This window comes from Hyla sarda, chromosome 4 (assembly GCF_029499605.1).
Source record: "Hyla sarda isolate aHylSar1 chromosome 4, aHylSar1.hap1, whole genome shotgun sequence".
NCBI lineage: Eukaryota > Metazoa > Chordata > Amphibia > Anura > Hylidae > Hyla > Hyla sarda.
The window spans coordinates 167,517,125-167,639,020 of NC_079192.1; the positions used below are offsets into that span (position 1 = coordinate 167,517,125).

At 43.5% G+C, this 121,896-nt stretch overlaps 1 protein-coding gene across 3 annotated transcripts; it reads left to right on the top strand.

Annotated features, from left to right (window-relative positions):
- The first annotated feature begins 20,244 nt into the window (after positions 1–20,244).
- Positions 20,245–119,837, top strand: LOC130368664 (synaptotagmin-4-like). 3 transcript variants are annotated; one of them, XM_056572663.1, is made up of 5 exons: positions 20,245–20,372; positions 94,410–95,275; positions 98,675–98,837; positions 108,139–108,305; positions 114,767–119,837. In XM_056572663.1, the coding sequence occupies exons 1-5, from the start codon at positions 20,318–20,320 to the stop codon at positions 114,914–114,916; spliced, it is 1,401 nt and encodes a 466-aa protein (XP_056428638.1). In that variant the 5' UTR covers positions 20,245–20,317; the 3' UTR covers positions 114,917–119,837. The 3 variants fall into 3 exon arrangements, with proteins under 3 accessions (XP_056428638.1, XP_056428637.1, XP_056428636.1); XM_056572662.1 differs by lacking the exon at positions 20,245–20,372 and adding an exon at positions 32,360–32,485; XM_056572661.1 differs by lacking the exon at positions 20,245–20,372 and adding an exon at positions 82,748–83,239.
- The last annotated feature ends 2,059 nt before the right edge of the window (positions 119,838–121,896 follow it).

The following is a 121,896-nucleotide window of genomic DNA, read 5'->3' on the forward strand; positions in this document are numbered from 1 at the left end:
CCATCCCGTATGCAGAAAAATAGTTATAGGGGTCAGAAGATGACCATTTTAAACGTATACATTTTCCTGCATGTAGTTATGATTTTTTTTCAGAAGTACGACAAAATCAAACCGATATAAGTAGGGTATCATTTTAATCGTATGGACCTACAGAATAAAGAGGTGTAATTTTTACCGAAAAATTTACTGCATAGAAACGGAAGCCCCCAAAAGTTACAAAATGGCGTTTTTTCTTAAATTTTGTCGCACAATGTTTTTTTTTTTTCCGTTTTGCCATAGATTTTGGGGTAAAATGACTGTCATTACAAAGTAGAATTGCTAAAAACGTGTATAGGTAGCTGCAACCCGACAATAGTATTACTGCCAGATGAGTACTAATGGGAAAAGGGTTGTGTATCCCATACAATCTGTGAACAATGTATGAAGTGGGGGTACACTTTCCTCAAGTCTGGGCTTGTCACCAATAAATGGGTGTATATAAAATATATGTGAAAAAAATGATGTAGATCCAGTGAATTTAAAACAATTTATTATTACAATGAAAGTGCTTGTGGTGTCCTTTGTAGGGCCCTTACATCAGACTCGCCACAATAAGCAAGGTAGTGAACGTATAAAATATTCATACAATGAAATAAAAGAAAATTAAAATAGACATATACCGTATTTATCGGCGTATAACACGCACTTTTTAGGCTAAAATTTTTAGCCTAAAGTCTGTGTGTGTGTTATACGCCGATACCCCCCCCCCCCCCCCCAGGAAAGGCAGGGGGAGAGAGGCCGTCGCTGCCCGCTTCTCTCCCCCTGCCTTTCCTGGGGTCTAGAGCGCTGCTGTCGGCCCTTCTCTCCCCCTGGTTATTGGCGCCGCTGCCCGTTCTGTCCCCCTGACTATCGGTGCCGATAGCCAGGGGGAGAGAAGCGGCGCCGACAGCCAGGGGGAGAGAAGGGGCAGCGGCACCCATTGCCGGCGCCGCTGCCCCGTTGCCTCCCCCCATCCCCGGTGGCATAATTACCTGAGTCGGGTCCGCGCTGCTGCAGGCCTCCGGCGTGCGTCCCAGGCGTCGTTGCTGTGCGCTGAACGGCGCATGACGTCAGTGCGCCGCGCTGTGCATAGCAACGACGCTGGGGACGCACGACGGAGGCCTGCAGCAGCGCGGACCCGACTCAGGTAATTATGCCACCGGGGATGGGGGGGGGGCAGCGGCGCCGGCAATCGGTGCCGCTGCCCCTTCTCTCCCCCTGGCTATCGGCGCCGGCACCGATAGTCAGGGGGACAGAACGGGCAGCGGCGCCGATAACCAGGGGGTGAGAAGGGCCGACAGCAGGGCTCTAGACCCCAGGAAAGGCAGGGGGAGAGAAGCGGGCAGCGACGGCCTCTCTCCCCCTGCCTTTCCTGGGGGTATACACGTGGACACACGCACCCTCATTTTACCATGGATATTTGGGTAAAAAACTTTTTTTAACCCAAATATCCTTGGTAAAATGAGGGTGCGTGTTATAGGCCGGTGCGTGGTATACCCCGATAAATACGGTAATATACATGGTGAAAACTTTGGCCCCTAACCTGTTAAGGACCAAGGGTGTGTACCGGTACGTCCTGAGTCTTTTCCCTTTCTATAACGCGGGGCCACACCTTCATAGCGGGTCCGGCCTGGCCTGTAACAACGGACGGGACCCGCGGCTAATAGCGTGCGGCAATGATCGCGGTGATCCAGGCATGAGCAGTCAAGCGGCAGAAACATTTCTCACTGGTTTCCTATGAGAAACCAGTGATCAATGTAGAAGATCAGTGTGTGCAGTGTTATAGTCTCCTATGGGAGCTATAACATTGCAAAAAAAAAAGTGGAATAAAAAAGTGAATAAAGATCATTTAACACCTCCCCTAATAAAAGTTTTAATCACCCCCCCCCCCCCCTTTCCCATAAAAAAAAAAAAAAAAACTGTATAAAAAGAAACCTGTGGTATCACCGCATGCGGAAATGTCCAAATTATAAAAATATATAGTTAATTAAACCGCACGGTCAATGGCGTACGCGCTAAAAAAATGGCAAAGTCCAAAATAGTGTATTTTTGGTCACTTTTTATATCATGAAAAAATGAAAAAAAAGTGATCAACAAGTCCGATCAATACAAAAAGGGTACCGCTAAAAACTTCAGATCACGGTGCAAAAAATGAGCTCTCATACCGCCCCATATGCGGTAACATAAAAAAGTTAAAGGGATCAGAATATGACAATTTAAACGTATAAATTTTCCTGCATGTAGTTATGATTTTTTTCAGAAGTACGACAAAATCAAACCTATATAAGTAGGGTATCATTTTAACTCCTTAAGGACACATGACGTACCGGTACGTCATATGTCCGCTCCCGATCTATAACGCGGGGCCACGGAACCCGTGGCTAATAGTGCACGGCATTGATCGCGGTGCCGCGCGCTATTAACCCTTTAGACGTGGCGTTCAAAGTTGAAAGCCGCGTCTAAAGTGAAAGCATGCCGGTTAGCTCAGGGAGCTGTTCGGGATCGCCGCGGCGAAATCGCGGCATCCCGAACAGCTTACAGGACAGCTGGAGGATCGCCGAATGACTGCTCAGTGCCTGAGATCCAGGCATGAGCAGTCAAGCGGCAGAATCATTGATCACTGGTTTCCTATGAGAAACCAGTGATCAATGTAATAGATCAGTGTGTGCAGTGTTATAGGTCTCTATGGGAGCTATAACACTGCAAAAAAAAGTGAATAAAGATCATTTAACCCCTTCCCTATTAAGTTTGAATCGCCCCCCTTTTCCCATAAAAAAAACCCACTGTAAATAAAAATATGGTATCGCCGCGTGCGGAAATGTCCGAATTATAAAAATAGTTAATTAAACCGCACGGTCAATGGCGTATGCGCCAAAAAAATCCAAAATAGTGCATTTTTGGTCACTTTTTATATCATGAAAAATGAATAAAAAAGTCCCATCAATGCACATATTAATTTTCATGCATATAGTTATGATTTTTTCCAGAAGTACGACAAAATCAACCCTATATAAGTAGGATATCATTTTAATCGTATGGACCTACAGAATAAAGATAAGGTGTCATTTTTACTGAAACATTTACTATGTAGAAACAGAAGCTCCCAAAAGTTACAATACAGGGTTTTTTTTTTTTTATTTTGTCTCACAAAGATTTTTTTTTTCCGTTTTGCCGTAGATTTTTGGGCAAAATGACTGACGTCATTACAAAGTAGAATTGGTGGCGCAAAAAATAAGCCATCATGGATTTTTAGGTGCAAAATTCAAAGGGTTATGATTTTTAAAGGTAAGGAGGAAAAAATGAGTGCAAAAATGGAAAAACCCCTGGTCCATAGGGGTTAAAGGCTTAAAGGGGTACTCCGGTGAAAAACTTTTTTTATTTTTTTAAATCAACTGGTGCCAGAAAGTTAAACAGATTTGTAAATTACCTCTATTAAAAATCTTATTCCTTCCTGTACTTATTAGCTGCTGAATACTACAGCGGAAATTCTTTTCTTTTTGAAACACAGAGCTATCAGCTGACATCTTGAGCACAGTGCTCTTTGCTGACATCTCTGTCCATTTTAGGAACTGTCCAGAGCAGCATATGTTTGCTATGGGGATTTTCTCCTACTCTGGACAGTTCCTAAAATGGACAGAGATGTCAGCAGAGAGCACTGTGCTCATGATGTCAGCAGATAGCTCTGTGTTTCAAAAAGAAAAGAATTTCCGCTGTAGTATTCAGCAGCTAATAAGTACAGGAAGGATTAAGATTTTTTAATAGAAGTAATTTACAAATCTGTTTAACTTTCTGGCACCAGTTGATTTAAAAAAAAAAAAAAAATTTCACCGGAGTGCCCCTTTAACCCCTTAAGGACCGAGCCCTTTTTCACCTTAAGGACTGGAGCGTTTTTTGCAATTCTGACCACTGTCAATTTAAACATTAATAACTCTGGAATGCTTTTAGTTATCATTCTGATTCCGAGAGAGTTTTTTCGTGACAATTTTTCACAATTTTCAAACTCACTATTTTTCAGGGACCAGTTCAGGTTTGAAGTGGATTTGAAGGGTCTTTATATTAGAAATACCCCATAAAAGACCCCATTATAAAAACTACACCCCCCAAAGTATTCAAAATGACATTCAGTAAGTGTATTAACCCTTTAGGTGTTTCACAGGAATAGCAGCAAAGTGAAGGAGAAAATTCAAAATCTTCATTTTTTACACTCTCATGTTCTTGTAGACCCAATTTTTGAATTTTTGCAAGGGGTAAAAAGGAGAACATTTTTACTTGTATTTGAAACCCAATTTCTCTCGAGTAAGCACATACCTCATATGTCTATGTTAATTGTTCGGCGGGCGCAGTAGAGGGCTCAGAAGGGAAGGAGCGACAAATGGTTTTTGGGGGGCATGTCACCTTTAGGAAGCCCCTATGGTGCCAGGACAGCAAAAAAACACACATGGCATACCATTTTGGAAACTAGACCCCTCAGGGAACGTAACAAGTGGTAAAGTGAACGTTAATACCCCACAGGTGTTTCACGACTTTTGCATATGTAAAAAAAAATATATTTTTTTTACTTAAAATGCTTGGTTTCCCAAAAATTTTACATTTTTAAAAAGGGTAATAGCAGAAAATACCCCCCAAAATTTGAAGCACAATTTCTCCCGATTTAGAAAACACCCCATATTGGGGTGAAAAGTGCTCTGCTGGCGCACTACAGGTCTCAGAAGAGGAGTCACATTTGGCTTTTTGAAAGCAAATTTTGCTATGGGGGCATGCCACATTTAGGAAGCCCCTATGGTGCCAGGACAGCAAAAAAAAAAAACACATAGCATTCCATTTTGGAAACTAGACCCCTCGGGGAACGTAACAAGGGGTTAAGTGAACCTTTATACCTCACAGGTGTTTCATGACTTTTGTATATGTAAAAAAAGAAATTTTTTTTTTACCTAAAATGCTTGTTTTCCCAAAAATTTTACATTTTTACAAGGGTAATAGCAGAAAATATCCCCCAAAATTTGAAGCCCAATTTCTCCCGAGTACGGCGATACCCCATATGTGTCCCTAAACTGTTGCCTTGAAATACGACAGGGCTCCAAAGTGAGAGCGCCATGCGCATTTGAGGCCTAAATTAGGGATTGCATAGGGGTGGACATAGGGGAATTCTACGCCAGTGATTCCCAAACAGGGTGCCTCCAGCTGTTGTAAAACTCCCAGCATGCCTGGACAGTCAGTGGCTATCTGGCAATACTGGGAGTAGTTGTTTTGCAACAGCTGGAGGGTCCGTTCTGGAAACAGTGGCGTACCAGACGTTTTTCATTTTTATTGGGGAGGGGGGCTGTGTAGGGGTATGTGTATATGTAGTGTTTTTTACTTTTTATTTTATTTTGTGGTAGTGTAGTGTTTTTAGGGTACAGTCGCACGGGCGGGGGTTCACAGTAGTTTCTCGCTGGCAGTTTGAGCAGCGGCAGAAAATTAGCTGCAGCTCAAACTTGCAGCCGGATACTTACTGTAATCCTCCGCCCATGTGAGTGTACCCTGTACGTTCACATTGGGGGGGGGAAACATCCAGCTGTTGCAAAACTACAACTCCCAGCATGGACGGTCTATCAGTGCATCCTGGGAGTTGTAGTTTTGCAACCGCTGGAGGCTCCGTTTTGGAAACAGTGACCTACCAGACTTCTTCATTTTTATTGGGGAGGGGAGGGGGGCTGTGTAGGGGTATGTGTATATGTAGTGTTTTTTACTTTTTATTTTATTTTGTGGTAGTGTAGTGTAGTGTTTAGGGTACAGTCGCACGGGCGGGGGGGGTTCACAGTAGTTTCTCTCTGGCAGTTTGAGCAGCGGCAGAAAATTTGCTGCAGCTCAAACTTGCAGCCGGATACTTACTGTAATCCTCCGCCCATGTGAGTGTACCCTGTACGTTCACATTGGGGGGGGGGGGGGAGGGGGAAATATCCAGCTGTTGCAAAACTACAACTCCCAGCATGTACGGTCTATCAGTGCATGCTGGGAGTTGTTGTTTTGCAACAGCTGGAGACACACAGGTTGTGAAACACCGAGTTTGGTAACAAACTCAGTGTTTTGCAACCAGTGTGCCTCCAGCTGTTGCAAAAGCTACAACCCCCAGCATGTACGGACAGCGGAAGGGCATGCTGGGTCTTGTAGTTATGCAACAGCCGGAGGCATACTACATTGGCTGGGGATGCTGGGGATTGTAGTTATGCAACAGCTGGAGACACACTGGTTTACTACTTAACTCAGTGTGCCTTCAGCTGTTGCAAAACTACAACTCTCAGCAGTCACCGACAGCCAACGGGCATGCTGGGAGTTGTAGTTATGCAACCACCAGATGCACCACTACAACTCCCAGCATGCACTTTAGCTGATTGTGCAAGCTGGGAGTTGTAGTTACACAACAGCTGAAGGTACTTTTCCATAGAAAGAATGTGCCTCCAGCTGTTGCAAAACTACAAGTCCCAGCATGCCCATAAGGGCATGCTGGGAGTTGTGGTGGTCTGCCTCCTGCTGTTGCATAATTACAGCTCCGAGCATGCCCTTGTTGCATGCTGGGAGCTGTTGCTAAGCAACAGCAGGAGGCCGTCACTCACCTCCAACGATCCACACTGCAGGACTGTCCCTCGCCGTCACTCCTGGGGCCCCGATCCCAACAGGGACGCCAGGGATCGGGGTCCCCAGCACCCGCTCACGTCCTCCGGAAGAGGGGCGGAGCGGGTTGCGGGAGTGACACCCGCAGCAGGCGCCCTGATTGGTCGGCCGGTAATCCGGCCGACGAATCAGGGCGATCGTGAGGTGGCACCAGTGCCACCTCACTCCTGCAGGCTCTGGCTGTTCGGGGCCATCTCTGACTGCCCCGATCAGCCAGTAATTCCGGGTCATCGGGTCACTGGAGACCCAATTGACCCGGAATCGGCCGCAGATCGCTGGACTGAATTGTCCAGCGATCTGCGGCAATCGCCGACATGGGGGGACATAATGACCCCCCTGAGCGATATGCCGGGATGCCTGCTGAACGATTTCAGCAGGCATCCGGCCCCGGCTCCCCTCCGGCTAGCGGTGGGGGCCGTAAATGCTCAGGGCGTATCCATACGCCCTCGGTCCTTAAGGACTTGGAAACGGGGGCGTATGGATACGCCCTATGTCCTTAAGGGGTTAACCCCTTAAGGACTCAGACCATTTTGGCCTTAAGGACTCAGACAATTTAATTTTTACGTTTTCGTTTTTTCCTCCTCGCCTTCTAAAAATCATAACTCTTATATTTTTATCGCCAGACTAGTATGAGGGCTTTTTTTTTTTTGCATGATCAGTCGTCCTTTGTAATGACATCACTCATTATATCGTAAAATGTATGGCGCAACCAAAAAACACTATTTTTGTGGGGAAATGAAAAGGAAAAACGCAATTTTGCTAATTTTGGAAGGTTTCGTTTTCACGCCGTACAATTTATGGTAAAAATGACGTGTTCTTTATTCTGAGGGTCAATGCGATTAAAATGATACCCATTATTACATACTTTACGCTTTTTGGGGGTAAAATAGGAAAAAAACGGACGTTTTACTTTATTGGGGGAGGGGATTTTTCACTTATTTTTTTACTTTTATTTTTACATTTTTTTACATTTTTTTACATTTTTTTTTTACACTTGAATAGTCCCCATAGGGGACTATTCATAGCAATACCATGATTGCTAATACTGATCTGTTCTATGTATAGGACATAGAACAGATTAGTGTTATCGGTTATCTTCTGCTCTGGTCTGCTCGATCTCAGACCAGAGCAGAAGATGCCGGACAGAGGCAGGTGAGGGGAACTCCGTGCGGCGTTCTGAATGATCGGATCCCCGCTGCGGGCGATCAGATCATTCATTGAAATGGCGTAGTGCCGCAGATGCTGTGATCTGTATTGATCCCGGCATCTGAGGGGTTAATGGCGGACGCCCGCGAGATTGCGGGTGTCGGCCATTGCCGGTGGGTCCCTGGTTGCGATTAGCAGCCGGGATCAGCCGTGCATGACCCGGGCATCGCTCCGATGCCCAGGACGTAAATATACGTCCTGGTGCGTTAAGTACCACCGCACCAGGACATACATTTACGTCCTGCGTCCTTAAGGGGTTAAATGCCGAACTGGAAATTTTTCAGATTCATCTAGATAGAGACCATACTAGGATGACAGGAGGAATCTAGTTTCCTGACTTCTCCGATTCTACAACCCATCATCCTTTCACTTCTTTCTACGTCATTACTTTATATCGTCATCTTTCCACCGTACAGCTATAGTATCCCAATTTAGATCCATAAATTTTCTTTCTGAACTGTATATTTTTATCTGTCTATTTATGTATACAATTTTTTACCCAAAAATATTTTCTATAATTCCTTCTATAATTTAAAAAGTTTTTTGTACAAAAAGATATATATCCTTTATATTTTTATACATATTCTTCTATATAGATTTTTCTACTCATAAATGCTTTGTGATATCTGAATTAGGCTGGGTTCCCATTACGTTTCCCCCATACGGGAGCGCATACGGCAGGGGAGAGCTAAAAACTTGTTCTCCCGTATGCCTTTCTATGCGCTCCCGTATGTAATTCATTTCAATGAGCCGACTGCAGTGAAATGTTCGGGCCGGTCGTCTCATTTTTGCCCCGTACGAGGCAAATTCACCGCTGCGGTCCCGAACAGCCCAACTTTCGCTTCAGACGCGGCGGTCAGCTTTGATCGCCGCGTTTGAAGGGTTAATACAGGGCATCACTGCGATCGGTGATATCCTGTATTGGCCGCGGGTCTCGGCCGTTGATGGCCGCAGGGACCGACCAGATAGGTGTGTATTCGCTTTATAAGACTCACCAAATTTTCCCCCCCAGTTTTGAGGAAGAAAAAGTGCGTCTTATACGGCGAAAAATACGGTATGATATTAACTTATTATCAAAATTTCTACATCCGCATGATTATAATATATTTTTTCTTACATTATTTATTACTATCTTGATCATGTGTGTATATGTATATATATATATATATATATATATATATATATATATATACACACACACACACAAATAATGTTTCAACATATTTCCAAATAATAAACAATTATGAACATATCCATGTACTGGAAAGATTAAGATTTTTTAATAGAAGTAATTTACAAATCTGTTTAACTTTCTGGCACCAGTTGATTTAAAAAAAAAAAAAAAAAGTTTTCCACGGGAGTACCCCTTTAACCCCTTGGGGACGGAGCCCATTATGACCCTAAGGCCGGGAGCATTTTTTGCAAATCTGACCACTGTCACTTTAAGCATTAATAACTCTGGAATGCTTTTACTTATAAATTTGATTCCGAGATTGTTTTTTTTGTGACATATTCTACTTTATGTTAGTGGTAAATTTTCGGCGATACTTGCATCCTTTCTTGGTGAAAAATTTGAAAATTTCATGAAAAATTTGAAAATTTTGCATTTTTCTAACTTTGAAGCTCTCTGCTTATAAGGAATATGGATATTCCCAAAAAAATTATATATTGATTCACATATACAATATGTCTACTTTATGTTTGCATCATAAAATTGATGAGTTTTTACTTTTGGAAGACACCAGAGGGCTTCAAAGTTCAGCAACAATTTTCCAATTTTTCTCAAGATTTTCAAAATCGGAATTTTTCAGGGACCAGTTCAGGTTTGAAGTGGATTTGAAGGGTCTTCTGGTTAGAAATACCCGATAAATGACCCCATTATAAAAACTTCACCCCTCAAAGTATTCAAAATGACATTCAGTAAGTGTGTTAACCCTTTAGGTGTTTCACAGGAATAGCAGCAAAATGAAGGAGAAAATTCAAAATCTTCATTTTTTTACACTGGCATGTTCTTGTAGACCCAGTTTTTGAATTTTTACAAGGGGTAAAAGGAAAAAAAATCCTCTTAAAATGTGTAACCCAATTTCTCTTGAGTAAGAAAATACCTCATATGTGTATGTCAAGTGTTCGACGGGTGCACTAGAGGGCGCAGAAGCGAAGGAGCAACAATGGGATTTAGGAGAGTGAGGTTTTCTGAAATGGTTTTTGGGGGGCATGTCCCATTTAGGAAGCCCCTATGGTGCCAGGACAGCAAAAAAAAACACATCGCACACTATTATGGAAACGACACCCCTCAAGGAACGTAACAAGGGGTACGGTGAGCCTTAACACCCCACAGGTGTTTGACAACTTTTTGTTAAAGTCGGATGTGTAAATGAAAAAAATATATTTTTCAACTAAAATGCTGGTTTGTCCCCAAATTTTACTTTTTTACAAAGGGTAATAGGAGAAAATGCCCCCCAAAATTTGTAACCCCATTTCTTCTGAGTATGGAAATACCCCATGTTTGGACGTCAAGTGCACTGCGAGCGAACTACAACGCTCAGATGAGAAGGAGCGCCATTGAGCTTTTAGAGAGATAATTTGTTTGGAATGGAAGTCGGGGGCCATGTGCATTTACAAAGCCCCCCGTGGTGCCAGAACAGTGGACCCCCCCCCCCACATGTGACCCCATTTTGGAAACTACACCCCTCACGGAATGTAATAAGGGGTACAGTGAGCATTTACACCCCACTGGCATTTGACAGATCTTTGGAACAGTGGGCTGTGCAAACAAAAAAATAAAATTTTTCATTTTCACGTACCACTGTTCCAAAAATCTGTCAGACACCTGTGGGGCGTAAATGCTCACTGTACCCCTTATTACATTCTGTGAGGGGTGTAGTTTCCAAAATGGGGTCACATGTGGGTATTTATTTTTTTGCATTTATGTCAGAACCGCTGTAAAATCAGCCACCCCTGTGCAAATCACCATTTTACGCCCACATATGGGGTATTTCCGTACTCAGGAGAAATTGCGTTGCAAATTTTGGGGGTCTTTTTTTCCTTTTACCTCTTGTGAAAATAAAAAGTAAAGGGCAACACCAGGATGTTAGTGTAAAAAAATTTTTTTTTTTACACTAACAGGCTGGTGTAGACCCCAACTTTTCCTTTTCATAAGGGGTAAAAGGAGAAAAAGCCCCCCAAAATTTGTAGTGCAATTTCTCCCGAGTACGGAGATACCCCATATGTGGCACTAAACTGTTTCCTTGAAATACGACAGGGCTCCAAAGTGATAGAGCACCATGCGCATTTGAGGACTAAATTAGGGATTGCATAGGGGTGGACATAGGGGTATTCTACGCCAGTGATTCCCAAACAGGGTGCCTCCAGCTGTTGCTAAACTCCCAGCATGCCTGGACAGTCAGTGGCTGTCCGGAAATGCTGGGAGTTGTTGTTTTGCAACAGCTGGAGGCTCCGTTTTGGAAACACTGCTGTACAATACGTTTTTCATTTTTATTGGGGGGGGGGGGGGGGGGACAGTGTAAGGGGTGTATATGTAGTGTTTTACTCTTTATTAGGTGTTAGTATAGTGTAGTGTTTTTAGGGTACTTTCACACTGGCGGGTTACGGTGAGTTTCCCCCTAGGAATTTGCGCTGCGGCGAAAAATTTGCCGCAGCTCATACTTGAAGCAGGAAACTTGCTGTAAACCCGCCCGTGTATATGTACCCTGTACGTTCACATGGGGGGGGGGGCAAACCTCCAGCTGTTTCAAAACTACAACTCCCAGCATGCACGGTCTGTCAGTACATGCTGGGAGTTGTAGTTTTGCAACAGCTGGAGGCACACTGGTTGGAAAACCTTCAGTTAGGTTCTGTTACCTAACTCAGTATTTTCCAACCAGTGAGCCTCCAGCTGTTTCAAAACTACAACTCCCAGCATGCACCGTCTGTCAGTACATGCTGGGAGTTGTAGTTTTGAAACAGCTGGAGGCACACTGGTTGGAAAATACTGAGTTGGGTTCTGTTACCTAACTCAGTATTTTCCAACCAGTGTGCCTCCAGCTGTTGCAAAACTACAATTCCCAGCATGTCTGATCACAGAAGGGCATGCTGGGAGATGTAGTTATGCAACAGCTGGAGGTACGCAACTACAACTCCCAGCATGCCGAGACAGCTGTTTTCTGTGTGGGCATGCTGGAATTTGTAGTTTTGCAACATCTGGAGAGCTACAATTTAGAGACCACTGAACAGTGATCTCCAAACTGTGGACCTCCAGATGTTGCAATACTACAACTCCCAGCATGCCCAGACAGCAAACAGCTGTGTGGGCATGCTAGGGGTTGTAGTTTTGCAAGATCTAGAGGGCAGTATAGAGATCACTGTGCAGTGGTCTCTAAACTGCAGACCTCCAGCTGTTGCAAAACTACAAATTCCAGCATGCCCACACAGCAAACAGCTGTCTGGGCATGCTGGGAGTTGTAGTAGTTTTGCAACATCTGGATCGCTACAGTCTAGAGACCACTATAGTGGTCTCAGACTGTAGCCCTCTAGATGTTGCTAGGCAACTACTCACCGGCTTCCGTCGCATCCGGGAGCCGTCCTCTTCTGCCGCACGCCGCCGCAGATCTCCGTCGCCGCCCGCCGATCCCCGCCGCTCCGCTGCCTCCGGAGGGGTAAGTGGACGTCGGCGCCGCTCCTCTTCGTTTTCCCGTCCTGTCCCGCCTATTGTGGGAGGGCAGGACGGGGAAAACGAAAGTAAACCTAACCCCCCCCCCCTGCCCCAGATCTGCTATTGGTGGTCGCGTCTAGACCACAAATAGCAGAGATAGGAGGGGTGGCAACTCTGCCACCTCACTCCTATCGCTTTATTCCGGGTCACCGGGTCACCATAGACCCGTAATGACCCGGAATCGGCGCAAATCGCCGACATGGGGGGGGGTCTAGACCCCCCCTGGGCATTTGCACGGGATGCCTGCTGATCGATATCAGCAGTCACCCCGGCCCGCGGCGGGGGCCGAAATTCCCACGGGCGTATGGATACGCCCTTCGTCCTTAAGTACCAGGACGCAAGGGCGTATGCATACGCCCTTCGTCCCCAACAGGTTAAGAGCATTGGGACTGCAGTGACCAAAAAGAATCAAAAGGCTAGGCTCAGCATTGCTGAGGAGCATGTTGTGTGGACAGAGGAGAAGTGGTCCAGAGTTCATTTTAGTGATGAAAGCAAGTTTAATGTATTTGGGTCTGATGGGAAACATTATGTTTGTTGACAAACTGGAGAAATACTGAATCCAAAGTGTGTAAAGAAGTCAGTGAAAGGTGGAGGAGGAAGTGTCATGGTTTGGGGAATGTTTTCTGTAGCAGGAGTTGGACCTCTCGTACAGCTACACGGGCGAGTGAATGCAAGTGTGTATTAGAACCTTCTTTACCAACACATGGTCCTTCTTTGTATTCATCACTCAATCAGCAGCTATTTTCATGCAGGACAATGCCCCCTGTCACACAAGAAAACTGGTAAAGCAATTCCTTGAAACATTGAACATTGAAACAATGAAATGGCCGCTGATCTAAACCCAATAGATTACCTCTGAAAAATCCTTGGTGACAAAGTTATTAGGGATCGACCGATTATCGGTTTGGCCGATATTCATGATTTTGGACGTTATCGGCAATTACCTTGCCGATAATGCCCCGCCCCCGTGCCCTGCACCTCCCCCCCCCCCCCCCACCGCACCGCCCCGCCCCGGCCAGAGACCTCCGCTGCCCCATTGCCCCCCCATCCTCGGTTTTATAATTACCTGTCCCGGGGTGTTACGCTGTGCAATGACGAGTGACGTCCTCAATGCGACGTCACCGTCAATGCGCACAGTGACAGCTCAGGACGCTGCTGGAGCCAGAAGTAGCGCGGACCCTGAGCCCCGGAGACAGGTAATTATAAAACCGGGGATAGGGGAGCAATAGGGCAGCGGCGGTGGTTGGACTAAGGATAGGCAGGGGGAGAGAAGCGGGCGGTGGCGGTCTCTGGCCCCGCAAAAGCCGCTGTAGTTAATTGTTTTAAAGCGCCGGAATATCAGTATTGGCCCTAAAAAATCGATATTGGTCGATCCCTAAAAGTTATGGCCAAGAAACTCACAGAACTGTGGAAGAAGAGTGGACCAAAATCACACCAGAGCAGACTAGGGATGTCCTGTCAGATGTGCTAAAGTCATTCAAAGCAAAGGCCTGTTCTTTTCTTTTTGAATTTATTTTCTGTCTGACCACAGTGCGCTCTGCTGACACCTCTGTCCATGTAAGGAACTGTCCAAAGCATGAGCAAACCCCATAGCAAACCTATCCTGCTCTGGACAGTTCCTGACATGACCAGAGGTGTCAGCAGAGAGCACTGTGGTCAGACAGAAAAAAAAAAAAAGAGCTTCCTTTGTAGCATACAGCAGCTAAGTAATGGAAGGTGTGACGGATCCTAGAGTCACACTACCTACTTGAATGGACTTTAGGACATCACTATTTGTACCCCTTAGTTGATGTTGTCCAGTGACATAAAGCTCAGAGTTAAAATATTTTTATTTACTGTTTTCATACACTTTCTGCACACGGTCCACTTTCGGTGCACAATACACCCTTTTGCACATGGTCTGCCTTTTGCACACTGTCCACCTTCTTTACACAATACACCTTTTGCACATGGTTCACATTTTGCACACGGTCCACCTTTTTTTTTTTTTTTTACAATACACTAATTCTACACATGCTTCTCTTTTTTTTGCACACAGTTCAACTTCTGCACACCTCCACCTTTTGCACTCAAGGCACTGTATAGGGAAAGCTAATCACCTTTATTGGATTATCTCCCAGACTCACTGTCACCTGTATTGTCTTTACTGACCCTTCCCCCTGTAATGTCCTTCCTATAAAAGAAGACACTTGTTCCACAATAAAGAGTTCTGATTTTATACCTGAAGACTGGTGTTGCCTGGTTCTTTTGGTACAAGGATGTAATAATCTCTAGTTCTGCCTGGGGATATTGCCTGGGATATGCTGGGGCTTGTCATCCGGAAGGAGAAGTCACTTTTGGCGGAGTCAGTCCGTCACAATTGGTGGCAACGGTGGGATCTGACTTCTCCAGGATCGACACTGAGACCAGCCCAGTTGGGGGAGATACAGCCGCTGGCTTGACCCCAGTCTCAGCAACTTACCCTGGCGAGGAAGAGCCTGTAAGGATGGAGGATTTCCGAAGAGAGGTGCAATGGTTCCTGGGTCTCTTCAAAGATCCTCCATGAGAGAGTGTGAACAGGGTCCTTACACAGCTGACACAACTCCGTATAGCGAAGCTGCAGTATGCCATGGAAGACATGTCCATGCAAGAGAGAGCCTTAATTTGCTTGCAGATTTGGGAAGTTGTTCTTGAGGAGTCGGTAAGAAGCCGAGCACAAGTCCTGCCCACCCCAGAACAGCGCTTCAGGGAACAGGTCCACTTGCGGCTTCACTACCTCAGAGAGCAACCCATGGGCAGCGAAATGGTTGAGTTGCACAGATTGGTTCAGAAAGAAATGGAGCTCGAGGCTCATTACCGTGCCCTGTACTGGTGGGCAAGCTGCAGGCAGTCGGAGCCAAACACAGCCTGTTCTCCGGAAGGGACAGACTTCGGCTGGCCTGGTCTATTGTGGGATGCATTCGAGGAGCTGTACGACTTCGACCGTACCGAGGCATACAGACTCTGGGACATCCAGGACAAGCGGAGAGAGATGCTGCCGCAGTCGGAGGTGCCAGACCTGGAACCGGATCTATCTTGGCTGACGTATCAGGAATGGTACCTCAAGGAAGACTACCTGTCCTTGTTTGAGGTGGATTTCTACGGTCATGAGCCATGTACAGTAGAGGAAACCAGCACAGATGAGATGGCTGGTCTCTGTCTCCCCTTTCCTCTGGATTGCACACCGGACCGCGACGCTCTAGCAGTATCCGGTCAGGACACCAGGGTGGAAGCGCCGGCATTAGGGCTGAGTTCTGCTACACTCTGTCCAGCATCAGACACCAGTGCCAGCTCTACAGCTACAGAGGGGTCAGTGATCCCTGTACCAATCCACACTGGATCGCAGGCAGTTGGCCTGGATCCACAGAGACTGTTAAACAGCACAGGAGCAAGCACAGACAGTGCGGCTCCCCAGATGGAGAATTTTATGCCGGGAGATGGAGCGGTTGGCTCATCTCCCCAGCGCAAGAGGTTGCAACCGGATGAGGAGGCAGTTGACCTCCCTCTCCACCTACTGAGCACAGCCCCGGCTGAAGCGCCGGCTTCAGGGCAGAGTCCTACTATACTCTGCTCAACAACGAATACTGCAGCTCCAGAGGGAACCGTGATCCCTACACTGGTACAGCCGGGATCGCAGGCAGTCGGCCTGGATCCCCAGCGGCTGTTTAACGGTACTGGTGAAAGCACAGTTGGTGCAGCTTCCCCGCTGCAGAATTCCATATTGGAAGTTGGAGTGGTCAGTTTACCAGCGCCAGACATTGCAAACAGGTGAGAAGGTAGTCGACCTTCCTCTCCACCTAGTGATCACTTCTCCGGATGAAGTGCCGGCATCAGGGCAGAGTTTTGCTACAATCTGCCTAGCACTGAAGACTGCCGGCAGGTCTACAGTTACAGATGGGACTGTGGTCCCTGCATCGGTCCAGTCAGGATCCCAGAAGGTTGACCCGGATCCCCAGCGTCTGTGGAACAGTACAGGGGCTGGCACAGTCGGTGCGGCTCCTCAGTGGCAGATATTGCAACCGAGTGAGGAAGCAGTCGGCCCCCTGCCCCTTCAAGTGGTGACAGATGGAGTTTTCCTTTGGAAAATGTTGCTTGGGAGGGGCTCGGAAGCTAGCCTCCTTCCCACAGACTACGGGCCAGGCCTTCCCCCTCTCCTGGCCGGGGAGGGGAGGAAAAGCAGAATAATTTTTTTGAGGGGAGCCCCAGTAAGCTTCATACAGGGTTTGCTGGTATTGGATTACATTGTTGCCACACACCCCAACCAAGAGGAGGACCAGGACAACTGCGTCTGGTGGTTGAAGCCCGGACAGCCCCAAGTGGATCCGTTGGGATCGCACCGGGTCTGCCGTTTTATTAGGGGGGAGCACTGTGACGGATCCTAGAGTCACCCTACCTACTTGAATGCACTTTAGGACATCACTATTTGTAACCCTCAGTTGATGTTGTTCAGTGACATAAAGCTCAGAGTTAAAATACTTTTATTTACTGTTTTCATACACTTTCTGCACACAATCCACTTTCGGTGCACAATTCACCCTTTTGCACATGGTCTGCCTTTTGCACACTGTCGACCTTTTGTACACTGTCCACCTCCTTTACACAATACACCTTTTGCACATGGTTCACATTTTGCACACGGTCCACTTTTGTACACGGTTCACCTTTTGTACAATACACTAATTCTACACATGCTTCTCCTTTTTGCACACAGTCCAACTTCTGCACACCTCCACCTTTTGCACTCAAGGCACTGTATAGGGAGAGCTAATCACCTTTATTGGATTATCTCCCAGACTCACTGTATTGTCACCTGTATTGTCTTTACTGACCCTTCCCCCTGTAATGTCCTTCCTATAAAAGAAGACACTTGTTCCACAATGTTGTACAATTTCGAGGCAGAATTGCAGGCAGAAATTCCGTAGTGTGAACCTAGCCTAAGAGTTTTACATTTTTACAATATAATGGACTTTGATTGTGGAATCTGAAGTCTTAATGTAGGATATTGCATATCATACTGATGCCCAGTATTAGCGGTGAGTCCTGACCGCTGACAGCAGCTGAAAGTCGCGGGTATGTAGCACACTTAGCTTGTGAACACACTTCATACTCCTTGCAACCAGGGTGTACATATGTGTCGTTTTTAGGTTAAACTGGAAGAGCCTATTATGGAGCATGAATTTACATTTAACACACAAAAATGTAATCTTTTTTATTTATTTAATAAATTACTGTAAAAAAAAATAATTTGCAAGCTTTTTTTGATTAAAAAAGAAAACAAAAATCACATAAAAAGGCACTGTTGCAGGATGGCACAGTTAACACCAGTAAAACTCTGGTATTAACTTAGATTCTTTTGTGCACCAGAAAGTGGAGATAAACTGATGAATATTTAAAAAGATTTGAAGCAAAAATCGTGTAAAATATCTGTCTGTGGCTCTAATAATGTATGCCATATTTTGCCCAAATGTGGCGCAGCTAATGTGAAAAAGTGGCTGAAGCTAGCACTAGTGCCCCCCTTTCTGTGAGACCCAGAACTATCATTATTTCATACTCCGATTCACTTGTGCACTTTTCCTTGGACATAGGAATGAAAACCCCAATAGAAAGTTTTATTTTGACTTGGATTAAATGCATTGCTTCTTAAAAGCCATCCATGCTACCATAATTATTGAGGAGGTAAAACAAACAATGTCTCTGCAAGACAAAATGTTTGGTGGGTTGAGACCTAGGAAACAGTATTTCCTACTAACATAAACCTTAAAGGGGTACTCCGCTGGAAAATATATTTTTTCACATATATTTTTTCACATATATTTTTGGTCACACATAGCGCTGCACAAATGCGCTATATGTGATATCTGTCAGCAGCGCATCCAGCAGCCTCCCGGCCGATGATGCTGACAGATATACTATTCATTCATAGTGCCGGCGGCTGCATATGTATATAGATGTGCTGGGGGGGCAGACCTATAGCGTTATCTGTCCCCACAGCACTTCTATATACATATGCAGCCGCCGCGCTATGAATGAATAGTATATCTGTCAGCATCATCGGCTGGGCGGCTGCTGGATGCGCTGCAGACAGATATCACATATAGCGCATTTGTGCAGCGCTATATGTGACAAGTATATCTGTCAGCAGTGCATCCAGCAGCCGCCTGGCCGATGTTGCTGACAGATATACATTCATAGTGTGGCGGCTGCATATGTATATAGAAGCGCTGTGGGGGGCAGATAATGCTATATGTCTGCCCCCCCAGCACATCTATATACATATGCAGCCGCCGGCACTATGAATGAATAATATATCTATCAGGATCATCTGGCCGGCGGCTGCTGGATGCCTTCTGATAAACCATTCACAAAAGAGACAAATGAGCCGGCGGGGTCACATTATGCGCTGGCGGGGGGTATAGATATATACATATAAATGCGCTGGCGGGGGTCATGTTTTTATTAATGCGCTGGCGGGGTTCATATTTTTATTAATGCGCTGGGAGGCTAGATATATAGCGCTCTATGCCCCCCCAACAACAATAACAACAACACTTTTAATATACATATGTCCCCTCACATTGTCCATTTTAAAAACCCGGCTGGGATCCCTGATTGGCTCCTCAGTACCTGCCATTCAGGGCTCCCAGTGGGGAATTTAAAAATGAAAGTAAAAAATACATCTTCGGGTTGCGAACCATGCCGCCCGCTCCCCTGCTTAATAACTTCTGATCGCATCGGGTGTCAGAAGTGAGACCTGATGCAATCAATCCCTCAGCCCCTGTACTAAAACCCCCATCATGGAACAGAGTCTGTTCCATGATGGGGGTAGTAGTACAATCACTAATGTAACCTCCCCAGCCACCGGCAGACTCCTGCAGTGGGGAATTACTACTCCCATCAAGGAAACAAGTCTGTTCCATGATGGGAGTAGTAGTAGTCCCTAGGCACTGCAGGAGTCTGCTTATGTCACCTCTTCTGAGCTTGCTAAGTAAAAATAACGGGCATTAACGGGTGTATTTACTAACATCCCTCGGCCATAGATTTCAATGTTAAAAATAACGTCCGTTAATTTACCCGTTTATTGTGACGGGCGAAAAATTAGTGCATGTCCCGTTATTTTTCCCGTCACAACTAACATCCGTTAGTCATGACTGGCTATAATGGGTGATAGGGGGTAAGCGAAAAAACCCTTTGACTTGAATGGGGTTGTTTAACGGGCGTTAATAATTATTCTTCAAACCTACGTTTAATAACGGGTGAACTTCATAGTGTGAAAGCACCCTAAAAGATAACCGCATATTGTAACATGTGTTAAGCCAATCAGGCTGTATTTGTGCAAGGGGGTACATTTCTAGGCGGTGCACTAGGAATTGTGCATAGGAGGCGGGGGTAAATAACGCCCCTACACCTACTGGCGGGGCGTTCTGGATGTTTGTGGGCAGGGAAATGTCGGCATTGAATTTCCCGCCATTTTTGGAGCTCAGGTGGTTGCTCAAGCTACTGCAGGATCGCGGTTTGTGAGTCCAGATTGGTCGGCGCAATCTCTGCATCCCTTGTAGTCTACAGGCTACCTCAAGGGGGGGGAGGCGTGACTGCCCACTACTAGTGTGGTAAGGTGTTGGATTAGGCACTGCTGCAGGATGGCTCTGCCCGTGACGCTAGCGGGTTCGGAGCCGGAAGGCGGTTAGCATGGGACATTATGCAGCATCTTGAGGAATGGCACAGCATACAGCGGTGGAATCGGGTCCGCTGGGACTGGAGGAGCATTGGGGTATGTGAGGCCCTTTCTTGCTGTCTGTCTGCTATAACTGCAGCGCTGAGTGATACAGGAGCCGGGCGGAGGTGCGGGCAGGAACAAGGATTAGGTGGCCTCAGCACTACCTGGAATAGGTTTCATAATCGGGAGGTGTGTACCGACATGGACACGAGTCCTGATTCATAAATTGAATCAGTGTCAGTACCTGCGCTATCAGGCTCAGCTGGGCTGCTCAGTGCCGAGGCATCGGCAGTCATTAGCAGGCTGCGTTTCGTCAAGTGCTGACAAACATGTCGGCACCGTGCTGATCCTGCTAAGCTGCCGTTTCTAATCTTCCTATGGGTATTTATTCACTGTCTCTACCTCTAGTGACAAAGGCTTTCATAGCATTGTTTCTGTGTGCATGTTTCATACCATTATATTGTGCATTCATAGTATTTATACTGTACGTTATGAATTGCATTTATACAGTTTAAATTTACACAGTTAATTTGCTCATAATATTTATTGTTTGTACGGTCATGGCATCCGTACTATACATTCGCTTTTTGCTTTTATTCTGGTCATACACGCATAACTTTTACACAGGTAGGGCATCTTCACTGTTTGTACCTTCATGACTTGCTTATTGTCCGTATGCTCATGGCTTTGTTTTTCATACGCTCATGGCACACTGCCCGTATGCTCATAGTATTTATACGCGTATAGCATTCATATGGTACATACGCACACAGTATTTATCTGGCCATACGCTCATAGCATTCATACGTTGCAAACTCATTTATTCTGTTCACCTCATGGTATTTATACTCCCATACGCTCCTAGGGGGATATTTATCAAAGGATTTAGACTGTTTTTTTGTGTCTAAATTTGTCACATGGAAAGTCGCAGTCTAAATATGTGCGACTTTTGCTCTAGAGGATTTTTAGAACATGATGCATGCTAGTCTATTTTAGACGGGAATGCATTGGAAAATGCATTGGTGCTGAATTTATCAAAAGTGACTTTTCAGCGACAAGTCACATCGGCTGAAAGTACGCCGAAATGTCAGACCATGTTGGAGCAGGTTTAAATACAGTCTGAAGCATAGATCTCGAAGTCTGTGCACAGAATTTATCAAGAGCTGTGCGCCTTTTGATAAATTAGGCGCACAATAGTCCAGCCAAACACTCTGTTTGGTCTATATTGATGCGGGACATAGACAGCTTTGATAAATATCCCCCATAGTGTTTTTTATACTGTCCACAAACTCATGTCATTCATGCTGTTTATATGTTCGTGGCATTTACGTTTTCTTATGTTCATGCTTTACGGGTTTCGTTCATGGCAGCCACACGCTTCATACGTTTCTTGGTATTCATGCTGGTTCATACGCTTAAGGCTTGTATACTGTTCATACGCTCATGGCATTTCATATTGTTCACGGCATGTATACGGCTCATGGCATTTGTATGGTTCATATGCCCTTGGTTTTTATTTTGGTCACACACTCATGGCTTTTAATTGTTCTCACGATCATGGCATTTTTACTGCTCATACGCCCAGGGTTTTTATACAGTTCACACGCATAGTATCATACTGTCTCATACGTTTGGGGCTTTACGGTCCTTACGCTCATTGCATTTTTACTGAAAATAAAAATAAAAATGTTTCCATACGGTATAACACATTTATGTTTCCATACGGTATAACACGATTATATTTCTATACTGTATAACATGTTTATGTTTCTGTACGGTATAACACGCATATGTTTACATATGGTATAACATGTTTGTTTCTATATGGTATAACAATCATATGTTTTCATATGGTATTACATGCTTATGTTTCCATACGATGAATACGCTTTGTTCCATACTATTTAACACACTTATGTTTTCCATACATATAACACGTTTGGTTCCTATACGGTATAACACGCTTGTGTTTCCATACAGTATGATACGCTTGTTGATCTATAGTCTAACATGCCTATGTTTTCATATAGTGCTGTGCATATGTTCCTATGGTTATTGTTGTTACGCATGTGTTACTAAGCATTACCATAGCTTTGTTACTAACTAAATGTGGTATTGTTACTACGGTTGTTACGATAGCATATTACGGCACGTTTGCTCCCATGGCAGTGCCACTGAACGTGTTCCTATAGCATTGGTACTTCGCATACATTGCCATTAGCATTGTTTCCTCGCAAAGGTTACTATAGCATGGTTATTGCGCATTAGTTGCTAGTTTGATACTAAGCATGTTACTATAGCATTGTTGCTATAGACTTTGTTACTACGCATATTACCTTGGTTTACTACGCTCAGGTTCCATAGCATTAGCCATATTACATGGCATGGTCACCATGCGTATGTTGTCATAGCTTTGTTACTTGAATATACGTTGTTGAACATGGTCGTTTGTTCACGTCACGATAGGGTTGTTATGTTAGCTTTGTCATGACTATCTGGCGAGCTATACATTAGTTTAGCGGGTTGCCATGCATATCTTGCAACAGCACTGTTATTACGCATAGCTTATTTTAGTGTTTGTCTCGGCTCTGGTTTTTTCAACTTGAGCATGAGTTTCGAGTGGGTTAATTTACCAATGCACTTGTTTCTGTAGCATTGTTGCTTGGCGTGTTAGTTCAAGTTTGGTTACTACACTTATGTTATTCGCTTGTGTTATAGCATTGACCACTGCACCCATGTGTATTTTAGCGTTGGTTACTACATATATTGGATTGTTAGTAGCATCAATTCACAGCCATCAATATAGATTTGTTGATACGCATACCTTAGGTTAGCATTTTTCCAGTATAGGTCGTTAAAGCTTTCATGTTCGTATACGTTACTACAGTTGATTTATACATACGATGCTGTAGTGTTGGTGCTACACTTATATTAGGTACATTTAAGTCTACAGAGTACTTTCATGCATAGCTGTGCATTTGTTGTTATTCATCTAGGAGCATGTTTCAAGTTCTTAGCGTTATATTGGGAAAAAAAAAAGAAAGAAGGCGCTTGCATACCCATTATGCCGGCCCCATCTGCGGGGGGATGCACTGCGTACTTATTGTTGCTGTCACGTCTTCAGAGCATTAACATCACGACACATAAGCAGTGGTATATCCGTCACACTTGCCACGTCTGCAGGGGATGCTTGGCGTTATTGTTGCTACAGACACTTCTTCAAGAAGTTTGCAACCCATGGCACTGTAGCTAATCTCCCTGGGGGTGGACGGAAGAGAAAAATTGTTGGAAGGTGTCAACGCAGGATAGTCCGGATGGCGGATAAGCAGCCCCAAACAAGTTCCAAAGATAGTTCACGCTGACACTGATGCTCCCTGAGCCTGCAGGACAGCTTGAATATCAGTCGACATTTAAATGAAATGAAATTACCTGCCTCCTACGTGTCCGATCGGCAAATGACTGCTCCATGCCTGAGATCCAGGCAGGAGCAGTCAAGCACCGATAACACTGATCACAGGCGTGTTAATACACGCCAGTGATCTGTGTAAAAGATCAGTGTATGTAATGTTATAGGCCCCTAAAGATCATTTAACCCCATCCCTAATAAAAGTTTGAATCACCCCCCTTTTCCCATAAAAAAATAAAACAGTGTCAATAAAAATAAACATATCTGGTATCGTCGCATGTGTAAATGTCTGAACTATAAAAATATATCATTAATCAAACCGCACGGTCAATGGCGTACACGTAAAAAAATTCCAAAAAAGCTTATTTTTGGTCACTTTTTATACCATTAAAAAATTAATAAAAAGTGATCAAAAAGTCAGATCAAAACAAAAATGGTACAGATAAAAACTTCAGATCACGGGGCAAAAAATGAGCCCTCATACCGCCCTGTAAGTGGAAAAATAAAAAAGTTATAGGGGTCAGAAGAGGACATTTTTAATAGTATAAATTTTCCTGCATGTAGTTATGATTTTTTCTAGAAGTACGACAAAATTAAACCTGTATAAGTAGGATACCATTTTAACCATATGGACCTACAGAATAATGATAAGGTGTCATTGTTACCGAAATATGCACTGCGTAGAAATGGAAGCCCTCCAAAAGTAAAAAAATTGTGTTTTTTGTTCTATTTTGTTGCACAATGATTTTTTTTATGTTTCGCCGTGAATTTTTGGGTAAAATGACTAAAGTCACAGCAAAGTAGAATTGGTGACGCAGAAAATAAGCCATAATATGGATTTTTAGGTGGAAAATTTAAAGGGTTATGATTTTTAAAAGGTAAGGAGGAAAAAATGAAAATGCAAAAACTGAAAAACCCTGCATCCTTAAAGGGGTTCTCCGGTGCTTACACATCGTGATAGCTATTACGCCCCCTCCCGTAGGCTTGCATTGAGGGGCGGAGCGTGAGGTCACACGGGGGTGGAGGCGTGACGTCACACGCCGCCGGCCCTGTAGTCGCCCGTAATCAGACCCGGAGCGAACCGCTCCGGGACTGATTACAAACGGGGGTCCGCATGCATGATCACAGGCGTCCCCAGCTGCGAGACTCCCGCGATCAGGCATCTTTTCCCCTATCCTTTGGATAGGATATAAGATATGTAAGCACCGGAGAACCCCTTTAAGGGGTTAAAGGGAAGGCCTAGCAAATTCTTTAAGAAGAGCACTTTAGCTAAAGCTGTGGTTGGGGAATACCATTTATTAAAAGAAAAAAATTTCTTTGCCATGTTCTAACCCCTATTTTTTTTTTATTTTTCCATCTACGGAGCTGTGTTGGTTTTTTTTTTTGTGCTATGATCTGTAGTTTTTACTGTATCACTTTTGTGTAAAAAAAAAAAAAAAAAAGGCAATATCACTACTGTATAGTGGTAAGTTCTCCTGAGCACTGTGCGCTCCCTGAAAACAAGAAGGCAATATCACTCCTGTGTAGAGGTAAGTTCTCCTGAGCACTGTGCACTCCCTGTAAAAGAAACTGCACTTTTTCTTCTATTTTTGATTCCATTTAACTGGTACTTAGGGTATAAGTGCCCGGCAGTTAACCTCGGTCCGCTTCACCCCAAAGAGTTAGTCGTTGAGTGGCACCCTCTTGTCTTTGGCATTTTTTTTAACACTTATTACATTTTTTCTGGGATGTGATGTAAATAAAAATCTTAATTTTGGCGGTTGGAATTTTTGCACAATTATGCATGCAACAATACCAAATATGTTTTGAGGGTTTTTTTTGTTAGTGTTTTATTTGAAAGATGGGAAAAGGGGTGGGGAGTTAATATATATAAAAAATTGTGTTTAAAAATAAATAAATAAATAACATTTTGGCCAGGGGCCTATAATAAGCCATTCGCGTATGACTTACATAGATCATTGTTATGCTATTGCATTACATTGATCTATTTAATAGACACTCGAGGGCTGGCTTAGGCAGCCTTCAACAATCGCCAGTTCATGGAAGACAGAGGAGCACCATTAAGGCCATGGGCTTCTACAGCAGCACATCGCCACTCCCTATTACATTGCTGGGATGCCAATGGGTCCCCTAGACCACACCATATTCCCTTCCCTTGAGCCATGGCCTATCGGTACATCATAGGTAAGTAAGGGGTTATATAGGCACTGTAATTTGCACAAATTTTGCATAGAGCAATAGTACAAGCGAATATAAGGAACTTTGTAATATCTTATAAAGGTGGGACCTGACGTGGCGCAAAGATGCTATACAGTCCGTCGTCCGCTTTTATGTGAAATCCCTCCACACTTATTCCATCTGTAATGCCTCCCCAGGTGTCTGTCTGTTTGTATGTAATAAAGAAGCTGTTTTGTATTGCATCAGATGAGGTGAGTGCTCCGTTCTTTAAATTCTTATTGAGATGATTGGATTAAATGGACCTGTATTACTGTGTTGCACCATCAGCAAGACTTGAATGACTGACCTCATATGTCTGATGTTTGTGTTCATAAATACAGACTGCTGCAATTAAGGGACTGTCCGATACGGTAGTGTGCCGGATGTGCTTTTTTTCTTTTCTAAATGAATGGTATCTTATAATGTGTTTTATTTTCTCCTGTTATTAAAAGGTTTTCCCTCTGCTGCCAAGCTCTTTCACTCTGAAAACCAGCTCCGCTTTCTCCTGTGTCTGCAAGACAAGCATTACAAGTCTAAGGATGAGGGGAGGGAGATGGAAGGTTAAAGGGGTACTCCGGTGAAAAACTTTTTATTTTTAAATCAACTGGTGTCAGAAAGTTAAACAGATTTGTAAATTACTTCTATTAAAAAATCTTAATCCTTCCAGTACTTATTAGCTGCTGAATACTACAGAGGACATTTTTTTCTTTTTGGAACACAGAGCTCTCTGCTGACATCATGAGTACAGTGCTTTCTGCTGAAATCTCTGTCCATTTTAAGAACTATCCAGAGTATGAGATAATCCCCACAGCAAACATATGCTGCTCTGGACAGTTCCTAAAATTGACAGAGATGTCAGCAGAGAGCACTATGCTCCTGATTCAGCACAGAGCACGGTGTTCCAAAAAGAAAATAATTTCCTCTGTAGTATTCAGCAGCTAATAAGTACTGGAAGGATTACGATTTTTTAATAGAAGTAATTTACAAATCTGTTTAACTTTCTGGCACCAGTTGATTTAAAAAAATATAAAATAATTCTAGCGGAATACCCATTTAAGTGCCAGTGAACATACACAGGCTGCAGCCAGACATCAGACATCTTTGTAAGCAAGAGAACTCAACCTAGTAAGCAAGAGAACTCAACTCAGCTTGTACAGAAGGAAATGAAGGAAAAGGACTTCAGTTAGAGAGGAAGACTAATCATTTAATACATGTGTCTTTACAGAAGAAGAGGTTCTACGTCAGCTGTAGAATGTAAAGACAAGTAAGTCACAGGGGCTTGATAGCATACACCCTAGGATTTTAAAAGAGCTTAGCGGTGTATTAACAAAACTGTTTAACAGATTTATTTTACCAATCACTGCTAACCGGAGTTGTCCTAGAAGATTGGAAAATTAGCAAATATTGTGCCCATTCACAAAAAAGGTTGTAGGGAGGAATCAGGCAACTATAGGCCATTAAGCCTGACATCAATAGTAGGGAAATTAATTGAAACAATACTAAAGGATAGGATTGTGGAACATCTAAAATCCCATAGATTGCAAGATGAGACACAGCATGGGTTTACTTCTGGGAGATCATGTCAACCTGATATTTTTGATTGAGTTACTGAAATAACAGATCAAGGAGGGGTAGTAAGCTTATCTAGATTTTGTTAGAGCTTTTTACACTGTACCACATAGAAGACTTATCAATTAAGACTCCCATATTGTTGAATGGATTAGGCAGGGACTGAGTTACAGAAAACAGAGGGTTGTAGTCAATTGAGTAAATTCAGAACAGGGTCTCGTTAATAATTGGGACCTCTGGGATGTGTACTGGGACCCATTTTGTTAACTATTTTTATTAGTGATATTGCAGAAGGTCATTATTTTAGAAGACTTAAAGGGGTACTCCACTGCCCTAGCGTTCGTAACATTTTGTTCCAAACGCTGGGTGCGGGCTGGGCTGGTCGTGACATCATGGCCACGCCCCTTGATGTGTCACACCATGCCCCCTCAATGCAAGTCTATGGGAGGGAGCGTTCAGTCAAAATAGTTTATTTTACTAGGACCAAAACAGTTTTTTTTTTACACTAAGGGCCTTAACATGTATAGCTTGGATGAAAAAAGGGAAACAAAGGGGATATGATAGAAACAATTAAATACATAAAGGGAATCAACAGGGTAAAGGATGAGAGGATATGTGCTTAGTTTGCACAACACAATCTGGTAGGCGGACATCTACATGTAGGGTTTAACCACACTTGAGATATCTGCACTATGGAGCACTTTCATTTTTCTTAAAATGGTAAAATTGAAGGTTCTCTAATGTTAATTCCTGTGTCTTGCTTTTGGAATATTTTTGCTCCCGAGGGTTTTCTCAAAGGTTCTTATAGAGAATTAGGGCATAATAGTCTTTCCCTGTCTAGACACTTTTTTTGCTGGTGGTAAATTCAGCAGAGGTCCTCCACCACCATCCACAGTTGGTGCTAGAAGTATTCCAATCTTTAAATGGGTTATCCAGGAAAAGAAAAACAGAGCTAATTTCTTCCAAAAACAGCACCACAACTGTCCTCAGGTTGTGTGTAGTATTACAACTTGGCTCCATTCACTTCAGCTAAATGACTGAACACAGCATCAAAACTGCAGAATTAAATATGCACAGGGTTCTATACGTGTGAATACACACTGAAGGTGTTATCCAGGATTAGGATTAATAGGGTCTCCCATGAAAATCCTAGGCTTTATGACAACCTGTATCCAGACAGTTGCTTTGTCAGGAACACTCAGTGTCTCCAGGAGATGATTCTCTCCCACAGAGCTTAGGTTTCACTAGACAGAGTAAGGCCCCTTTCACACTATAAAATTCATCCGCTAAAAGATCCATTATAAACGTCCATTAGAAAAACTTTAAAAACGGATGTTAAACGTCCGTTGCAAAATCCCACTCAAGTCTATGGGATTTTTTGCATTATCTGTTATGACCCGTTATAGCCTGTCATGAAAAACAGGCGTTATTTGTGACAGAAGAAAAAACGGCACATGCACTAATTTTTATTGCGTCACAAGAAACGGGTAAATTAACGGCCGTTATTTTTAACATTGAAGTCTATGGCAAACGGATGAGCCTTTATGTCCTCCATTTGCACCTGGTTTATAATATCTGTTATTACTTCTAAGTATGCTTAGAAGAGGTGACATCAGCAGATTCCTGCAGTGCTGAGGGACTACTACTACTACTACCATCATGGAACAGACTTGTTTCCATGATGGGAGTAGTAATTCCCCAGCTGTGGGAGTCTGCCGGTGGCTGGTGAGGCTACATTAGTGTTTGTACTACAACCCCCCTCATGAAACAGACTCTGTTCCATGAAAGGGGGTTGTAGTACAGGGGCGGAGGGATTGATCGCATCGGGTCTCACTTCTGAGTCCCGATGCGATTAGAAGTTATTAAACAGGGGAGCGGGCGGCATGCTCCACTCCCCTGTGATGTACGATGTATTTACTTTCATTTTTAAATTCCCCGCTGGGAGCCCTGAATGGCCGATACTGAGGAGCCATCCAGGGTTCCTGGTGGGGTTTTTTAAATTGAATCGCTGTGGTGGGGAAAGATATATAGAATCGCTGGGGGGGGTCTATGTCTGGCCCCCACAGCGCTTCTATATATCTTGCCCCCCGCAGCGCATTTATATATTTTCCCTCGCAGCGCTATCATAAGCCCCCGAAAGCGCTATGAATGAAAAGTATTCTACAGCAGCGCATCTGGCCGGCTTGATGTGCTGCTGAAAGAATACTTGTCATTCATAGTGCTGCAGCAGCATCTGTATATAGATGCACTGCAGGGGTCAGACATATATCCATATGTCTGGCTCCCACAGCGCTTCTATAATTGTATGCCTTCGCAGCACTATGAATGAAAAGTATTCTACAGCAGCGCATCTGTCCGGGGGCTTATGATAGAGCTGCGGGGGGAACATATATAAATGCGCTGTGGGGGCCAGATATATTACCCCAACACCCCCCCCCCAAGCGATTCTATATATCTTTACCCACCGCAGCACTTCCATTTGAAAACCCAACCAGGAGCCCTGAATGGCTCTTCAGTAGCGGCTATTCAGGGCTTCCGACGGGGAATTTAAAAATGAAAGTAAATACATTGTACATCACAGGGGAGTGGAGCATGCCGCCCGCTTCCCTGTTTAATAACTAGTCGCATCGGGTCTCAGAAGTGAGACCTGGTGCGATCAATCCCTCAGCCCCTGTACTACAACCCCCATAATTGAACAGAGTCTGTTCCATGATGGGGGTTGTAGTACAAACACTAATGTAGCTTTCCCAGCCACCGGCAGACTTTCGCAACCGGGGAACTACTACTCCCATCATGGAAACAAGTCTGTTCCATTATGGTAGTAGTAGTAGTCCAGGCTGTGGGAGTCTGTAGGCAGAGGTGTTAAAACGGCCGTACATGAGGGATGTTATAACGGGTCTTAACGGATGAATATGCCGTTATTTTGACGGACATTATTCAGCCTTTAGCCCCCGTCATTTCATCCGTTATTGTACTTCTGTTTTTACACAAAAAAACGGATGTTTAATAACGGATGAATGCTCATAGTGTGAAAGGAGCCTAATAACCACATCCAGATCTGTAAAAATCCTTCTTTTGGTGGATAAGTAAAGAAAACCTTTAAAAAAGATAGATTGGATTCAGTCTCAGATCCTAGCTCTGACCATGGGACCGGAGCGGGACAGTGGAGAAAGCGCTGGAGGCAAGTTAAAGTTTGATATTTTATATGCTGTTAAGTAGGAAATGTTATTTAAAAAAACAACTCTTTGGAGTACTCCTTTCCCTGGAGTACTCCTTTAATGCTATGAACTGTGAACACCTAAGGCTATTTCAAGGATTGATTGTCAAATTATTTGTGCAAGGTTGAAGGAAGTAATTTAACTGACTTAATTTATCTCCAATGCAAATCAATACCCAATGTAGATTACACCTATATACTGAACACTGGCTGTATTTTACAACAGTTAACACCACTAAAGCGGAAACCAATGATGAAAAGTGTTGCTGGACCTTACAAATACAGACCCCAAAACAAAATGACCCACAACAACATAAAATAAATATAAAACATAGAAATCTTTGAGTCAAAAGATAAAAACACCATTAAAATGCATACAAAAGAGAAGCAAGGCACATAATAACACCAGAGGAAGAATATCCGAGGGTAGAAGAAAGAAAAAAGACAAATGCATGGTATAAAAATAACAGAAACAGCAAATTAAAGGCACTGCAGAGATTATGCACAGCACAAATGTCATATAAACCCCCAATGAAAAGAGGTACAGTATTGGAAGTGAACATACAGCTCTGCCATGTAATACCATAGACCCATCCCATATGTACCCCAACGTACTTTCACTGTCAAGAAATAATCCAATAAAAAAAAAAAGTGGGGGAAATTCAACATACATGTAACGAGAGGTCTCCACCACTTATGGCGTCGTACAGATCAGTGGGTGATATCATCATAAGGCTGTGACGTCAGCCAACATAATGATCAGTCTATTTAGTTCTTTTACCCCTGCATATTCTTCCCCCGGTCTTACTTTCTGCCTTACTTCTCTTTTGTACGTATTTTAATGGTGTTTTTAACTTTTGACTCAAACAAGGATTTTTTTCTATTTTCATATGTTGTTGATGATCTCTTTGTTTTGGGGTCTTTATTTTATATCTGTACAAGGTGGAAAGCATAATCGTAAAGCCCTTTTATATGGGCTGACACTGCCATGATAAGTACTGATTGAGCCTTCACTAGGATCAATCAATTGTGTGGCCGGGCCGCACCGAAGATTGCTAAATCTGTGTGCCGCCTACAATTTAAATGGTCGCACGGAAGAGAAGTTCGGTCAATTAACCAGTGTTTGCTTGTTTGTCTGGTGATCGCTGGCCTTTTTACATGGGCCAATTACCAGTCACAAGTGTTCATAGGAACACTCATTCAGCTGATAAGTGGTCCATGTAAAAGGTCATATAGTTGTACTGTAGTATTCACAGCTTCATATTATTTTTTTCCATATGCATTGTTGTCGGGCAGCACACAGTACACAAGTGAGAGCTATGATGTAACTAATGTAACTCACATTACTGTTATACTTACATGGCGTTACTGGTGAGTTCTGATTGTTTTATTTAATCCACACTACATGTTTTTAGTTTATTTTTTTCTTGGCACTTGGGTAAATTTAAGGTCATGTTCCAATTTTTGTATCCCACAACCTTTTACAGTGCCTGTCCTCACAGTTTCAATAGAGCTAACAAGCTATTAAATGTTGACACAAGCTGATGTGAGAGATCCTGCCTGCCCTCCCCCCCCTCCCCTTCTTATCAGACCGGTTTCAATGCCCGCTGTGTACATTCCTTTCCATCATCTGCTCTGTGAACACTGCCTGAAAGTTCTTTCTCAATACTACCTTACCTGTAGCCTCCATGTTTGAGGCCGCAATGGACTCCAGGGGTCTTGGAGTAGCAACGTATCCACCTCTAGGAGCCTGGGAAGGTCAGTTTTTATTCTAATCGTTCTACTTTTTACAATAGCCTGTTGTGCTTTTATGTTTGTTTCTTAAAGGTGCAGAAATATGAGCATGTAGCAAATTGTGGCTTTATAGCAAAATTGGAGAAGGAAAAGGGTATGTGTAGCTCACTGGGGTATACTATTCCGAGGTTAACTGGAATGGTCTAAATCCCAAAAAGACCTAGTAAAGTAAATAGGTATATATAATAAATTATATAAGACCAGTCCTCAAGGATAGTGAAATAAAGAGATAAAAAAGAGATAAAATGAGCGAGAAAAAGGTGATGTGGAACCAAATAAATGTAAAATCAATAAGTTGAATGTCATAAAATAGATACTGAATTAATAATGATAGTAAATGGAAGTAAATGAATAATATAATGATAATAAAAGACCTGAATCAAGGATAATGCAGTAAAATAATACAATATAACATTTATTCACAAGATAATAACTTACATCTGAGCAGGGCCCTTGCACCAGATGTTAATAAGATATTGATATTAAAATAGATGTAATATTAAAAAGTCATTTATAAAGCAACCACCTAAAATAAGGCAAAAAAATTTGGAAATATCCAAAAATAAAGTGGTCTGGTAATATAGTTCAGAAATAAAGTGGTCCGGTAATGCAGTTCATGAAATGATATAATGGAGCAGTTCAGGGAGCGATATGCAGATAATGTAGGTTTGATAACATTAGGTAGTACCTGTTTGCCGATTTGAGTGGTATCACTTACTGGCGAAGTGCAGCCGGCATCCTCAGGAGTAGCAGTCTCGCGGTGAGGGTTTCTGTCGGTGCTGGCACGGCGTGGTGGCCGGCCTTTGTGATCGATGGTGATCCCAGTAAAGTGGATTGGATGGGTCCGGCAGAGACAGGTTGGCACGGGATAGCGTCTGGCCACAAGTGGAGTATCGTGGATGAAGAGGTGATCGCTGACCCTGGCATCCTCGTGTCCTAAGGGGAGAGGATCGTGCGTGCGGTCCACAGAGGTCCCAGAATAAGGGGTCTGCAGTGCTGCCAAAGCCGAGGTGGGCTTTAAAAGTAGTATAATGTGGTTGCCGTAGGTAATGGGTATAAGACCAAGGCTATACGCGTTTCAAGACGACTGTCTTATTCTTCAGTAGCCATAGATAATGAATACGTTTATAGCAAAATATGTAAAAATTTCAACCTAAAAAAGAAAATTTCAACCTGTCTTTCAGCCAATTATGGGGAAAAAAACTAAGCGAATGAGTATAACCCGTTTTGTTTTTTTGTTGTTTCCATTCTACAAATGCATGGAAAAGTATGAGCCACCAGGTATTTTTTCTTACAGAATGAAAAAAGGTAAGGCTTTGTACACACACTTTGTACATGTCAAAGATTCCATTTTCTTTCTGGATTTTGACAAGTCCATTGATATTTCCCTCTATTGATTTATTATTGAGTCCATCATCTGGTATCTCTACACAAAATCCTAACAACTGGTATGTTAACATAACAAATGTGGTTTTCATGCATTTTTTTTCAAGTTCCAATTGATTTAATTCTGAGCTTCCAAGTGGAACTACTCTGAATAGTGACATGTCACTTCTTCTTTACGCAGTTTGTTTAAGCTCTGTCTTTTTGTTATTACCATTTGCTTTTTTAAACATTTCCCAATAAAGTCAATGGGAGAAGGAAACCAAAGGTTTTTAGGACCTTTTTCTAGTGTGGTTTGTGCCTGTGTGAACATATCCTAAGCTGGAGTTGTCCAAACTTAATAAAGATATGCTGACACTAATGCCTTACTTCATTGTTTTCTGATTGTCTCACAGAAAAAGGAAGGGAAATATTTTCTTTAATTTCTTTATTGATTTTTTTTTTCTGATTGCAAAAATATATTATTTTTTTTCTTGACTTAGCCTCTGTTTCATTTAGAAGCTTTTTGTTCTTCTAGTCTACCCAATAAAACCTCTAATAATCTGACATTTATACAGTTGACGTCACTGAGAGTTATAATAGGGAAGTTTGGCTTGTATTTAAGGGGTTGTCCAGCCAAAATCATCTGATCGTGGAGGGTCCAAACGCAGAAACCATCCATGATCTCCAGAACGGGGCCCCCAGTACTCAGAGATGCCAGGGGTGCTGAAGATACCCAATTACAGCCCGACTGGGCATCTTCAACGATTCCATTCAAATGAATGGAGCTCATGCCATCTACAGCATGTGCTCTTTTTACAGCACCATATCATAGTTTGTGCTGGGTATTGTAACTCACCTCCACTGTAGTAAATATGACTGAATAGCAATATGATGCTCTACATGTGTGATATTTTTGCAGCCATGTTTTCCACACATACACCAATAAACTCATCTCTGAAATGCAACAAATTCTGAAGTGGTCTAGTCCAAATGTGCCCAAACATTTTATACTAGAGTCATCTGATTCCACCGTTTCCAGCAAGTTCAGCTGACTGTCTGATGTTAATGGGGTCTTTTGACTCTTCACTGTTAGCGGCAAGGAGGTAGTAGATCCGCTGAGCCTGTGGGAATGATGGCTTGGGCCGTGTCAGGGAGTGGAGTCTAAGGTGCCACTGGTTTTCACCAGAGGCAGCCACAAAGCGGGATGGACTTGCTGCAGCAGGCGGCACCAAGGTCGCTACAGCTGACGTGACTTGTCCACACAGGCTGCTGAGGAGAAAACGTGGTACAGTAGAAATATGGCAACTCGTAGCCAGGATAGCAGAAGGTCTGGGTTGGCAGCACGGTAGCGAGAACGGGGACATAGCAAGAGGTCAGTAGGCAGGCGGCACAGGAATAAAGTCAGTTCACGGAGAAGGTAGGTCAGGAACACATTAAGCGAAGACACAATAAACAATTTCACTAGGGCACTGGGCACACAAAGATCCGGCAAGAGGTTGAGGGATGTACACATACTTATAGAGAAGGGACAGGTGCAAACATTAATTAAGAGCGCACTGGCCCTTTAACCGCTTAAGGACTCAGGGTTTTTCCTTTTTTGCACTTTCGTTTTTTCCTCCTTACCTTTTAAAAATCATAACCCTTTTAATTTTCCACCTAAAAATCCATATTATGGCTTATTTTTTGCGTCACCAATACTACTTTGCAGTGACATTAGTAATTTTACCCAAAAATGTACGGCGAAACGGAAAAAAAATCATAGTGCGACAAAATCGAAGAAAAAACGCCATTTTGTAACTTTTGGGGGCTTCCGTTTCTACGCAGTGCATATTTCGGTAAAAATTACACCTTATCATTATTCTGTAGGTCCATACGGTTAAAATGATACCCTACTTATATAGGTTTGATTTTGTCGCACTTCTGGAAAAAATCATAACTACATGCAGGAAAATTTATACGTTTAAAAATGTCATCTTCTGACCCCTATAACTTTTTATTTTTCCACGTACAGGGCGGTATGAGGACTCATTTTTTGCGCCGTGATCTGAAATTTTTATCGGTATGATTTTTGTTTTGATCGGACTTTTTGATCACTTTTTATTCATTTTGTAATGGTATACAAAGTGACCAAAATACGCTTTTTTGGACTTTGGAATTTTTTTGCGCGTACGCCATTGACCGTGCGGTTTAATTAATGATATATTTTTTATAGTTCGGACATTTACGCACGCGGCGATACCACATATGTTTATTTTTATTTTTTTTTACACTGTTTTATTTTTTTTCTGGGAAAAGGGGGGTGATTCCAACTTTTATTAGGGAAGGGATTAAATGACCTTTATTAACACTTTTTTTTTACATTTTTTTTGCAGTGTTATAGGTCCCATAGGGAACTATAACACTGCATACACTGATCTTCTACACAGATCACAGGCGTGTATTAACACGCCTGTGATCAGTGTTATCGGCGCTTGACTGCTCCTGCCTGGATCTCAGGCACGGAGCAGTCATTCGCCGATCGGACACCGAGGAGGCAGGTAAGGGCCCTCCCGGTGTCCGGTCAGCTGTTCGGGACGCCGCGATTTCACCGTGGCGGTCCCGAACAGCCCGACTGAGGAGCCGGGTCACTTTCACTTTCGCTTTAGAAGCGGCGCTCAGCTTTGACCGCCGCTTATAAAGGGTTAATACCGCACATCACCGCGATCGGCGATGTGTGGTATTAGCCGCGGGTCCCGGCCGTTGATGAGCGCCGGGACCGACGCGATATGATGCGGGATCGCGCCGCGATCCCGCTTCATATCGCGGGAGCCGGCGCAGGACGTAAATATACGTCCTGCGTCGTTAAGGGGTTTAATCCCAGAGCTCCAGCGTGCACCCTAGGAAACGTGCGCGCTGGCGGTGCGAGAACATGGAGGATACAGAACAAGGAAGAGGTGAGTGATGGCATGAGATTCACATGCAGGTGCGTCCAGGGACCGCCAGAGGACAGAGGAAGAGAGCACTCATGACCAGTGTGACCGGCTGTAGTGCTCGCCATAACACGCTGACAGAGAATGTTGGTGAAAAAAAGGGTCAGGTGTGCTGGATTTTGAACACCTGACTCAATTGTTCTGGAAGGGATAAACCAGCACAAGAGCTGTCTGGCTGTGGCTTATCCCTCTCCATAGAGGAAACATGAAAGTTTGCCTGTGCCGAAAGTTTATGTGGATGGGGAGGTTGTAAAAGATGATTGTCAGCTGAATGAATGCTCATCTAACTAATGCATTAAAAATGTATTGCCACAGTATGTCATGGCTTATACCTGGCTAGCGGCAAGATGTTATAACTGCAGTTCATGTATAAAAGTCTTCCGGTGTGGCTAGATCTAAGCAATTCTGCAAAGAAGAGTGATCCAGGGTTCCACCAGATGACAGTATACAAACATTTCCACATTTTATATCTTACAGTAGTTCATTTGGCTTCATAGAAAAAAATCCTCCCCAATCCCTCAAAAACAGTCATATAAATTTACTGGATTACATTATAGTAACTGTATGATCTTGAGCTTAAATGTAATATGTAAACCTGTACCTGTAGTTGATAACTAAAGATAAGCAAGCGGAGCACAGTAAACCCGTTCATGCTCAGAGCTTTGGGGTCACAGCGGCTCACCGAGCTATTGAACTTTGAGCCAAGCCTAGCAACAGTGGTAAAAGTAGAAGGATGATGTCAGGGTTGCCTGGCATACCTTACAATTAGCAGCAAAATCACATGACCCTAGGTTATCCAATCATTGCTTGCAATTATGTAACATATAGCTCCAAGGCCAATCAGTAGACCGTATTAGAGTGGTTTTAAAGGGGTACTCCGCTGGAAAACATTTTTTTTTATCAACTGGTGCCAGAAAATTTAACAGATTTGTACATTACTTCTATTTAAAAATCTTAATCCTTCCAGTTATCAGCTGGTATTTGCTCCACAGGAAGTTATTTTCTTTTTAAATTACCTTTCTGTCTGAACACAGTGCTCTGGAGTTCTTTTCAGTCTGAGCACAGTGCTCTTTGCTGACACCTCTGTCCATATCAGGAACTGTCCAGAGCAGGAGAGGTTTGCTATGGGGATTTTCTTGTACTCTGGACAGTTCCTTATATGGACAGAGGTGTCAGCAGAGAGCACTGTGGTTAGACAGAAAGGAAATTCAAAAAGAAGAAAACTTCCTGTGGAGCAAAAAGCAGCTGATAAATACTGGAAGGATTAAGATTTTTTAATAGAAGTAATTTACAAATTTGTTTAACTTTCTGGCACCAGTTGATTTAAAGAAAAAATGTTTTCCAGCGGAGTCCCCTTTTAAGATGCTGATAAAGCCCTATGCACTGCATGGTGTCCACCATCATGGAGAGAGAAAGCTGAGAGCACAGATGAACTACTGATCCCAGAAAGCCTTCACAAATCCAATAGAATTTTTAAGCAAGCTGAGCAAAGCATGGATCAATAGGCTGATCTCAGACAGTGGTAAAAGTACAAATCCCAGCCAGCAGTGTCCCACAGAACAAGCTCATAAAAGCATCAAATTATCCTGTGACTTTTTGACAGCAGGGAGACCATATGGCGTCAAAATTCCAGCCTGTGCCTCTCAACGCACCTGCCCCCCACTGTCTTACTCTTTGTGGAACTGCAAATTTTTCATTTAATCAGTTATGGTTCATTGTTATCTCTCCAACCTGTTTCATTGGATTCATGTGGTAATTCCACAGCTAATATATGACTTCATAGGGCCTCAGTCTTGAAAAGATTACATAGATTTTTTTTTTTATTAAAATTTAAGATTTTGAAATTAAAATGTAATATTACACTCCCAAGTTTAATGTCCCGGGCCCTGGTGTTAACTTTGAATAAATAGTGTGGTTACAAAATACCAAATCTAACAAGGAGTCACATGGCAGCCCAATGACATAGCCTGGAGGTGGCATCAGTATGAGGAGACAATATAGTGCCTGAATGACACAGCGTGGAGGTAGCAGCAGCAGCAGCATCAGGAGACCACATAGTGGCTGATTGACACAGCACAGAGGTGGCAGCAGAATGAGGAGACAATATAGTGCCTGAATGACACAGCGTGGAGGTGTTGGCAGCATGAGGAGACCATATATAGTGGCTGAATGACACAGCGTGGAGATGGCGGCAGCATGAGGAGAACATATATTGGCTGAATGACACAGCGTGGAGGTGGCGGCAGCATGAGGAGAACATATAGTGGCTGAATGACACAGCCTGGAGTTCGTGGCAGCATGAGGAGAACATATAGTGGCTGAATGACACAGCCTGGAGTTGGCGGCAGCATGAGGAGACCACATAGTGCGGGTGGCAGGATCAGAATAGTAGCTAAGGCAGGTAGGCAGAAGAAAATGGTCTCTTTTGTAAAAGTGTTCGTGTGCACAAGTAAGTATTATGGATATACATTACGTAAAACACAGGAACCTCTCCCTATTTCCACCTACAAACACTGCCATTTCCCAGGGTTTTTATGTGGAAATAGGGATTGGTTCCTGTGCAGGGCCGGTTTTAGACTAAATGAGGCCCTGGGCAAAAATGAAAAATGGGGCCCCCAGATTGCGTGATCAAAGATCACTATGTTGCACCCCCAGATTGCGTGATCAAAGATCACTATGTTGCGCCCCCTGAATTGTGCTGCTCAGCTAATGTGAGTAAATGAGATTGAGCTGAAAACCACAAATAGCTGTGACTACAACATGTGAAACTTAATAATTCCATCCAGGATGAATTTGTGGCTGTGGTAATTTGGGGGTCACAATGTGACACCATTTAATGCAGATTAGCTCAGCTCCCCCCATTTGCAAGAGCGAAGTGCACGGACACCTGTGGAGCAACAGCAACTTGTAAGGACAAGAAATCCAGCGCAAAACGGCATCATAAAATGTATGGTCACAGGAAACCACAGGGTAACAGAAAGCCAAACATTTTATGATGCTGTTTTAAGGGTTTAATAAACCACCTAAAGAGCAAGAACTGATTTGTGCTTGATTTCTCTGTGACCACATTTACTTACATTAGCTGAGATTCAGCACCATTCAAGGAGAGTAACATGGCGATCTTTGACTGTGTGACCCATTTTTGCCATCTAGCCCTAACCTTATATTGTAACCTTGTTGTTTATACAGTAATAGTCACTACACACAGATAAACAGTGATCTCAATGCTACCTATCAGTAATAGCACCCACATATACTATAAGGCTAAGTTCACAGACAGAATGTCCACACAGAGAATCTCCGTGCAGATATTCCGCAAACTGCGGGGCACCGAAATAATATGCCGGCACTAGGACTGCACAGGAATGCGGCGTCTCATAGACAGCCATGCATTCTGTGCGGACACAGAAAATGGAATTTCCGTGCCGGAAACATCTGTGGATCTGCCGGTGACCCCACCCATTTTGTGCCTCCAGCTGTTGCCACCCCCTTCCCCCGCCTCGCCTGCCCCTGGCCTGCTTAAAATGTTCCGAACACTGGGGCAGTGGAGTACCCCTTTAAGTACGCAGCATAGTTCCCCCCCCCCATATTAAGTTGGCAGCACAGTTCACCCCCACATTAGATTGGCAGTATAGTTCCCCCACATTAGGTTGGCAGTATAGTTCCCCCACATTAAGTTGGCAGTATAGTTCCCCCACATTAGGTTGGCAGTATAGTTCCCCCACATTATGTTGGCAGTATAGTTCCCCCACATTAGGTTGGCAGTATAGTTCCCCCACATTAGGTTGGCAGTATAGTTCCCCCCACATTAGGTTGGCAGTATAGTTCTCTCCACATTAGACTGGCAATATAGATCCCCCCACATTAGATTGACAGTATAGTTCCCCCACATTAGGTTGGCAGTATAGTTCCCCCCGCATTAGGTTGGCAGTATAGTTCCCCCCGCATTAGTTTGGCAGTATAGTTCCCCCCACATTAGGTTGGCAGTATAGTTCCCCCCACATTAGGTTGGCAGTATAGTTCCCCCCACATTAGGTTGGCAGTATAGTTCCCCCCACATTAGGTTGGCAGTATAGTTCCCCCCACATTAGGTTGGCAGTATAGTTCCCCCATATTAGGTTGGCAGTATAGTTCCCCCATATTAGGCTGGCAGTATAGTTCCCCCACATTAGGTTGGCAGTATAGTTCCCCCACATTAGGCTGGCAGTATAGTTCCCCCACATTAGGCTGGCAGTATAGTTCCCCCACATTAGGCTGGCAGTATAGTCCGCCACATTAGGTTGGCAGTATAGTTCCCTTTCATTAGGTTGGCAGTATGTTCCCCCACATTAGGTTGGCAGTATAGTTCCCTTTCATTAGGTTGGCAGTATAGTTCCCCCACCTTAGGTTGGCAGTATAGTTCCTCCACATTGGCAGTATGTTCCCCCACACTAGGCTGGCAGTATAGTTCCCCCACATTAGGTTGGCAGTATAGTCCCCCCACATTAGGTTGGCAGTATAGTTCCCCCACATTAGGTTGGCTTATAGGCCATAGCAGTAGGTCCCAGGATCAGAGGAGCAGTGGTCTGAGCACTGAAGATGACGTGCTGCTGGTTACTTACCATGCTGGCCAGCGGGCGTCCTCCTGCTCGATGCTCTGCACCTCCGTTCCTATGGGCGCATGCACGGGATGTCAGTGACGTCCCGGCGTGCGCTATCTCTGGCGTGCGCCCCTCTGTTTTTAAAGTTAATGCAGTGCCGCAGAGAGTTAATGTGGGCAACCTTGTGTCCCGAAAAGATCTTTCGGGACACAGGGATGTCCTTAATAGTGATGGGGGAAATTACAGGAAACTCTATTTCCACCAAAAAACCCTGGGAAATGGCAGTGTTTGTAGGGGGAAATCGGGAGAGGTTCCTGTGCGAGGCCACTTTTTTTTAGGGTGAGTAACACTTGCAAAGAAGGGAATTAATAATGCGAGAGTAGGGTCTTACAGGGGAAGTTTTTACCCCCACCGGTTACAATGGACCATACGTTGTTCCCTTCTACCTTTTAGAGGTCTTTGCATCACATCAATACTTGGTGGTGTAGGTGGCACATGGTGTTTTTTGCATACCTTTCCTTTTGTTTGATTTAAAAAAAGTTTTGAGTACATATATTTTATCCTAAGAAAAGTTAAGTTTTAGCTAATGTATATCCTCAATACTTACTTGTGGTCTGATAGCGAGGAATGTCTGTAACTGGGGAGCATCACCTTAAACATGTTGTGCATTATCCATATTTGCAAAGTGTTGGTGTGGCACCATGGTCAATCTACTCTGATGCATCAGGCATTGGTGGGTGGAAATCCTGGCTGATCCATGCCTGATTCATCTTCAAAAAGGTCAGTCTCTCCACATTTTTTGGGGACAGACGAGTTCTCCTAGGGGTTACTACGGCCCCCGCCGCACTAAACACCCGCTCTGATGGCACACTACTGGCCGGGCAGGACAGCTTTTCCAGGGCAAACTCTGTTGGTTCTGGCCACAAATCAAATTTGGCTGCCCAGAAGTCCAGCGGATCTTCAATGTGTGTTGGCATGGTCATGTCAAGGTATGCCATCACCCGCTGCTTCAGGTCCTGCTCCAGGTCTACCTGCTGCTGATGAGTTGCTTCACTATGCCGGTGAAGAAAGCTACTCATCAGCGACTGTAGACTCAGGCTGCTGCTGATGGAGCTGGTACTGCTCCTGCCACCCCACCCTTCCCCAGCAGCCATGGCAGTGGAAGGTGAGCGCAGAGGGCCCCCCGAGTCAGACCTGCGAGAGGATGGATGATGGTGCAGATAGGCATCAGCCAACTGACTATGTAGGATGTCTTTGTAGTAGGTGAGTTTGTCCTTCCTCTCAGTGGGTGTGATAAAGGCCCCCATTTTGTGCCGGTAGCGAGGGTCCAATAAGGTGGAAAGCCAGAAGTCATCCCACTGCCGAATGGTGACAATTCGGCAGTCACTACGCAAGTTAGTGAGCATGCATCTTGCCATCTGTGCAAGTGACTTAGAAGGACTCCCTGCCTTTATCTCCACTGCATACTGCCACGGTGTGTTTGGGTCCTGTGTCTTGCCTACCTCATAACCCTCTAGCTGCTCCTGCTCCTCCTCTCCTGTCAGATGACTAGAAAAACCACCCATCTCGTGAAACCTGAACTGTGCTCCACTCTGTCCCTCCTCCTCCTCCTCCAGTTTAGCCCCCACAGGGCTCATGTGGCTGTGAGATGTAGGCGCCACGTCTCCAGTGAACAAACCAGCCATCGTTTCCAACCCGTGATGTAGTAGATGAAGCAGTGGAATGACGTTGTTCATCCCGTAATCCTGGCAACTGACTAATAATGTGGCTTCCTCAAAGGGCCTGAGCAAACGGCAGGTGTCATGTATGAGCTGCCACTGGTTCACATTGAAGTTACACAGGGGAGTCCCCCTATCCACTTGGATCATCAAGAAATCAGTGATGGCTTTACTCTGTTCGTATAGTCGGTCCAACATATGGAGGGTGGAATTCCAACGTGTGGAAAGGTCGCAAATAAGACTATGTTGAGGGATGCCATTCTGACGCTGCAGCTCAAGGAGGGTGTGCTTTGGGGTGTACGAGTGACTGAAGTGCATGCAAAGTTTCCTTCCCATTGTTTAGATGTCTTGCAGATGAAGGAAACACTTCTGGAATCGCTTGACAATCAGATTGAACACGTGCCATGCAGGGTGCATGCCTCAAGCTTCCTTGAAGCAGCGCAAACAAGATGTTCCTCCCGCTGTCGGTCACCATGGTTCCCATTTCCAGTTTTTGTGGAGTAAGCCATGATTTGATTTCTTCATTAATGACTTTTAACAGTTCCTCCACTGTGTGACTCCGTTTGTCAAGGCAAACCATGTGAAGAACAGCGTGACATTACCGTGCCCTACACACATGGTATGCTGGAGGGGCACTGAGACTTGTCCGTGCAGTGGAGGCTGAGGACACAAAGGAAAATGAGTCGCACACTGTCACAGGAACAACGGCCTGAGAGCGTGGAAGCAACATTACCTGTCCAAGTTGTTGTAGTTGTGGCTGTGCAGAAACCACATTCACCCAGTGGGCTGTAAAGGACATGTATTGTCCCTGACTGTAGTTACAGCTCCACATGTCAGCACTGCCATGCACTTTGGCACTCTCCATCTCAGCTCGGTACAAGCCATCAGTTCTCTGAAAAGCCATCAAGTTCAGGAAAGTTAGCCCAAATTGTGGGCACCAAAGACCGTACCTAGACCCTCTCGGAGCAATGAGAGTTTGCCTCCTGCACAGGTACCAACGTATGTACCAAGGCCCTCTTCTGACATGGAGAGTTTGCCTGCTTCCAGGGTACCAACGAAAGAGTTATGGGTCCATCCTAGTTTGGAGATGGTACTCAAGCTCTATTGCCCCACTTTGATCCCGGCTAGAAAGCCTGTGTCCCCTTCTAATGCTGCCTTCCACCACTCCATCCTCACCAATGTGGTGTGGCAAAGCTATGTCAATTCTACACCTGCCCCTGATGTTGGTAGATATAGAGGAACCCAGGGAGGCACTAGAAGAGTGAAGAGGAACATCCTCTAAAGAGACTCTAAAGTAATGTCCTATTGCTTCTTGTGTTAACCACTTTTATTTTGCAGCAACCAAGTTCAAGAATTGTGCCTAGCAGGACTGTGCTAAGATTGTTCCAGTTCAAAGTTCAGCAACGTAACCACTAAGCTTGTGCCTGACTATTAAGTCAAGAGACACCTAGCCTGTAGGAGATTCATTAAGGACTGTACCCGGCTGAGTTGTGGTTAAGGCCGTGTTTACCTTTCCCTTCCATGAACTCTTAGTGTAGGTGGACTGCTGATCCTTACACGCCACTTTGTATATTTCCCTTTAATTGGACTCCTAGTGTAGGTGGACTGCTGATAGTTACATGTCTGTTTTATGTATATACCAGCAGCTTCATGAGAACTCTTATGCTAAATGTTGCACTTATCAGGTGAATGCGCCTGAACCATGTTGGAGTGTTGATAATTGTGTGAGTCTGTATAGTAAATATGTATATGGTTCTTGTACACAGGAAGGTATCCTCGTGTCTGTGTACATAAAAAATAGGTAAGACATAGAAAGATAGTCTAATGTCTATGTACATAAAAAGTGAGTCAGAGCTGTACACAGAAAATGTCGGTGTGCTGCACGTGTACACTCAACACTAAAAACTTAAATGATTCTTTTACATACAAATGTATAGAATGTTAAAGGAGTTTAGTAGTAGCTAAATAGATGACACCTCGGCTCCTGCGAGGGTAGTATTATTGCTGTCGCCAATCGCTAGCACCTGTCGCAACAAAAATGATAGGGAAGATTGCCCTTAAAATAGTACTTACACTCATAGTACCTTAACTAACTGACTTAAATGTACTACCTCAAGTTTCTCTAGTACATACACCAAAATAAATATCTCACTTAAGAAAAACACTTTAGGGATTGTAGCCTATTGAAATTCAATTCCTGCCACTGTTAGGTACACTTCTTCTTTGCATGTGAGATGCTCTGCCTGGCCAGTAGGTGCTCTTGCGAATATAGAATTAAACACGTAATTCTTAAAGTAACCTAGGTAGGTTATGTGAAGTGCTCTAGGGGTAATTAGCATGTAGCCGATAGACCCTAGCAGCCAACCATACTGTGACCTAGCTTCCGGCTAGCCAGTATACCTTATGTGTACTAACAGGTAACAATAAGGTAATAAAAATGTCTAGTCAGCTTGATGCTAAAGGTATATAGAGCTCTACTAATGTTTAGTTAGCCTCATAAAGATGTATAGAGAGCTAATAAAAATGTCTCCGGAGCTAGAAACTACATGTTAGATAGCTGCCTAATTATCTAGTAAGCTTTAAAATGTATCATAAGTTAATAAATTGTTTTAGAAGCTAGAAACTAAAGGTTAGATAGCTTTGTTAATGTCTAGATAGCTTAATTAATGTCTAGATAGCATTAATGTCTAGAAAGCGTTAATGTCTAGATAGTATCAATGTCTAGAAAGATTCATATTGTCTAGTTCAGATACTAGTAAGAGTATCAGAGAATGTAAATGTGTTCAATGTTTACTTAGGATGTATAGCAAGCTTGTAAGTATCATCTTAGTCTAGTCCTAGTCCCTCTGCCTTAGGGGACAGGCATCGAGGTCGACTTATCTTAAGTAAGGGGGTTTGTGGTGTCCCGGTACCGCATCCTATACGGTACCTGTATATAGGTCCCCATAGCCAGAGTCCCTAGAAAGTCGGGGTTCTTCTTATTTAGTCCACCCCTTGTCACCTCTAATCTAGATATTAGTTATCTTACAGTTTCCTCAGAATTTCTATAAATGTAATTGTACAAATGTATATAAGTCGTTAATTACCTGTACGGAGCGTAGCAGGACCTGCGGGTCACGTGATCAGGTAAACTCTATGGTTTTTGCTTAACCCCTTAAGGACTCAGCCCATTTTGGCCTTAAGGACTCAGACAATTAAATTTTTACGTTTTCATTTTTTCCTCCTCGCCTTCTAAAAATCATAACTCTTTTATATTTTCATCCACAGACTAGTATGAGGGCTTATTTTTTGCGTGACCAGTTGTCCTTTGTAATGACATCACTCATTATATCATAAAATGTATGGCGCAACCAAAAATCACTATTTTTGTGGGGAAATTAAAACGAAAAACGCAATTTTGCTAATTTTGGAAGGTTTTGTTTTCACGCCGTACAATTTATGGTAAAAATGACATGTGTTCTTTATTCTGAGGGTCAATACAATTAAAATGATACCCATTATTACATACTTTTATATTCTTGTTGCGCTTAAAAAAAATCACAAACTTTTTAACCTAATTAGTACGTTTATAATCCCTTTATTTTGATGACCTCTAACTTTTTTATTTTTCCGTATAAGTGGCGGTATGGGGGCTCATTTTTTGCGCCATGATCTGTACTTTTTTTTGATACCACATTTGCATATAAAAAACTTTTAATACACTTTTTATAATTTTTTTTAATAAAATGTATTAAAAAAGTAGAAATTTTGGACTTTTTTAATTTTTTTTCGTTCACGCCGTTCACCGTACGGGATCATTAACATTTTATTTTAATAGTTCAGACATTTACGCACGCGGCGATACCAAATATGTCTATAAAAAATGTTTTTTACGCTTTTTGGGGGTAAAATAGGAAAAAACGGACGTTTTACTTTTTTATTGGGGGAGGGGATTTTTCACTTTTTTTTTACTTTTACTTTTACATTTTTTTACATTTTTTTTTACACTTGAATAGTCCCCATAGGGGACTATTCATAGCAATACCATGATTGCTAATACTGATCTGTTCTATGTATAGGACATAGAACAGATCAGTATTATCGGTCATCTCCTGCTCTGGTCTGCTCGATCACAGACCAGAGCAGGAGACGCCGGGAGCCGCACGGAGGAAGGAGAGGGGACCTCCGTGCGGCGTTATGAATGATCGGATCCCCGCAGCAGCGCTGCGGGCGATCCGATCGTTCATTTAAATCGCGAACTCCCGCAGATGCCGGGATCTGTATTGATCCCGGCACCTGAGGGGTTAATGGCGGACGCCCGCGAGATCGCGGGCGTCGGCCATTGCCGGCGGGTCCCTGGCTGCGATCAGCAGCCGGGATCAGCCGCGCATGACACGGGCATCGCTCCGATGCCCGCGGTTATGCTTAGGACGTAAATGTACGTCCTGGTGCGTTAAGTACCACCTCACCAGGACGTACATTTACGTCCTGCGTCCTTAAGGGGTTAAGGACCTTTGGAGGTCCCCATGACATATCACACCCACAATTCCTTGTAACAGTGAGTGACAGATATTCGGACCAATTAAAACGGCCCTGCCCCTGCCCATATAAGGGAGTGGCGGCCATAGCTCGCTCGCTTGTTCCCGGGCTTTGATGAGAGAAGGATCTGCGCTGCTGTCATCAGTGAGTTTAGGCCTGAGCCTTGCGGCAACGGCTGATCATTACCAAACCGTGAGTGTATCAAACCCTAAGCACTCTGCAAGATCACCGGACCTTATTTATCCCCTAAATCCGGACGGATCTTCGCAATTAACCCTAAATTCAGAGACTTATAAAACAAATCAAGGTCCGCAACAACTGCCAGTCACTGAAGTGTATAGAGACTGTATTAATGAGACTGTCATTGTTCATTGGATGTACTGCAAGCCTTTAAGTAAAGTTTATCCAAGTTCAAGTTCAGCTACCTTGTGGACCTTCAGTCATTATTTGCATGCACCTATCATTACTGGGAAGGGCGGCGATAGGCCGGAGAATTACCTCAGCATACTAGCCCTCAGCCTGGCGTTACGAACTATAGGGTTAACCTTAACCCCTGATATACTAAAGCAAAATCCTGACTACACTACCACTACCCCAGAGGCCTACCACATGCACATACTGTTATTTCTTGGACATGGCTTCGCCAATGGATTGCTGGCGGAATGACTGACTCGAAGTAGGAGGAGCAGGAGCATCTGGCGCGACATAAGAGGGGTATGACACACAGCTCCCTTCGGCTGAGGTGGTGGAGCCTTGGCTGGCTGAAACAGGGAGCTGCGTGCCACTGGGTGATGCAGCATGCTTGACCACTACATCGGAGCCACGGTTCTCCCAGGCCACTTTATGGTGATGCTGCATATGTTGACGGATGGCCGTGTTGCCAGCATTGGGACCCTGGCCATGCTTCACCTTCTGCCGACACATCTTGCATGTGGCCAGGTTAACCTCCTCTGGATGCTTGATGAAAAACTGCCACACCGCCGAGTAACTGATTTTACCATCAACAGTCTGCACTGATTGACTCCAGGGACCCCTGTTTCACTACCTCCCAGGAAGGTAGGCTACCACAAAGCAGGTGGTCTACCCCGGCATGTTTCCACTTCTGCCACCATGCTGACTACCAACCATGCTACCACTTCGCTGGCTCAGCTGCTGTCTCACGTGCAACCTGCAACCCTCTTCTCCTGATGATGCTGAAGCCCCTTCTGCACCCGGCTCCCAAGTGCGATCGGCCTCATCATCATCATCGAGTTGTGTCTGCACGTCACTGATGTCCTCCTCAGGTTCTTCATCAATGTCTGCTTCAGGAGTCTGAATGCTCGCAACACCACCTCCCACACCACTCTCCTCATCACTACTTGTCCGCCTAGCGTAGGAAGCGGCGGATGTCTCCTCCAATTCTTGGATGGGCAGTAGCTGCTGACTGTCATCTAGATTGTCCGCACTAAATAGTGGAGCTGAACCCACAGCATAAGATACTTCTGTGGGGGAGAGAACAGCATAGGACAGAGATAATGGGAGGACAGGGATTGCTCACGGGCCATGCCAACTGAGGGTTGTGTCTGAGGAACCCACTGAATGTTTACTGGGGGCTCAGATGTCACTTGTGATGAAGCGGATGACCGTGTTAACCAATCGATGACGGCAGATGGGTTGCTGGTCGAGACACCACCGCTAGCTGATATCGGGAGCTCAGGCCTCTCACTGCGACTCCTGCTGCCACTCGCCCCTAGTCTCCAGCGACCTCTGCCTGATTAATTTAGGCCTCTGCCACTCCTCAGTGCACGTCCTGGCACTTCTCTGCCTGACATACTTAGTGTGTATATGAGGGGAATACAATATGCTTCACTACGCTTAAAAAAGTATTTGTGCACAACACCAGCCGATGAGTACTTTTGCCTGGCCTTTCACAGTATCTAGGCCCTTGAGACTTTAACAGGAACAAAATAGTACACCACTTAGTTGTACGTATGTGGTATTCACTTATGAGGGGAGAAAAATGCACTACAGTACGCTTTCAAAAGTATTTGTGTACAACACCAGCCGGTGAGTACTTTTGCCTGGCCTTTCACAGTATCCATGCCCTTGAGACTTTAACAGGAGCAAAATAGTACACCACTTAGATGTACGTATGTGGTATGCACTTATGAGGGGAGAAAAATGTACTACAGTAGGCTTAAAAAAGTATTTGTGTACAACACCAGCCGGTGAGTACTTTTGCCTGGCCTTTCACAGTATTCATGCCCTTGAGACTTTAACAGGAACAAAATTGTACACCACTTAGATGTACATATGTGGTATGCACTTATGAGGGGAGAAAAATGTGCTAAAGTACGCTTAAAAAAGTATTTGTGCACTACACCAGCAGTACACACCAGTGCAGTAGCACACAGTCGCTGTGTACTACACCCAAAATTGCACTTTCTCTCTCAATCTCACTCCCTTCCCTATCAATACTTTTAGGCAGGATTTGTGCTTGAGCTGAATTGCTTTGTTCTGTGCAATACACTGTTCTCTGTCCCTCTCTCTTTGAAACAGAACGCTGACTTGATTAGGAGATTAATCGCTGCTGGAAAAAAAGCTTTTCTGTGCAACACAAAGCGCTGTCTGTCCCTATCTATCTCTCAGCAGTGAAGGGCTGAAGTGACTGGCTGCAATATGGCTGCCGATTATATAGGGCTGTAACATCACAGGGGTGACTGGCTGCTGATAGGCTGCATGCTGCATGTGATTCAGGGTCATTCTGCCTACCCTTGTTCCCGCCTTCCCAGGATTCCTTGCCCCATGTCCTCATGTGGATCTGCCATTTTAGATGCCCTGCAGCCTGGACGACACTAAATGGAGTTTAATGAATTTTTTCCTGAAATTCATAACAAATTCGGATTCGCCAGATTCGATTCGCTCATCCCTAATAGCGACTGTCACCATAAAAATACTGCACACAAAATCAAACATTTTCCTTGCGTTCTGAAGGCTTTTACCTAAGCATTTCCAGCTTTCAGACTCATGCAGGAGAGGCCGGGCCGTGCAGCACAGGAGCTGCCAACCCTGACTCAGGTCCCAGCGGCTTCTAAAGGCTTAGCTTCCTCGGCACCACTTCCTTCACCGCGGCCTGGCCCCTTCAGAATGATTCTCAGTATTCCTCCTCCCAGCAGTGCTCAGCACTGGGAGGAGGTGGTGACTTAATCCCACCTATGGCTGGACGCCGTTAATAAACAGCACAACCCTGTTGCGGGTGTATGAAGAGAGCTCAGTGTGATGTCCGGCATTAACACTTTAGATGCCGTGATCAACGTTGATCACGGCATCTAAAATGACTAAAACATATGCCGGTAATTCAGTGGAGCTGATAGGGACACCCGCGGCAAAACGCCTGCGGGGGTCCCGATCAGCTGAGGGGGCGAGCGGAGGTTCGCTACCAGCCTCCGGCTCGTCCTATCGGTGCTCCAATAATGCTGCAGCCATATCAAACTTCTCCTGCTCTGGACAGTTCCTGACATGGACAGAGGTGTCAGCAGAGAGCACTGTGGTCAGACAGAAAAGAAATTCAAAAAGAGAAGAAGTAGTATACAGCACCTGATAATTACTGGTAGGATTAAGATTTTTTAAATAGAAATCATTTATAAATATCTTTAACTTTCTGGCACCAGTTGATTGAAAATAAATAGTTTTCCACTGTAGTACCCCTTTAAAGCTTAAAGCTAGGGCAAAAAATTTAAAAAACAACAACTGGTGCCAGAAAATTAAACAGATTTGTAAATTACTTCTATTAAAAATTCTTAATCCTTCCATTATTTATTAGCGGCTTAATACTACAGAGGAAATTCTTTTCTTTTGGGATTTCTTTTCTGTCATGGCCACAGTGCTCTCTGCTGACACCTCTGTCCATTTTAGGAACTGTCCAGAGCAGCATATGTTTGCTAAAGGGATTTTCTCCTGCACTGGACAGTTCCTGACATGGACATATGATTTCGGTCCCTGGTAATTAAGGACCCAGGGCGTACCTGTACGCCCTTGGGAATTTTGGTCCCCGTCGCACGCCGGGCGGGGACCGGACCGGGGTGACTGCTGATATCAATCAGAAGGCACCCCACGCAAATGCCCAGTCGGCGATCGGCGCAAATCGCAAGTGAATTCACACCTGCGATTTGCGCCGATTCTGGGTCATACGGGTCTTCGCCGATTCTGGGTCATACGGGTCTATAGTGACCCTGAATATAAAGGGGATCGCGGTTGTCCATGACACCTACGATCCCCCTGAAGGGATAGGAGTGAGGTGGCAGGGGTGCCACCCCTCCTATCCCTGCTATTGGTCGTCAAGACACGATGACCAATAGCAGATCGGGGACGGAGGGGGGTTAACTTTCGCTTTCCCCGTTCTGCCCACCCACAATAGGCGGGGCAGGACGGGGAAACCTACAGAGGACCGGAGGCGAAGTCCACTTACCCATTGGCGATCGGCAGCGGACGATGATCGACGGCGGCAGCGGGCGACGATCGGCGGAAGAAGAGGACGGCTATGCGACTCCCTGGATCCTACGGAAGCCAGTGAGTTGCCTAGCAACATCTGGAGGGCTACAGTCCGAGACCACTTTACAGTGGTCTCTAAACTGTAGCCCTCCAGATGTTGCAAAACTACAACTCCCAACATGCCCAGACATCTATTTGCTGTGTGGGCATGCTGGGATTTGCAGTTTTGCAACAACAGGAGGGCTACAGTTTGGAGATCACTGTGCAATGATCCAACTGTGGCCCTCTAGATCTTGCAAAACTACAACTCCTAGCATTCCCACACAGCATTTTGCTGTCTGGGCATGCTGGGATTTGTAGTTTTGCAACATGTGGAGGGCCATAGTTTGGAGATCACTGTGCAGTGGTCTCTAACTGTGGCCCTCCAGATGTTGCAAAAATGCAAATCCGAGCATGCTGGGAGTTGTAGTTGCATACCTCCAGCTGTAGCATAACTACATCTCCCAGCATGCCCTTCGGCGATAAGTACATGCTGGGAGTTGAAGTTTTGCAACAGCTGGAGGCACACTGGTTGGAAAATACTGAGTTAGGTAACTGAAGGTTTTCCAACCAGTGTGCCTCCAGCTGTTGCAAAAGTACAACTCCCTGCATGCACGGTCTGTCATTACATGCTGGGAGTTGTAGTTTTGAAACAGCTGGAGGTTTGCCCCCCCCCCCCCCCATGTGAAAGTACAGGGTACATTCACACAGGCAGGTTTACAGTTAGTTTCCGCTTCAAGTTTGGGCTGCGGCAAATTTTTCACTGCAGCGCAAACTCCTAGCGGGAAACTCACCGTAAACGCCCGCCAGTGTGAATGTACCCTAAAATACACTACACTACACTACCACATAATAAAGAGTAAAACACAACATATACACCCCCATACACTGTCCCCCCCAATAAAAATGAAAAACGTATCGTACAGCAGTGTTTCCAAAACGGAGCCTCCAGCTGTTGCAAAACAACAACACCCAGCATTTACAGACAGCCACTGACTATCCAGGCATGCTGGGAGTTTAGCAACAGCTGGAGGCACCCTGTTTGGGAATCACTGGCGTAGAATACCCCTATGTCCACCCCTATGCAATCTCTATGTAGTCCTCAAATGCGCATGGCGCTCTCTCACTTCAGAGCCCTGTCGTATTTCAAGGAAACAATTTAGGGTCACATATGGGGTATTTCCGTACTTGGGAGAAATTGCACTACAAATTTTAGGGGCTTTTTTCCTTTCACCCCTTATGAAAAGGAAAAGTTGGGGGCTACACCAGCCTGTTAGTGTAAAAATTTTTAATTTGTGTTGCCCCATACTTTTTATTTTCACAAGCGGTAAAAGCAAAAAAAAAACACCAAAATTTGTAACACAATTTCTCCTGAGTACGGAAATACCCCATATGTGGGCATAAAATGTTCTGCGGATGCCCAACAAGGCTCAGGAGTGAGAGCGCACTATGTACATTTGAGGCCTAAATTGGTGATTTGCACAGGGGTGGCTAATTTTACAGCGGTTCTGACATAAACGCAAAAAAAGAAATACCCACATGTGACCCCATTTTGGAAACTACACCCCTCACGGAACGTAACAAGGGGTATAGTGAGCCTTAACACCCCACAGGTGTTTGACAAATTTTCATTAAAGGGGTATTCCAGGCAAAACCTTTTTTTACATATATCAACTGGCTCCGGAAAGTTAAACAAATTTGTAAATTACTTCTATTAAAAAATCTTAATCCTTCCAATAGTTATTAGCTTCTGAAGTTTTCTATCTAACTGCTCAATGATGATGTCACGTCCCGGGAGCTGTGCAGTTCCTGTGGGGATATTCTCCCATCATGCACAGCTCCCGGGACGTGAGTCATCAGAGAGCAGTTAGACAGAAAACAACAACTCAACTTCAGAAGCTAATAACTATTGGAAGGATTAACATTTTTTAATAGAAGTAATTTACAAATCTGGCAAAAAACAGAGATATCAATGTCCGGCACTGCTGCTGACCACCAAAAGGACCTGGATCTAGGATGAATAGGAGTAGTCCCCGAAGCTAAGGTAGTGCTCTGACTTGTAAGACGAGTCAAATACAATGTGCAAGGAGAAGGTGAAAAAAGTCGGCAGACTCACCAAGGCTTCTTTTTTCAGGGTTGCTTCTTTATTAAATACTCACATATAAAACTTCGTGCAAATGGGGAGAGAGGATTACATAGAGGGGGGTATTCACTGTCAGGCTTGACAGTGAATACCCCCCTCTATGTGATCCTCTCTCCCCATTTGCACGAAGTTTTATATGTGAGTATTTAATAAAGAAACAACCCTGAAAAAAGAAGCCTTGGTGAGTCTGCCGACTTTTTTCACCTTCTCCTTGCACATTGTAATTTACAAATCTGTTTAACTTTCCGGAGCCAGTTGATATATAAAAAAAGTTTTGGCCTGGAATACCCCTTTAAAGTTGGATGGGAAAAAAAAAATCACTAAAATGCTGGTGTTACCCTAAATTTTTCATTTGCACAAGGGAAAATAGGAAAAAAGCCCCCCAAAATTTGTAACCCCATTTCTTCTGAGTAAGAAAATACTCCATATGTGGATGTAAAGTACTCTGTGGGCGAACTACAATGCTCAGAAGAGAAGGAGCGCCATTGGGATTTTGGAGAGAAAATTTGTCCGGAATTGAAGGCCACATGTGTTTACAAAGCCCCCATAGTTCCAGAACAATGGACCCCCCACATGTGACCCCATTTTGGAAACTACATCCCTCACGTAATGTAATAAGGGGTACAGTGAGCATTTACGCCCCATAGGTGTCTGACTGTACCCCTTGTTACATTCCTTGAGGGGTGTAGTTTCCAAAATGTGTTTTTTTTTGTTGTTGTTCTGGCACCATAGGGGCTTCCTAAATGCGAAATGCCCCCCAAAAACCATTTCAGCAAAATTTGCTTTCCAAAAGCTAAATGTGACTCCTCTTCTGAGCATTGTAGTTCGCCCGCAGAGCATTTTACATCCTAACATGGGGTATTTATATACTCAGAAGAGATAGGGTTACAAATTTGGGGGGGCATTTTCTCCCATTACCCTTTGTAAAAATTATAAATTTGGGGAAAAAACTGCACTTTAGTGAAAAATATTTTTTTTTATGTACACATCCGACTTTAACGAAAAGTCGTCAAACACCTATGGGGTGCTGAGGCTCACTGGACCCCTTGTTACGTTACTTGAGGGGTGTAGTTTCCAAAATAGTATGTCATGTGGGGGTTTTCTGCTGTTCTGGCACCATAAGGACTTCCTATATGTGACATGCCCCCCAAAAACCATTTCAGCTAAATTCACTCTCCAAAATCCCATTGTCGCTCCTTCCCTTCTGAGCCCTCTACTGCGCCCACCGAACACTTGACATTCACATATGAGGTATTTCCTTACTTGAGAGAAATTGGGTTACAAATTTGGGGGGGGCTTTTTCTCCTATTACCCCTTGTAAAAATTCAAAAACTGGGTCTACAAGAACATGCGTGTGTAAAAAATGAAGATTTTGAATTTTCTCCTTCACTTTGCTGCTATTCCTGGGTTAAAGGGTTAAAAGACTTTCTGAATGTCATTTTGAATACTTTGAGCGGTGCAGTTTTTATAGTGGGGTCATTTATGGGGTATTTTTAAAGGGAACCAATCATCAGATTTTACCCTATATAATGCTTGGCAAAGAGTTATATAGGGTAAAATTGTTGTCCTCACCATCCCCGGGGGACGCTCCTGCACCCAGGGATGGTGAAGATATGAAGTTATAAACTAGTCACCGCCGTCGCCGTAAGTAGTCACCTGGGCGGGGAGCTCTTCTCACCTACTCCCGTTCTTCGGCCGGGAGCGACGCCCCCTCCGCTTGATTGATGGGCCGCGTCATCACTCTGCTCCGTCTGTTCAGTGAGCAGAACAATGACGCGGCCCATCATAGTTCATAACTTCATATCTTCACCATCCCTGGGGGCAGGAGCATCCCCCGGGAATGGTGAAAATAAAGATTTTACCCTATATAACGCTTTACCAAGCGTTATATAGGGTAAAATCTGATGATGGTTCCCTTTAATAAGAAAGCCCTTCAAATCCACTTCAAAACTGAACTGGTCCCTGAAAAATTCAGATTTTTAAAATTGTGTGAAAAATTGGAAAATTGCTGCTGAACTTTGAAGCCCTCTGATGTCTTCCAAAAGTAAAAACATGTCAACTTTATGATGCAAATATAAAGTAGACATATTGTATATGTGAATCAAAATCTAATTTATTTGGAATGTCTGTTTTCCTTACAAGCAGAGAGCTTCAAAGTTAGAAAAATGCTAAATTTTTAATTTCTTTCATAAAATTTTGGAATTTTTCACCAAGAAAGGATTCAAGTATCTGCAAAAATTTACCACTAACATAAAGTAGAATATGTCACTAAAAAACAATCTAGGAATCAGAATGAAAAGTAAAAGCATCCCAGAGTTATTAATGCTTAAAGTGACAGTGGTCAGATGTGCAAACAATGGCTGGCGCCTTAAGGTATAAATGGGATGGGTCCTTAAGGGGATAAGAAGACCAATATCCAACGCCTACTTTATATATTTCCACTTTTTTTTAAATAGAATTTTCTTCAGATAAAAAAAAAAAATTGTGGCTGGTGAGGTGTGCTTTATGCACGGTTCTACTCCCTTCTCCCATGCTTTCTTGTGCACTTAAATGAGCGCTGACTGAGCGCACACGAAATTAGGAGGCATGGACATAATATGCAAAAACAACTAGAGTCCATTTTAGGAAAATGGTGTAAATGAGATAAAACATGTGAACAGGGCTGCCATCAGAAATTTCGGGGCCCCTTACACAAGTGAAGTCATGGGCCCCCTTCCCCCTAGGTGGCCTGCCCCCAGGGACCACCCACCCAGTTTTTTTCTAATTATGAATTTTTAATTAGATTACAGCAGAGGGCAGTGCCATAAAATCTGTGCTGCAAAGTATGTAACTACACTGCACTCTGCTATGATCAAATATACCCTATTCTGGTTACTGTAAAACTGCCTTAAAAAATTGTGAATATTCCCACATACTGGGGGAGATGTATGAAAATCTGTGAGAGGAAAAGTGGAGGTTGTCCATAGCAACCAATCAGGTGGCTTCTTTAATTTTTAAGAAAGCCTTTGAAACATAAATAGAAGCAATCTGATTGTTGCTATGGGCAACTGCATCACTTTTCCTCTCTACAGGTAGAATCCAGGAAGTGTCTGACAGTATAGGCCATTACAATGACAGGACTCACAGGCGACGTCTTCTCTGGTCAGAGTCGTTCAAGCTTCTTTTCCTTCTCCATCTGGCCTGGACCTCCATGAAGACTTTTCTCAGCAGAACCTGATGGACACACAATTTAGGCTCCTTTCTAAAGCACCATCCCCACCTCTATACGAACTCCCCATCAATATTGCCTCACATAGTAATAGTGTTCACTTTGTACCCCCATACACAGAAACAGCACCAACACATGTGCGCACAGCCCCTATACACACACTGACTCCCTTACACACACATAAACAGCCCCTATACACACACTCCCACACACACACATACACAGCCCCTAGAAACACATACACAGCCCCCCACACATACACAGCCCCCACATATATATATATATATATATAAAAATATATATATATACACAGCCCCCATATATATACTGTATATACACAGCCCCAATATATATATACTGTATATACACAGCCCCCATATACAAATACACAGCCCCCATATACACATACTCAGTGTCCATATACACACACATTGCCCTTATGCACACATACACATAGGGTTGCCACCTTTTTTGCAAAAAAAAAAAAAAAATGCCGGCCATGGTAATTTGCATACTTAATCATATACATGCGTGACATCACAGGAAGCTCTACCCATGCCAATACACGTCACGTAATGGCACAGAGGGATCAGAAGGGGGTTAAAATGGCACAGGGGGAGATCGGATGGGCGGATTGAAAAGGCACGAGGGGGGGGGGATCGGAGGGGGGGTTATTTATATTAGATTTATGGGGACAGAACGTTGATCCAGGGATTTATTCTGATGCCATATTTGGAGTCGGGAAGGAATTTTTAACTCTAGTATGAGGGTTTTTTGCCTTCCTCTGGATCAACTCAGTTTAGACTCATTAGGGTTATAGGTTGAACTTGATGGACTCTGGTCTTTTTTCAACCTTATGAACTATGTTACTGTGTTAAATATTTTACAAATCCATATAACTTTCCAGTAACAGTTAATGTGATTTTTTTCCCTTCAAAGTACCTCTTTAAGTAAGGGATAAGTAAATTTAACTTGTACCCCTTTAAACTCTGTTCTTAAAATATTGCTTTCAATTTGTGGTCTTCCACCACACATCTGGCAGGTTAAAATTTTTTGCGACTGTCATGTTGCATAAAATAGTTTGTAGTAATATGTCCACATTAACTACCAGTACTTGCAACATCATAATTTACCTTATGATCTTAAAGAGGTTATGTAGCCCTAGCCTAACTTACTCACACATGACAATTTTGAAGGCATTCATTTAGAAGGTGGATGTTTGAGAACAACAAATGCATTTGTGATATTCTTGTCCTTATGGTTACTGTGATGTGTGTTAATATATTACTTTAGTCTTTTAACACAATTAGATTACACCTATGGGATCCTTGGATTCTCCAAACATTCTGCTCGGAAGCAAATATGGCACATTAGCTTTTATTTCCTTCAGTATGCCGCTGCTATGCACTTTTTAATCACGGCTCCTTCTTATCTTTGAACGTTCCCATTAATGCTTCTCTCTAATTTTTCCATTGCTTTTAATCATGTTATTATCTTGTGTCTACAGGCTGCACAGTTTGGCCATGTCAGTACATTTCTCAGAATCCTTCATACTTGCAGAAAATCCCCTTTATCACTTGAACAGGCAACATCTGCGAACAGCGTTTTTTTTCCTTCTACATTTAACCCCCTGAAGTTTGGCACAACACAAAATTACAGGACTAAAGCTCCTAAATAAACAAAAAGTATGGGAATCAGCAATACCATATCCAAGTATAACTCCCAAAAAGGTCATGAGGCACCTCTTTCTTCCTGATTTGAGATTAGTGGGGAGAGCAGGGGCTGCTGCATGTTGGCATTAGTAATGCAGTGTATTATTTAAGTCTCATGGGGGGCTAAAAATACAACAATAAAAATAGTAAAAAAAAAAAAAAAATCTAAATAATGCAATTTCTAAACATTCCCCTTTTCCCATTTTTATTTTAAATAGGATAATCTGAACTACTAGTGAAACTGTATACATTTATTAAAATATAAATGTATTAGAGAGAGAGGTAGAGAGGTAAACACTGTAAATAAAAAACATAATGCCAGAATAAGTATTTTAAATTTTACAATCTCAGGCATTATTAGCTTTCTCATCGACTTTTTCTCACGGATTGTTTATTCACTTCTACTTTTATGTGTGCTTAACCCAGTCTGCTGTAGACTTTCTTTAATAAACATGATATTTTTTACACCAAAATATGCATTTGTTCTGGCTTTTTTTTTTTTTCTTATCATATGGAGTAGTCTTTAGGGAAAACACCATTCTCAGAACTTGTGTTAAAAAATTAACAAAAATTGCATTAAAAATAAACTGGTAGTTAAGGACCAAGAGCGTACCTCTACACCCTGAATCCTTAAGCAGCTTTGAAGCGAGCGCAGGAACTGTTCTCACTTTAGAACAGTGAGTGTCGGCTACTATAAGTAGCCGGACACTCACTGCTAATGACAGGCAGCAGCGATGTCGCCGCTGCTGGTGATTAACCCGTTTGACTCCATGATCAATGCCGATCATGGCATCTTAAGTGAAAGATCGGTTACATTGGTAACTCAGAGGGGCTCACGGAACCCCCGTGGCATGATCACGGGGGTTCTGTGAGCTAAATTGAAGGAGAATGGTCCCCTTACCTGCCTTCTGCCGCCGACTGCCAATCTAACTGATGTAGCATGGCTTAACCAGGCTAGATCAGTGGATAGCCGATCACACTGCATAATACTATCCTATAGTCATAGCATTATGCAGTAAATGCAATCTAATGATTGCATATCAAAGTTCCCTTCGGGACTTAAAAAGTGTAAAAAATAAAAAGTAAAATAAAATAAAAAGTTTTGAAAATGATATAAAAACCCCCTCCCCTAATAAAAAATGTAATTACCCTTATTTTCCCTTTGTACAAAAAAAAAAAAAAGGTAATGTAACATATTTGGTATCACGGCATGCGTAAATGTCCAAACTATTAAAATATAATGTTTATGATCCCACACGGTAAATGGTGTAAACGTAAATAAAAATATCAAACACCATAAATACTGATTTTTAATCACATCATATATCAGAAAAAAATATATAATAAGCGATCATTCCCAGTAAAGGACAATTTTATGCATATGAATTTTGTTTAAAAAAAAAAAAAAAGTTTGCATTTTTTTTAAGCAGTACAATAATACAAGTACTACATAAATTGGAAATTGTTTTGATCACATTGACCTACAGCAGGGGTCTTCAAATTTTTTAAACAGGGAGTCAGTTCACTGTCCCTCAGACCGTTGGAGGGCCGGACTATAGTTTAAAAAAATATAAATAAAAAAATGAACAAATTCCTAGGCACACTGCCAACTTCCTCCAAGCTGCCTCTGCTCTAAAAGACTATGGCTGCGCTGTGATGCTCAGTCTGTCACGTCTCCCACGCTCTCTCACCCAAGAGCCAGCTTCCGACCTTCACTGCCCACAAATCACCATGCAGCCGGCCCCTCCCAAATGCCCTGGCTTCCTCTGAATCCTGGGAGGTGGGAGTTGTAGTTCGGATGCACTGTTCGTTTCCTCCCACCGCCTGAAGCTCGATTGCGGCCAGACTACAATTCCCATGATCCAGCTCTTCAGCCGGCCAGCCAATCGGCGGCGGCCGCCCCCTCTCCCTCTTCCACCAATGACCGTCCTTCTCATGTAACAGACAGGCAGCGGCGGCAAAAACACCCGGTGGGCCAGATACATTTTTACCATAAAGTACACTGCGTAAAAACCAAACTCAAAATTTCCCCCCTGCAAATATAAATTTTATGGTTTCATAGTACATCTTACGGTAAAATGAAAGATCTCATTACAAAGTACAATTGGTTGTGCAAACAACAAGTCCTCATATCGGTCTGTAGGTGAAAAAATAAAAGAGTTATGGATTTTAACCTCTTAAGGACTCAGGGCGTACCTTACGCCCTGAGCCCGGTCCCGGTGTGAAAAACGGGGTGTGACGCCGTGACCCCGCATCACACCTGGTCGGGTCTGGCTGCTAACGATAGCTGGGACCTTGGGCTAACAGCGTGCGACACCGATCGTTGTGCCGCGCGCTGTTAACCCTTCAGACGTGGTAATCAAAGTTGATCGCCGCGTCTGAAAACGAAAGTAAACGCTTCCCGGGAGCTCAGTCTGGCTGATCGGGACATCGTGATAAAATCATGCTGTTTCGATCAGCTGGGACGCAGGCGGAGGTCTCCTTACCTCTCTCCGCGGCGTCCGATCGGGGTTTGATTGCTCCAAGCCTGAGCTACAGGCTTGAGTAATAGAGCCTCTATCTCGCTGATCCATGCAAAGCTATGGCTTTGCAGGGATCAGCATAAGAGATCAGGGTGTGCACTGCAAAAAAAAAAAGTGAAAAAAAAAAGGTAATTTAATCCCTTCCCTAATAAAAGTTTGAATCACCCCCCTTTTCCCATTAAAAAAAATAAAAATAAAAATTAACATATGTAGTATCACCGCGTGCGTAACTGTCCGAACTATAAAATTATATCATTAATTAAACCGCACGGTCAATGGCGTACGCGCCAAAAAATTCCAAAGTCCAAAATAGCGTATTTTTGGTCACTTTTTATATCATATAAAAAGTGATCAAAAATTACGATCAACACAAAACGGTACCGATAAAAACTTCAAAACACGGCACAAAAAAATGAGCCCTCATACCACCCCGTACGCGGAAAAATAAAAAAGTTACAGGGGTCAGAATAATTAAACATATACATTTTCCTGCATGTAGTTATGATTTTTTTCAGAAGTCCAACAAAATCAAACCTATATAAGTAGGGTATCATTTTAACCGTATGGACCTACAGAATAAAGATAAGGTGTAATTTTGACCAAAAAATGTACTGCATAGAAACGGAAGCCCCAAAAGGTAACAAAATGAAATTTTTTCTTCAATTTTGTCGCACAATGATTTTTTTCCCATTTCACTGTGGATTTTTTGGTAAAATGACTGATGTCACTGCAAAGTAAAATTGGTGGTGCAAAAAATAAGTCATCATATGGATTTTTAGGTGCAAAATTGAAAGCGTTATGATTTTTAGAAGGTGATGAGGAAAAAAATGAAAATGCAAAAACGGAGTCCTTAAGGGGTTAAAAGGAGCCGTCACGCCCACTCCCATAGACATGAATGGAGAGGTGTGGCGTGACGTCACTAGGGGGCGTGACAGTGATGTCAAGTTCCCATCTCAGAGGCAGCGCCCGGCACAGAATGCTGGGGGCTGCACCAAGATCGCGGGGTTCCCAGTGCCAGGACCCCTGCGATCATACATCTATCTTATCCCCCTATCCTTTGGATAGAGGATAAGATGTATATAGTCAGAATACCCCTTTAAGGCCAAAATGGAGTTAAAAAGTAGGTGGTGCTTGAAAAAGGGAGCAGGGTCACAAAGACATGTCAAAAGTTTTGATCTGAGATCCTCACAGATCACTAAAAGGAGCAGGAAGTAGTTTGGTATCACGCTTCACTCCCTGGCTTGCAGTGATCACCGCTGCAGCCCTATTATAAGTCTATGGGTCATCCTGGGAAGCAGTAAGTACTGAAAGGATTAAGATTTTTTTTAATAGAAGTAATTTACAAATCTGTTTAACTTTCTGGCACCAGTTCATTTAAAAAAAAAGTTTTCCACCGGAGTACCCCTTTAAGTCTAGTGTTGGACACTCCCCTTTAGACATCCAGTCTCCTCTGTGATTAAGGGCACTGATACCATCATAAAATTAACTAATAGCTGGTTGCCATGATATTGGCTTCATCCTACTCGTGTGATCCTGTTTATCACAGGATTTCTGCATCCTTGGCCATGTATCGCGATGCAAGATTCTGAGTAGCGCTGGTTTATAAAGAAAAGCTAAAATCAGCCCAATAATAGTGAACAATGAGGCCAAAGATCTCTTGGTGGATGCAAGGTTCTTGACATTTTGCCAAGTCTGGGAAGACACCTGCCCAAATGTATTATTAATATTTATTCCTTCATTAAAGGGTACCTCTCATCAAAAAAACTTTTGATATATTATAGATTAATGTATGCAGAATAACTTTACAATTGCATGTTATTAAAAAATATGCTTCTTTCTTTCTACCCCACTAGGGGTCTCCCTACCAGTCCTGGCAGCAAGCATTTCAGACTCATGCTGGAGTCCTAAACACTACGAGCTGCCAGTCTGCTTTGTTCATAAAAGAGGACACTCAGAGCTGCCAGACTGCTTTGTTCACAGCCTGTTTGGCTGTGAACAAAGCAGGCTGGCAGCTCTGAGTGTTTAGGACTCCAGCATGAGTCTGAAATGCTTGCTGACAGGACTGATCGGGAAAAATACAATAGAAAGAAGCATATTTTTCATTAACATGCTATTGGAAAGTTATTCAACATTCATTAATCTAAAATATATCAAAAGTTTATTTGATGAGAGGTACCCTTTAATAAAAAGAGGATACCGCATAAAGTTTGCCTGCATTTTTAAGAAAGATTTTTCACAAACCAAGTGGGGAAGAATGGACTTGTGAAAGATTTTCTGAAGAAGTTCAATGGCATCTTCCCAACCATCATCTTGTGAAAAATAAATAAAAAATTGAGTCAATCCATTCAGTTCTATCTTTTCCACAACTTCTGGACTTCTCTATGATAGACCTTAGCAATGCATACTTACACATCCAAGATGCAAAGACCCACAGAAGGTTTTCCTACTCAGTATTAAGACCCAGGGCAGGATCCTACACTTTTAATTTGCCTTCCTTACCATCACATTCACCAAAGCTGTTGTGGTCCTGGCATCCTATTCCCACTCTGCCATGAGAATACTTAGAATTCTAACCTCTTCAATAGTAGCAGTGCGATGGGCCAGAGCCCACTTCAGTAAGCTTTAGATGGACATACTCACTCAATGGTTCAGACAACCAGGAAGTTTAGACCAAATTGAAGAAAATGGTTGACCAATACAAGGGCAGGTTATCTCAGCTACAAGGCTCTGAGGCCAGGTGAATGGTCTTTCGACAGAGATGTCTTTCAGTGGATTGTCAACAAATGGGGAAAACCTCAGATAGATGTGATTTCTACAAGAAGGTACTTTCAGCTTCCAATGTTGTATTCTCTCAACAAGTTGATCATTCCCCACCACTTAACCTATCTATTTGTGGGAGATATTCTTACATATGCCTCCTTCAGGACCCCTGCTGCTCCAAAAGATCAAACAAGAACAAGTTTCTGTGATTTTGATAACACTATTTTGGCTAAGGAGGGCATGGTTTATTGTTAGAACTGTTGATCAGAAGATATCATACTCTTTCATGCAGACCAGACCTGCAAGTTCAGGAGGGATTCTTGCATCCAGATCCCAGCAGACTAGAAGTTAAATAATAGATAATTAAATAGTATTCTTCCCTCTAGAATAGATAATTAAATAGTATTCCTCCCCCTAGAAGGACTTCCAGTTTACAAAACCACAGTAGAATCCAGAAAAGTGTTCTCCAGCTGCTGCACTCCTATAAGCATCTCAAGTCTGTCAGTTGCAGATGTTTTACAGTTTCTTCAAGATGAGTTTGATATAGGCCCCATATATAATATGTTGAAGATTCATCTATCGGCTTTATTATCTAGATATCTGGGGTTGCCATCCAACAACTCTTTCATAAAGTCATTTTTCAGAGCTATAAGCCTTGAGATATCTGTCCTGGAAGACCGCATTTTTGGTGGCGATCACCTCAGTTAGATGGATAAGCAAAATACAAGCTCTCTAATGCAGAGGTCTCTCTATCTTAGAGATCTCTCTAAATGTCTAGTGCTGGGAACTAATCCTTTCTTTTGCCCTAAGGTCGCTTCTTCATTAGCCTGTAATAAAGAGATCTCCTTCCCAGCCATTCACCCCGCAGAAGAAGATCCCTCTTCAGAATGCCTTTGCCTGCTAGATGTGAGGAAAGAAGTTTTGGCCTACCTGGATTATGTGAAAGGCTTTAGAAGGGATGACTCTTTGTTTCTCCAGTATGTTGGCCCCAACAAGGTAAAAAAAAAGTATGCAAATCGACTCTAGCCAGATTGATGAAGTCCTCCATCTTGGAGGCTTATTCTAGAGAAGCATGCCTTAGTTATAAGAGCTTGCTTGAATACAGCAACAGCTACTTCCTAAGCTGAAGCAAGCAATATGGCACTAGTCGAAAACTGCAAAACGACACGTGGACCATGCGTTTAATGTCTGTAAAGCACTACAAACTAGATAATAATACTGCAACTGGTTCAAGTTATTGTTGTGCATGTCCTGTGTGCTGCCTGAGAATTTCCAGGAAGAGGAAAATTCTTACCTGAAATTTTCTTTTCCCGTAGTCCAAAGGTAGCATAGAATTCCACCCCTAATAAATCATTGCTGTATAATAACAGTGTGCTCCGGATCTTGCTTTCTTTTATGCTATGAAAGTGAATTGGTCAATTGTTTATTTAGTGCCAAAATGATACATTTATGAAAAAATTAAAATAGAACAAATGCTTACAGAATAAATTTAATAAGCAGATCAAATAAGGAACAATAAAAGGGAAGCAACAAAAAAGAAAACTAAGGGGATAAAGGGTAAAGGGAGGGTGGAAGGGTATAGTCATAGTCTCCTAATATAATTAATAAGAATGACAACACGTGGGGGGCGTGGCGAAGAGATGGCCGCTTAACTACATAGCTCCGCAGCAGGTGTTCAGAAAAGTGTTGTTTATTTCTGCCAGCGACTTTATCAGCAACTATTTCTGACCTCCGGGACAGTATGGCGACTTCGGGCAGAAAGAGATTCAACAAACTGGGGGAAAGCAAGACTCTGAAACAGTTTTTCATCCCGGAGAAGAAAGACGCGAGGGAGGCCAAAGATGGCGCGGCTCCCTCAGTGCTACACAGCATGGCTCCATTTCCTGCACTCTCTCAACCTCCGCTGCCGCAGAGGAAAGCTAGGACCATGACACCTCAGTTAGGAGCCCTGGAGACATACACCAAAGCTGATGATGACTGTCTCTTACCTGTTCACTGGACCTCCTCAGATCAGGCGGTATGGCCAGACATGGCGGCCGCCGTGGAGGGGGATGATACGCTGCCTCTGAACCCGGGTGATGTCACTGGAGTGTTAGGTGCTGAGCTCGACTCTATCACTTCGCCTCATCTCCTCGGGTCAGCCCTGTGAAGCAAAAGCCCAGACTTACCTCTGACAGCGATGCTGCCTGGGATGCTAGCCTTGCTGGGGATGCTGGAGACAAGCGGGAAGTGGGAGACTTCTTTGCGTCCTACCAGACTACAGACAAAGCTGTGTCGGAAACAGCACTGAAGGAGATGCTGCTACTCCTCCGCTCCTCCTGGCAGGACTTTTCTTCCCTCCTGGGGCCAGTCAGGACCTCAGTGGTGGTACTAGAAAGGAAGGTCAAACATGTAGAATCCAAAATGGCGACCTTTGCAGCTGTCCATAATGGCCTCGCTGACACACACAATGCATTGGATGACAAGGTTGCTTCTATTCAGGAGAAAGTGGTGGACTTTGAGGACCGCAATAGACGGAATAATGTTAAATTCCGTGGCATTCCGGAAGCAGTGCTTAACTCCCAGCTTGCCAAATATGTGAGGGAGCTCACTCATCACTTCTTACCTGATCTGGAAATATTTGAATATAGTATTGACAGAGCGCATAGAGTAGCGAAACCAAAATCGCTCCCTGAGGACCTCCCGAGGGATGTTCTGGCTCGCCATACCTTCTACAAGACTGAGGACTTACTGCTCCAATACTTGAGGAAACCCAAGTCTTTACCTGCTCTGTATGAGGATATCCAGATCTTCGTTGATCTTTCTGCATCTACGCTGCAAGCAAGGAGGAATTTTCATCCTCTAACTCGAGACCTGCGTCGCCTGGAGATCCCCTACCGTTGGGGCTTCCCAACAAAAATCCTGATTCTGCGTCAGAATAAAATGCATGTCCTCATCACTGTGGAAGCTTGATTTGAGGCTCTCCTACAATGGGGCTTTTCTGTACCTGATCACCCTGGGCCCCGAGATCGCTGTTCAGAGATAGGATTCCCTGCACCTACTTGAAGTTTTCTGTACTAAGGGACTGCTCCCGGTCTGTTAAGTCTGTTAAGTATGATATGCTCTGAGTATCCTGCTGCACACTTTTTTGATGATGCTTTCTTACTCCACGTTTCCCATGATAGGTGTTATTCTAAAGTATACACCATACTGTTTGTTTTTTCTTTTTCTACTGCCTGTTTATTCGGTGCTTGGTTGTATTCACAAGTTCATATTGCTGTGTTTGCTGACTAATTAATTGAAGTGCTGTGCCTTACATTAAACCAGTAGGTGCTTTCCCTCTCTCTCTCTCTCTCTCTCTCTGTTCGTCCTCCCTCTTCTTTTCTTCTCCCCCCTCTTCCTTCTTTCTCCCTTACTTGGGTAGAAGCCGATTATGGGTGTGGAGGTTTTGTCCCTGAATGTAAATGGCCTTAACGGAATTTCCTGTGGCGAGAGGCGCTGCGGAGCCACGCTGATGTCCTGTGCATACAGGAAACACATCTATCCTCCAATAATCCCCCGCCCTTGAGACACAGGGAATTCCCAGTTGTTCTGACGTCTTCCTTTCTGAAGAAGAAGAGAGGGGTTATGATTGCCTTTAGTGACAGAATTGCTCTGTCCATTGCCACACAAATTATTGATCCCCTGAGTCAATACATTATAGTGGTGGGCTCCATATATAATGTGGATTACACTTTAGTAAATGTTTACGTTAATAATGCACACCAGGGAAAGTTTCCTAAAAAGGTTATGAGGAATGTGGAGACTGCCAGAAAGGGACTGCTGATGGTTTGTGGAGACTTTAATACTGTAGTGTCCCCTTCTTTGAACCACTCATCTCCTGCCACTAGACGTTCCTTTTACCTAGATGAATTCCTATCTGGTAATAACCTTTTTGACATCTGACGTATACAACATGCGTCAGAAAGGGATTACACTCACTGCTCGGCTAGGTTTTGCACCTTCTGGAGAATAGACCTAATCCTGGTTGATAGGTTTCTGGTAGAGAGGGTTGCGAAAACTACCATAGGGCTCAGGACGTGGTCCTACCACGCTCGGGTGGGTATCACGCTGAGAGACGTGACACTGAAACATAATGACTGTATTGCAGGCCAATACTCATTTGATTGCACATACCATACATGCTGCCTTCTTAGAAAGTGTACTATCAGAATATTTTGCTCTAAACGTGACCCTAAACGTCACTGCCACGACTACCTGGATGGCACACAATGCGGTGATATGTGGGTCCTTTATTCAACTGGGAGCTACCCTGAAAAAGCAGAAATCTTTGGCACTCACTGAATCTCTCAATAAAATTCCAGAAGAAGGGCTCCTCAGAGGACGTAGACAATCATTTGAGGACTGAACGTCTCCATCTGAGGCGATTATTGCTACATGACTATGAAAAGACTCTTAAAAGATCCAAATTGTTCTTTTACCTCCAGGACAAGGTTGGCTCCTTTCTTGCTAGAAAGCTGAAACCCGTTTTCTACAAACAGCGTATAGCAGTCCTAAAAAATCCTAAGGCCCAAACTACCGCCTTATATAATTTAAATAGGGTCCCTCTTTGCCCCTCGCCATCTTAAGACACTATTGATGCTTTTCTTTCTTCTTTGCACCTTCCTAAGCTCTCACCCTCTACTCTGGATACCTTGAATTCTCCTATCACTGCCCAGGAGATCACCAATGCTGTCAACTCACTGCCTAATAAAAATGGTTTCCCTAATGAGTATTACAAATGCTTCCTACCCATCCTTATACTGCATTTACTACCTGTGTTTAACAATGTAGTTGACCCTGGCTCCTTGCCCTCAGAAATGCTTGACGCCTTTATTACTACCATCCCCAAACCTGGCAAATCTCCAGATCAAATGTCTGATTACCGCCCCATTTCTCTCCTTAATGGAGATGCAAAGATATATACTAAAATGATAGTAGCTCGCCTGTGCCCTCATTTGCCGGCATTATTGGGGAGGGAACCGGTGGGCTTTACACTTAGTCTCCAGGCCCCTGATAACACCCGGTGAGTTATATCGCTATTGCAGCACTGTGAAAGGGGGAATATACCCGCAGTTTTTCTAACCCATGATGCTGAGAAGCCATTCGATAGAGTGAACTGGCAATATGCATTTTCTGCGCTGAGAGCCTTTGGCTTCTGGGGTTCTACCCTCTCTGCCATCCAGGCTTTATATTCTAAACCTGTGCCCAGCGTGTTCACAAATGGTGCACTCTCCGGTAGGTTCACTCTGTTGAACGGCACCCGTCAGGGCTGCCCCTCATCACCATTGATTTTTTAAATTAAGATCGAGCCATTAACTCAGGCTATCAGCCTCCATGCAGATATCAAGGGTATCGTTGTAGGTGAAACTGAGCATAAAATGGCACTGTTCGCTGGTGCCAGAAAGTTAAACAGATTTGTAAATTACTTCTATTAAAAAATCTTAATCCTTCCTGTACTTATTAGCTGCTGAATACTACAGTGGAAATTATTTTCCGTTTGAAACACAGAGCTGTCTGCTAACATCATGAGCACAGTGCTCTCTGCTGACATCTCTTTCCATTTTAGGAACTGTCCAGAGTAAAAAGAAATCCCCATAGCAAACATATGCTGTTCTGGACAGTTCCTAAAATGGACAGAGATGTCAGCAGAGAGCATTGTGCTCATGATGTCAGCAGACAGCTTTGTGTTTCAAAAAGAAAAGAATTTCCGCTGTAGTATTCAGCAGCTAATAAGTACAGGAAGGATTAAGATTTTTTGATAGAAGTAATTTACAAATCTGTTTAACTTTCTGGCACCAGTTGATTTAAAAAAAAAAAAAGTTTTTCACCGCAGTACCCCTTTAATGACTCATTTAGTCAATTCTCATATTACAAACTGAATGTTACCAAATCCCAAGCCCTCCCGGTGGGACTTCCCCCTCCCTTTCTGGATTCTCTATGTCCTCAATTCCCACTGGATTGGCAGCATCGGTCTATCCCCTATTTGGGGATACAGCTCACATTTCCCTCCTCTTCCCTCTTCCAAACCAATTTCTTACCATTTTTGTCTACAATATCTTCTTCTCTCATTGCTTATGGGAAACATCTACTGTCATGGTTTTGCCTTCTAGGGGCATTTAAAATGTTACTATTGCCAAAATTGTTATACGTATTCCGCACTTTGCCGATAGAGATACCCCCTTCCTTCTTCAAATCTGTAGACCGAATAATGGATGACTTTCTTTGGCATCAAAGGCGTCCTAGTGTTTCTAGAAGAGTGATGTGCTGAAACAGACTCTCCGGGGGATTGGGCAGACCTGACATTGAGGGCTATTACAAGGCGTCCATTCTGGACCAGATGAGATATTGGTGGACTGGAGACGCAGGCAAATTATGGGTAGAGCTGGAGGCATCCTACAGCACAGAGTGCTCCTTGCTGTCTAGGGTACTAGTGACGGTATCTGATAGGAAGTTAGCCAAAACTCAGCTGTCTGCCATTGATGTCACAGATAGGGTATGGAGATCTAGCCTTAAGGAATTCCCTAACTTTATCACCTGTCCTCCTAGACACATACCGATTGAACATTTGGCCCTACACATCCCAGACCTAGACTTGTCGACATGGAGAGCTGCTGGTGTCTCCACATTACATGATATCCTGGATGAATCGGGCAATGTTCATTTCCTGACTATTAGGGAAATGTTACGTATCCCCCACAGGGAGTTTTATAAAAGCTTACAGATTTTGAGTTTAATTAACACAGGCTGGTTGAACTGATTTAAGCTGCCCGCATGACTATTGGGCACATTTAACACCTCTAGTTTCACGATGAGGGGCATCTCCTTCTTCTGTACCCTTCTGGGTGACAAGTTAAACATAATGGAGTTTCCTTACATGGAAAGGTGGGAGAAAGAACTCAGCATTTCCATTACTCTAGAACAGTTGCAGGTGGCATTCTGCAACATATGCAACATTTTTAAGTGTGCTAACCATCAAGAAGCAATGTTTAAAACTATTTTCTGGTGGTATTATATCCCCTATAGACTGCATCTAATAGAAGCCTCCTGTTCTGACCTGTGCTGGAGAGGATGCGGGAACGTGGGTACCCTGTTACACACACTGTGGGACTGTCCTGCGTTACCTGTGCTTTGGTCAGGCATTCAATTAGTTATTTCTATGATTATAGGCATGCAAATCACATTATCCTATTCCCTTGCATTGATGTTGTTAGACCTAGATGAGCTTCCCACTGTGTCCAGAACTGTCATCGCACATCTCCTTATGACTACTAAGCTATTTATCACTAGGAAGTGGAAATCTCTGGCAGTTCCTACTCTGTGGGAGATTCTGTCCTATGTAAACCTAACCTGCAACTATTTGCACTATTGAATAATAGAGATCTATATTTTCTAAAACACTGGGATGTCTGGCTTCACAGCCCACATTATGTATCTATAGGTGCTATTGCATGTTGATTGTTCCTTCCTCTGTCCCTTTCTCGCTTTCCACAATTCTTTTTTTGTTGTCTACTCCGGGGGACCTACTATACCTGCCCTTTATCGAGGCATATGGCACATTGCATTGTATGTTATGACGACTCACCCTTCTTACTTACTTACTTCTTACTGATATCTGAGGTATCCTGGGGGGATGCTAATGGTTTGAGTCAGGGGGTCTAAATTGATGGAAGAGTAAAGCCCTCGGTGTATGAGCCAGCAAAATTGTCCACTTGTCCCTGATGTAAGACAGGATCTGGCACCAATATGACTCAATATGAGAGCAAGTCCATACTCCATGCCACAGATTGGTAAATGGGGTAGAGCATTTGGGGCAGGCAGTAATGCAGTCCGGGCAATCAAGGGAAGGTAAAATATTAAATCCATATAAAGCCCTATGGGACAATTTTTTATAGGTTTCATGCCACCTCTCATTAATAATACAGCGGAGGACAATATTCCAGCCATTTAGCAACAAATAGAAAGAGCGCTTCGGCACAGCCACCACAAAATACCGAGCAAATGGAACAGGTGTATGCAGGTGCAGGACAGTTCACGTGACCCTTTAGACGGGGTGCTCAGTCCGGAGACATTGAATAGTAACGTTCATGAAAAGCAGAAAGACGGCACTCACCAGACTAAAGGGATCAGATGAATTTATTCGTGCTACCAACGGATTACAGCATGGGGAGATGAGGGGGACACCACGGGGTTATAGCTATTTCGTGCACTGGGCGCACTTCAACAGGTGGTTTGTTGAAGTGCGCCCAGCGCACAAAATAGCTTTAACTCAGTGGTGTCCCCCTCATCTCCCAATGCTGTAATCTGTTGGTAGCATGAATAAATTCCTCTGATCCCTGCAGTCTGGTGAGTGCCGTTTTTCTGCTTTTCATGAACGTTCCAGCCATTTAGTATGCATTCAGAGATGTTGTCACCCAGCACCCAAGTGGACCAAGAGGAGAAAACAGAGGTCTGGACAAATTTAAGAAGTGCTCACCTAAGGGATGGGTATATCATTGATATCGGTAATTTGCAGGGTCTGGAACCTATCAGATTATTTAGCTCATGATTCCAAGCCTCAGTAGTTAGGTCAGGCAAACAAGTAGCAAAGAAGGAATTAACTTGATTCAGGGGTAAAGCGTGAGATGGAGGCAACTCATGTAGAGACAGCAGGGATTGCTGTGAGAGCCAGCACCTATGTGGTTTGTCTATAAAGTGCCAAGCCGTTGTCAGACCCTTCTCTTTCCAGAGGTCGAACACCTGTTATGGAATGCTCTGAGAGAATTCAGGGTGTTTCACCAATGGAAAGTGTTTGGATACCAAAAATGGCAGTCCGAATAATTTCCGGACCTCCTTCCATGACACCACCATGTCTCTCAACAAGATGGAATGCTGAAGGGCTGGCACATCCCAAGGAGCTGCCAGTTCTCCTTCTAGGTCACAGACAGCATGGAAGGAGGAGCCGTGGATCCAATCTGTAACAAAATGGAATAAACATGACAAGTTATAACCCCAAATATTAGGAAAATTGAGCCCGCCATCTTGTTTACTGAGCATAAGTTTTCGCAGTGCTATCTGTGGCCTCTTCAGGTTCTTGATATCTATATGTTTTAACAATAAGGGTAAGGATTGCAAGGGTTAAAGGAGTCTAGCGAAGCTTATCATTTTGATTAAGTGACACCTGAATTCTAGCCATGGGGGCAGTGTAGACACCCGAGATATAATTACGAAAGGGTCCATGTAATCCTATTGGCCCACATTTATCATTGTAGTGTAGGTGAAGCATTTTTTACCTTTTTTTTGTGTGCTGGTAATGTGTAGGAGCACCAAATTTATTAAATGGTCAAAGGGCATTTGATAAATTTTGTGCAGGTTACATTTTCTGAAATTTCTCTCTTCACATACACCAAAAAGCTACACCATGTCTGGGCCGGTGTAGTTTTAGAGACTTTTCAGTGGCTTTGCGCCTTTTTTGCTCCTTTTCACACAAAGGCGCAGTTGATAAAAACCCTTCCATATCATGTGTATTGCCAAAATCAGTGGATTGCAACTCAAAATCAGCAGAAATGTGTAAACAAAAAGGGGGCAAAAAAAGGCACAAAAAACCCTGCTTGCTCCTTTTTTGCCCCTGTTTTAGACACAAAAAAACAGTCTAAAGACAATGATAAATGTGGGCCATTGTGTCTAGCACCAGTCCCAGCCAGTCTCAACGGACTTGTCAAATGCCTTTTTCGGCATCCAAGGTTAACAATGTCGGCCGTTCCCCCGGAAGGGGCTGGTGCTGTAAATGGTCTAGAACCGCCATGACCGTCCTCAGATTCATAGTGGCCGATCTGTTCCTAATAAAGGCCACCTGGTGGGATCCAATCAAGGCCAGCAGGAAGCGAGACAAATGGTCAGCTAAAATTTTGGATAAAATTAATGACCTGATTAATTAAAGAAATGGGGCGATATGAGCCTGGATCACTTGCGTCTTTAGCTGGTTTTGGCAATAATTTAATGTAAGCTAAGGAGGGTTCCTTGGACAACGAACCTGAGGTCAAAATTTCCTTAAATGCATCTTATAAGACTGGGGGAGACCTGAGTTAAAGGGTAATTAATGTATGCAGAATAACTTCACAATTGCATGTTATTAAAAAATATGCTTCTTTCTATTTAATTTTCCACTTTGAAGAAATGACCACTAGGGGTCTCCCTACCAGTCTTGTCAGCAAGCATTTCAGACTCATGCTGGAGTCCTTAACACCACGAGCTGCCAGTCTGCTTTGTTCACAAAGGAGAACACTCAGAGCTACCAGCCTGCTTTGTTCACAGCCTGTTTAGCTGTGAACAAAGCAGGCTGGCAGCTCTGAGTGTTTAGGACTCCAGCATGAGTCAGAAATGCTTGCTGACAGGACTGATCAGGAAAAATACAATAGAAAGAAGCATATTTTTCATTAACATGCTATTGGAAAGTTATTCAACATTCATTAACCCCTTCAGGACCAAGCCCATTTTGGCCTTAAGGACCAGAGCGTTTTTTTGCACATCTGACCACTGTCACTTTAAACATTAATAACTCTGGAATGCTTTTAGTTATCATTCTTATTCCGAGATTGTTTTTTCGTGACATATTCTACTTTAACGTAGTGGTAACATTTTTTGGTAACTTGCATCCTTTCCTTGTGAAAAATCCTAAAATTTGATGAAAAATTTGAAAATTTTGCATTTTTCTAACTTTGAAGCTCTCTGCTTGTAAGGAAAATGTATATTACAAATAAAAAAAAAATTTATTCACATATACAATATGTCTACTTTATGTTTGCATCATAAAAGTGACGAGTTTTTACTTTTGGAAGACACCAGAGGGCTTCAAAGTTCAGCAGCAATTTTCCAATTTTTCACAAAATTTTCAAACTCACTATTTTTCAGGGACCAGTTCAGGTTTGAAGTGGATTTGAAGGGTCTTCTTATTAGAAATACCCCACAAAAGACCCCATTATAAAAACTGCACCCCCCAAAGTATTCAAAATGACATTCAGTCATCATTTTAACCCTTTAGGTGTTTCACAGGAATAGAAGCAAAGTGAAGGAGAAAATTCACACTCTTCATTTTTTACACTCGCATGTTCTTGTAGACCCAATTTTTAAATTTTTACAAGGGGTAAAAGGAGAAAATGTATACTTATATTTGTAGCCTGATTTCTCTCGAGTAAGCACATACCTCATATGTCTATGTTAAGTGTTCGGCGGGCGCAGTAGAGGGCTCAGAAGGGAAAGAGCGATAAGGGGATTTTGGAGAGTACGTTTTTCTGAAATGGTTTTTGGGGGGCATGTTGCATTTAGGAAGCCCCTATGGTGCCAGAACAGCAAAAAACCCTCACATGGCATACCATTTTGGAAACTAGACCCCTTGAGGAACATAACAAGGAATAAAGTGAGCCTTAATACCCCACAGGTGTTTCACGACTTTTGCATATGTAAAAAAAATATATTTTTTTTCACTAAAATGTGTGTTTCCCCCCAAATTTCAAAATTTTCCAAGGGTTAATAGCAGGAAATACCCCCCAATATTTGTAACCCCTTCTCTTCTGAGTATGGAGGTACCCCATAAGTTGACCTGAAGTGCACTATGGGCGAACTACAATGCTCAGAAGAGAAGGAGTCATATTTGGCTTTTTGAGAGCAAATTTTGCTCGGGGGGCATGTCGCATTTAGGAAGCCCCTATGGTGCCAGAACAGCAAAAAATACCCACATGGCATACCATTTTGGAAACTAGACCCCTTGAGGAATGTAATAAGGAATAAAGTGAGCCTTATTACCCCACAGTTGTTTCACGACTTTTGCATATGTAAAAAAAAAAAAAAAAAAATTCCACTAAAATGTGTGTTTCCCCCCTAATTTCACCTTTTTGCAAGGGTTAATAGCAGAAAATACCCCCCAAAATTTGTAACCCCATCTCTTCTGAGTATGGAGGTACCCCATAAGTTGACCTGAAGTGCACTATGGGCGAACTACAATGCTCAGAAGAGAAGGAGTCATATTTGGCTTTTTGAGAGCAAATTTTGCTCGGGGAGCATGTCGCATTTAGGAAGCCCCTAAGGTGTCAGAACAGCAAAAAAAAACCACACATGGCATACCATTTTGGAAACTAGACCCCTTGAGGAACGTAACAAGGGGTACAGTGAGCATTTGCCCCCCACTGGTGTCTGACAGATCTTTGGAACAGTGGGCTGTACAAGTTTTCATTTTCATGGACCACTGTTCCAAAGATCCGTCAGACACCTGTGGGGGGTAAATTCTCACTGCACCCCTCATTACATTCCGTGAGGGGTGTCGTTTCCGAAATGGGGTCACATGTGGGGTTTTTTTTTTTTTGCGTTTGTCAAAACCGCTGTAACAATCAGCCACCCCTGTGCAAATCACCTCAAATGTACATGGTGCGCTCTCCCTTCTGGGCCTTGTTGTGCGCCCCCAGAGCACTTTGCGCTCACATATGGGGTATCTCTGTAGTCGGGAGAAATTGCGTTACAAATTTTGGGGGGCTTTTTTCCCTTTTACCTCTTGTGAAAATGTAAAGTATAGGGCAACATCAGCATGTTAGTGTAAAAAATAAAAAATTTTTACACTAACATTCTGGTGTAGACCCCAACATTTCCTTTTCATGAAGGGTTAAAGAAGAAAATACCCCCCAAACCTTGTAACACAATTTCTCCCGAGTACGGCGATACCCCATATGTGACCCTAAACTGTTGCCCTGAAATACGACAGGGCTCCAAAGTAAGAGCGCCATGTGCATTTGAGGCCTAAATTAGGGATTTGCATAGGGGTGGACATAGGGGTATTCTACGCCAGTGATTCCCAAACAGGGTGCCTCCAGCTGTTGCAAAACTCCCAGCATGCCTGGACAGTCAACGGCTGTCCGACAATACTGGGAGTTGTTGTTTTTCAACAGCTGGAGGCTCTGCTTTGGAAACAGTGGTGTACCGGATGTTCTTATTGGGGGAGGGGGGCTGTTTAGGGGTATGTGTATATGTAGTGTTTTTAACTTTTTATTTTATTTTGTGTTAGTGTAGTGTAGTGTTTTTAGGGTACAGTCACATGGGCGGGGGGTTACAGCGAGTTTCCCAGCGCAAAATTTGCTGCATCTCAAGATGCGAGAAACCCACTGTAAAAGCCTCGCCCATGTGAATGTACCCTGTACATTCACGGGGGTGGCGGGGCGGGGGGGGGGGGCTTTCATCAGCTGTTGCAAAACCACAACTCCCAGCATGCATGGTCTGTTAGTGCATGCTGGGAGTCATAGTTTTGTAACAGCTGGAGGCACACAGGTTAGGAAACACTGAGTTAGAAACAGACAATGTTTCCCAACCAGTGTGTCTCCAGTTGTTGCAAAACTACAACTCCCAGCATGCCCAGACAGCTGAAGGGCATGCTGGGAGTTGTAGTTCGGCAACATCTGAAGGGCCAGATGTTGCTGAACTAAAACTCCCAGCATGCCTGGACAGTCAGTGCATACTGGGAGTTGTAGTTTTGCAACAGCTGGAAGAGCACAGATTGGAGACCATTATACAATGGTCTCCAAACTGGGGCCCTCCAGATGTTGCAAAACTACAACTCCCAGCATGCATGGTCTTTTAGTGCATGCTGGGAGTTATAGTTTTGCAACAGCTGGAGGCACACAGGTTAGGAAACACTGAGTTAGAAACAATGTTTCCCAACCAGTGTGTCTCCAGCTGTTGCAAAACTACAACTCCCAGCATGCCCAGACAGCTGAAGGGCATGCTGGGAGTTGTAGTTCGGCAACATCTGAAGGGCCAGATGTTGCTTAACTAAAACTCCCAGCATGCCTGGACAGTCAGTGCATGCTGGGAGTTGTAGTTTTGCAACAGCTGGAAGAGCACAGATTGGAGACCATTATACAATGGTCTCCAAACTGGGGCCCTCCAGATGTTGCAAAACTACAACTCCCAGCATGCCCGGACAGCCAAAGGCTGTCTAGGCATGCTGGGAGTTGTAGTTTTCAGACTCCTAGAAGCAGCAGTGAAGATCTTCACTGCTGCCTCTGAGGACCACATACTTACCCGTCGCTGCTCGTCCACGTGGCCGGTCCCGCGCTGCTCCTCGGTCCCGCCGCTGGATCAGGTAAGTCCGCCGGTCCCCTCGTGTCCCCCCCCCCTATCCTGCAGGTCCCCGCGAGCCCCTGCAGCGCTTCGTCCCCCGTTCTGCCCGACTTCCAGGGGCGGGCAGTGCGGGGGATCTGAACTTTCACCCCAGATCACTGTGATTGGTCCACAGGGACCAATCACAGTGATCGCTGACCAGGACCATCAATTGATGGTCCTGGGGGTGAAGCAGAAGTTGTCCCCTGCTGGAAACAGCGGGACTTCTGCCAGTTAACCCGTGCGATGCTGCGCATCGCCGGGTTAACTGCATGTCATTTATAAACGCCGGGATGCGCGAACGCACTGCACAACCCGGCGTTTATATATGACATTCTGCGGGAAGGGGTTAATCTAAAATATATCAAAAGTTTACTTGATGAGAGGTACACTTTAAGAGAGATTTATAAAATTCTGTAATTCACTTTCTTGATGTAGAAGTTTGTAAAAAACAAGATGGTTTTTCTACAACACTATAGTAAACCCACAGATAAAAACAATATGTTGCATTGCACTAGTTATCATGCCCCTATAGTATTTAAAGGGTTACCCAAGAGTCATTTTGTTAGAGCACGTAGAATATCCAGTAAACAAAACAAATATGAAAAGAATAAGAGCAAAATCATAAATTTGTGAAGAAAGGGTACAGTAAGAAAGAGGTTATATGAATAAGAGATAAAGTGAGAGAAAACCTGAGAGAAATCTATAGGATAAAAAAAACAAAGGGCGACAAGAAAACAAAGGAATGAGCGTGTAATGTATAGATTCAGAAAACATGCCATATGGGGGTGAAAAGTGCTCTGCTGGCGCACTACAGGTCTCGGAAGAGAAGGAGTCACATTTGGCTTTTTGAAAGCAAATTTTGCTCTGGGGGCATGCCGCATTTAGGAAGCCCCTATGGTGCCAGGACAGCAAAAAAAAAAACTCACATGGCATGCCATTTTGGAAACTAGACCCCTCGGGGAACGTAACAAGGGGTTAAGTGAACCTTTATACCCCACAGATGTTTCACGACTTTTGCATATGTAAAAAAAAAAATGTTTTTTTAACCTAAAATGCTTGTTTTCCCAAAAATGTTACATTTTTAAAAAGGGGAAAAGCAGAAAATACCCCCAAAAAATTGTAACACAATTTCTCCCGAGTACGGCGATACCCCATATGTGACCCTTAACTGTTGCCTTGAAATACGACAGGGCTCCAAAGTGAGAGCGCCATGCGCATTTGAGGCCTAAATTAGGGACTTGCATAGGGGTGGACATAGGGGAATTTTACGCCAGTGGTTCCCAAACAGGGTGCCTACAGCTGTTGTAAAACTCCATGCATGCCTGGACAGTCAACGGCTGTCCGACAATACTGGGAGTTGTTGTTTTGTAACAGCTGGAGGCTCCGTTTTGGAAACAGTGGCGTACCAGACGCTTTCATTTTTATTGGGGAGGGGCTGTGTAGGGGTATGTGTATATGTAGTGTTTTTTACTTTTTATTTTATTTTTTGTTAGTGTAGTGTTTTTAGGGTACAGTCGCACGGTCGGGGGTTCGCAGTAGTTTCTCGCTGGCAGTTTGAGCTGCGGCAGAAAACTTACTGTAGGATGGAGCGCAGGTCGTTATCCATCTGACCTGATTGAAATCAGACATTGTTTGTATGAAGTTTTAAACAGAATATACTGTGAAGCTAAAATAATAAAAAATAAAAGTCTATGAATTGGAGAATGCATCCGAGTTCGTAACTTCACTATATGATGTTGCCAAAAATCTAGCTCATGCCACTCTGTCCAGGTACACTCTATATAAGCTGTGTTATTGAGCATTATGATATATCTCCTGCCTGTTGATTTGTGCCATTCATTCCTCACATACATAAAGGAAAATATGTGTCAAGAGACTTTGGTGTTTTGAAACTTGTCTCACAAAGACATTTTAATAGTTTTTTTTAAGTATTACTGTTGTTAGAAACAACTTTGTTAATTTAATACTTCCCTACAAACTAAGCATTTTCCTAATATACTTCATTAAAAAACATTTTGCTAAAGATATGAAAAATGTTTTTAAAAAATGGCCACTATGGGTCCCTGTCTCTTTAATTTTACAAATGAACCCTGTTATCCTAGGCTATTTGGTCCTAGCAACCAGTAATTTGGACCTGGGGGTGTGGTTATCTCTCTCTTTCCCTGCTCTGCTTGTGCCTGTGCCTCAGTACAGTGTATCAGGCAGCTTTCTCTGAATCCTTATAAGCTCCAGACAGCTTGCTGCCTTTTTTTTTTTTTAGAAGAGGAGCATTTCCATGCACACTGAAAAGCAATAAAAGGTGCTTAATTATTATTTATATTCAAAATGATTTTTCCTTTGTCATTTTATGAATTTATTTATTTTGTATCTGTATCTTTTGTATCTGTATGTCATGGCTCTATTATAGTTCTAGAAAGCATGCATTTTGTGCACAAAGCTTGGCAAATTTAAAATGTTTATTATTTGGCACTAAAAAGAGGTTTTCCTTGTGTATTTGCACCATATAGAGGTGCTCATGGCTGCATTAGAGTTATAGAATGTGTGCACTTTGTGGACAAAGCTTAGCAAATGTAAAAAAAAAAATTGTTTGGGCAGGCCTCCTGAAAAGGGAGAAGGAGGGGGAGGAAAGGAGCAAATGACCCTAGCTTTTAGGAAAAGTTCAACAGCAGTGAGCACAGTGTAAGTATAATGAAAAGGTAAAAACATGCATAATATTATGTATAAAGGTCTTATAAAGGTCCGTATACTTACTTGAGCATTTATGTAAATGTTATCCAAAATGACAGCAACGCTTTAAGTATTATTGCAACTAATTCAATTCTGTCTAATAGGGCTGGGAATTATGGGAATTAGACTTAACCCTCTGTGTGCTGCTTTCTAACTTCAGCAAAAGAAAATTTAAGAATTTTTACTTTCACAACACTGGACAGAGCTTTAAATGGCACCTGAAGGATGATAACTGGAGATTGTATGGGCATGTGGGAGTAGTACAACCTCTAGGGAGATATTTTGCATATCCAAAGCTAGATATTTGAAATGTATTTAAAATCTATTATAAACCTCACAGATTTCTGAGGCATATTTTCCTCTGCTTTCAACAATCACTAACTGTTTAAAGGGTATGTTAACAACAAGCTGATCATAAAGTGTCCCCCTGTTAGCAGTAGCAGTGATCAGCTGAAAACTGTTCTGCGAGAAAATCTAGCAGTAATTGGTCTCTGCAGTGCCATCCGCTAGAGAAATTAACTATTAAATGGTGCCCATTGAATTCTAAAGGTTGTCTGGGTAATGCAAGGTATGTCAGATTCCCTAGAGTCAGAGACACTATTTTCACCTTTTCTCTAATCTGGCCAAGAGATGGGATAATTGAACACTGGATCCCCCTCTGTTTATTTAGGACTCCATAACAGGGTGTTATATATATATATATATATATATATATATATATATATATATATATATACACATATATAAAATGGGTTTTCAAAACCAGACAATGCCATTAAGCTGAAAGGTGTAAGGTTTTGTTTTTACTGATAGCAGACTGTAAGAATAAATGCTTAAGTAATGATTTGCACAACAGAGGCAAGATAACACAATCAAATAGGGTAAAGAGGTAAAATTGTATTATAGGTTAGAAGACCTTAAGTGCTAGATGGATGCGATTTTATATCAAACCTTTAAGACCAGACATTTTTTATCAGTAAATGTGCTGCTCGGTAAAGAATGTGAAACAACTGCATCATTTAGGGTGGTGGCAGAACATCTACTGTTGCAGTGCCATCTGGTTGCAGATGGGTTAAAAGCAGCTGGATGTGCATGACTGCTTCCAAAAAACTAATTCATTTTGACAATGCCGTGTAAGGATAAAAGAAGGGAAATAATCGTGGTGATTAAGGTTGGAGTTTACTATCTCTACCTAAAATGAGAACCTGCAGCAAAGACAGAGCCCACTGCACGCAATTAATGAACATAACTATATACATTTTACATATTTTGAAAGGGTTATTTAATCACTTGGAAGACTGGCAAAGGGTTGGACACTTATTCTGTTCCCTCCCTTCAATGCAGTTGGCACAGCAGACAGCGTCGTGTATCCTGAAAAAGAGGGAGGAACTTAGCTTAGACCTTTGCAGAAGGCCCCGTGGCTCCTGATATCAACTACAATCAACAAGGTGCCTCCTATTGTCTCACCTGGAAGAAATTTCCTTAAAAGAAATGAAAATATTATTTTGTTGCTGGAAATCCTTAACACTTTAACTTGCCACAAGACACAGAATGTGACTGAAGGTCAGAGTCCGCAGTTACTAGAGATGACCTTACTAGCACATTTTCATATGACATGAAGACTGTATTGGGCTTCCCTTTTGACCACATCCGGTGCAGTGTTCAAGAAGTGAGGAATGATGGATACTGAGCCCAGAATGGCAGAGTTGGCAGAGGAACAGACATCTCCAGGGGCTGTGTGTCATTCGGTTATCTTCTTCTGCTCCAAAGGAATGATTGAGGGTGTGGTTGTGTTCCTCTTCATTTGGCTACTGATTCAGGTCCTCCTCAATAAACATCAGGAAGGTGCAGATATTATTTACGCTCTTCATCCTCCTTTTTTTTTCTCGAACCCACCATTACTATTGCTTATATGTTGTATTGTGTGCACAGTATCTCTGCATATAACTTACCAGCTTGTTATTCTAATATAAAATCTAAATATCAGTACAGTTAAAGAGCAATGATAAGATGTAAGGTCCTTTTTATATTTAGAACAATATTTCTTTTAAAATTTACACTTAATACATGAAGAAATATTTGAATAGCTTTTCTTTTCTTTATATCCTTACTATGTTTATTTTCTCTATAAGTGATGTATTTGGCCACATATTTTAATGATGCACCGCACTGTATTGTTTTTAAAGCATGCTTCTAGTATTCCTTTTTGTTAGTTATGGGGCAGGGATAGAAGAGCTCAATTAAGTTACAATCATACAGTTGGGCACATGTATCACATATTCTTGAAATTGCTGTACAACCTGTTCTTTTACTGTCTGATTATGCTGTTTTCCAAGAAGATAATAGGGCTGAGCAAATATGAGATCTTAATGGTTGCTTATCTTCCTGAAAACAAAAGAATCCTTGTCACCTCTGAAATATTTTCTCAGGGATTGGTGGGATTCAACCATACATATTACAGTAGATGGTCGGCTAGTCCTGTGAACACATCCACTATATATTGCCAATTTTAAGGGAACCTGTTATCACTTTAAGCTTCCTAAGCCACGAGTCTCCGGAATAGTCCCCAGTGGTTTCTTCCTACCCAACCAGCCTAAAATGATAGATCTTTTCCTGTCTGGTTATAGCGAGAGATCTATCAGTCAAGGCCGGTGGGGTCGGCAGAATCCACTGGGAACTTCCTCTATGGTATGCAGCATGAAAGAGGTATGCCTACCTCTGAATGAGTCTATAGCCTGGAGTCTGTAGTTTTTGTTAATATGTGATTTGCCGAATATAAGGAGTTGCTCAGTGGTGATCGACAAAAGGGTTAACTGTCAGCATGTGTTGGTATGCTCTGGCTGTGTGTAGCAGAGTGAGGGAGGAAGTTCTCCCCTGTACAGCTTCAGATGATGTCACACCTGCTGGGTAACGCCCCTTCCCAGTCTGTGAATCTGACTGAGACTGAGCAGAAAATACAGAGCAATATCAAGGTAGAAAACTAAAAATAATACAAATAAAGGTAGGGGGTGGTTCATCATGATGGGGGCAGTGAACAGGTAGGATTATAAAATCTAACAAGATTATGACAGGTACTTTTTTTTTTTTAAAGCAAAGACTGGATTGGGCAGAACTTCTCACTTTTCATTTATATTTGTGGATTTGTGTTACTAAAAGGAGCACGTACATGCCACGTCAGACCCGATGCATGGCTCATTCTTGTTCTTGTCATGGTCTGTATAATAATATACATTTATCATTCAGCGGTGTGACATTTTAAACAGTGTATTGCATGCATTACTCATATTAATGATAGGTTTATAATGTACAAATATGTTTGCACTGATTTCCATATCACAAATGGTACAATAGCACTTAGTCAAGCTGTAAATTACACTGGAGTGGTGTTATAGTGCAGGATATGCACTTCAAATTGTTTATGAATTTTGAATTTGTTATTTTAATTATGAATAGTTGACTAGGGGTGCAGACAAAATCGATTAACAGGTTAACTGAAGGAATTTAGGAGAGCAATCTGGAGGATGCATTCAAAGTCCCATAGTAGAACTTCAAATTTGAGCCATATATTGGAGGCAGTAACACTGAACTAGCCAGTTAGTTCGTAAAGCTTACATATTCTACTTAAAGAGGGTTTTAGGGAATATTGAGCCATCATGATACTTACAGTCATGGACATAAATGTTGGCACCCCTAAAATTTTTCTAGAAAATGAAGTATTTCCCACAGAAAAGGATTGCAGTAACACATGTTTTGCTATACACATGTTTATTCCCTTTGTGTGTATTGGAACTAAACCAAGAAAAGCGGGATTTCAGCATTATTCTTAGTGCTGGCTAGTATAACAAATTTTTATTTATATCTTATTAACAATATTGAAGGCAGTTGTACCTGCAGTGTACACCGCCTTTCTCTTTCTTTATTTACCAGTGGGCATTAGTGGAATTAAAACCATGTATCTGCCAACATCCTACATGTTTCGCCACTACAGGTGGCTTTATCAAGGATGCAGTGGCGAAACATGTAGGATGTTAGCAGATTCATGGTTTTAATTGCACTAATGCCCAGTGGTAAATATAGAAAGAGAAAGGCGGTGTACACTGCAGGTACAACTGCCTTCAATATTGTTAATAAGATATATAAAAAAAAAAATGTTGTTATACTAGCCAGCACTAAGATTAGTGCTGAAATCCCTCCCAACTAGTTCCGAACGGGAACAGTGAGATATATATACTGGGAAGGATAGTGGATCACATCCAGTGGATTTAGTGGTGATTTTAACAATTCTCCTGGTTTGATTATTAAAATAATAAAAGTTATGTTTGATAGGAGCAGGGATTAGGAGGAATCTAGTGCCTTATGGGCACAATTGTTGCTTAATGTTATATATCCTCCCCTCTTCTTGGGGCAAATATATAGTTGTTGGTTAATAAAAGCATTCATTACGAATTTCATGAAAAATTTTATTTTCAACGAATGCGAATATCGCCGCAATTCTATCATGCAAATCGCTTCATTAAACTCCATTTAGTGCCAGCCAGGCTCCAGGGTATTTAAAATGATGGATCCACATGTCAGTACATGGGGCAAGGAACACTGGGAAGGCGGCAAGGCAAGGAGGGAAGGCTGGTAGGCGGGATGACCCTGAATCACATGCAGGATGCAGCCTCAGCAGCCAGTCACCCCTGTGATGTCACAGCCCTATATAATTGGCAGCCATATTGTGGCTTGTCACTTCATTCATTATATTGCAGAGAAATAGGACGGACAGCCTGTGCGTGTTACACAGAATAGCTCATTACAACAGCGTTTCACCTCCTAGTCACATCAGCGTTCTGGTAGACAGAGAGCAGTGTTTTTTTTTTCACTGAAAAGGATTTTTACTGCAGTCATTAACCTCCCAGTCACTTTCTACAGCATTTCATTGCAGAGAGGGGCAGAGAGATGTGTGTTGCCTCATACATTTCAACAAGCTGCCTCAACTTCATAAACCTTAGCAGAGGAGGCAGGAATAATTTTTCAGTATATCTGCTGGTTATGCTAGTCTGTAGACGGTATAATACCCAGCATTCCATTCCTAATTGTCAGTGAGAGAGTGCAATTTTGGGTTTAGTACACAGCAACTGTGTACTGCCGGTGTTGTGCAAAAATACGCATTTTTAAGCGTACTGTAGCGCATTTTTCTGCTTTCATAAGTGCATACCACATACCTACATCTAAGTAGTGTACTACTTTGTACCTGTTAATCTGTCAAGGGCCTACATACTGTGAAAGGACAGCCAAAAGTAATCACCAGCTGGTGTTTTACTCCAATACGTTTTTTAAGTGTACTTTAGCACATTTTTCTGCCCTCATAAGTGCATACCACATACCTACATCTAAGTAGTGTACTATTTTGTACCTGTTAATCTGTCAAGAGCCTACATATTGTGAAAGGACAGCCAAAAGTAATCACTGGCAGGTGTTTTACTCCAATAATTTTTGAAGCGTACAGTAGCGCATTTTTCTGCTCTCATCAGTGCAAACCACATACCTACATCTAAGTGGTGTACTATTTTGTACCTGTTAATCTGTCAAGGGCCTAAATACTATGAAAGGACAGCCAAAAGTAATCACTGGCTGGTGTTTTACTCCAATATGTTTTTTAAGCGTACTGTAAAGCATTTTTCTGTCCTCATAAGTGCATACCACATACGTACATCTAAGTAGCGTACTATTTTGTACCTGTTAAACTTTCAAGGGCCTAGATACTGTGAAAGGACAGCCAATAGTACACACCTGCTGCTGTTCTAGAGAAATACTGTTTTAAGTGTAGGGAAGCTGTACTCCCCTCATATACGCAATAAGTATTACCTTACATATTACATTACCTAAAAATATTTTATGCTATCACTAGCTACCTTAAATGTTCAATTTCAATTTTAAAATTCATCTTTTAATTTTAGGGATTGTGAAGCCCTATTGTCTACTCATGCTTCAGCCACCTCCAGGCTGTGGCATTCAGACACTATATGGTCTCTTCATGCTGCCACAAACTCCAGACTGTGCCAGTCAGCCACTATATGGTCTCCTCATGCTTTAGCCACCTCCAGACTGTGCCATTCAGCCACTATATGGTCTCCTCATGCTTCAGCCACTTCCAGGCTGTACCTTTCAGACACTATATAGTCTCCTCATGCTGCCACAAACTCCAGGCTGTGCCATTCAGCCACTATATGGTCTCCTCATGCTTCAGACACATCCAGGCTGTACCATTAAGACACTATATGGTCTCCTCGTGAGGCCACAAACTCCAGGCAGCCATTCAGCCATTATATGGTCTCCACATACTGATGCTACCTCTAGTCATTGTGCCACCATGTGACTCCTTGTTAGATTTGGTCCTTTGTAACCACATGCTGGGGCCCGGGACACAAAAACTTGGGAGTGTTAGCTAAAATTTCAATTTAAAAATCTTAAATTTCAATGGTCTCCTCATGCTTCTGCCAACTCCAGGCCTTGCCATTCAGCCACTATATGGTCTCCTCATACTGATGCCCCCTCCAGGCTCCCGCCATCTCACATGTGACTCCTTGTTAAATCTGGTTCTTTGTACCCAGACGCCGGGGGCCCGGACCCTAAAACTTGGGAGTGTTAGCTAAAATTTAAATTTCTAAATCCTAAATTTAAATTTCAAAATTTTAAATGTCAAAATCTTTAATTTCAATGGTGTCCTCATGCTTCTGCCAACTCCAGGCTGTGCCATTCAGACACAATATGGTCTCCTCATGCTTCAGCCAACTCCAGGCTGTGCCTTTCAGATACTAAATGGTCTCCTTATGCTTCAGCAACCTCCAGGCTGTGCCATTCAGACACTCTATGGTCTCCTCATGCTTTCGCCACCTCCAGGCTGTGTTATGCAGCCAATTTATGGTTTTCTGATGCTGCTGGGCCTGGGACATAACCTACAAATATTTTATGATAGCACTAGCTAACATAATTCTTCAATTTCAAAATTCATCTTTTAATCTTAGGGATTGTGAAGCCCTAATGTCTACTCATGCTGCCGCCTGCTCCAGGCTGTGTCATTCAGCAACTATATGGTTTAGTGATGCTGCTGGGCCTGGGACATTAACTTAAATTGCAATTCCAGGCTGTGTCATTCTGCCAGATTATGGTCTTCTCATGCTGCTGCCACCTTTAGGCTCTGTCATTGTGCCGCCATGTGAGTACTTGTTAGATTGGGTTTTGTAGTCATACAGTATTAGTTAAAAGTAAACACCGGGACATTAAACTTTGGAATCTAATATAAATCTTAAATTTGAATTTAAAAAAATATGTAATCTTTTCAAGACTGAGGCCCTATGGTCGTCGACATCATATTACCTGTGGAATTATCATAAGAATCCAATGAAACAGCTTGGAGTGATAACAATGAACCATAACTGATTAAATTAAACATTTGCACTCTCATAGTCAGGGGGGCGCTGAGAGGCAGGGGCTGGAACAGGTGGTATCTCGTCTGGCAGAGGACCGCCAGCTCGATCCTCACCAGAATGGGTACTCAAAAAATTTTTATAAATTCTAATAAAATAAAATAAAAATAACATGAAAAAATCTCTTTATCCTCTTCAATTTTGACACCAAATGGTCTACCTGCTGCCACATCGATGCTCTGCAGCAGTGATTCTAATAGCAATGCTTGTAATCTGCATGTCATACTGAATAACAGTATTAGTTCACTAACAGAGCACACTCCCTATGCATGTTAGAACAAAGAAAACTGTTCTACACCCCTATTGAGGCTCTCTGTAGGCCAGAAATAGCCATTTTTAATACAGATTCATCGCAAATAAATTCGACCCCCAACATTTTTTTTCGGAAAATTAGGCTAATCGTCCGAATATTTTTTTTCAAAGGTTCGCTCATCTCTAATTATCATGTTGTGTAATAGCGCCCTTCTTTAAGGCATGGTACCATACATTTAGTGGTTTGTGTCCCTGGTATAGCAGCCCAGAATAGCACAGTCTGATTCATGTCAAATTATGATTCTGAGGCTTACTGGGGCACCACAGCCCCTTCAGTCAGTTAATCAACCTTTAGAGGACACATAACGTAAATTACTTTGTACTTTGTGCACCATGTATTTTTATACATTTAAGTCATGAAAATGAAGAGAGCGCAGGAGGTGCACTCTCTTCATACACAACGGGTCCCGGCTGTTATCAGCAGCAAGGACCACACCACTAATGGCAGAATCAGTGATCCCGCTGATGTCCACCATTAACCCTTTAGTAAATACCGATCACGATATCTACAGAAGTGTGGGGGGGGGGGCCTTGCGAACACTTATTGGAACATCTGCAGCATGATCGTGGGGCGGTGTTGGGTGCAGATTTTGGCTAGAGCACCCTCCTCCGTGCTGCTCCTCCGTGATCCACTTGGATAGTCCATTGGCAGTTAGGCTGCACAAGTAGTGTGCAGCCTACTGATCAGTGCTATGCCTTTGCATAGCATTGAACAGTAATAGCAATCAAAAAAGGACTCTAAAATGTAAAACAAACAGTAAATAAAGTTTTTAAAAAAATTGAAATAAGCCCCTCCTGTAATAAATATTGAAATCACTTCCCTTTTTTATTTTACAATAAAAAAAAATATATATATATATGTATACAAACATATTTGGTATCGCCATGTGGGAAATGTATGAACTATTTTAATATAATGTAAATTATCCCATATGGTAAACGCCGTAAACTATTAACCTTAAGGATGCAGGGTGTACAGGTACACCCTTGTCCCCTGGTACTTAAGGATGCAATGCAGGACATACATGTACACCCCAACGCCTTAAGTGGCTTTGAAGCAATCGCAGGAGCTTCGCTGCCGCTATCAGTCATATATCTCTTTAATGCCCAAAAGTGAATAGCTGTTTGTGATAACTAAGTGTATAGATCTAATGCCCTAGACGGATATGGATAGCTAGTTTTTACATAAATGCGAACAATTCTAATTCGTCATTCAAACCAAACAGAATTTAGGTATTCAAACGCCAATACTGTCGCTAAAAACTTAATATGGGCCCCTGTATACCATATAACATAAACCAATAAAATTACTATAAAAGTCAGCGCTCTATTGGACTTAAAAGTATAATGTAGATAAGTTATAAAAATCTAAAAAGAATAGTGTATACCTGATAATGATGTATCTTATGAAGCTGGAAGTGCTGGAGTGTCCTTAGTTTAATATCATGCAATATCGATCCTTTGTAGTAACGGCTCCTGGAAAATCAGTCTTTTAATCCTGGAGTTTTTCTCCTATAGTTCAAATGATGTCCGTTTGGGGATAGCAGGAGTCAGCCCCGGCCGGTGGCGTCTCTCCTGCCGTACACCCCACTGCAAGGTTAGCTAGATGGAATTAGTGTGGGTCGTACATGCAGTCCAAAAAATCCTTCCAATGCGTTTCGGAGACTGGGCGGTTTCTTTCATCTGGGAATATAGTTTTCAGGACTTGCTTGTCTTAAGGTGCTTGTTAGCGGGATTCCTCTTAACTTACGGAGAACTTCGTAAGCATTATCATCCTCTTAACTTGCGGAGAACTTCATGAGCATTATCATCCAAATCCTTCATCCAATGTAACGCAATTTCTCGTAATAGTATGATAGTACTTATAAAAACCTTTTTATGCAAAGGAAATCCTTTATATGCAAATGAAATGGGTACGGAATGTTAAATCTAGATGGATATGGACAGCTAGTTTTTACATAAATCCAAACAATTCCAATTCGGCATTCAAACCAAACAGAATTAAGGTATTTGAATTAAAAATCTATTTGGATTCTGCCCGAGATAGCTGTGCTATATAGTTGCCTCTCTCCAGTAGGGAGTTATTTTTTCCAAACCGAAAAACGTTGATCCTACTCCTGATTTTTTAGGTTTCTCTGCATAATGAATCGAAAGAGGGTGCCCCTCAAATCCCCTCTGAATGTTATATAAGTGTTCTGATTTACGTGTGTGTAACCCTCTTTTTGTTCCAACTATATATCTTTTGTCACATGGGCACTTAATACCGTAGATCAGACCTGTAGTTTTACAGTGTATTTGTTCCCTAATTTTATATTCAATAGAGTCTTTTCTATTTTGCATAAATGTCACTGGGATAGTGTTTTTCATTGTTGTGCAAGCCTTACATGTTCTGCATGGGAAAAAAAACATTTTTGATCGGAAGAAAGTTCTTTTTATCCTTCATTTGGGTCTCTATAGAAGTTTTTATAGTAGGGGCTATTTTAGGTTGGAAGATGGAGCTTTGGTTGCTATATTAGGTCATAATGGGCACATCTATAGTATCACCTTCATTATTGCTTTTCCATTGATTGTTTTCTTTCTATTTTCCTTCTCCTGGTTTGTGTTGATCAGTGGTTCTCTATTTTCCTTTCTTACTTGTAGAACTTTTACTACCTGTGTTTTTCCATATCCTTTATTTACAAATTTATTGAGCATCTTTTCGGCTTCCCTGTTGTAATCATTTATATTGCTACAATTCCTACGTATTCTAAGGAACTGACTGTGAGGGATATTGTTTAACCATATATATTGTTTAACCATGGGTGATAAAATTATAGGGGAATATATACCTAACAAACCCACATTCATTTATAGGAAAGCACAAAATTAGGGAACATACACTGTAAAACTACAGGTCTGATCTAAGGCATGTTGAGAGCCCATGTGACAAAATATATATGGGTAGAACAAAAGGGGTGCTACACACACATATATCAAAACACTTAGATAACATTCAGAGGGGATTTAAGGGGCACCCTCTTTCGGTCCATTATGCAAAGAAACATCAAAAATAAGGAGTAGGATCAACGTTTTTCGGTTTGGAAAAAATAACTCCCCACTGGAGAGGGGGCAACTATATAGCCCAGCTTTCTCGAGTAGAATCCAAATGGATTTTTAATTTGAATACCTTAATTCCATTTGGTTTGAATGCCGAATTAGAATTGTTCGGATTTATGTAAAAACTAGTTGTCCATATCCATCTAGATTTAACATTCCGTACCCCTTTCATTTGCATATAAATGATTTCATTTGCACAGAAAGGTTTTTATAAGTACTATCATACTATTACGAGAAATTGTGTTACCTTGGATGAAGGATTGGGAAGATAATGCTCATGAAGTTCTCCGCAAGTTAAGAGGACCATAATGCTCACAAAGTTCTCCGTAGGTTAAGAGGAATCCAGCTGGCAAGCACCTAAAGACAAGCAAGTCCTGAAAACCGTACTCCCAGACGAAGGAGACCGCTCAGACTCCGAAACGCATCGGAAGGATTTTTTTTGGACTGCATATACGACCCGTAGTGATGTCACTACCCACACTAATTAGATCTAGCTAACAATGCAGTGGGGTGTATGGCAGTAGAGAGCCATTGGCCGGGGCTGACTCCTGCTATCCCCAAATGGACATCATTTGAACTATAGGAGCAAAACTCCAGGATTAAAAGACTGATTTTCCAGGAGCCGTTACTACAAAGGATTGATATTGCACGATATTAAACTAAGGACAATCCAGCACTTCAAGCTTCATAAGATACATCTCATTATCAGGTATACATTTATCTTTTTAGATTTTTTTAACTTATCTACATTATACTTTTAGTCCAATAGAGCGCGGACTTTTATAGTAATTTCTTTGTGATAACTAATTCCCACGCTTTTTGTTTGCATGTTATATTGTTTTCTTATCAGTAATCCTGGAGAGTAACATGTTATTTTTTTCCATGACTAGACTCCGAACTGATACTATTGTTTAATAATCTTTGCACAGAGACCACTGCAGCACATATTATTATCATTATTATTATTATTGTTATGCTTAGCATTACACAACATAGAATTTTGTGGTAGCATTCTTGGATATCATACAGGGTAATATTTGCACAACTACTTGGAACAAACTATGTATTTCCCATGGTTTAGAGGAAGCTTGACAACCTTTTTTTTTTTCTTTGTAGCAAACACATACATCATAGATATGACACAAAACAATGTTTAAGAGTTTAACATTCTGGCTTCATGAAACATCAAACACATGAAAGTAAATAGTAATATTAAAAATAATAATATGTTCGTGTCAAAGCATTTCCAGATCAAGTAGAGGAAACAATAATGGAATTACTCACTACTGTTGAAGGAATAATATGATCACCTTTTAATTTGTGTTCCAGAATTTTTGCCAGGGCTTGTATATTTCTTAGGGAATTACTCTGGATATCTAGTGGATCATGTGCCTACAGCTTATTAATATTTATTTCACATACAGTCACTATAAGGTTTCCTAGGCCTGTTTCACATGAGCCTATGAGTAAACTTCCATAATATTGTTCTGAAGTACAGACATATTGTGAATGACATTTCATTCTTTTTCCTGTACTATAAATACTGATAGGCAGGTAATAGATCTCTATTAACAGATACAGTACATATGAAATACAGATTAAATATTTATGACAGACTAATGCAAAATGGATCATATACTGATCACCTTCAAACGCATTTGTGTTTGAATCCATGTCCATAGACATTTCTTCCACAAAACAGATACAGTAAAATTAGCACATGCTGTGTTCTTAAAATACAGGTGTATTTTATACAGCAATGTGACTAGCCCCATAGATTAATATTAGCTCTGTATAAAAAGTAGATGTACTATGAACACATAATAGGCTTACATGAAAGTGACCTTAGGTTGAGTGGGCAGAATTAAATTCCGATTATACATGCCCATAAAAAAAAAATTGAGATTGGTCCACTTGTGCAGGATTAATATTAGGTAAAAAGTGGTTAAAAATAGCTATGGACTAAAACACAGGCTGCTAACATCATAGATGTCTGTGATGCTATGCCATGTCATTGGCTGCTGAAAAGTTATTGATAGTAAGTAAGTATATAGATTGCATGAACAGATAAAAGTAGAGAAACAGTTGCTTGTATCTCTAATTCTTTGATGTGATTTTCTAATTATTTTACTCAGTCCACTTGCAGGTGCTGCTGGGAGCTGGTCTGGCACTTCTGTGCTTCTGCCTGCTGCTTGGCTGCGCCATCTGTTGGCACAAGAGCCGCAAGCCACAATCTTCAGCCAGCAATGATGATGGAGACAAGGGCTGTACACAGCAGTGTAACAGGGACATGGAGTTGACATCTGACAGTTTTGCAAAGCCTATTAATGTTACTACGCATCAACAATATCAAACTCTGGACATTACCCCAAAAAGTGGGGGTGAAGGATTACCGGCACAGTCCCAACAGGAACTGAACTGCCTTTCTGAGAGGAATCATTCTGTTAGAGCATCTCTGCCCAGTCTCTACCAACTATCATCAAAGACTAAGCGTGCTTTGAAGCGTAGGAGTACAGTTATGGGAGGAAGCTCACTAGATGGGGATCGTGCCAGGCTGGTGAGGATGCCACAGTCTAGCACTGAGCCCAGTGGGTTATCTTCTATCAAACAAAAGTCTCGGTTACTTGTGCACTTTACTTTATGTTACTCATTGGCTGATGAAATGTTAACGGTTACTGTCACAGGATTTTCCAATCTGCCAAAACGATTGTATCAGAAAACAGGCTCTTTTGTCAGGGCCTTTCTCCTACCTGGATTTAAGGAGCCACACTCTGAGACAGAGGATTCAAATGGCATACAAAAGTTCACCTTCTTTGGATATAAACCAGAGGATTTAGAGGACAAAACCCTGAGGCTAGCAGTATATGCCCGCAACAGAAGCTCAATGAGGGAAGGCTTCATTGGGGAAGTATTTTTTTCCTGTGCCAGTTTGGACTGTTACTCTGAGGCCACTCCAGAGTTTACGAAAGAATTGTCAATAACAAAAACCAAGCTAAAGAAGGTCAGTGTTGTCCCTACTGCACCCCTCATAACAAAGTGTTACATTGGCCTTGATTTACTAAGAATGGAGTGTCGTTTTCTTTGTGGGTTTTAATTCTATGCAATTTTTTTTTACCAAGGTATTTACTAAGATTTCCCTACATTTTCCACTTTTCCCTACATTTTGCTTTTTTTTTTTTTTTACATATGCCATGATTTGTCGGTTTTTCCTCAGCACTACATTTTCTGTGGAAACCTTAGTAAATATGTTAGCTTTTTGTGAGAATATTGGGGACACGACCCCTTTTTGGCGGCCACGCTCACTTTTTTCGACAGCGTTTTTCGGGTTTTCTCAGTAAAATGGAGAGTTAGTCTGTTTTTTTTTTCAATTCTGGCACAAATTCTGGCGCAGACAGTATTTCTGGTGCAGAATCTGGCGCACAACCCGACAAAACATGTTGGGTTTACAATAGAAAATCAGGGCCAATGTCTGCATTAAAAAGGTTTATACAAAAAGGTGTTCATTTTTATTACACCAAAAACAAATCTCTAGTAACCAAAATTGCACGAAATCTTTGTTGTTTACGTATTTAGGGGAAGTCTCCTCATTGTAAGCACATATGAACTCAAAAGGATATACCCATCTGGGACATTTATGGCATCTCCTCAAGAAAAGTGATAAATGTCCCCTAGATGCTGGTCCCAACTCTGGGACTTGAACCTATCTTTAGATTGAGGGCTCTCCTGCCCCTCTAGCCTGTTTACAGCGGCTGCATGTGATCGGGAAGCCAAAAAACAACCAAAGCAGGTGAGTTATTGCATAACTCCCATTGACTTAAATGGGATTAGCACAAATGGCTTAGCCCTGTGAGCTTCAGCGGTTTTTGGCTTCCCAACCTCCTTAGGTGGTCACAAACAGGAGGCCAGGGAGCCGTCCCTCTGAAGATAAGTGCAGGTCCCAGAAGTGGTAGATGGCAAGTGGATAACAGTTCTCACAGCCATCAGCTAATTTACATGTGAACGAAACCTAAAGGATTTGTCCAGTTTATAAAACCCATTGTCATACACCTTATTAGGGAAAGTTCAGGACCCTCATGTCTTGGCCAGAGTAGAAGGCAGTGTTAGGGTACGTTCACAAGGTCAGATTTGATTGCGAACTAGGGGTGTGTTTCCCACTGCCAGTTTGAATGGGGGCAGACTCTCTGTGGACTGTCAGGAGCAGATTTTTGACTGCGTAATTTCCACTGTTGAAAATCTGCCGCAGACCCTTTTGACTTCAATAAGATCTACTGCAGATTTTCCGCAGTATAAATTCTGTTGCCCAAAATTTGCCTGTGAGTGCTGCCCCTCAAATTCGCAGTGAAAAAAACACACACTGTGAGTTCACATATAAATCCACTCTTGTCAATGTACCCTAAAGGGGTACTCCCCCCCCCCTAGACATCTTATCCCCTACCCCTTTAAAGAGAATCCCTATCTTTGGAGATCCTGTCCTGTCTCTCATTACATAGACAACCCATTAATTTAAATGGGCACTATGTAATTCTTTAGGTCTTAGGCCATTTTCACATAAGCATATTAAATGATACCTGTACAGTTTTATGCACATAATACTACCTAAGTGTCCTGATGCAACCACTCATAGTAATAGGGTTAAAAATTGCATCTGTGCTAATGTTTGTGTGAAACTGTCCTTAGGCTAGGTTTTCACACAGGGTTTTTTCTGGTGTTTTTAGAAAAACTGCCACTGCAGTGTTTGAGCCGAGGTGTAGTAAAATGAATACAAAATATAAAAGCAGGGCTTATACTTCTCCTTCCTGCTGGATCCACTTCTGACATTGGCTCAAAAAAAAACGCCTGTGTGGAAACCTAGCCTAACTGCTATGTTTTCCCATAGATCCATGTAAGACTTTCATTAGCTTACTGCCAAGTCACCCATATATCCAGTTGGGATTGTCCAAACTTTTTGAGTCAAAGCCAGAAGTGGATTTATTAGAAATGGGAAATCCTTGCTGCTGGATCCATTGAACTGCACTTAAACTCCAACAAAACCTGTATGTGGGATTCCAGAACCCATATGACTCCAAACAGCATTAACCAAACACCAGTGACAAACCAACAATATAGTGCATCAATATTTCTCTGTAATAAACCAACAGCACAGTGCAGCAATAAATACTTCTCATCCTGTAGTATACCAATACCAAAGTGCAGCAGTCCTGTTCCCATTCACACTGAAAAAACATGTACTGTTACCTCTTAAACACACTGGCCCAGAATTTTCAATCTGCCTTAAACCGAAATTGTCTGATTTGCTACTAGCAACCAATCACTAATCAGCTTTCATTTACCAAAGCCAAGTAACATATAAAAGCTGTCCTCTGATTGGTTGATATGGGAAAAAGCAGAACAATTAGCTCATTAGGATGGACAGGAGACTGAACTTTTCTATCCCACAAAATAACACTTATAAAGTGTAACACTACCCAAATAGTGTTAACCCAGTTGCATGTTAAAGGGGTCCTACAGTGGAAACAGTTAATTTCTTATTGTCTCCAGGCTGCCTACAAAAACAATAAACAATTCCCATCGGCCAGCACTGGTGAAGCAGACTGTAAGTGAAGACCGGCCGGAGATGGAGCACCCTGATCCCAGAGCTATGAGGGAGTGGAAGAAGGTGAGTTAAAGTGTAAATTATTTTTGTAGGCAGCCTAGGGATATTAAGAAATTAAAGAGGTACTCCGGGAAAAAAAAAACGTTTTTTTTTTTTTAGATCAACTGGCTCCAGAAAGTTAAACAGATTTGTAAATTACTTCTATTAAAAAATCTTAATCCTTCCAATAGTTATCAGTTGCTGAAGTTGAGTTGTTCTTTTCTGTTTAACTGCTCTCTGATGACACCTGTCTCGGGAGCTGTCCAGAGTAGGAGCAAATCCCCATAGCAAATGCCAAGGGGATTCACTCCTACTCTGGACAGCTCCTGAGACAGGTGTTATCAGAGAGCAATTAGACAGAAAAGAACAACTCAACTTCAGCAGCTGATAAGTACTGGAAGGATAGATTTTTTAATAGAACAAATTTACAAATCTGTTTAACTTTCTGGACCCAGTTGATATATATATATATATATATATATATATATATATATATATATATATAAAAGTTTTTCTCCTGGAGTACCCCTTTAACTGTTTCCACTGGGCAACCCTCCTTTAATTGTAGTACATTGACATGGATTAGAGGATTACCAATTTGATAATTGTGGAAGAATAGGTGGCTGTTCATATTGTTGAATAATATATTATGGCCTCTACAGTGTATTTAACAAGACTGGAATAATTTTTTATGCATTTTAAAACATTGCACAGTGATCTGATTGTAATGTGATCCAAGTGGTAACTATCTCCTATGTATGTCAACAGAGTTTGAGCACTTTGGATGTTAATTCTTCTACCATTTCCAGTCTTATGGCACCTGGACAGATATTTATCCTTCTACAACACCAAGTGTTAGCAAATCGTATCAAAGTCATGGTACAGAAGGGAAAGAATCTGGGCAAACTTACCCGTATTCCTGGAGCCCCTGGTAAGATGCCACTAAAGAAAACCTGTGTGCAGTACAAATCTATAAGCAACAATATTGACCAAAGAAACTGAAAGGTTCTATTCTAAATATAGATATTCCCAATTAATGTATGACGGTTAAAGAGTACCTGTCATAAAACCATATTTTCTAAACTAACAGATTTTGTGGTCAGGACTTTGAACCGTGCATGGGCTTACCTGTTATCTCCTGCCAAGGCCACCTGCAAGAAACTAGATTACCAAGACCTAAACCCAAAACTCTGCTTATAACATAGAACAGCGGTTGAGGTGTGCCTGAAAACCGCGTCGAGGGTCAGCCTATAGAGGGCATTCCCTTATGTATGATGATGAAGAAAAGGGTGAGGAGGGTGGGTTTCGCCAACCCAGCATACGCCCAGAGGGAGGGGCCGATGGATGTTAAATAGCCAAAGCCCCTCCCACAAATTCAGCCTGATAGGCTTCCCACTTGTGGTCAGGACTTTGAACCGTGCATGGGCTTACCTGTTATCTCCTGCCAAGGCCACCTGCAAGAAACTAGATTACCAAGACCTAAACCCAAAACTCTGCTTATAACATAGAACAGCGGTTGAGGTGTGCCTGAAAACCGCGTCGAGGGTCAGCCTATAGAGGGCAAAAATACACCACCAGTTAGGGTAATTAAGTATCATTTATTTATAGTGCCAAAAATTGAAATGCCTCTGCCATTTCCCTTGAGGGATCTGGGACATAAGTGGTATATGCATCAGACCGCCACCTCCCCAACTTCTGGATGACATGTACAGGCACTTTGTGCCTGGAGGCCGCCGATGCTGCTCCTATGCGGAATGAGTGACCTGAGAACTCTCTGGGGTTGTGTCCTAAATTACCAAGCAGCGTGCGGACATGCGATGTGAAAAGAGAAGTGGTAAGAGCACCTCCACCGAAAGGCAACAGTGGCGACTCCGGAGGCTTATCATGGAGGAACTCAACCAGTTGTGCCAACACTGCCACCGGGCACCAGTTATTGCCTGAAGGAAAATACTTAACCACCGCCCCCCACCTACAAGTTTTGTGACAGACAGTGAAACTTCGAACCAAGAACCCTGCCACCTTAAATGAGCCTTCCGTGGATGTGTCGCTCCCCGCCTGACACATGAAAATTCACCCGGCCGGAGGAAGCCATAGAAGGCTAGATAAATGGCAGATTTGATTATCAGACTGCGCTCGAAGCCAAACGGGTTATTGGCTAATGCGTCAGACATGGCTCGGAACAGCTCGCCGCTGATCGGTTTCCTGAGAGTTGGCGCTGTGGCGCTACGAGCCACCACTCCTCTGAGCGCAGCCTTGACAGCCTGGGATGATAAGATAGATAGCCTGTCTGGGTGGGATGAAGAAATGAAATGCTGAATGCCCGAAAGGTAAGATTTGATAGTGCTATGAGACAGGTGCAGCGAAGAGTGGCAGAAACCGATGAAAGATAGAATGATAGTGGTGTCGTAAGAAAAGAGGATGCTATGCTGCGTCAGATATGCCCTGAAGGTGTCGTGTGCTGCATGATAGGCCTTCCTGGTATTGGGGGCTAAGGCGTCCGACATTAACTCCCGGGCCACCTGTGTGTAATGATTCAGTCCAAGATTAATTGTGCCAGGCAAGGGGGTTGTGTTCCTACTGCGTCTGCTTGCGGAGCCACCTGTGAAAAGAGATGGAAATTAGCCCTGGACAGAGCATCTGCGGCCGTGTTGTCTACCCCCGGTATGTGTCTGGCTACAAAATTGAAGTTGTGTTGTAAGGACCCCCAGACTAGTCTGCGCATGAATGACATGACAGTAGCATGCCCGGAACTGCCCTTGTTGACTATGGCAACTGTCGCCTGATTGTCACACTGAAACTCCACCGTCTGCCCTGACCACTTGTCGCCCCATGTCACTGCAGCTGCTACAATGGGGAAAACCTCAAAAAGTGCCGAAGTGCTGCTGAAGCCTGCCAGAGCCATTACCTGCTTGGACCATTGGCCCGCCATCCACCTGCTGCCCCACATTGCACCATAACCGATGGAAGATGACGCATCGGTGCAGATCTTGGGGGACAACTCGGAGGCTGGCGGGACAAACATAGCCGTCCCATTCCATTGTGCCATGAACCTATCCCACATGTTCAGATCAGCCAGGGCTTGGCAATCTAACCAAACCCTACTGTGTTGATGAGGGACACCATGCAGCAAAGACAAAATTCTGGATACAAACGCTCTGCCCTGCGGGATTGCTCGCATAGCAAATGCCAGCATTCCCAGCAAGCTCTGCAACTCGCCCTTGGTCGTGACCTGGGAGACCGTGTACTTGTGGATAGTGTCTCTGATACGGTTGAGTTTGTCAGTGGGCAAGCTGACTTGCATTGCGACTGAATCTAGGATTACTCCCAGAAAGGTGAGACACTTAGTTGGACCGACCGTTTTCTTGGGAGACACTGGCACCCCAATATCAGTGAACAGTTTCAGCAATCTGACCAACTGGTCCGGCTCTTCCCTCGGGCGACTGAGCAGAAGAAAGTCATCCAAGTAATGGATGACCTGGCTGCATCCAGAGACATTAACCAGCAGCCAGTGCAATGCCTGGGCCAGTTGGTCAAACAGCCACGGGCTGCTCTTGCATCCGAAAGTCAACTTGGAAGCAAAGTAATATGCCCCTTGCCATTTGAGCCCAAACCATTGCCACTGGTCCCTGTGCAATGGCAGCAACTTGAAGGCGTCAGTGATATCCGCCTTCGCCATCCAAGTCCCTGGGCCGAGCGCCAAGATGACCTGAATAGCCTGGTCTATGGAAGAATAATGCATGCTAAACTCCTCGGATGGAATGAGAGAGTTGATACTGGGAATAAGTGACCCATGAGGAGCCGACAAGTCAAATATCAGTCTCTTTCCCATTGAACTTGCCTGTTACCACCCCTACCGGACTGACCCTCCAAGACCTGAATGGAGAAACTAACAAGGGGCCAATCATATAACCTTTCATTAGCTCAGCATTTATTAATTCAGTGACAACAGCGGGATCGTTTACGGCAGACAGCAGAATGTCGCATTCAAATGTGGCCTGCGGCAGTATGACCATGCCGGCGTGGAAGCCTCTATCAAAACTATTGATCAACCATTGGACCCAATCTGGGTCCGGGTGATCCGCGAGCAGAGCGGCCAGGACTGGGGTACGTACCCCGCCTAGTCATGCTGGCCCTTTCTGCCTACATGCAGAGCCCGGATGTGCCCTGAAGCAGTAGAAGCAGACGTGTAATAACCTGCAATTGCTGAAGTTGCACGAAGACATGTTATAGTTGTTATAAATTTGTGAGTCTCCGAGATAGTGTACTGGACGGCCCAATTTATCTACGGAAGGTGCGGACCTGCTGAAACTGTCCGTGGAAGTGGACGGTCTGGTGGCGCCCTGCTCGCCCTGTTGAGCCAGCCCTACACACCACGCCGTAGTATGCGTGATTGATTGACAGGCGGCACGTGCGGGGAATTTGAGATTTGCGAAGTTGCTGCGGAACATCTGTGAATCTTCGATGCTCCAGTCCGTGAGGTACCCATCTTGGCTGAAGGCCGTCGCTGCCATGGCTGAGAAACTTCTATGATAATCGTAGAAATGGGTACCATCGTATTTGTATGCGTATTCAGTAACCCTCAGCAAATACAGGTTGAGCTCCTCTCTGCGCTCCGGCCTGGCTGAGCATATCACCTCCCTGCATTTGCTGAAGGCAATCACAAACTCGTGGATATTTAGCTTCCGTTTCAGCCTGGTGTCCTTACTCTTAAGGACAACAGATAAGTCAGCGCATGCTACTGTTCTAGTGTCCTCAACGTCGAATGCAGATAGCAACAGGGCCGCCAAATTGATGTCCTTCCCTTACAGTATGTCCTCAGAGAAACCAGCCTGCCCAACATGGAAGTCATCATTGCATGCAGTTCCGAGAGGGTGGACTGGCCCGAGGTCCCCTCCTGACTGTCGCCAGCCCACTGATCCGCCATGAGGAGTTTGTATAGCTCTGCTTTCGGGCGGTTGCTGGAAATGGAATTGCCCTCTTGCGCAACTCCTCCATCAACTTGGGGATCGTCCAAGCCCTGTAAGCTGCAGAGGAGGGCGTCCCTCGCACGGAGCTTCTAGCTGGTGTATCAGGGATGGACGTCGGGTCCTCTATGTCTGACACGTGAGACATGACCTGTCCGGGCCGTAGCGGGTGCCGGGGAAAACGGTAATCGTGAGTCACCAGATATGAGAAACGTGTACCCCTCTTGCTGAGTACTGACTGACCTTACCACCACTGTAACACAACAGTAAGACGTCTGAAACGAACAGCAATCGACTGTAACCCTGCAAACAACCGAATACATACTTAATGTTAGCTTACAGCTGCAGACTGCCTGCGCAATGTGGCCGAACCCAAGAGTGCTGACCGTAGTGCCAGTGCGACCCAGAGTACCACCTGAATAGTTTGAAACGAGGCCTGACCGTGTGTCTGACCGAGAACGTGTGCATGACGCGTATAGTCATGAATAATTAAACCGTGAACACCTCCTGACTGCGAGTCAAGATTACAGTGTGCACCGTTTCTAACTAACTAGCGATGGCTCTGAAGACGTGTCAGCAACCACCGCAGGCGAGTGGTCACCCTTGAAGAAGAGTCAAGATCGCAGTGACCACTACCTGTGTAAACGAAATGCTCTGTATGCGTGACAGTAGCAATGACGCCTTGAACCCTATCTGACATGTCGAGTCAGATATACAGTGATTCAGGGCCTATGTGTAACAGCAGTAGTGCGTAACATTAACTAATGTAACAGGAGTATCAAGCATTTGACTGAAATGACGTGAACTAGCGTCTGCTAGCGAAAGTGATGACCACCGTGAAACGTGAATAAATAACATGAACAAACGCCGTACGGTTGGTACTGACCGTAGCCAAGTTTGCAATGACCAGGAACATAACGACCACCTAACTGTATACAGCCCACCTAATCTGCAAGAGAAACTAACAGTGTACTAACCATATGGTTTACGCGCCACCTACCACCTCTGATCCATACATGCTGGCACCCCCTAACCCCCCCCCCTATGCCTGAAACTACCCCAACCCCACTAATTACTTGCCTACCCCAAGCCTCTGCCCCGGTACCCCGATATGCATGACCACCCCCCCCCTAAACCGAAGCCACCGTAACATGGATTATAGTATTATTGACTTACAAGCTGCCCCTTGTTTGCGACAGTGCATGTGTCAGGACTGTGGCCTGACACCGGTGCACCATGAGACAGCCCCTTATTACTGCATGGTACCAATACACTCTGTAAGCCTAACACATTTCCTCACACACATTTTTATTTTATTATTTTTTTCAGCGCCACCTGCTGGCCATCCGTGGAGCTATACCGCCGGCTCACTGGCATACTGTGACTCCGCCCGTTCAGAGCCCCGTGTTACACGTGAGACGCCAGCACAGGGAGACCCACGTGGGTCGCGTCTCCCCGCGCCTGCCATGCCGCCAGCTGCCGCTGGATCCAGAGGCCGTGTTCACTGCGGCCAGCCCGGGCACGCGCTGTACCGACGGACCGCCGCCTACATAACACGCTGGGTGCCGGAGCCTGCCCGCCAAACGAGGGGAGCAATAGCAACAGACCAGGGCCCCAGTAAAAGAAACCTGCCGGTCACCCGGCACTTACCTGCACCACCACACACCTGACCCAGCGTACGCAACGAAAGAACCCCCGCAATTTCGCCAACCCAGCATACGCCCAGAGGGAGGGGCCGATGGATGTTAAATAGCCAAAGCCCCTCCCACAAATTCAGCCTGATAGGCTTCCCACATATTCCCTATCTACTCCTAACACCCCTCCTGCCCTTAAAAAAAAAATTTCCGAGCTTTAAAAAGCTCTGTATCATACCTTTCCCCTTGCTCACATTTATGAGCTCCCGGCAGGAGAAAGTGGGCGTTCCCCAGCAGGCGCGATGTCACTGAAGCCTGTGACACTGCCGCCATGCTCCATACGCACTTTAGTTTAGTCTCCTGCCAGGCCGGGAGGAGACCAAACTAACTGTTTGACTTGTGGCAGGGGAACAAAACAGAGCCACCTAGTTTTGTCAATCACGTTAAAAACATATAAAGGTTGAGAATTTTAACAGCAATTAAACAGCAAAGTGTCTTATAATTACATAAGGAACAAAGTATTAAAAGTTAAGTTTGGTGACAAGTACTCTATAACCCCTTAATGACCAAGGAGTATATTTACGTCCTTGGCTGGCTCCCGCAATATAATGCGGGGTCACGCGGTGACCCTGTGTCATATCAGGCATGGTACTGAAGCCGGGACCCGGGACTAATAGCGCGCGGCAGCGATTGCGGTGCCGCGTGCTATCAACCCTTTAGACGTGGCAATCAAAGTTGAAGGCCGCATCTAAAACTAAAGTGAAAGCTTCCCGGCTGCTCAGTGGGGCTGATCGGGACCACCGCAGTGAAAATGCGGTGTCCCGATCAGCTGGGACAAGAGCAGATGTCCTCTTACCTTCCTCCGGCTTGTCCCTTCGGCGATTGCTCCAAGCCTGAGATGCATCGACCGCCGATAACACTGATCAATGCAAAGCTATGGCTTTGCAGTGAACAGTGTATAAGATCAGTGTGTGCAGTGTTATAGCCCCCTATGGGAGCTATAACACTGCAAAAAAAAGTGCAAAAAAAGAAGTTAATAAATGTCCTTTAACCCTTTCCCTAATAAAAGTCCAAATCACCCCCCTTTTCCCATAAAAAAAAAACATGTACCGTATTTATTGGGGTATACCACGCACCGGCCTATAACACGCACCCTCATTTTACCAAGGATATTTGGGTAGAAAAAGTTTTTTACCCAAATATCCTTGGTAAAATGAGGGTGCATGTGTGTGTGCATGCGTATACCCCGATACACTGTTTCTGACCCCGCAGAAGCCCCCAGGAAAGGCAGGGGGAGAGAGGCCGTCGCTGCCGGCTTCTCTCCCCCTGCCTGTCCTGGGGTCTAGAGCCCTGCTGCCAGCCCTTCTCTCCCGCTGGCTATCTGCGCCGCTGCCTGTTCTCTCCCCCTGGCTATCGGTGCTACCGGTTGTATAATTACCTGTTGCCGGGGTCGGCTCCGCGCTGCTTCAGGCCTCCGGTGTGCGTCCCCTGCGTCGTTGCTATGCACTGCTCGGCACGGTGCAATGACGAGTGACGTCATTGCGTCTCGCAGCGCATAGCAACGATGCAGGGGACGCACACCGGAAGCCTGAAGCAGCGCGGCCCTGACCCCGGCAACAGGTAATTATACAACTGGGGATGGGGGAGGCAACGGGGCAGCGGCGCCGGCAATGGGTGCCACTGCCCCTTCTCTCCCCCTGTCTGTCGGCACCGCTTCTTTCCCCCTGGCTATCGGCGCCGGCAATGGGGCAGCGGCACTGATAGCCAGGGGGAGAGAACGGGCAGCGGCACCGATAGCAGGGGGAGAGAAGGGCCGGCAGCAGAAGGGCTCTAGACCCCAGGACAGGCAGGGGCAGAGAAGCCGGCAGCGACGGCAGGTTTCTGCACCTGCAAAGCCGCTGCAGTTCATTGATTTAAAGCGCCCGCTTTAAATCATTGAACAGCAGTGGCTTATCGGCGTATAACACGCATATAGACTTTAGGCTAAAAATTTTAGCCTAAAAAGTGCGTGTTATACGCCGATAAATACGGTAAATAAAAATAAATATAAACATGTGGTATCACCGGGTGCATAAATGTCCACACTATAAAAATATATAATTAATTAAACCGCACGGTCAATTTCCGAACTATAAAAATATATAATTAATTAAACCGCACGGACAAAAAATTCCAAAATAATGTATTTTTGGTCACTTTTTATATCATGAAACAATGAATACAAAGCAATCAAAACGTCCGATCAAAACGCGGTAAAATAAAAAAAAGTTATAGGGGTCAGAAGATGACAATTTTAAACGTATACATTTTTCTGTATGTAGTTATGATTTTTTACAGAAGTACGACAAAATCAAACCTATATAAGTAGGGTATCATTTTAATCGTATGGACCTACAAAATAAAGAGAAGGTGTCATTTTTACTGAAAAATGTACTGCGTAGAAACGGAAGCCCTCAAAATTTACAAAATGGCGTTTTTTCTTCGTTGCACAATGATTTTTTTTCTGTTTCGCCGTAGATTTTTGGGTAAAATTACTGATGTCACTGCAAAGTAGAATTGGTGGCGCAAAAAATAAGCCATCATATGGATTTTAAAGTGAAAAATGTAAAGGATTATGATTTTTAAAAGGTGAGGAGGAAAAAGCGAAAGTGCAAAGACGGAAAAACCCGTGGTCCTTAAGGGGTTAAATAGTTTTTTTTTATTTGCTATAATTTTTAAAATTTAAAAGATAAGTTTTAAAATGATAGCAATACAAATTCACTTTACATCAATTTCAAATACAACATTTAAAAGGAAAAAATATTATTATTTTGTTTCTTAATAATCCCAACTACTACATATGGTACATAAGGAAATTGGGGGAGATTTATTAATATGTGTCTGTGCGCAGTCACCTCACAGCCTTTTTTCTTTGCTGTGTTTTTGGCTTATGTGCGCCAAATGTATCAAAACGGTGCACAAACTTTGATAAATTTTGCACAAATAAAAAAATCACATCAGAACTTGCTGTAGAATGTCATTTTTCTAAGACAAAGCAGAGATGATATATATGAATTTGTGTTTTTCTTTAACGTTTGCGCCTTTTTAAAAAGACACAGTTACTAAATCTCGTCCACTGCATAGTCAAGAATGAAGCCTGCATTTCACAGTCACTTTTGGCAAAGTTGTCTCTTTTGAAATTGTGCAAATTTTTTTGAAAAGTCTAACGCAAAAATCCTTGCACAAAATTTCAGCCAATAAAATGTCAGGAAGGCAATGATAAATCTCCCCCATGATACATAGAAAACCGAAACATTCTTCTTCCAGTGAAATATTTAGAGTGATGCCCATGATCATTTTAAAGGTTGGATTAACCAGAACGACTGGTTTGGGTATCACTCTAAAAACTTTAATGAAAAAAGATTGTTTGAACTTTCTATATATCATGACATTATAGAATTCCTTTTCAAAAAACAAGAAACTACATGGAAATAATTGCTTTAATACTGGAAAAAAAAAAAAAAAAAGGAACTGAAGTGCAAGAACATGGAGTGTTGTTGATTTTGCATATATTGATTCTATAGCCTCCAATCACCATTCAAAATGGAGGCAGTGCGCAAGGTCTAATTTTTTTAATTTTAATTCCCACTTCTAGACCATTTTGTCAGCATTCGGTTGATTCAGGAGAGCCAGGTGATAGATGCTAAAGAGACTCGGACAGCCTCAGGCTCCAATCCAGTGTGGAATGCCCCATTCCTGTTTGATGCTCCTCTTGAATTTATGCAAAGTCCTTATCTGCACCTAGAATTTTTAGTCATGCAGGTGAGTGGCCAAAAGCAGATAAACCATTCAGTTTTTTTTTTTTTTTTTTTCTCCAGCATTTTATGTACTAATATATATGTATATATATATATATATATATATATATATATATATATATATATATATATTACTTATTAGCTTAATAAAATACTTATTTGCTTAATCCATGACATAGGTAGGATTGCCACCTTTTTGCAAAAAAATAACGGCCATGCTACTTTGCATAATTAATTATATATGCTTGACATCACAGGAAGCTTCATCATGCTCCACCTATGTCCAGACAAATGAGACCTACATGTGTGAGCCACATCTATATAGGAGTGCTGCCCACATACAATAAAATGTATTTCTCCTTTATTTTTAAATAAATATTTTAATACATTAAGAAAATACAGAGGCCTCCACATATGAATTTATACTACATACTGACACCCCCCCCCCCCATATAAATTTACTATATCCTGGTCCCCACAAAAATATTTATGCTATATACTGACCCGCATATATGAATTATACTGACCCCTATATTGAATACATACTATATACTAACCCCATATATGAATTTATATTATGTAATATATATTTATGATTGATAAATATATACGCTGCTTATTACCGCACAACCCACTCTTGGTGGTCATTGGTGTGGACTGTGCCCCAGTACCCAAATTTGTATGCAGAGATTTATCCTATCTTAGGCTGCATTCACACTTCGTTTTTACATTACGGGTGCCAAATCCAGCTGGGGGAGGGGCAAACCGGACTCTCCCGCACCCCAGCCAGACCAGCGCTGAACTCCATTTACTTTAATGAGCCGACCGGAGTCAAATGGTGACCCCGGTCGGCTCATTTTTGACCCATATCTGGTTTTGTGACCGGACCTAAAACCGTAGTATACTACGGTTTTAGGTCTTAGGTCTGGTCAGGAAACCGCATACGGGTCAAAAATGAGCCGACCGGAGTCACCGTTTGACTCCAGTTGGCTCATTAAAGTAAATGGAGTTCAGCACTGGTCCGGCTGGGGTACGGGAGAGCCCGGTTTGCCCCTCCCCCAGCCAGATCCAGCATCCGTAATGTAAAAACGGTGCTATGCACATAAAAAGTGTTAAAAAAAAAGTTTTAAAAAAAAACTGAAAAAGCCCCTCCTCCAATTAAAATGTTAAATGGTCCCTTTTTCCCTTTTTATCCAAAAAAGTGTAAACAAAAAAAAATTATCAATAAACATATTTGGTATTGCCAAGCCCAAAATTGCTGCATTTTTGTGACATCACAGTCCAAAAAAAAATAAATTGGATAAAAAGCTACATACAGTATACACAAAAGTGGTACCGATAAAAAGTACAGATCACGGCGCAAAGTTGCTGTTTTCTTTTCAATTTCCCCACACAAATAATATTTTTTTAGTTGCACCATACATTTTATGGTAAAATGATTGATGTCATTACAAAGGTCAATTTGTTGCACAAAAAACAAGCCCTTCTATGGGTCTGTGGATGAATATTGAAAAGACTTAAGATTTTTAGAAGACGAGGATGGAGTCAGATAGTGGATGGAGTCAGATGGAGTCAGATAGTGACCCCAGTTGGCTAATTCATGTACCGTATATGGTTTTGTTGCCGAACTGCGTGGTCTGCCACCGTTTTTAGTCAGGCAACAAATTTGATACGGTTCAAAAATAAGCCACTGGAGTCAATAAGTCACTATCTGACTTCATCTGGTGGGTAGGGCAGGGATACGGCAGCAGATGGTTTTTAAATTCTTTCCCTGGATCCGGCTGCCGAATCTCCAAAACATGGCGCGAATACACCCTTACACATACATACCATAATAAACGAAAAATATTATCAACATTTATACCATACATAAATACTTCCATCCTGTTGCTTAAAAATGCAAAGTATACCAAGACCAATATTACCAATAATACTACTATACAGGAGACAAATAACATCACCACACCATGACCACCAACGTTGCCACCACACAGTGACCACCATACTGTTACTGAAGACAACACACTATACAAAGACCAAAAATACCCCCATTCTGTGACCATATAGTGGTAGAGAAGAGCTGTATACAGGCTCTGCAGACCATATGAGAAATTGCAGTGCAGGTAATTTCAGTGACTCACAGATGACCTCTTTTCTTGTCGGAGTCATTCTCTTTCTCTTTTCTACTCCATCCGACCCAGACTGCCAAAAAGACTTTTCCTATTCAAGACTTGTGTCTTGCCAAACATTTTAGGCTTTGCACTTTTACAACCTCATCCTCAACTTTTCCCCACCCATAGTGCCCCAAATAATAATAATGCTTCTCTTGGAAGGTATGCCACCTCCAGCAGTAAGTAGGTAGCACCAGAGGGTAGATAGATCACCTTGTAGGTAAATGGGTGTACATGGGCTAGGATGCTGAAATTTTCTGCACCACTCCCAACCTGTAGGCTGCAGGCCAATAGAAGCCTGTGGCCTGCAACAGTAAATCAAGGAGCAAGGAGGAGCCAGTGGCTCCTTTGCTCAGTTACAGTTCTCTGCTGCATGCATGTCCTGCTGTGGAAGGTAGGGTTCACAAGCTTAGGGTGGGTGTCTACCTTCACCTACCTGTCATTCCCACCCTAAACTTGAAACTCCTTTAAAAGAAACAAAAGCAGCAAATAATAGTTAAATTTTTTTGTAACTATGTGTGATGTCACTCCGGGCCCAAGCGTCACACTGCAGCTCAGGAAGAGGATTGCACCCTGGAATCAGGGAAGGGCACAGTGGGAGCGCTGGAGGTGAGCAGTCATACATCCCTGTATATGGAAAATTAGAATAGTTATAGGGGTCAGAAGAGGACAATTTTAGGCATACTGATTTTCATACAAAAAGTTATTATTTTTCAAATGTAGTAAAATATAATAAAACCTATATAAATGGTGTATTGTTGTAATCATATGGACCTATAGAATAAAGATAAGGTGTATTTTTACTGAAAAGGGCACTGTGTAGAAAGGGAAGTCCCCAAAACTTACAAAATGTCTTTTTCTATTTTTATTTCCAACTTCAACTAATTTTACTTTTGTTTCACTCTAGATTTTGTCTTTAATGAGTGATTTCATTACAAAGTACAATTGGTGGTGCAAAAAACTTTCTTCCATTATGCGCAGGCTGCCAGCATCTAAAACAACAAATGGCACTCCCCTGCCGCAGCTTCCTTGGTGCCCCGGTATCACCGCTCCAGTCCTCCACTGCTGTTTTCTTCCTGGTTGCCCCTGGTCAACATGTCACAGCTGATCACTGGCCACAGCAATGTCCCGCCATGTCCGGTGATAAATTGACCGACAATGTGATCCATTGAGCCTAGGAATCAGGATGAAGACAAGGGCCAGGGCTCAATACATCACACTGCCGCTCAGCCTTGGCTGACGATTAGCTGAGCTGCAGTTTGATGCATTGATCATGGGCAACCAGGAAGAAGACAGCAGCGGAGGACTGTAGTGGTGATGCCTGGACACCAAAAGAGCGACGCCAGGTAAGTCCAGTTTGTTTTATATCATATCAGTCAGGGCTTAAAGGGTTTATCCACCATATGGTGATTTTATTACATACCTGCCAGACAGTAATGGACATGCTTAGGAAGGATCTGCCCCAGGAAGGATCTGGGGCTAAATGGCTATGTTGTGAGATTACCATAACACTGTGGCTAGCTTTTTGTGAACTTGCTTTTCCTGTTAGAATTTTTCTTTTTTGCCTACAAATCCCATAATTCAATTTCCCTCCCTCCCACACATCAGCCACCCCACCCATTGTAACATAAATGAGCTGCATCCATTCAAAAGACCTGTGATTTTCAATCAGGGTGCCTACAGCTGTTGCATTAGTTGCAGATTGATCTCTCTCCCACCAAGCGATCCCTCCACCCATTGAAGCAGACAGGCTCCCTGTCATCAGCTGACTAGTGAGTAAGGTCTCAGCCGCATTGCAACCTGGGAAAAATCTGAGACAACAGTCATTTTGTATGCTGTTAAAAATAAATATTGGGGTGAAAATCACAGAAGAATTTTGCATGCACTATTTCTCCCGTTACTATCTTCCGTCACAAAATAATGGCCGTTATTAATAACGTGCTATAACTGGTTAAAATGGCTATTAGAAAAATCCCATAGACTATAATGGGATTTTCTAACGGCCGTATAGGATTTTGTAACTGCCGTTTTACAGCTGATTTTCAGACAGAACTTCGTATGGATCTTTAAAACGGAGTAATTTTGTAGTGTGAAAGAAGCCTTATAGCCCCCATAGGGGGCTATATCATTGCATACATTGATTGCCGGCACTGTTCACTGCAAAGCCATAGCTTTGCATTGATCAGTGTTATCGGCGGTCGATTGCTCAAGCCTGAATTTCAGACTTGGAGCAATCAATCGCCGATCGGATGCGCCGGAGGGAGTTAAGGCATCCTACGCTCGCGTCCTAGCTGATCGGGACACCGCATTTTCACTGCGGTGGTCCCGATCAGCCCCACTGAGCAGCTGGGAAGATTTTACTTTCATTTTAGACGCAGCGTTGAACGCCATGTCTAAAGGGTTAATAGCACGTGGCACCGCGATCGCTGCCATGCGCTATTAGCCCCGGGTCCCAGCTTCCGTTACATGCTGGGACTGACCCGATATGACACGCGGTCACCGCGTTATAGTGCGGGAGCCGGCCATGGACGTAAATATACGTCCGTGGTCGTTAAGGTCCTAATGGGTACTGTGGGTTAGGAAAATGTATACCCAAACCCCCTCAATTAAACTTTTATCCCCTATTCTATGGATAAGGGATACATTTTCCTAACCCGAAATACTCCTTTAAGGGTACAAGTGGATCCACAGCATATTTTACACTTCGGATTCACCGCCAAAGGACCGCTACAGGGTGCCTTTAGATGTGCCTCCTAGTGGAGAGCACGAATATTTAAAATGCAAATTTTTATAGCGAATATTGGCACTTTGCGATTTTGCAAATATTTAGAATATAGATATATCTTAATAATGATGAATATTTGTTAGTTTTTTATGCAAATGCATGCAAATATTTATGCGAATATCGGCACTTCCAAACTGGACAATGATACGCACTATGCGAATTTCATTACGAATTTTCGCATAAAAAAAACCCAGACATAGCGAATAAGCGAATTTCGCGAACATAGGATGCATATTTGTCCATATATTCGTGAAATATTGCGAATTCGAATATGGTCCCTGCCGCTCATCACTAGTGTCATTATGCCGCTATGAGCAGACACACTGCAATGTGCGAGTCGCCACAAGCAGGTGCAGTATACTCGCAAATCTGCTCTTTGCCTTGCTCAGGGAGCAGGGGGAGCGGCCGTAATGTGTGCGAGTACACTGCGTATGCGCAGCGACCCGCACATCGCAGCAGTGTGTCTGTTCGTAGCGGCGTAGTGCCGCTCCGAGCAGGCACATCTAAAGGCACCCTGTGGGGGTCCTTTGGTGACGGATACGCAGCGTAAAATTTGCTGTGGATCTGCTCGTCTGAACGTACCCTAAGGATGCAGTAATTAGGTAGGAGGGTTGGTTAGGTATGTAGGGCTGGTGGAGGGGGGGGTTGTTATATGGGGTAGGCAGGTGGGGGGGGATCATTGGGGTAGGCAGGTGGGGGGTTACTGGGGTAGACAGGTGGGGGGAGGAAGTAGGTAGGTGGGGGTTAACTATATGAATATGGTGGCACTGGTAGGCAGGTGGGGGGATTACCTTTATGGTGGTGGCACTGGCAGCAGTGGCAGGTGTTTTCAGCATGAGGCGTGCCGCCTGGTGCTATGACATTCAGCAGCAGCAGCCCAGGACGCAATGAGGCACTGAGGAGACCGCATGCACATCTGCCGCATGCTCCTCTCTGCCGGCCTGCCGGGAACACAACGCACGTCATCACTGACGTGACCTCCCACTGGCCTGCGGCCACTGCGGTATTCTTAAAGGGCCACACACCGCAGGCTTCCTGCCAGTCTGCACCTCCGCTGCTCTACAGGGGCGCAGTTGCGCCTGAGGCGACAAGGCCGGCACACTGCAGCGGCTGCCTGAGTCCTGGAGTAAAAAAAAAAAAAAAAGGGGGAGCAAATCTGCGCCCCCTTTACAGAGGCTGGCAGCTGCAGCTCTGTTCAGATGAAGCCAGCACCCATCCATGACACCTCACATGGCTTATTGGTGTGAATCCAATCATCTGTGTAAGGCTTTTGTGAACAATTAGTGAACGATTATTCTCCCATGATTATACATGTCTCTGACTTTGCGGTGGAAAAGAATGTATTTAATTAATAAAAAGTAAAGTTAAGGTTTGAACAGGTTTTCAGAATCTACAAGGGCTTATTTTTGCACACTTAAACATGAACAAGAATTCTGTTGCTTTAACTTAGACATACACAACTTTACAACTATCTTTAAAATAATTGTGAATTCTATGTTTACCTTGTAGGGGCGGATTTACAATCGTGCTCGTATTCTTGGGCGTGTGCTAATTGGTGCTGAGACCTCAGAAGCTGGCATGGCTCACTGGCAGGAGATGTGTAACAAAGCACCAGTGGAGTGTTCCCATTGGCACACACTACAATCCGATGTGTTTTGACATGTTATTCTATGGAATCTGGAGATGCAGGGAATAAAACTAGCAGACCTGGCAATATTTAACCTTGTAAGCAATGTGTGAAGAAAGGTAAAGAACTGAATTACGTAAAGTTCTCATGTACAAAACAATCAGAAAAATTGTTCTAATAGATATGTTATGAAACCAAAACATTATACACAAAAGCGATAATTGGGACACTTGAGACACTTTTATGGATGCATAAAATGAATAAAAGAACTTTGGACGTACAGCTGTCATGTTCTAAGATGTGTCAGGACAAATTGTAGATATATGCAATAATATAAATCGAATATCACGTGTTTACAAAATAATGTATTCCTTATGTATAGGGATGAGCGAATTGAATCTGACGAATCATAATTCGTTATGAATTTCATGAAAAATTTGATTTGCAACGAATGCGAATATCGCCGCGATTTGATCGCTTCGTTAAACTCCATTTAGTGCGGTCAAGGATCCAGGGCATCTAAAATGGTGGATCCACATGTGAGGACATGGGGCAAGGAATCCTGGGAAGGCGGGAACAAGGGTAGGCGGGATGACCCTGAATGCAGCATGCAGCCTATCAGCAGCCAGCCACCCCTGTGATGTCACAGCCCTATATAATCAGCAGACATCTTGCGGCCAATCACTTCAGCCTTTTATTGCAGAGAGATTGAGAGGGACAGACAGACCTGTGTGTTGCACAGAAAAGCATTTTTCCCGCAGTGATTCCCCTCCCAGTCACATCAATGTTCTGTTGCACAGAGAGAGGGACAGAGAGCAGTCTGTGTTGCACAGAAAAGCATTTTTACAGCAGCGATTCACCTCCCAGTCACTACAGCGTTCTATTACAGAAAGGGACCGAGAGCAGTGTGTTGCACAGAGCAGCAGCGATTCACCTTAAGCCCAAATCCTGCCTAGAAGCACTGATAGGGAAGGGAGTGAGATTGAGAGAGAAAGTGTACTGATGGTGTTGTACACAAATACTGTTTTAAGTGTACTGGAGCGCATTGTCCTACCCTCATAAGTGCATACCACATACTTACATTTAAGTGGTGTACTATTTTGTTCTTCTTAAAGTCTTAAGAGCCCAGATACTGTGAAAGGCCAGCCAAAAGTACACACCGGCTATTGTTGTACACAAATACTGTTTCAAGCATACTGGAGCACCTTGTCCTCTTCTCATAAGTGCATTCCACATACATACATCTAAGTGGTGTACTATTTTGTTCCTGTTAAAGTCTTAATTGCCTAGTTACTGTGAAAGGCCAGGAAAATGTACACACCGGCTGGTGTTGTACACAAATACTGTTTTAAGCGTAGAGGAGCGTATTGTATTCCTTTCATATACGCACTATGTCAGGCAGAGAAGTGCCAGGACATGCACAGAGAAGTGGCAGAGGCCTAAATTTATCAGACAGAAGTCGCAGCAGACTAGGGGCGAGTGGCAGCAGTCGCAGCGAGAGGCCTGAGCTCTCGGTATCAGCTAGCGGTCATGTCTCGACCAGCAACCCATCTGCCGTCATCGCTTGGTTAACACGGTCATCCACTTCATCACAAGTGACAGCTGGTGGGTTCCTCAGACACAACCCTCAGTTGGCATGGCCCAGGAGCAGTCCCTGTACTCCCATTGCCTCTGTCCTATGCTGTTCCCTCCCCCACAGAAGTATCTTATGCTGTGGATTCAGCTCCACTATTTAGGGAGGACGATCTAGAGAACAGTCAGCAGCTACTTCCCAGCCAAGAAGTGGAGGAGACATCTGCTGCTTCCTCCGCTAGGCAGGCAAGTAGTGCTGAGGAGAGTGGCATGGGAGGTGGTGTTGCGAGCGTTCAGGCTCCTGAAGCAGACACTGTTGAGGAACCTGAGGAGGACATCAGTGACGTGCAGACACAACTCGATGATGATGAAGCTAATCGCACTTGGGAGCCAGGTGCAAAAGGGGCTTCATCATCATCAGGAGAAGAGGGTTGCAGATTGCCCGTGAGGCAGCAGCTGAGCCAGCAAGGTGGTAGCATGGTTGTCAGTCAGCATGGTGGCAGAAGTGGAAAGTCTGGAGCCAAACGTGCCTGGGGTAGATCACCTGCTTTGCGGCAGCCTACCTTCCTGGGAGGTAGTGAAACAGGGGTTCCTGGAGTTGGCGGCAGGAGCAGTCAATCAGTGCAGACTGTTGATGGGAAAATCAGCTACTCGGCGGTGTGGCAGTTTTTCATCAAGCATCCGGAGGAGGTTAACATGGCCACATGCAAGATGTGTCGGCAGGTGAAGTGTGGCTAGGGTCCCAATGTTGGCACCATGGCCCTGCATCAACATATGCAGCATCACCATAAAGTGGCCTGGGAGAACCATGGCTCCAATGTGGTCGTCCAGCCTGCTGCATCACCCAGCGGCATACTGCTCCCTGTTTCAGCCAGCCAAGGCTCCACCACCTCAGCCGAAGGGAGCTGTGTGTCATACCCATCTTCTGTGGCTCCAGATGCTTCTGCTCCTCCTACTTTGAGTCATTCCGCCAGCAATCCATCCGCGAAGCCCTGTCCAAAAGACAACAGTATGCGGCCACTCCAATGGCGCAGAAGCTGAATGTGCTCCTGTCCAAGTTGCTGGTGCTGCAGTCCCTCCCTTTTCAAGTGGTGGACTCTGCACCTTTCAGAGAACTGATGGCTTGTGCCAAGCCGAGGTGGAGAGTGCCAAGCCGTCATTTCTTTGTGAAGAGGGCAGTACCAGCCCTGCACAATTTTGTGGAACAGGATGTGGGCCAGTCCTTGAGCCTGTCGGTGTGTTCCAAAGTGCACGGCAGCGCCGACGTATGGAGCTGTAACTATGGTCAGGGACAATACATGTCCTTTACGGCCCACTGGGTGAATGTGGTTCCTGCACAGCCACAACAGCAACTTGGACAGGTCACGCCGCTTTCGCCTCCACACTCCGTTGGTCCTGTGACAGTGTGCGACTCCGCCTCCTCATCCTCCACCGTGTCCTCAGTCTCCCCTGCATGGACAAGTCTCAGTGTTCCTTCAGCATACCATGTGTGCAGGGCACAGCGGTGTCACGTTGTTCTTCACATGGTTTGCCTTGGCGAACGGAGTCACACAGGGTAGGAACTGCTAAAAGTCATTCATGAAGAAATCGAATCATGGCTTACTCCACGCAAACTGGAAATGGGAACCACGGTGACCTACAATGGGAAGGATATCTGGTCTGCGCTGCGACAAGGAAGCCTGAGGCATGCACCCTGCATGGCACACGTGTTCAATCTGGTGGTCAAGCGGTTTCTGAAGTGTTCCCCCCATCTGCAAGACATCGTAACAATGGGAAGGAAACTTTGCATGCACTTCTGCCACTTGTACACCGCAAAGCACACCCTCCTTGAGCTGCAGCATCAGAACGGCATCCCCCAACATAGTCTGATTTGCAACGTTTCCACACTTTGGAATTCCACCCTCCATATGTTGGACCGACTATACAAACAGAGAAAAGCCATAACCGATTTCTTGATGATCCAAGCGGATAGGGGGACTCCCCTGTGTAAATTCAATGTCAACCATTGGCAGGTCATACGTGGCACCTGCTGTTTGTTCAGGCCCTTTGAGGAAGCCACATTATTAGTCAGTCGCCAGGATTACTGGATGAACAATATCATTCCACTGCTTCATCTACTACAACATGTGTTTGAAACAATGGCTGCTCAGGGCACTGGAGACATGGCGCCTACATCTCAGGGCCACATGAGCCCTGTGGGGGCTGAACTAGAGGAGGAGGGGAAGGGGCACAGTTTAGGTTTCACGAGATGGGCGGTTTTTCTAGTCATCGGACAGGAGAGGAGGAGCAGGAGCAGCTAGAGGAGCTAGAGGGGTATGAGGAAGGCGAGACAGAGGACCCAGACACACCTTGGCAGTATGCAGTGGAGATGGAGTCAGGGAGTCCCTCCGAGTCACTTGCAAAAATGGCATGATGCATGCTCACTTGCTTGCGTAGTGACCGCTGAATTGTTACCATTCAGCAGCGGGATGACTTCTGGTTCTCCACCTTATTGGACCCTCGCTACCTGCACAAAATGGGGGCCTTTTTTACACCCACTGAGAGTGAGGACAAAGTGACCTACTACAGAGACATCCTACGTAGTCAGTTGGCCGATGCCTATCTGCGCCATCGTCCATACTCTCGCAGGTCTGATTCAGGGGGCCCCCTGCGCTCACCTTCCACTGCCATGGCTGCTGGGGAGGGGTGGGGTGGCAGGAGCAGTACTAGCTCCATCAGCAGCAGCCTGAGTCTACAGTCGCTGATGAGTAGCTTTCCTCACCCGCATAGTGAAGCAACTCATCATCAGCAGGTAGACCTGGAGCAGGACCTGAACCAGCAGGTGGTGGCATACCTTGACGTGACCATGCCAACACACCATGAACACCCGCTTGACATCTGGGCAGCCAAACTTGATTTGTGGCCGCAGAGTTTTCCCTGGAAAAGCTGTCCTGCCCGGCCAGTAGTGTGCCATCAGAGTGGGTGTTTAGTGCGGCGGGGGCCATAGTAACCCCAAGGAAAACTCGTCTGTCCACAAAAAATGTGGAGAGAATGACCTTTGTGAAGATGAATCAGGCATGGATCAGCCAGGATTTCCACCCACCAATGCCTGATGCATCAGAGTAGATTGACCATGGTGCCCTACCAACACTTCACAAATATGGATAGTGCTAAACATTTTTAAGGCGCTGCTCCCCGGTTTCAGACATTCCTCTGCATCAGACCACAAGTAAGTATTAAGCATATACATTACGTAAAACTTAACTTTTAATATTCCTAGGGTAAAATATATGTACCCATTTTTTTTTAAAATCAAACAAAAGGAAAGGTGTGCAATAAACACCATGTGCCACCTACAACCACCAAGTATTGATTTGATGCAAAGATCTCTAAAAGGTGGAAGGGAACAACGTATGGTCCATAGTAACCGGTGGGGGTAAAAACTTCCCCTGTAAGGCTCTACTCTAGCATTATTAATTCCCTTCTTGGCAATTGTTACTCGCCCTAAAAAGGGCGGCCCCACACACAAACCTCTCCCTATTTCCCCCTAGAAACACTGCCATTTCCCAGGTTTTTTAGGTGGAAATAGAGAGTTTCCTGTGCAAGGCCGCCCTTTTTAGGGTGAGTAACAATTGCCAAGAAGGAAATTAATAGAGCAAGAGTAGGGCCTTACAGGGGAAGTTTTTAGCTCCACCTGTTAAAAGGGACAATACGTTGTTCCCTTTCACCTTTTCGAGGAAAGTGTTACTTGTCTTAAAAAGGGCGGCCCCACACAGGAACCAATCCCTATTTCCACCTAAATACCCTGGGAAATGGCAGTGTTTGTAGGTGGAAATAGGGAGAGGTTCCTGTGTGGGTAACACTTGCCAAGAAGAGAATTAATAATGCGAGAGAGTTTTTACCCCCACTGGTTACAATGGCCCATACGTTTTTCCCTTCCACCTTTTAGAGGTCTTTGCATCACATCAATACTTTTTGGGTCCATTTATTTTATCCTAAGCATATTATTAAAAGTTAAGCTTTTTGTAATGGATATCCTCAATACTTACTTGTGCACACTAACACTTTTACAAAAGAGACTGTTTTCTTCTGCCTACCTGCCTCAGCTACTATTCTGATCCTGCCACCCGCCTGATGCCAGACATCTGATGCCAAGTTCTTTTTTTTAACCCACCTTCATCACCGGGTGCTGGTATTGCCACCCACCACACCCCTCTGTCATCGGGTCACTATCAGGACTCCTGATGCTGCTGCTGCCACCTCCAGGCTGTCTCATTCTGCCACCATATGTTCTCCTCCTGCTGTTGCCAGCTCCAAGCTGTCTCATATTGCCACCATATGTTCTCCTCATGCTACTGCCACTTCCAGACTATGTCATTCAGCCACTATATGGTCTCCTCATGCTTCCACCACCTCCAGGCTGTGTCATTCAGCCACTATATGGTCACCTCATGCTGTCGCCACTTCCACACTGTGTCATTTAGCCACTATATGGTCTCCTCATGCTTCTGCCACCTCCATGCTGTGTCGTTCAGCCACAACATGTTCTCCTCATGCTGCTGCCAACTCCAGGCTGTGTCATTAAGCCCCTATATGGTCTTCTCATGCTACCGCCAACTCCAGGCTGTGTTATTCAGCCACTATATGGTCTCCTCATGCTTCTGCCAACTCCAGGCTGTCATTCAGCCACTATATGTTCTCCTCATGCTGCTGCAAACTCCAGGCTGCGTCATTCAGCCACTATATGCTGCCGCCATCTCCAGGCTGAGTCAGTCAGCCACTATGTGGTCTCCTCATGCTGCCGCCAACTCTAGGCTGTGTTATTCAGCCACTATATGTTCTCCTGATGCTGCCGCCACCTCCACGTTGTGTCATTCAGCCACTATATGGTCTCCTCATACTGATGCCACCTCCGGGCTCTGTCATTGTGCCACTCTGCGAATAGCGACGCCTCTGATCTACATGTCATTCTGAATAACAGTATTATTTCACTAACCCAGCACACACCCTATGCGTGTTACAGCAAGGAAAAGTGTTCTACAACCCTACTGAGGCTCTCTGTAGGCCAGAAATAGCTGTTTTTAATAGCAATTCACTACAAAATACATTCGGACCGAAATGAATTTTTTGGGAAAATTCGGTGAATCAGCCGAATCAAATTTTTCAAAAATTCGCTCATCTCTACTTATGTAAATATTCACACAAAAAAGTTAATAAGAGGCACAAAAAATTTAATAAATGCACAAGTTCACCCTACTGTCTTTTTATTTTACAAATCCTTTCCTTTACACAGCCAAAGATTTAAAGGAAAACGGACAGCAGTATCACCCACACTAACCCGTTGGTACAGGAAAATTGTGAGGTTCACACTGATTACATGGGCCTTCACCTCTTTTTGTTTGTGGCGCCATTCCTGGGATATGCCCAAAAAAGCTAATATGTTGATTAACAACACAACAAT

What these genes read in the sequence shown, in the direction of transcription:
- LOC130368664 (XM_056572661.1), top strand. Translation starts at nt 83,071, where the DNA reads ATGATGGATACTGAGCCCAGAATGGCAGAGTTGGCAGAGGAACAGACA. An exon ending in CAAAAACCAAGCTAAAGAAG is followed by an intron (nt 95,276 to 98,674) that starts GTCAGTGTTGTC and finishes GTATGTCAACAG; the next exon opens with AGTTTGAGCACTTTGGATGT. An exon ending in CCGTATTCCTGGAGCCCCTG is followed by an intron (nt 98,838 to 108,138) that starts GTAAGATGCCAC and finishes TCCCACTTCTAG; the next exon opens with ACCATTTTGTCAGCATTCGG.